At 35.2% G+C, this 127,807-nt stretch overlaps 10 protein-coding genes across 12 annotated transcripts; 6 read left to right on the forward strand and 4 right to left on the reverse strand.

Moving 5' to 3' along the window:
• Nucleotides 1-2,057: 2,057 nt before the first annotated feature.
• Nucleotides 2,058-21,672, forward strand: LOC120336222 (kinesin-like protein KIF28). 2 transcript variants are annotated; one of them, XM_039403849.2, is made up of 22 exons: nucleotides 2,058-2,272; nucleotides 5,301-5,489; nucleotides 5,739-5,854; nucleotides 6,557-6,650; nucleotides 7,161-7,247; nucleotides 8,313-8,492; nucleotides 9,127-9,226; nucleotides 9,803-9,969; nucleotides 10,366-10,579; nucleotides 11,042-11,205; nucleotides 11,645-11,772; nucleotides 14,768-14,891; nucleotides 15,494-15,673; nucleotides 16,194-16,376; nucleotides 16,904-17,067; nucleotides 17,329-17,457; nucleotides 18,163-18,297; nucleotides 18,757-18,923; nucleotides 19,669-19,790; nucleotides 20,187-20,264; nucleotides 20,407-20,491; nucleotides 20,858-21,672. In XM_039403849.2, exons 1-22 carry the CDS (start codon nucleotides 2,222-2,224, stop codon nucleotides 21,259-21,261), a joined length of 3,261 nt encoding a protein of 1,086 aa, XP_039259783.2. In that variant the 5' UTR covers nucleotides 2,058-2,221; the 3' UTR covers nucleotides 21,262-21,672. The 2 variants fall into 2 exon arrangements, with proteins under 2 accessions (XP_039259783.2, XP_039259784.2); XM_039403850.2 differs by having other exon boundaries at nucleotides 11,054-11,205.
• A 731-nt stretch (nucleotides 21,673-22,403) lies between these two features.
• Nucleotides 22,404-28,953, reverse strand: LOC120336970 (thiosulfate sulfurtransferase/rhodanese-like domain-containing protein 2). Of its 2 annotated transcripts, none has more exons than XM_039404786.2 (5): nucleotides 28,243-28,953; nucleotides 26,556-26,635; nucleotides 25,330-25,586; nucleotides 24,562-24,757; nucleotides 22,404-22,588 (listed from the first exon to the last, which is right to left on the reverse strand). In XM_039404786.2, the coding sequence occupies exons 1-5, from the start codon at nucleotides 28,913-28,915 to the stop codon at nucleotides 22,460-22,462; spliced, it is 1,335 nt and encodes a 444-aa protein (XP_039260720.2). In that variant the 5' UTR covers nucleotides 28,916-28,953; the 3' UTR covers nucleotides 22,404-22,459. The 2 variants fall into 2 exon arrangements, with proteins under 2 accessions (XP_039260720.2, XP_039260719.2); XM_039404785.2 differs by lacking the exon at nucleotides 22,404-22,588 and adding an exon at nucleotides 22,595-23,679 and having other exon boundaries at nucleotides 28,243-28,939.
• A 2,016-nt stretch (nucleotides 28,954-30,969) lies between these two features.
• Nucleotides 30,970-36,100, reverse strand: LOC120336969 (oxysterol-binding protein-related protein 8-like). Its single transcript, XM_078119741.1, has 2 exons — nucleotides 36,084-36,100; nucleotides 30,970-34,379 (listed from the first exon to the last, which is right to left on the reverse strand). The coding sequence occupies exon 2, from the start codon at nucleotides 34,336-34,338 to the stop codon at nucleotides 31,924-31,926; it is 2,415 nt and encodes an 804-aa protein (XP_077975867.1). The 5' UTR covers nucleotides 34,339-34,379; nucleotides 36,084-36,100; the 3' UTR covers nucleotides 30,970-31,923.
• Nucleotides 36,101-50,311: 14,211 nt separating this feature from the next.
• LOC120335968 (sterile alpha motif domain-containing protein 10-like) lies at nucleotides 50,312-52,498 on the forward strand. Its single transcript, XM_039403579.2, has one exon. It carries the CDS (start codon nucleotides 50,418-50,420, stop codon nucleotides 50,931-50,933), a length of 516 nt encoding a protein of 171 aa, XP_039259513.1. The 5' UTR covers nucleotides 50,312-50,417; the 3' UTR covers nucleotides 50,934-52,498.
• A 28-nt stretch (nucleotides 52,499-52,526) lies between these two features.
• Nucleotides 52,527-53,394, forward strand: LOC120335967 (histone-lysine N-methyltransferase SETMAR-like). The gene has a single exon (XM_039403578.2). It carries the CDS (start codon nucleotides 52,530-52,532, stop codon nucleotides 53,373-53,375), a length of 846 nt encoding a protein of 281 aa, XP_039259512.2. The 5' UTR covers nucleotides 52,527-52,529; the 3' UTR covers nucleotides 53,376-53,394.
• Nucleotides 53,376-57,562, forward strand: LOC120335966 (zinc finger protein-like 1 homolog). The gene is made up of 7 exons (XM_039403577.2): nucleotides 53,376-53,545; nucleotides 53,768-53,879; nucleotides 53,975-54,168; nucleotides 54,625-54,813; nucleotides 55,359-55,446; nucleotides 56,311-56,467; nucleotides 56,996-57,562. The coding sequence occupies exons 1-7, from the start codon at nucleotides 53,444-53,446 to the stop codon at nucleotides 57,303-57,305; spliced, it is 1,152 nt and encodes a 383-aa protein (XP_039259511.2). The 5' UTR covers nucleotides 53,376-53,443; the 3' UTR covers nucleotides 57,306-57,562.
• Nucleotides 57,563-57,706: 144 nt separating this feature from the next.
• Nucleotides 57,707-59,912, reverse strand: LOC120336430 (pyridoxine/pyridoxamine 5'-phosphate oxidase-like). Its single transcript, XM_039404110.2, has one exon. It carries the CDS (start codon nucleotides 59,668-59,670, stop codon nucleotides 58,903-58,905), a length of 768 nt encoding a protein of 255 aa, XP_039260044.2. The 5' UTR covers nucleotides 59,671-59,912; the 3' UTR covers nucleotides 57,707-58,902.
• Nucleotides 59,913-69,301: 9,389 nt separating this feature from the next.
• Nucleotides 69,302-75,721, forward strand: LOC120336202 (uncharacterized). The gene is made up of 12 exons (XM_039403821.2): nucleotides 69,302-69,563; nucleotides 69,642-69,734; nucleotides 69,900-70,244; nucleotides 70,587-70,655; nucleotides 71,044-71,219; nucleotides 71,333-71,573; nucleotides 71,826-71,939; nucleotides 72,043-72,132; nucleotides 72,549-72,682; nucleotides 73,134-73,326; nucleotides 73,661-73,842; nucleotides 74,415-75,721. The coding sequence occupies exons 1-12, from the start codon at nucleotides 69,437-69,439 to the stop codon at nucleotides 74,517-74,519; spliced, it is 1,869 nt and encodes a 622-aa protein (XP_039259755.2). The 5' UTR covers nucleotides 69,302-69,436; the 3' UTR covers nucleotides 74,520-75,721.
• A 7,581-nt stretch (nucleotides 75,722-83,302) lies between these two features.
• LOC120328670 (uncharacterized) lies at nucleotides 83,303-84,977 on the reverse strand. The gene is made up of 3 exons (XM_078119270.1): nucleotides 84,808-84,977; nucleotides 84,076-84,708; nucleotides 83,303-84,033 (listed from the first exon to the last, which is right to left on the reverse strand). Exons 1-3 carry the CDS (start codon nucleotides 84,944-84,946, stop codon nucleotides 83,303-83,305), a joined length of 1,503 nt encoding a protein of 500 aa, XP_077975396.1. The 5' UTR covers nucleotides 84,947-84,977.
• A 20,874-nt stretch (nucleotides 84,978-105,851) lies between these two features.
• LOC120335612 (uncharacterized) lies at nucleotides 105,852-125,746 on the forward strand. Its single transcript, XM_039403141.2, has 18 exons — nucleotides 105,852-105,999; nucleotides 107,767-108,020; nucleotides 108,508-109,177; nucleotides 109,390-109,466; nucleotides 110,097-110,324; nucleotides 112,368-112,469; nucleotides 112,547-112,620; nucleotides 113,089-113,208; nucleotides 114,079-114,320; nucleotides 115,079-115,499; nucleotides 116,270-116,353; nucleotides 117,026-117,181; nucleotides 118,361-118,631; nucleotides 121,526-121,647; nucleotides 122,443-122,606; nucleotides 122,869-123,107; nucleotides 123,928-124,006; nucleotides 124,472-125,746. Exons 2-18 carry the CDS (start codon nucleotides 107,785-107,787, stop codon nucleotides 124,628-124,630), a joined length of 3,444 nt encoding a protein of 1,147 aa, XP_039259075.2. The 5' UTR covers nucleotides 105,852-105,999; nucleotides 107,767-107,784; the 3' UTR covers nucleotides 124,631-125,746.
• Nucleotides 125,747-127,807: the final 2,061 nt, after the last annotated feature.

The raw sequence follows: 127,807 nt of genomic DNA on the forward strand, positions 1-127,807 counted from the left end.
CAGAGATATATAAATGTTCAGTGGGTGTAACCCGAATTTCAGTGTAAGTCGGAACATTATACTGTATACAGTACATAAATTACTCTATACATATCGTACTGTATTGTAAAGTATGGTACTGTAATAAAATGTACAAATAATGCAAAAAAGTACTTTATTAAAAAAACAGAAAACAATTCGATATCACATGAATAAAAGCAAATTCTGTACAGTACAGTACTATCTTTTATATTTTTTATGGAGTGTGTTTGTAACCTCGGAACAGCGTTATGGATCTCGCGTTTGTAACCTCGAAACGGCGTAAGTCGCGAACGTCGTAACCCGAGGACTCCCTGTAATTACCAACTCACACTGCTCTTATGAAATAAATCAGCATGTTTGAAGTCCAAATATCGACAAGCAGACTTGAAAATATTTTTAAAATGAAGAAGCCCTTTCAGACTAAAAATATTACGATTCGGCACTTGCGGCGCCCTTATACTGCTTATTGACAGTTGATAAATCAACGCCTATCTCCATGTTTGTATTTTTATAGCTTTTGTGTGTATTGTACACGAAATCCTGGTAACGTATCCTGTCTGAGGTTTCGTGTCAATTGTGTGTAGCTTGAAAAGGCTTTCACTTCAAAAAATAAAGACTGTCAATGAAAAATTGATCTTCGAACGTTGAATGTAGATAATATACGTGACTAAGAGTGAACCGTAACGAAACCAAGCCATGTATATTACACCGCGAAGTGGTTCAACTGACCGTGACATCGCTTTTTGGGGTCAGTAGAGGCTGTATCAAACGTATTTTATCGATGGGCTCCTTAAGCAATATCGCCATTGAATTTTTACTCATGCTTTCATACATCCGCAGTTATTTTAATCCAAAAGTAGTTTAACGTAATTGATAGTATTCAGTATGCGGGGTGAAATTGTAGCAATACATCGGCTTCGACATTTTAACAATATCCGATTGCCTATATCGCCGGTCGATATTTAAAATTAGTGTGGAAGTGAAAAAATATTCAGCGTTACAGGTAGGAATAAGCAAATCAAAAATGTATAAGATTGGTGCCATTTAAATTTATAACACATGTATTTTCATCTAACATTTTATTGTAGGGATCGGATCAGATGTAGGATGTTTCACGTATATAAATCTCGATTTTGCCAATATAAAAGATGGACTGAAACAATTTCCCAAAAACAGTTTTTTGGTTGACTTGATAAGATAAGTAAATGTTTTCCGAATATATTAGCTAGTCTGTCCGAGTTAATAACTGTCATAAAATTCATCTACAAACGCTCTTCTGATAAATGAAGTAAATAAGAAAGCATTTTCACCATTCAAGCATCTTGCCTCCCACTGTTTTATGACGCGAAGAAGTCATTGTTTACCAGCGGCAAATGTACGCGGATGGTCCTCAAACCAGTCATAAACCTAACGTCGTAACGAGAGGGTCGGGAGGGCTTATCTTGTGACGACATTTTCAATTTGTCGCGATGTGACGAAAATTACAGCGAAAAACGCGGTCGTTTTTGAGGAGAGTTTATTTTATTCAACCTGTTTTAAATGTAAATAATTTTTCGGTTGTTCAGTGAGAACAAAATGTCTTCAAATTGTTATGAAATCACCTTGGCGTGTAAAGGAGTCTCTGATGCAAGTGAAGTTTGTAAATTAGGGCATATATAATATATGTATTATGCAAAGTATATATTAGTTTCAATTTTTGTTGTTCTAATGCTCACGACTTAAATAATGTATGACGATAAAATAGAAAACAATGGCCGAGACGGACAACTACTAAATTTTCGATCGTAGAAATATGGAAACTTGGGTGACAATTGTTTTTTCTGTATTTATTCTCCCACAAACCAGTAATTTTCGTGTCTGCTTTTGTCCTAGTTGAATTCAATATTGTTTTTGATTGGTGGTGATAGCAATAGCATATTGTTCCTAACACAAATTAGCGAAAACAATAGCCCGACAAATAGTTCGTGGAATTGGGTACAGAGGTTTGTTTACAATAACGCGTCGTACGCGGTGATTAATCAAAGGCTATTGTTTGTATCATTAACAGAATCTGATAGCTAGATATTAATACCAAAATGGTTTAAAGTCGAAACATTATTTCACGCAATACACTACAAGTGAAGGAGCAAATAAATTTAGAATTCAGTGAGGCATTATAGCGTTTAAGCGATCCTGCCACCATAAAGATACCAAGTTCAGGATGCCGGGAGAAAATGTGAAAGTAGCGGTTCGAGTTCGCCCCTTCAATCAGGTACATGTCACGCTTGTTTTATTTATTTCATATGGAAAATATTGCTGTTATATTACCAACTTCATAATCATAATAAGAATTTTCTATGGTTTTATTTTGAAGATTATTTTTACTCTTTAATCTCACGTATCCTTTACATTCTGCGATAATATGATGTATGCCTAAGTGAATATTTGGTATTTCATTGAGCATGAGTAATTCTAAATGTGCATTAAACGGAATCTCTATTGAAGTAGTGACGTCGATATTATTCTGTCTTTATATTGTATTTAACTCTAGTAAAATATAGGTATATTAGGTCACTAAAATATCACATGCACTTTGGTCAGTTGTCCAAATACGTAAGTCCAGTATAAGTCAAGCATTTATTGACATTTCGTACCTCTTGTCAAAGCACTGACAACGCATATATATAAATTCCAATAATCATTTAATTACACTCGGTTATTGAAATAGAAAAACGATCCGCATATTGTTATAACGTTTTTCGTGGGGAATCAACGACACGGAAATAACGCGGAATCGCGGGTTTTTATTTTGTTTGGTATTTTAATAATGACAGAATGAAGGCGTGCTGTAAAAAAATATGGTTAAATTTGCGCATTTTAATGGAATGTTATACGGAATCGCCCCGAACACGGTATTTGATATTGTTTCACGTAGATCGATTCTCAAATTTAAAAAACATAGCCTATCCGAATTTTCACATCATGGTGAGATATTCGTTAGATGAAGCCGCGTATTGGAACAGCGTGTCTGATATACAGTCAATTACAGTTATTTACAAATTTATCTTAAATTGCAGCTAATTATCGTAGTTTTATTATTAATTAGTCAATAAATCTCGCGTCATCGAGTAAAGAGAAATTATCAAGAAAATTCACAACACATTATTGACGCAATAAAACAATAGGAGCCAAATTGAAAATGTGGTCTGACGAGTGGCGCTTGTTGGCCACTTCGAATTGTGTGAATGGGGCTTAATCACGACGGGGATTTCGATAGAGATCGCGCGGGTCCTCTAACAAGCGAAAGTGTTATTCTCAAGCGGAAAATATTTCTATAGAGATCTCGAATGAACCGGTTTGTGTCGTCATCGACTGAATCACAAAATGTACCGAATTATTTGAATACACAGCTTGACAGGCGTTGTTTACGAAACGAATTACAAAGACGCTATGTGTGCGTATTCTATAGTCAAATCCCACGTTCGCTTCCACATTACGGCGACCAAGTGAACTAACAAATAAATAATATTACGTCACACACACGGGCCATTAAACAAAGTATTCTGATTCATTCGAAATGTAACTTGTCAACATAAATAGTTTAAAAATGATTATGCTGTTATACTCACAAATTTTATATAATGTTACTTGTCATTTTTAAAGATATGTTTCCAGCGACATTTTCTTCAACTATCGTATTATTTTTATACGGGTACATCCCTCTTCCTGTAAGTCGCAAAAGCAGTTTTATCTAGTTGTTTAAAATAAACCATACGATAAAGTAAATTTGCTTTTCTCGTGGAAAACAATATTTGCACTTTTACTCAGCACGTAACGGTGACTTACTGACTTCATTTACATTCGGATTTGATAATCTCGGATAATTAAATATTCATTAAACATTGATATTTTATGTGACCTTGAGCATGTTAAAGGCGTCCATTTGAGATAGTAAAAACTTATTGGGAATCTAGGCTGTCGGGACCCCGAATTACCCTTATCTTAAGTCTTTGTGGACGCTTAAACAACGGTATACACCAAAACGCAACAGTTCTTGGAAAAAGATTACATTCTACAGAATAGAAGTGTTGAGAAAAATTATGATTGCAATAAAAATTTTCCATAACTTAAGGTGATGATGAATGGTGGGCCAAAGAAAAATCTAGGTATTGTCGAATGCAAGTAAAATTATCAAAATTTTTGTCGGCTCAAATTTATTTTATTTAATTCAAATATTTTAATTCGTTGTTCGTTTAGTATGCAAATCTTCACATATAAGTGTTCTGTTATGTTTTTCTGTTGCTAAGCAACGAAATTAACTTTACTCTCAAGTATTGTCACAACTAAGTACTCGCCCAGATTTGTACTCATTGTATCTTTTGTTAAATGTACTCAATACACAAGTTCAACATCTTTAGCAATACAGTATAGGTATACTATTTGCGCAAAAGATTTGAAAGTCTACAGATTTAAGGTTTACTTTAACCCTAATATAGACTCCATCGATAGCAAATTAGAAACGAGGGTAAGATAATACTTTTTTCATCAAAGAGTTAATCTTACTTATCGCCTTTTTATCAAAACAAAATTACGTAAGCCCTCTTGAGAACTTTAATGTGTAACTAACCAAGCTGAGATTGAACGAAATCGCGTTATAGAACCAAAATGACTTCATAGGCGAAATTTGGACACTAGACCTCCGTGTTTACTTTACATTTTATATTATTTGATTGTCCAGTTTCTGACCATTCGAGGAATGTTTATTTAGTGTTCCGTATGTCCAGTATGAATTCCTGGCAATAAGGCAAACTTTCTATCGCCTCCCATCGACCTTTTGGATAAATAAATTATCGTTCAAAGTAGTTCGTAATGGGAAAAAGTGATTTGCGTGATAAGACGTAAATACGTCATGATGTATTTGCTTCCTATTTACATCTGAGTATGTGTCACGTATTCACGCTTATATTTGGTAAAAAATGGGAACAAGTCTTGGCTATTTTCCCACTATTGATGTTAAAAATGCGCAAATTGACATAATTCCACCGTGTGGTGACATATGATTCAACAAACGACCGCGAAAATTGTCCATTCGCGCTTTCCAAATTTAAATTATAGTTGTATTTGGAATTCACCCGATAGGGGTTATTGACCTGCCGTAACCGTTGAAAAGTAAATGATGTAAAACACATCAAAAGAGAAAGATTTTTGAATTGTATCGTAGACATCTGCGCCATACTCGTATTTTAGGAAATTATTTCTATAATTAATCAATTTCTAAATAATAATTATTTCTGATCTAGAGGGAAATTGATGCCAATTCAAAATGTGTTATTCAAATGGACGGTGGATCAACCACCATAACCAATCCACACACTGGAGAAAAGAAAACGTTCACGTTTGACCATTCTTATTGGTCCCACGATGGCTACAATGAAAGAAGTGATTCTATGTTGGTCCCTGAGAATGAAACCAGCGTATATGCTGATCAGGTATAATTTTAAACACTGAATGGAGTGTCTTTCAATTTAGGGAAATCAATCCAAATAAAAAATATCGTTCATTTTGCATACATGGCTTGTATTGAAGTAACTCAATTTCATAAAATACATACCATAATTAGCATTTTAGCGGTTATGGAGTGTCTGTACACCCCTGCCTTGTGTAACTTTCTAGAAATTAAATGTTACAGTTTTAGTATATACCAATTCCGTTCCTCTCATTTGCATAAAATTTTCCAGCAATGCGTCTTCAATCAACTAGGACGCCAAGTTCTTGACAATGCCTGGGAAGGATATAACTCTACATTGTTCGCATACGGACAGACAGGAAGCGGGAAAAGTTATTCGATGCTTGGGTATTTTGATTTTCCATTTTACCGTCATTGAAGATAATCATGTATGAAGCATATATGAATCGTACTTTACTTACGCAAATATGTATGGGACAAACGTATTAAACTCAATTTGTAATAAATGACGAAAAGTGTTTTTATCGGCACAATAAATTTTTGATTTGGTGGTTTGCTTTCGTTATCATCAACAACAATGTATGTTGAAACTAAAATTGAATAGAATAATAAATTGTCATGGGATGGAATTTAAATAAATAAATAAAGTATTCCTCCTGGAACCACCTAAATACAGTCATTTTCACATAACGTCACATTTTTATGAACTGTCCAAATATTGCTTTTCTGATAAAATCTTCCCGCTCCATCTGAAATTATCAGTAAAATTGTATTCAGTTGCAATGCACGTTAAGAACGGTACGTTAAAATGGGTAATATATCTCAACATACAATAAAAATACGGAGCAAGCGATATATTTATGTCAACCTTGCCATTTTTGTTTATTGAAATGCAATATATAATGACTTTTGGAATAAAAAGGTTATCTATCAATTTCAATAGTATATTTTATAAGGTAGCCTATATAGGCAAGTAACGCAAGATTTCATTTATACGTATGAAGGTATATAACTAATCAGAAAAGAGATTTTATAGAACTTTTTTAATTTTATTTCTCTTATCTCTCATTCGCCTATTTTTTTTTCTAGATATGGGACAAACAAAGGTATTGTGCCAATCGCTTGCGGAGAACTTTTCAAAGCAATTGATTCGGCTGATAAATCAAATGGAAAACAAATGCAGGTGGGCTAACGAAACACATATAAGCTGAACTTATATTTTGTACTTAAAATAATAATAAAATGCCAAATGTACATAAATGAATTATGCTTTTTTTTATAATAACACCCAATTATCAATACAGGGTCATATTTCTGGAATACACCAGGATTGCGATAGAAATACTTTCTGAAAATTAATGAATTAACGCATTTGTAGAAACATTGAATAAGATAATCACTTCGTTTTGATTTATTACAATCTTTCAGCCCACTGCGGCGCCTCAAAAACTTTTTGTATTCCGAATTACAAATCTCTGTACCAAATTGCTGTAAATCATCATATGTAAACCTTCGAAATCTTAGTGTCAGAATTCGTTTTGAACAATTATATATGACCTGTATATTGACATTTGTTTGTGTAGTCACACGTTTTCCTACGCCACTTAAATTTTACTATTTTATGAGCGACATGAGGAAAATGGTATAGGAATAACTTTTTCATGTTATCATATTGTACTTCGCAATTTTCCAGGTTACTTTCAGTATGCTTGAAATATACAATGAGCATGTTCGAGATTTGTTGACAAACAATACAAAAGCGATACCCGGTGGACTAAAGGTTTGATACTAATGTTGACACGATTACAATTTCCTCATCATTAATTACCATTTATGGGTAACCAGATCAGAAAAACCTATCATGTAATGTCTTATGTTCCATATTTTTGAGAAATATACTTGAGTCACTGTCGCTTTTCGGTTATGGCTTCCTCTACCCTAGTTTCCAAGGCTAAATAGTTTTTCTCTTCCTCGAAATAAATATAAAAATCTAATTTTTGACACTAATATTTGCTTATTTTTGATATACTAGTTTTGCTGTATTTGACACCGATTTCCCTGAGTTTTATAGTGTATTTCGCAAATTTCACGAGCGAACATAAAATTTATAATTGGTTTTGATCTTGGTATCGTTTACTTCTCGGTTATTTTTCTTCGTACGGGCGACCTTGAAAAACAACATTTGGAACATATTCTAGAGAGAACATAACCTCCATGTAACTTCCATGTAAAGCGTCTTAGATTACTCAAACTTTTAGGTACAATCATGCCCCCACTAAAGTTCAAGTGTTTATAATTTTCTTCGTTTTCGTTGAAGTAATTAGGAAATTCATGGGTTCTGTTTTTAGGTCAACCTGTACGACTCCCTCCTTTTCTGAACTACAAACAAAAATCCGTTGATATGTGAAAAGCTACCATTCTTTATATAAAATTTCCGGTTTAGACATGTCTACTTAATTGTTTACTCACTGAGATTCGAAGCCTAGATCCGCAACTAGCATTGACAGCACAAGTCCAGAGTTCTCAACCACAAATATATATCAACCACTGTCTTTTATTTTTACAAGATAATATTTTGGGGCTCCCGAAGTATGCGAACCAAGATGGCGGACATCGGAATGTAATATGTGTACTAGGTTAGGGTTAGGCCATAATTTTTTTCCAATTTTCCTTATTTTAGTCCTATTATCAGTTCGAAGACTAGCCAAGAGCCTCCCGTAGTATTTATACCTAAAATTATGGCCTAACCCTAACCTAGTACACATATTACATTCCGATGTCCGCCATCTTGGTTCGCATACTTCGGGAGCACCAATATTTTATTTAAATTTGGCCTGAATTCTAGGTCAGACAAGACCGCAATCAATCATTTTACGTTCCTGATTTGAAACAACTTCCATGTCGAGATTACAAAGCAATAGAAAGGTTAATGGAACAAGGAACAATCAATAGAACAACTGCTTCTACGAATATGAATGCAACAAGCAGTAGATCCCATATGGTCATAACAATTAAATTTAAGCAGGTGAGAAATGGAAATATAACATGACTATTGTTATATGAAAGGGTATATTTCTAGAAAACAAATGTTTGACGAGAAATGAATCACTTTGATTTATATTATATAATTTGCAAGAACCCCCCAAAAAATAAAATAATAAATTTATGAATAAATAAAAATATTAAGACCCAGAATAGATTGAACATATCCTCAAGAGAACATCAAAGTCTTTTTAAATTACTCAACTTTTTGGGTACAACCAAACACTCGTAGATGTTCAAAGGTTGAATACATTTTCTTCATTCTTGTACAAGTAATTAAGAAATTTGTGAAGTATGTTTTTTTGGGGTCACTAAGATATCGAAGTCATAAAATAATTTGAATGAAAATTGAAAATAAAATTCGGAATATAAAGAGAAAACAATCATTTATGCTGAAAATAAAAATATGAAAACGACCAAAATAACTGAATTTACCGTATCTTGAATTAAGATAACCCAAGGAGTAGTTACGCCAATTCAATCTGTTTCTTATACTAATCAAGCCAATTCTAACGATCTTGCATCAAAGTTCCATCAACAAAATTTGTTTATCTTTTATGTGAACATCCTGAATTGGTACAAACTGACATTGTAATCTTATTCTTATACATTAACAGGTATTCAACAATGATCGTGGTGAAAGTACAACAAAAACAAGCGAAATCAATTTGGTAGATTTGGCGGGAAGCGAGAGAGCAAAATCTACCGGTGCCACAGGTGAATTGTTATTTCTAAAAATAAACTAAGGTTGTAAACCTCTAAAGCACATCACATTCTTTTTTTGCACCAAAATAAATTTAACATCATAGGAAGCTAGGTTCACATATCATAATTGAGAAATGATGCATGAGATGGATATGTTTCCCGGAGTAGAACGTTGCATTTCAAGGTTTTGGAAATTCGCATTTTTGTAAAATATAGACCTGTACAGTCAAACCTAAGAATGAAGATAAGATTACCTATAATCTGCAGCTTTGAAATTCAGACCAAAAGATGGTCTCGGGTCTGTAAACGGTAACGACACAAAGACTAAAAAAGTCCCTTTCTGAAAATTGGTCATAAGCTACTTTACTGCGGCGTATGGTACCAATTTACCATTTGATTGGCCTCCTCCGCAAAAGTCATAGAGTTACCATGATAGAGGTGGCATTGATTTTTATGGCATATAAACAATAGGTGTAATGCTAATCAAATGCAATATTTCACGGTAAGACCCATTTCCAAGTCTCCATCCTAAATTTTAAAATGGTGATAATATTACCGTAATAATATCACCATACTTTATTATTACAGGCGATCGACTCCGAGAAGGCTCAGCTATCAACGTCAGTTTATTAACGTTATCAAGTGTTATTGAAGCATTAGCTGAAGGGAATCCAAAGAAAACTATTCCTTACAGGAGTTCAGTTCTGACAAAACTACTCAAATCAGCTCTCGGTGGAAACAGTAAAACTGTGATGGTGAGCTAGGCATATTTATTTTGTAATTCTAATATAGCTTGAATCCATTCAATACACGGAATTTGAACAGTTAGAAATTTTTTGCTATTATTTTGAAACTAAATTGATAAGATATACCAAAATTATCAAATTTCTATATTTCTCAAATCTCAAATTCGGAGTGCTTTTACAGCGCACGGATAATTGCAAGAGAAGTAAAAATAAATTGAAAGCATATAATTCATAAGCAACAGATATATATAGATATATATTTGCTATACCCCAAAAGATTTTAATATAGGATCGGATTTTCATATTTATTTTGGGGAGAGGAAAGTGATAAAAAGGCTTATTCATCTTTTTCGATATTGTTCTGGTCGGTCTTTATTTCCCATTGTATCTATTATTTTCTCGCAGATTGCAGCATTGAGTCCAGCTGATATTAATTATGAAGAAACACTTTCTACATTACGATATGCTGATCGAGCGAAAAAAATTCAGAACAAAGCTGTTATCAACTTAAGTCCGACTGAAAAACTCATTCACGATTTGAAATCAGAAAACGCCAGATTACTTCAATTATTAGCATCTCATGCTTCTGGTGGTTCATCGGGGATGACACATGACAAAGGTGACAGAATCTCTCAAAGTGCTGTCTGTTATGTTTGGGTGCATAATACATCAAAAAATCCTTTATTCCTTCCTCAAAAACTGTTTCCATTTTTTATTCAATCTTTCATGAATCAATAAATATGATATTCCCAATTCACATTCAGACTTTTGCACAGTTCGGATAGCTTATAATAATATGTAACAACGCTTAATAACTAAACAATATTAATAAAACCACTCCAAAAATAAATAATTTCTAAATAATAATAATTTTTTCCATAAAAACACAAAAATCCATCAAGGAGACGAATTCCTCTGCGGTTGAAAAACGTTTCATCTTGCACAACACTATTTTTAATACTTGAATTTATTATTACATCCAAAACTCTAAGTATACCCAGGCAAAGCTTTGAATAAAGATCATTCCGTCTCAATGCAAATTTTCCCATTCTTTATTAACGTAACATATCTGTATGTTAAGATTTTATTACAGCTGACTTGGAGCATTTGATCGCTCAAAATGAAAAACAAATGAAAGAATCAACAATGTCGTGGGAACAAAAATTAGAAGATGCAAAAAGAGGATGGGAATTGGAACATGTATCCGCCTCTGATAAGATGTTCAGCAAAAATCCATATTTTCAAGTATGTTTTTAATCAATTTTTGCGTTTATTTCGCGAACGACGTTATGTACAAGCAGGCAATTAGACGTAATGAATGAGACTTGGTTTGCTAGAACCGCAACAGGTTTTTACGTCATCGAAAAAGAGGTAGTCCTTATTTAGTTGGTTTGGGCGTGAACCCGGAATTTCCAACTTTCAATATTAAAGCAGTTGAAGCGATACGCTTTTCATTGGACTAAATGCATTAAATGTATCAAAATTTGTCAGATTTCAATCAGATCACTTCATTCAAAGTCGGTTATTGGTATATGCTCATTAATAGTATTCAGTGTTAATAAAGACCGTCTGGTATATTTTTTTTTTTTTAAATAGTTTGATGACCACTAGTCAAGAGTCTGAAGTATTCGAACTGATTGTTACTATGCTTATTAAATATTCAATTATGTTAATTTACCTCTAGAACGTAAACGAAGATCCACAACTATCTGGGGTGATTAAGAAATTTATTTACGAAGGAGTCACAATGGTCGGCAAATGCAATAATATCGACACAACTAAGAAACCCCATATCGCACTTCGTGGTTTAGGGTAAGTAATACAATTATTCATTAATTGAATCATTATTTTCAGATTTGATATGACAGGGAATCATTAAATAATTTAGGACCTTTGGTACGATGTTCAATTCTGATATCCATGTTTAAATATCATATTTGACCCACGATCAGTTCATTAGTTGAATAAAATACGCAGTAACTGTGCTCGCGTGATGAGTCAGTTGCCTGGTCACAGTTTTTTTAAAAAGAAAAAAAATTATGGCGAAAACAAAATGTAATCGTTCAAAAATTCTAGTTGTTAAACCAACTTTTTACCACAGTGTACATACTTGGTTCAAATGTTCACAACAACAATAAACCTGTCACTTATAATAAAGCTATTTCTCTGATCTTTGGTCAAGGGAATCGATATTTTTATATCAAAGTAAATAAAGTAAATTGGAAATTATTTGATCTATTTCTTATTCATATTTGCTCTAAAGCCACCTGCTCGGTGATGTGGTGTTTTTTCTTCAGTTGCATAAAATCTAACAATTTTTATAAGTGAAAGGCAAATGCTACACGAATGATAATATTGTACAGTACCTATACAGTAATTTTCCAACTTCACAGTTACTGTCATGTTGTTGCAGACGATTTCATTACTTTCATAGTTTCTCATTTTACAAAACCATTAAATTTTACTTTTTCAACGAGCCAATCATTGACGCCGGATAAGCCACAGCCCTAAATATTAAAGAAGATGAGGGGCGGTAGCATTCTTTTCCCTAATATAGTAAATTTTATTTGTAATGCCATAACGATTTACTGGAAATGGTGTTGAGACAGTTTGTGGCTTTGGCGTCATATCGATTAATCTTCATCGTAAACTGGTAATACGAGCAAACGTCCCACATTCTTTAAACGTCGATTGTAACATTGGAATGATAACTTATTGAGGTTATTTTTAAAAGCATCAAGATAAATTGTGGTAACTTGTATTCCTATCTTGCTGCATCTTTGAAAAACTTATAAAAATTTTTTTTACAACCGATACATGTCAATGACCTGGTTATTATCTCTGCGGTTGCGAGTATATCCCTAATGGTAATTTGAACTCATTTTGAGTTCAATATTGAGTAAGCTTCCGAAAAAGATGGCACACGCTAAAAAATAATGCCTCATATTGAGAAAATGATATTTAAATAAAACATTTTAAATTTCTTTTTTTCGGAATTTTTACAATTTTAGTACATTCATCGCCATTTTGATTTAGACTAGATACATTTGAAATCATTTTGTCAACAATTTTTCACATAAACACTACAGCCAATTGACATTCTGTATCTACCCCACAACTCACACCCTTCTGTTTACATGACCGCTCAATAGCCTTCTGCGGTAGAGGTCATTTGAATGGCGATTTCGACTATCCCATGTCTCATGCATATTTCCATATACGACCGAATCACGGGTCAAATTGATGTTCACTGTCAATCACTTTCTTCTATTATCTCTTCGCGTGATATTTTCATATTCTGTATGAACCGCATTGACTTATATATAAAATAAAGTATATACCCATCAACCACAGGTCGCTCAGTCTATTGTAAAAATAGTTAATATTACTGTTACTTTGTAGAAATCGAAGTAAAAGCGAAATATACTTAATGTACAATTCACAATCTAAAATAGAAAAATCTATATGTTACCATAGCTGAACAAACTTGAGTCGCATTACCCATAAAGTCATTGTTTGGTTTTGTTTATGACAACCCTTCTTGGCGACTTGACTATGACGTCACAAATGTCATAACTCTTAAGAATTTTCTTGGATGCGCCCTATTTAATTTACAGTTGCTTTTGTTAGAGGGATTTACATAAGCTATCATAATTACAGGTTGGAATTTAAACATGCCAGTTACGTTTTTGGATATTCTTGCAATAAAATTTATTACCCTCTGTCGAGTTTACGTGACCTATAGTATGTAGAAGCCATATTTTATCCAAACATGTTTCGTGCGATCACAGTCTCGTTGCTATTTTTAGTATAATACAATGTCAGCAGCACCAATTTCTTAACTATACAAGACGAGGGAAACAACTTCAATGAAAAATTCTATATGCAGGATGGAGCAAAAACTCTCTTATATTTCATTACCGTAAATTAATCAATTCATAAATATTTTAAAATGTGTTTTTTTGCCTCATCCTGTATATAGCTTTACATTGTTCACAAAATTGCACAAGTTTCATAATTATAGTAATTGGATTTTGAATTGATAAATTTTTGAAATTCTCCCAAAAGAAAAACAGATAATTTTGTGAGGACATTGGTAAAAAATGGCATGTGCTATTCTGTAGAATAGATTATAGAACACTGTTTCCCAGCCTATGGGTCGCTGGAAATCTTCTTGGGTTGTTTTTTCAACCAAACATGCTCGCTCAATAGTAATTGCATACGTGAGAAGAACTACAGCATAAAATCTTGGCAGCATCTATTTTGCTCAAATGAACCCATCTCACGATTTCAAAAACTTGCTGATGGCAAACAGGCGCAGTTTTCTCACTTTGCGGTAGTTTCTGGGGAATAAATGTCACGTAAAACGATTATTTTATATTTTAGTCATTTAATTTTGCGGTCGTAAAAGCACTACATGCCGTTTACCATGTGAGCATATCTTTGGGTTGCGAGATTTTACAAAAATGTATGTATTTTTTTTAAATTTGGATTGAAAAAAAAGTTGGTAACCACTGCTATAGCCCCTATGACTACTATCTTTCTCCAAATGCAAGGAATATTGGAACAGCAAGACGGCAATACAAGCGTCATTTTCTTGCTGTATTTATTTTGGTATATAATGACTAAAACATGTGTTGTGAAATGCTGTGATAATTTGCATTTTTTTTTTGCATAATTTGATATTTTTTTGCAGTTATCGACAGCACACACCAATTTTGTCGCTCGAGGTTTCACGACATATACGACTAGGTTATTTATTTTTAAAGGATCTTTCTTATATGACGTTATTCCCATGTATTTTTAGCATTCAAGATCACCATGCAAACATTATGTGCAACAAAAGTAATGTATATGCAGATCCTATCTCTCCGAATGAAGTCTTTGTCAATGGTGTGAAAATTTCAAAAAAGACGGCGTTGAAACATGGCGTAAGTAATTTCATTCATAATCGGTTTTTCTGGTGATATTACACGATACTGAGTTGGTTGAATTTTTTGTTTTATTAATTACAAACACGGTTTGTTGTTGTTAAATGGTTGCAAACTAAGTCAGTAAGCATTGTGCAGAACAGTACAAGTGAGGATGCCGTTTGGGGGTAATGGCCGATGTGTATGTGTTCATCTGTAGATTATATACCAAAATATTTTTTTCTAAGGGAGCACCAAATTTGCATGTTCTCCCTTGCTAACCTTACCTACACCTTCCGTGCCCAATCCTACCAGCTAACCCTGCCTAAACTCCTCATGTCAAGTTTTAGTCGCAAGTTTGGCCCACCTGAACCCGCTAACCCTATCTGAATTCCCCATCACGCCTCTCAACTAGATTTGTTCCATATTTCTCTCGTTCATTCCAAACTTGAACCAGAGCTTCGAACGAAAAGCCCGGCTCATTAACAACTCTGAAATAAGATTGCGACATTAAAAAATGGTACTTATACCTGCAGTGATGAGATTCAAAGTTTTTGAAACGGGTTCTCTAAGTCATCATTTCTCTCACTTAGCGACAAAGCCGTTATCAATTTTCATTACAGGATAGAATCAAAATGGGATCAAATAGTTTGTTTCTATTTGTCGGATTTCCAAACGAAAGAAAAAAGAGCGATGACGAGTTAACGAAGAAGTATGATTATAATTTTTTTCAAAATGAACTTGCTGCAAGTCTAGGAATTAACTACGACTTGAAATCGAAGCAGAAGGACGCAAGCGGGGATGTGAGTATTTTCCTGATTTTCAACGTAAGCACGACAAATTTGATTTGATTTTTGCGAACAGACTTCGTTTACTTTGCACTAAGTGATAAGGCACAATTCTAAATTTGAATGACGAGGTTTCATACCTGATGGGTCCGTTATTTCTTAAATTATGCAAGAGTGTAGAGAATTAGTTTATAAGATTTCCAAAACTCAGGGCCTTCCTGAATCTGAACACACATAAATCAGCCTCATAAAAACGAAAAATCATTTAATAAAAATATACTACCAGGAAAATATGAATTTGAACAGATTCAAATACATATTTCATGATACCCTCTACTACACTCAAATCCGGAATACAAAAAACTGGACCTATATAATCAGCATACTTCTTGTCTAATTACTCTGCGCACAAGCTTATCTTTGTGCTTTATCTACACTTTCAAGAGATTTCATAAAGTTTTTAAGATTTTTAATTTATATATATATTACTTACTGTACTCGAAAATAAATTTTGATTCAATATTTGTCTCTACAGCTCGGTATCGCAGAAGTTTATCACGATTATTTGACATTGATGCCAATGGTCGCCGAAGTTAATGCCATAAGTGAAGAATTGCAGAAAAATGTTTCTTTTAGTTTATTTGTTCTTAATCTTGCCTCTTATGATTCATCTGGACTGGAAAAAGAAAAGGAAGTTGCCGTTAAAGTGGTGCAACAGGTTCGTTTGTGGGTTGAGTACAATATCATAGTTGAATTTTCCTCCTTGACAAAGCACATTATATTTCCCTCGCGGCAAAATTGACTAAAACAGGGATGTGCAACTTTTAATAGGCTTTCCAGTAGTTTCATGCACAAGCATTTGGGTTATTGATCTTATGAAATGCGTTGTTGACTTCGCACAAGGTTGTTGTTGAGGCACTGTGACGTCATAGGTATTGAATTGACCAGACATAGGAACGCCAGTACCAGATTAACTAAATTAAAAACTGAATTCGTGGGCCACATTTGGCCCGCAGGTTGCACGCTCCTGGACTAAAGCATTCGGAGGTATAGGGGGCAAAAAGGGCCATTATGATTTAGATTTAACTATTTTGGGCAACTTTCCAGTGTTTTATGGTAATGTCTAAAAGTCAATGGTTTAGTTTTTATTAAAAGAATCATTACCACAGGAGGTCGTCATTTCGAAGATGACTCTCGTATTCAGTAGGTTCGGATAATTTTATCGCATTAGTCATTATATCACAGATCACAAACCAGGTATGGATTTGGTCGAAAGCAAAATTCACAAATAGAAAATATTTGATAGAAGAATTATACAATAATTTCACTGAAAATCCTGAAAGTGTAAATGATATCGCACATGAAGATGATCCTTTCTGGGATCCCGTTGAAGATGTATATCTTGGATGGTAAGACTTGTTTTATTTTATACACACATTACAGTCCTTTACAGTAAATGATTTTGTATTTATTAATTGAATACAAGCTATAAAGCAGTTATTTATGTCAGAACAGAATTGTGTAAACAATTTTATTGCGGTGAAAATGGGTTTGATGTTGGATAAATTAGTAATTTTTGAAGCAATGACATCAAAATACAATCTGGTTATAATATGTATAGAAATCAATAATGTTTGTGTATAACTTTAATCAACAATTGATTTTTGCAGCGCTCATGCCTGGTTACATAGTCTTGCGTATTGCATGCCATTAGATGATCAAATTGCAATTCTTAATCATTCCGGAAAAGAAGAAGGTCACTTACAAGTATCAGTGTCTCCTTGTACTGCCAATGGAATGTAAGTATGAATAAATGTTGTTTCTCGAACTTTCGTCAATTGTAAAAATATATATCCAGTATCCACAATATATATCTGTCCTAACTCAGAATAGTGGGGCTGGTATAGATATTACTGTTGGGCTTGGTGACATCTAATGTTCTGTGCTTTCCTGTGATCCAGATCCTTTTACTGGTGGTAAATATTATTATTTAGGTATATCTATAAATTTATACACAATTTATAATTGGTTATGTGTTAATGGTTATGTGCTTTTTCGGAAAACATAAATTTCTTATTTATTGAGGCTCGTACTCGAAAATGGTAGTGCTAGTAAACGACTGCCCCACGTACGGGGACGAGTGTAGCAATCTGGATGTGTAACCAGCGGGACACAACATTTTTGAAAAACCGTTTTTTAAAAGCATACTTTACGAGTCAACGTTGTAATACTCTTATATCAAAGCTTTTTTAATTTTGCTTCCAAATAAGACCAATAAATTGTACAATATTAATCCATTAGCGAATCGTGAATTGTGACTTTCAAAATTTTTTTATTTATTTATTTTGGATAGACATCTATACAATTACCCTCACGCAGTTCGATATATAATCCGGTTTAATTAAAATAGTCGAACTGTGTAATTATTACAATATAATTTCCCGTCACACCCATGAACTCATATATATATTGAAATTCATCTTTTGAACGTCCACATAATACAGAGTACAGAGTGATGAAATGATGATATTAGATCCGAACGATTTACTGAACAAAAGATTTGATATTATGATACAAATACAACAATGTATCGGATTAAAATGGATCAAGCAAAACAGCACAAGAGGAATAATGATCAAGTAAGATTGTGAAATTTCACGTTGTACGAACGGGTCATATAAATGATTAAACATATATACTTCAACGAACAAAGTTGCATTTGAGAGCATTCAATTTTTGCAAGAGCTCCAATCATTCGCGCTTGAGCATAATTTTGGTCTAACGGCTATCGATAATCACGGAGCTACCATGTTTTCGAGGTACAGGTACATTGCCCGATTGTTATATCTTATACAACGTATCACAATTTCATGGTGTATTTCGAACCTTCATTCTCAACAAAAACAAGATTCCAACAATATCCTCGAAACCACAATGCTTTTCGCAATGACGTACTGACCAAACCCATTTATTACTCACTGGATTAGGTGACGCTGGACTCGGAGTTGAACATGTGACGTCATAATGGTCTAAAACCACTTGTATTTTACATTCGTGTACTTTCTCACATGATTTACACGTATTCTTTTATATTTTAGGTTCAAATTATACGATGAGCGATATGGTCATCAAACAAGAGCCTTGTGGCATGTCGTGAACCCACGAGTCAATTTTCAGCAACACATAACTGTGGACAACGTGGATGATGATTTTCTCACTTATCTTCACTCTAATGCTGTTGTATTTGAAGTTTGGGGGTTACAAGGTAAATGCAATAAACCTCAATAATTTATTCTTAATTTCCGATCACATTAGATGTTTTTACAGACGTTGGGAACCGAACTGTTGTTGTTCTTAGTGTTTCGTTGTTAAATTTTTTTTTCGCTAGTAGACAGATTGAGTTCAAAGTTTCAGTATATGATTCAGATTCAGATTCAGATTTTATTTTCGTCATGCAAAACCAATATACGATATGAAAAAATAAAAAAAAGACATATAACAAATTACGAAGACGGATATCGGCTTGTTGCAATAGACGAGGGATCGCGAAAGACTCAAAGAGTCATCCAGTCAGCGACACCTTGTAGCTGCATTGAAGCAGCAAATATAGCAACCGAACAACTCAATATTAAATAGTCACTAAATTCGACACAATCATATATATAAAAAGGATAACAAAAAGAATGCCACAATGACCACGAAAATTTACCTAAACATTCACTTAATTAGACTCAATCACAAAAAGGAACAACAAAGTTTGAAAAATAAAATACAGGATGTCATAATAACTATGGAGTATTAGATATTTACCTAATTAAACTCAATCATACAGAGTAAGAACAAAATAAAATCGAAATAAACACCGAGATACTACAATGATTACATCGTATTGTATGACTCAACAGCGACATCTGTAAGAAGAAGGAACAAATCTTTATACGACTATTACGTATATTTTATTTTCCAAATTTTCCCATTTTGTTATTCAATCCCGAATTTTGTAATTTCAGGCGGGCGTGTTGACACTCCTGACACTACATTAGATGATGGGATGATACGAACAAATACTCCACCCCATTCGTCACCACCGTCAACTGCTGCTTCCTTTTCGTCGGCAGAATTTGACGCCATGGTAAAGACCTTAATAAATATGACGTAATTCAATAATTTAATCAAGCCAGATACGGTCACTGATAAAGTTGAATTATCCGCCATATCTATGATCAACTAACAATGTTTTGGTAACTTTTGATGAATTTTTTTTACCTAAACCTTTGACACACTCAGAAAATATTGCTGAGCGATAATGATATGATGAAGATACCGATAATTTAAAATGATATATATTTCAATGTAACTTTAATTTTTCAATTTGCTGGCGCGTGATGCATCACCATAAATCTATATAGCTTCAATAGATCGTCCGTTCCAGTGCTTGCCCGCGATCAAATTTCCATATAAACACAATTCCCAGGCTTTTAAACTCCGTGATTGAGTTTTAAATGACCGTCTTTTATTTTTTTTTCAGGAAAAAGAATTAGAAGGAGCTAAGCACGAAATTAAAAGTTTATCAGATCAAAAAGAAGAACTCTTTCAGTTATGTCGGGTACGGAATATTTGCCATAGGTTTCAATATAAACACATCAAAATTTTGATCAGTTTTTTTATCAACTAGTCTTTAATAGAATGCTTTTGCAGTGATGACGACACGTTTAACTTGACTTGTTATATCAAAACAAATTTTACAGATTTTAAGGAAAGAGAACACAAATTTGAAAACTAAGGTCAAAGAAGCTAAGAAAAATAATAAGAACGGAATCACTAGGCCAAGCCGTGAGTATATTTTACATCTGCATAAATGTAGCAACTTTATGAAATGAATACGCTCGTCATTGTACAATAACAGCTATTTGTTCCCTTCATTTTATCCTCGATAAACGATCTTTCTCGAGAATCACAGTTGCAAAATGCTCCATCGTTCACCGATTCCATGCATTGAAACACATTAAGTTTGATAAACGATCCGATTCAGATTCCGACAGAGAATGAAAAATCTGTCCTACTTGTTGCCCTATCTCCCCATCGGATAAATACGAAAATATACATTTATCATATCACAACAATCGAAGGCTATTATTTTTCTGCTTCCATACCATGCAATTCCTGTCAAGAGTGGAAATAAAATAAAATTATTAACAGGTCCTAAGTCTGCATCGAAGAGTGAAATTATTTCGAAGGAAGTTCAAAATGAAAAAGATAAAACGCCAAGTTCAAGGTCATCGTCCGCCGCAAGCCAAGGTAATAACAACGTGCAAGCAGAACTTGGTCGAGCATTGAAGCGATATTTTGGCGATATAAAGCCTATCCAATCGCAAATGCAGTATCTTTTATCATCTGAAATGCCTCCAGAACCAGCAAGATCAAAGCATGGATCGGTAAAAGGAGACTCTTATGACAGACTACGATCGTTTGCTGATGTTCGTCAAAAAGACATCGATCAACTTTCAGAAGGATTCAATAAGGCATTGTTAACACTAAAAAGCTCAGTGGCAGCCACAGTCAGGGCGCGGAAAACAGAAATGCAGCCAAACGGGTCGTCCTAACCTTAGTGAAGATTACATCGTGCATCTATTTATCAACAAATTCTTTTATTATTGACGCCGCCATCGTCATTTCGAATGTCAGTTTTTCATTATAAGGCCATTATTTCCTTGTCGTGCAAGGGCGGTCATATGCTGTCTTACCAATCTATTTTTATATACCGAACATTGTAATGTAAATAGTCGTGTAAAATATTTATTTTGTTAGTCTTTTTCTGCATTTCTTATATTATTTTCATCCTTATTTTGAGCAATACAATTTTGTCTAATGTGACAGCCTTTAACTTTGCCCAACTCACGGTCTTTTGACCGAAGATAGAGTTGATTGTTGCATCCGTGTACCAAAATTTCAGAGTACAACATTTTATCGTCCTCGATACGTGAAAATTGCAAAATAAATATTTTTATATCATCTTTCCAATACTACTCTGAATGCAGCAGACCAGCGGTTGCAAGCCGGGGACCACAGATCACTTTGGGGGGCACAATGCTCGGCGCAAAACTGATTTTACTTTTCACTTTACAAGAAAAACCGCTCTTCCTAGTTACATTGCTTGATAAGGTTATTTCACAGTTTTCACTTTTTTGAGCAGGAATTGTTCGAGCACAATGGGATTTAGAATCTACCAATCAAAATAGCACTGGAACGATAAACAAGGGGGCCATGAGTGCTAAAAGCCCCCGGGCCATGGAAGGTTGGGAACCACTGCAATAAACAATGTCGTGTCGGAAGGAATGACGGACCGGGTATCCCGGAAGTAAACCAGGTTGAAATACTATCAACGTATTGAAGTATAAAAATCTCACATCTCGGATGTATGAGAGGGACGTTTTAACAAATCCAGATTGTATCAGAGTCTATTTAGCCTACACAATCAGCCAATCCAATTATTATACGCGGATGAAATTTGCTTCCTAGATGGCTCTGGCATCGTAATATCAATTTTGACTTACTCGCTGGATCAACGGCATATCCGCGAAAATCGTGGCACATAAAATATCTTGCGGAAGCTGTTTAGTTAAAAGCTTGAATAGCGTGCTTATAACTGTAACTGCTAAAAACAAACAAATCTGTCTCAAAGCTATACATTTCTTTTAAAAACTAACATGGATTCATATAATTGCATTTGAAACTCAACTATAAATAAATAAAATCATAATTTATTAAATCGCAGTGTTATTTGATCCCATAAAATTTCTGTTAACTGAGAAATGATAGATCTTCAATTGGAATTTGTTCTCTTGATCTTGTACATTCACATTCTTGTCTGATGTTGGGCGTTTCACAATCTGATAACGACTGACAGACACCACAACAAGCCGTCCAACCCTGACAATGTAAATGGATCAATGGATGAATAGAACACAATCATTAAATGCCCAGAGCCATGTAGTCGGAGTTGGCATGTTGAAGAAGGAGTCGTATTTTCAAATTCCCCCGAGTTGGAGATCAAAGTTGCAATTTTAAATTCTTTATAGAGTTGGGATTCAGAGCCGAATTTTTTAATTCTTACAAGCTAAGAATCAGAGACGGAATTCACGGCTTTAACAGTGATAATTCAAAAGGTATTAGCATTCTCAACAGACAATAAAATCAGGCTGGCATATGCCAAAGTCTTCGCAATCAAAAGCTGGAATCGTAATAGATTTTTTAAACAAGACTTGAGGCAAAATCGGGTGTCAGATATTTCCATATAAGGTAGATAAAACGGCAGTGGCCCGTCATATGATTATATACACCTTATCAACTTTCGTCTCCCTTAAAATAAATGTAAAAAATACATTTTTTAAAATATTATCAGTATTATTTTGATTCCAGAAGAATATACTACTTCTACAGTAAAGTATGCTATTTGTAATATTCTATTGGTAGCAATATGGCATACAAGCAATCACATAAAACATGTACATCAATAAATCAATACAACATAAGATTGAAGTGGACTCTCAGGGGAGTACTCATTCATAACAAGACCAATGACAATATTACCATCAATCAAGATGGAAAAACCTTTAATACCTCACATAATTAAAAAAGCATCTTAATGTTGAGTATTTATATTGATTATGTACATTACGATTGATTTAACACTAAAATTACTTAATGAGTTGGAAATCCTATAGATCAGTGCGTTTCGGATTGTATTATGTTTGTACGACCTTTCATAGAGTGCAAAAACAAACCACAGACAAAAAAGTCCAAGTTTTTTTAGTATACAATCAATAGGAATCTTGCGCTCGGGACTTGGAGTTCTTATATTAGGCACCGTTTTTGATGATATAGCCTGACGAATGTCACTCTCAACATCAAGACAATTTCTAGATTCAGTTTTCTCTGACAGAAACCCGATCTTGGCCAATGTTGCTTTCTCGTCAAATCGAACTCGATTAAAAGCCAAGAAACCAATCAGCGTTTTTCACCTGGGGAGGTTTGGACGTAATGATTGATTGCTATGCAGGCACATTCTCTGCCATCTCTCTTTACTTTAGTAAAGCCAACGCAACCATCGTTCGTATTTTTAGGCATTAGGAATTTTTTCGTCTATAATACGATACTGAAGGTTGTCTCGCGGTCTAGTGAAACCGTCCGTCTGCAGGTTAGACGGCCTACCAGCAAATTATTTGGATTGGTAAAACAGGAAATTTTATTTTAAGAGGAAAGTATGCAAAAAAAGTCGCTTTATGATTAATTATTAGCCCCGAGAATGAGAACCACTGCTGTAGATTATATTACATAATATTAGGGATGTTATAGAATTGTTTAAGATTTCACATCTCAAATTTTCTAATCTAGGTAATATTCAAACATTTCTTATGAGGTTTTCTGCCTTTGAAGAACCCCTTACCTACTTACGAATGTGAATCCAGACTGATGCGGCAAATTGAATACTTCGAAATTCGAACATTTTCGTATTAACAATAATTTAACCTGGTCTCTCCAAATAACATTATTTTGGATAGGCATGTTTCATCTACATATATTCAATGTGTTTTTGAATAAAACATACTTTCGCCTTACTATCTGTTATTTGTAGCTTATCGTTAGCTAGTTATTTTTGAGGTGGGGCTCGACGAGACTCTACGAATTGTAAAAAGGAGGCGTGGCTTAAGAAGTTTAAGCACCACTGTTCTGGAGAGAACATAGGTAACTTTCGTGAAAAGCATTCTGAAATTTTTAAATTTTTAGGTACAATCAGACACAAACACAAAGTTTGTGATAAAAATTTCGTAGAGGTAGGAAATTTACGGATTCCGTTTTTGGGGTCACCCTAAACAACATTCCACTTTACACATACTGCTTACCTTTGTTCTACAAGAGTCGCAGGAGTGAACAAGTTGTCTACAAGATTTTGTTGTACAGAGCTTATATTTATCATGGGGTTCGTTACAATATTTGCAACTAGATACCGGTGTTTTCATTTCCCCTCCTATGCTGTATCTTTCATCAAAAACAAACAATTTGCCTTTGTAATGACCATCAGGGTATTTTTCCAGATACCTGAATGACAAAAATTACTGGTTCAGTTGAAAATTCAGAATCGCAACTTTTAACCCTAAATAAGATTGAATAATTTCTACCGAAATCAATATCAAAACTAAATTAGGATTAGAAATGATCACAAATCCTGTGAATGTATCAGCAATATCAAGTTTTGACTGTTTTTTTCTTTTTTATGTGAGAATGAGATTTTTTAAAGAATTTAACTGAATGCAAAAATAGCATTGTCCAAAAACGATCGCTAGAGTTAACTATAGATTTCATTGTTGTAAAAAGACCTAGCGCAGCATGAGTAATCGCTGTGGGGAAACAGACAAGCAGAAAAAACTTCCATAGAGAAAAAATACTCATTGTGATGACCTTTTTTATAATAGAAACTTTAATATTTAAGTGGACATGAACTGTGGGGAAACAGACAAGCAGCAAAAACTTCCATAGAGAAAAAATACTCATTGTGATGCCTTCTTTTATAATAGAAACTTTAATATTTAAATGGACATGAACTAGATGGCAATAAGCGACAATTTCACTTTATTAACTTTAAATAAAATTATAGTAAATTATTGCCTTACTTGTGGATCCCTCCTTTTAACTGTAAAACTTCCTTGCAATTCACTGATTTTATAATATAAGCTGATGCTCTTTCACATCTTATTCCACCTGTACAATACATGAGTACTCTTTTATTCTTGAGAAGCTGATGGTTCTTGTCAACATAAGCTGGAAAGTAGCTGAACTTTCTTAAATTTGGTCTCAATGCATTTTCAAAATAGCCGATTTTACTTTCGTAAAAATTTCTACAATCCAGTAAGATGGTGTCATCACTTTTCTGAAATAAGGATTGTATTGAAATGAAGAAATGTATTTCAAATAGTGGAGTGATTATCAGTTATTTATGTGTTTGCTTATGTCTGAAGGTCTATGATAAAACAAACTCGTTACACAATGGATAATTTATCAGTAATAAAACATACCGTAAGACCCCAGACAAATTTATATTAAATTACTATCAGGAATGCGTTTATCATTTTTGATGTTTTTTATTCCCCGCAAAAAAATCAAACATTTTCATTCGTAAGCCTGAAACTGTATAGGAAAATTAGCTATTCTATTGTTTTAATTTGTAATTTTGGCTACTTTTTACGCAGTCAAAAACAATACAGCAAGCAGGAAAACACTCAATAAAATAAGACTTCGTATATATTTTCCTATTTTATTGTTATGCTTTTGTCAGTCAGTCAGTCTGCTGAGTTAAAAAGATTGGGAACCACTGCTTTATAACAGTAACATTTATGAAGGAAAGATATATGATATGACATATGATGCTTAACAATTTATGAGACCATGATATGTATTGGCATATCAGCTAATTGAGATGCATAAATATGTTTGGCTAACAATTCCAAATCTATTCCGAATTATTTAAGAGTCAGTCCTGGGGTCATTAACTCAAGGGTTATATCAAAAGAGATACCTAATGAAAAAATTTGAAAGAATAAAAGGCAAAGCAGATTGAGTGTATTAGGACAATGAATAAACCCATGACATAAATGATCCAAAAACAAGTGATGATTAACTTCACACGGTTTACCATTATACTTGACACAAAAAGGAAAAGTGTGATAAAACAGAGGAAATGAGAATGACTAGTGCTAACTGCCTATTCATCAATTGTTTGAATCAGAACAAATCATTAACACAAGCATATTGCAACAGTCACTATTATACCAGAAAAACCTTAGTGTTTGATGATATCAACTTTCAATTAGATAAACCTTAACCTTTTAGTTATACAAACCTTTTGAACTTCCATGTGGAATTCCTCAGGTGTCAAATGCTTTCCACCATCTGTTGATTTCAATTTATCAGGCGAAATTCCTACAAAAATTAATATTCAAATAATTAAGCGATTATAATTTTTAATCAGCAAGTTTTTTCTACTTGGAACATACAATCTTACACTGAATTTTAAATGCACTTTACATTCTTCCTGATCAATGAAGAATAGATCAATATCTAAAATTAGCAATGATTGATGAAATAAACACTTAAATTTATTTTGAGACAGGAGAATTATATTAAATAAGTTATTTATATACTTGGTGCCACATGTAAAGTGAATCAATCAACACCTGTTTGGGCAGGAAATTCCTAAAATAAACTGGCATTCGAACATAGCAGGTATAAATATATTTTGATGTCTAAGAATATATTATCCATGATAATTGTGTAGAAACAATACCAATGGAACAAATTAAAGAAGAGCGCAAGGCAATGAAACCATATAATGGATGGATCATGAAGTCATTGCTACAATGCATTTGTATTAATGAAGAGAGCAATGCACTGGATCTATATAAATTTGGATCATGGAGCTAGTGAATTTTATCAATCTTTGGCTCTAAATATTATCATCACATTTTTTTTATGGAACCGACCGGAAGAGATCGGAAAGAGAAGTATTGAAAAAATCCTTAGCCATGTCCAAGATCCTTCTTCCTAAAATAATATTTTCCATTTTGTGTATCCAATTGCACATCTATTAAAAAACATTACAGTAAAGGCACATCAAAATTGAGAAACGCTAACGTATTTAAACACGTTTGTTTAACATTCAATAAGTATAGAGCTACCAGTGTGAAAAAACATTTGATTTATCAGATTTTTGAATTTGGTAATTGTGAAAATACTTGGCCTCAAAATATAACTAATATATACAAATGTCATTTGGTGTCAAAGCACTTTAAAGTATCATTATTAATACACAAGCTTTTGAACAACTTTCCCAGGCCTCCAAAATACCAATCCTCACATAAAAACAGTGTACCGGTATATTATCACTTTCAAGTTTCAATACAAATATGCAAAAGAAGCAAAATATACAATGCAAGCAGCATTTGACTCATTCATCTACTGTTCCAGTAGTTTTAGATTTGGTGTCGACCTATTGGAAAGCCAAAATATACCACACTTGAAATAAGCATAGGCCTACTATATATAATGCCTTGTTTGAATGCAAATATGATATAAATGCAACTTGCAAGAATAGAATAGGCCATTAGGACAAACTGATTAATGATTGTCAAGTATTATGACCTAGCCCAGAGCTACTCAAGTGACGGGCAGGGTCCGAAATCGGACTTTCCGAGTATTCAATCCAGACCGCACTTTCCTTAATTCTTTATTTTGCATCATTGGCCCAAGGCTATGTGAAAGTTTCCTTTTATTAAATGACTTTCATAGTTTTGAAGGTTATTTTATAATTTGCTCATATTTGTACCTGACTATAGGAAGAACTGTAAAGCCGAAGAAGTGAGCGTTTAGGGATGTCAAAATATAATTTCGTAAAATAGTTGAGGAGTCCTGGCCAATGAATTAATGTATATGTATTAGAAGGAAACGGGTAGCCAGCCTGATAGAAGAGTAGTTCAGCTATCTCCACACCTGAAAATTTAAAACAAAATTACACTATTTAAAATACATACCTATAGAACACAATTCTTCACATTCTGTTACTTTTAGATTTTCAAAAGAATTCCCATCACCATTACTCAGCTTAAAATCTTCTCTTTTAAGTTGAGTTAAACGCTCGCACATTTTAACAATATAACGATTAATTGCACATTCACAACCTTCTGCAGTTCCATTTATACCCTCCGAAGCCACTCTGATTTTTCCAATCAATTTTAAGTGCTGACAAATACTTCGTTGCCACGACGATTCATGAGAAGGTGATTTGATATCGGTGTAAAGATAATATAATGTCACTTTAAAATTGCCGTTACATGAACATACAAATTTTTCCGTTGCATTATACTCATTTATATTATATTCTTCAGTGAAAATTTCTTGGTTTTCAAAACCTTTGAAAAAATCATAAAATTGTGTTTCAATGTCGTTTGCATATTCTGATATCCAGTCTGAATGATGAATGGAAACATGTTTTTTCAGATCATTGATTGTTTTGAAAACTTCCTTACAACATATCATATTGTCCTTATTAGCATTATTTCCATTTTGAATGAGGAAATGATGAAACGCAATCTTTCTGCACATCTCAGAAACTGCCTTGTTATTTGGCATCAGCTTTGTCAGCTTTTTGATAACAACAGCGTCCAAGGCCAAGCCAACAATTTCTGTTGGTGATATACCATTCATTTTAAACAATAATTATAATAATATCTGAAAACATGACAATATAAAACAATTTTAATTTCAAAATGAACAACAAACATGATCTGAACTAGTGCAACGCAAACAATAATATAATCTATAATCAACATATTACATTTATTGGTTGTCAAAAGAGAACAATTCCCAGTAATCTGAAGGTGCTTTATTAGATTTGGCAAAAAAAAACAATAAAATACAACACAGATCAATAATAATATATGATAAATTCACATCCCAAACTAAAAATGGCCAAAGCTATCCAATGTATCGCTATTTCGGGTGTATTCTAGAATAATAATTTTATATATTGAATATCAAATTTTATCACATTTCAAACGGGTCATGTTCAAGAGAGAAAATACTACTATTACATTACAACCTCCGTAAATTCACAGAAATTAAAACTCACTAATACAGAATGTTTAGAAATGATAATTGTTTTGTTTAATATTCTCATATCAAAGTGCGCAATGTAGAAAAAAAAATTTTTTTTTCCGACCATCGAAACATTCTAATTTATTCAAGAAGTCTATTCAGCTTGACTTGGACGATGAGCAAATTGTTCTGTATGACATTAGGGATATTGACAAGGATGATATAAAAATATACATGTTGAACGAATTACAAAAGAGATAGAAAAACAGGTCATGGATAGATGGGAAATAATTATTACTAGAACAAGTTTTAACGAAGTGAAACAAAATCTACAATTGGGCATCAAAACTAACTCAAAGTTACAAATTACAATTTTAACGCAAAATACTTATAATACAATAATCTTGATTTCTTCTCAGACATACGTTTGAATCAGTTACATAAAATCATGATAATATTCAAGAGGCAAATGTTGGTTTTAAAATACAAGTGGTCTTTGAGTATCACTCATCCTTTCATATTCAACATAAAATCATATAAAGATAAAATTTTGGCAATTGTTCCAGTCTTTTATGACAGAGGTGTGCAACCTTTAATAAGGGGGAGGGGGGGGGCTTGGGAGCAGACACAAACGACTGAGTGAAACCCCAGGCCGCACCTTTATTTAACATACACATTTTAGATACTTTTAACATACAAAAAATTTTGGTTATAGATCTTGTGACATACGTTGTTTGTTTCGCACAAGCTTGCTTTAAAGGCATTGTAACATAGGCATAGATGAGAAATTAGTCCAGATTAAATCAAATTAAAAACTCGTTTCATGTGACGCATACCATTAAAAATTGACACTCCTCTGTGGGTCGCACAATTTTTCCTCGTAGGCCGCAGTTTGCACACCCGTTTTTATTTTGCACTGCCAGAACAGATGGTAATCTTTGTATATGTGCCTGTCAACTACTGACTGATTTATCTTTACCCCAGACTATAATTGCACCATATGTCATAATTCATAGTAATTTGAAAATCATGTGTTGGCTTATATATCGCACCAAGAGCAGCTCATGCATTTATATAGCCCCAATAGACCAGAAGCCTTGCTTTAACATAGGCACCAAAAATTATTCATTTTCATTAGATATCACAGTATCATTGAACATTCGGCAAGATAGAATAATTATTTTTCAATCGCTTGTTAAAAAGACGAAACAGGAAATCGTATACCTGATTTAAAAGTAAATTAATGTGAAGCATAGAAAATGAGAAAATACATTGAAAAACATGAAAATGACTAAATTTTAAAACATTTGGGCATCTATATACATATAGCCTATGGTACTAATAAGGACATAGAGACAGGTGGAAATTATATTATTGTGACTTAATAATGTCTAAACTTCCATACCCATGTCAAATTATAAAATTTGATTTGTTAAAAACCCAATAATGAAAATTCGACTTGACAGTGTCACAGGAACTGGGAATTTCGTTTTCAGAAACCAGTAACTACTGTTTGATTTTGTTATAGCATTTTCGCTTTATGGCTTCATTTTCATTATTTTCCCCGATTTGTTACTCGTATAGAAAGTTGATGACATAATAATGAGAATACTTATATGAATATTTACTACAATGAACGAATACTAGATTTCACTAAATAATCATGTTTATCTTAATACACAGAGCAGCTATGGCACTAGGTTTCTAACACAAATATTGGCGAAGCGCAGTATGGGCAAATTCTACTCAATGTAGCTACATGCTAAGCTAGCTTTGAACAATTATTCAAATCAAGAATTGAACAATCGGCATTCCACCTTTCATTCAAAATAATATATTACAAATAAATTTATCCCTATAATTTAAAAATTTTAACTGTTTGATAATTCTTTTTCTAGTTGCTGAGTAGAAATGTAAACATTTGAACAGTTTGTCAAAAATGTAATTAGAGCTGAGCAAACTTTCTAGTTAAACATGGAAACTGAAAGTGGTTTCCCTTCTATGGCAATTTCTAGAACAATACCAGTGATGTATTATTCCTAGAACATTGAACCAAATTAGTTATCTTCTATACAAGCATGTATATAGAAAACCTAGGTACAACATGTATTAGACTCAAATAAAACTTGAAATGGATAGATCATAGATGTTGCATAATCAAGTGAAAATGGACCATTTGGCTAGAGTTTTGTATACTAGCTCCCCCATCCAAAGTTATATGAAACATCAACATTTTCTATGTTTAGTAGATAACCATTTTATCCTATTTCTTTTTAAACTATTATGATAAACGATGAATAAAAATAAATTGATAACAGGGCATCACAAAATAAATGAAACTTGTTAATTTGATTAACAATTTTTGTGTTTCATTTATTTTGGGACACCCAGTATTTTTAATTTAAACTCAGGTTTAAAAAATTCAGTCATACATAATATTTTAACAAAAAATGAACAACCAGTTATCAACACAGTATTACAATAGGATAGAACGATTACTATGAAGTAAAAATTATTTTTAATAAAAGAAGATAAATCAGATATGACTGTGGGATTGTGCAGCACAAATATTTAAACTTTAAGTGAAACAAAACTTATGTAAACCAATTACATATACATTATTTAAAATAGTAAGCAAGAATGGCAAATATTGCAACCAGTATAATTAAATACAAATTATTGAACAAATAAGATTGATTGCTGCGTTCGTGCTTCTCCAATGATTTTTGAATTTGTGACAATTTCAACAAAATATGTTGTTGTTGCTCTTGTAGTGACAGTAACGTTTGTTTAGCATCCTCGTCCGCTTGTAATTTGACTTGCAAAGCTTCGTCATTACTTCTATTGGTCGATTCTTCCATAATTTTAACGCTCTGTATCATGTTTTCATTGTCAACAATCATTCGAGATTTGCCTGGTGATCTTAGTATAACCCCATTTTTAGTCACAGTAGATATACACCCGTCAGATTCATATTGCACAATGTCATTAACAGTGTCCCAAGGTCGTTTGTCCAAAAACTTGTACGTCCAATTCTCATTTATTGGATTGTATTCAAAAAGTTTTGGCAGCCAAAGTGTGTCTGTTTTTGCTCTTTCTCGAGCTCCCTTTCTTTGGTTTTCTTCCAGAATACATTTATATTTTGTGGCTTCATTTTGATCACCAACTTCAATTGCTTTCGTAACATGGCACCAAAGTTTTTGAGATTCATTCGGTAGCTGCTGGTTCATGGCAATGACTTGCCTTTGCAACCTAGCTGCACGGATTTCAGGAGTAGGTTTCCAGAATATTGATGTTGTGGCACGCTTCAAATCAGTGAGATATATTTCTCTATCCCAAAATCCTTGAATAGTAGCAAGATTCTTTTTCCCATGTAATATACGTCCGTTTATTCTATTGGATGAATCACTTCCACCAAAGAATGGTTTCAATTTATATTCTATTTCAGTGGTGTAGCCTGTCTTCTGACAAGTAATATCAACTTTTCCTCCAAACTCCATCGTCATAGAACCATATAAAAATCCTTTGCAATGTGCATATGGCATTGTCAAAATGTATTCTTCCCTTTTATTTAGAAGAGTGAGGCTTACAGTACCATCAAGAAAAGCAGATAAAGAGTTGCCATAAAATTTAGATTTTGCTAATATGCTTCCATGCACAACGAAGCCGTCTTTTTTATTCACAGCTGCAAATGCCGAAATGGGTGGATGATGACTCACTTGTTCAGCAATATAATGTGTGAAACTTTCAGTTTCAGGATGTTGCCATTTGCAACGAAAAATTTCACCAATTATGGGGTTATATGGTTTTTTTATGCCATCAGGTTTTTTGTAGAAACCTGAAAGATACCATTTTGCAACAGCTTTCATTCGTTCATAAGGGTCGTCGACCCTGGCAGCTTTTGATAACAAATCAGCATGAAAGTAGTAATCTGACAATTTATCAAGGAAGGAACGAGGTTCTAAAATGAAAGTAGGAAGAACAACTTTAGAAAGATCCATTCCAGGTCGTAATTGTTTCAAGATTGTCCAAATTAGCCCTTTATTTTCACTAGCTATGTCTTCAGCTGCCTCACCAGCAGATCCTAACTCTTCCATGTCAGTCTTTTCAAGCACATATTCAGACTCTGGAACTTTGGGTAAAGATTTGTTGCTTTCAGCATCAGATGACACCCTTGAACTGAAGGAGCCAGTTTCCTCACCAGATGTTACAAGAGCTTCGTTTTGACCTACAGTGAGATGATTACCATGGCTTTTAGATGGATCTTCACTAGACTGATCTCCAGCATCCAATTGACTACCATCATCAGTTGATTTTTCACTGTGTGCTTTACTTGGCTTACGTTTCAGTAAAGCTAATTCAAGTCCCTCATCATATGAGTCCCGATCGTCCCCCATGACACTATCAATCTCTTTCATGCTGACGTCACCTACTGAAAGGGTGTTTTGAGAATCAAGAGTTGGCATAGCTTTTTTCAATAGATTGGAACATTTACGGGCCAGCTCTAATGCATCCATCCAGCATTGGCCATCAGATTGAGTTGTTGATCTCAAAATTAGGTGATTTGATGGCAAAGAATGTGTCAATAAACTCATGCTTTCGCCCGAGGGCCCTTTGGCAGTCCAAATCACTTGGTCAAGAGGATGATAAATTTTGAAACAAAACCCTTCCTTTTTTGATGGTCTTTGAATAATTTCACTCGACGTTAAAAGAACTGTTCCGATCCATTGCTTCAGTTTTTGAGTTTTGTATAATATTAGCACTCCTGGTTTTAAAACACACCATATTCGACTCCAGTTCTTTAATGTACTTCGTATTTTCAACCAATCAGAGCGAATTACAACGGTTGGATCTTGTATTGTATTTTTCAACTCATTGTGAACTTTCTTTTTCTCCACCTTATACGACTGTTTCTGAATTCTCAATGATTCTTTTTTAGTGAGATTAGACCTAATGCTTGCATGACTGGAATCCTGCTCCCAGCTGTTGCTGCTGAACGAGTTGTTGTACGATGGAAGATTTTTGTCAGTCATATTGTTTTGTCATGGCTTAGTCAATTAATTATTTAGACAATCTAAATCAGATATTCAAAATGTAGGGTTTATAGAGTAGGTTTACTACACGCGGTTTAGCTGGGACAGTCCCAATTTTGATGAGCTGTCCCAGCATCTCACCCAGTAGACTTAGATGTACCGGTAAAGCAGTATGGCAGTCGGAAATATTTTTATTAGTTAATATCAAAACAAAATTGTTTTCATTTTCTGTTAATGGAAGCAGTTCATTGATCACTGATTTGCGACTCACTTCACTAGTTCAGTGAGAGAGAGAACCACTATATTGTGATAATTATTATATTTAATGCGTCAATTTCCCATGTTATGTCAGTACGGCACACTTTACAGAGCGAGCAACATTGTCTCGTTTCAGAGAATCCCATTTTACCGTTGAACAGACATCCCTCCTTTCGCGAACGTATGTTGTTCCTCAATATCGGTAAAAATATAGTAAACTGAAGAACTGCGCAATAAACTAAATAGAAGTGCAATTTAAAAACATCATCATTGAATTCCTCCAGAAAAAATAATCGGATTTATCTGAAGGAAAAAATTTTTACCATGGCATTCGAGAGTTTATAGTAAAGAACGACAATTTTGGTCACATGACGACCACGATTAATTTAGATAAATATCGAGACAAGCAGGACACGATATGATGCATCTGCCGTAGTGCCCCTCGATTGTGAGACACATGAAGTGTTTGTTTTAATGAACTAAATGACGGGGCATTCTTTGAATTTGGAAACTGTGTCCTATTGTATGTTAAATTATTCTAAATGCCGAAAAGAAAGTGCACACTTTTCAATGATTTGAATACCGGAATTACTAAAATTCATACGAGATGAATATTGATAAGCCTCGGAACCGAACCGAGGTTTGTCCAATCCCCAATCTGTCAATGTCCCAGTTTTTTGTCTCATATAAGTTATAGTCTATGGCAGTGCTTCCCAATCTTTTCCAGTTCGCGACCCACAATGAAATGTTGATATATGGCAAAAAAACAATTTATCCCCATATAATTTACTCTTAATGCAAAACTTGGGCTTGCATATCGGATATAATCCAAAAAAGTGGAAGCTTGATAGGAGACAAGCTCACACGGAATGTAGAATTAACTGGTCTCGTGTAGTTTCTTACCTAAATAACTTCTAGTAGGCATGGCGTAACAATTTTTGGATATGTTATTCCTGACTTCCTGCTTTTGGCCCAATGCCTGCCCTAATGCTGTAATGAAACCACATTTAATCAGAGGCATATTTTCTCACTTCAACTTTCCAAACTTTGCTTTTTTTTTATTTCGTTACTCTTATTTTAAATATAATTATCCATTTTGTGGCTTACAAGATAAATAAAATACATTAACCCTGTTTAGCCAGTATTCAAAATGTACGAAACTCATTGGACATAATAGGTATTACCGTACCAACTACATAAACCTGCCTTTGCCACTAGCCTATCTCTGTATCTACACGAATTAAGCAAATTACTAATCTGCCTAGTACTGTAGTACTAGTAGCCCACCTACAGTTTCCGATATCAGAATACATGGAATATGTAGCGGTTGGGACAATTGAAATTATTATTGTAAGTAGACAACGAATAATTCTAATTGTTATCGCCCTTCTGCCCTTACAGACTTGATACAGTAATGATAATGCCACAAATTCCCAATCGAAAACTATATGTAAAATTCTGACATTTGAAAATACTTCGTGACCCACCTTGAAGAATAGCGACTGGTCTATGGTAGGCCTAGTTTAGAGGTCCTTTGACTCCTTTCTCCGATATCTCTCCGCAGAGCTATTATTCGAATGGTGCGTTGTCTGCCTTTCAAACATCGACATCGTATCTTCGCAGAGCGATTGCTCTGTAAACGAGTTGGGACTCACGCGACCGTCGGCCACGAAACTCACGTTCCGTAGTAGTATATATTTACGCTTATACACATAGAAATATCAAATTGAGAATATGGATGTGTTTTCTCAGCCATTAGAGCTCTTAAAAATCGAAATTACCGTACATCGTAAACTTCAACGTATGGCGCATCGTGCTAAACGTTATGAATTAGAGATGTACCGAATACCGTGACCATTTTTGTCGCCGATACCGATACCGACTAAAAACGCCAATACTCATATTCAAAAAAGCCGATATTGCCGATACTATGTCATTATTACCTCAAGTGTGCAAGACAGACGGGTCAAGTTAAAACAATAGTCTTTTATTTACAGTGCTCAACATTTCAGATTTAAAAAGAGATATATCACATATAATCAATGTTTGGGACCAGATGCATTGTGTACTGACGCTAGTAATCTCGGTGTCCAATTAGAAAAACTCGTGGGGTTTGACTACGGTGGGCGGTGAAATGAATGAATTTTCACCTATCATATTAAACTGATACATCGAGTTACTTGCGCAGGATTTTGTGCTAATATAACGCCGAAGATATTCAAATTAGTTGAGCTTGTTTGGTTGATAAATAGCTTAAAACAGGTCAGAATCCCATTCCCGGTTTAGTCAGGCAGAATCATGGCCGGAGGTTGTTTTGAGACATAAAGTTTTTTATTGTTTAGATATAATGTCGATACCAAAGTGACCAAACTAAATTTGTGTTGTCGCGGGCATTTCGTTTTCCTGCTTAAAGCTTCGGGAAATGGATTGGAATATTCAATCTCGTCTTTCTCCCCGAACAAAGCCATGTAAAACCACTGAGATCTAATGACGTGTAACGTGTTTTCTTTTGGAAGAACCGGAATCTTCCAGGTTCAGCATTGAGTCTAGGGCTGGGCATTTTCGAAACACTGGTGTTTCGAAATCGAAACGAAATTTCGCCTTCGAAACGAAATCGAAACGAAACGAAACACGTTTGTCAAAAACAATAAAACCATCATTACCCATCGAATTTAATGTATAATTGCACATATTTTCAAGAATTAAAACCACAAAAACAAAGCACTGGAGGCTAATTCGTGAGCATGAAACGATAATGATAATTCAATGAAGGTTTTTGCTAATGACAAAGCAGTGACCAAATGGCATCAGAATAATTTTTACGGATTACGTCATTGTTAGAGATGGGGCTCACAAGCAGCATATATAGCATGGGGCCTCTCAACGTATCAATGCGACCCTGCCCTCATCTTATGTAATAATTGGGATCATTTTCTATATTATCCGATGTCACAGAGCCTTGTGATCCAGTGGGGTGATAATACCAAGGAGAGCCATAATACCAAGCCACAACCGAATACTTGACTAATACATTTAAAAAAATATCTTTGAATCTGAATTCCAAATACATTCTTAACTCCATGAACACAGGAAATGGGCTTTCATGATATTATCGTTGATTGAAATTAGCTATAACTAGGCGCCCAGAGAAATGATTTAAATTAAACAGTAAAATTAATATAAATTCGGATTTTTGTCGCGGCTAACTTTTGTTGTGGCTGTTTATCGTCAGCGTGACATCGACATCGTTAAGCTAAATTCCGCCACAATTATCCCTCCCCCCACAAATTTTGACTGTTTGTTTTGCTTATAACGCGATTATCGTCGTAATCAAATGAGTCGATCCAATTCACAAATTTCCATCCGCCAATGACGGAGAGTTAAGACTGAAAATCGTGTTTCATTTTTCTTCAAGTCAGTTCTGATTTGAATATTTCACGTCGACTGTTATGCTTTTATTATTGCTTATAAATTAATACCGCAAACTTGCACTGAACTATATTAATATTAACGACGGCAGTGTAAATCTGCGATAGATACTAAATGATATTTCAAGAGATAGTTCATACGGGGCAAATGCAGGAAATGCTCGGTCACTATAGAAACTAAGGCTGAAAAAGATTAATTACGACAAAATTTGATTTTAGATTTATTGCCGCAGTAACCCAGACTATCTCGACTACGTTGAAATATATTCAATATTCTTATAAACACTAAAAACGATATTTGAGAGTCGCGATATTCGAATAAATTCGGATATGAAATTCGACTTGGACATCGCTGAATGATATTTTGACTGATTTCAGATTGTTATTGCTATGACGTCATAATGTCCGTTTCGGAAGTCGAAACAGCGCCGTTTCGACATATCCGTGTTTCGAAACGTATGCGTTCGCGAAACCGAGATTTGCACCTGTTATGCCAACATAGTTGAGTCAAACATTTTGATCACTAGTACATCACACACACTGCTTCGGTTGTACGTGGTAACGCGTACATTTTTGCGCACATGCATCAAATTCCACTTGTTTATTGACCTACAGGTTTTTGACGAGCTTCTGTGTATGATTTCATCCCATTGAATTTGTATGCTGTTCTAAAGAATAATAGTTTCAGCTTTTTCAATCATTCAAACCGCGTGTTGGAAGTAAGTTTTGTAATATTGCGAGTTTGTTTTCAACTGGTTTATTGATATCCATCATTTGACATCCCTAAATCGGTGATGCCAGTAAATCTTCAATACAAAAGATCAGTATTATCTGCAATAAAAACAGCAGTACCCACTCAAATGACAGCTGTGGGATAAATACTCATATTATCTGCTCCATCCCGTGGCGTTTCAATATGAAACCTGCCTCTTACCAGTTTACATGAGTATCTTAGCTCAGCCAGAGACAAAAAGTTTCAATCTGCTGTTGGCGTGACGAAAAGTTTTTAAATATATTTTCTGCAATAAAATTATTGGATTGCATATTACTGAAAGTTACGCCTTATATGTTTTTTCCCCATTGCACGATTCCTTTACTGATATTATATTCGATAATATGACGCTCATCTGGCATAGTTTTTCAAGTGTGTATAAAGGTATATATAATCTTTTCCACGCAGTTTAGATGGGAATGCGCGAATATATCTAAAAAACGCAAATATTGGTTTGCAATGCGATGAAATTCCATCTTGGCATTTCTGCCTCTCGCAATTGCTGCGTATATATTTAACGGAGAAGTTCTGTGGCGTGGTTATCAAATAAAGAAAACATGGGAGCATTTTTTCCACTTCTCTACTACTCTCAAACCTTGACATTTTGTGAAAACTTTTTTCCATTCAGCCTTTTTTTGAAACATCCCCAACAACCACAATTGATTCTGTCATTAAACTTCACTGTGATCTGACGGTACGGTAAACCGTACTGTACTGCGAACAGACGTGTCCATATATTTGGGCGTAGCTCTCTTGTATTGTCAATTGTAACGATAGGGTATTTTGAAATAGTACTCCTTATTTTACGCGTATGTTTCAACAGTGTTTCCCTATCTATGGGTCGCAACAATTTTTTTCAACAAATACCTAAAAGTTATTGATTTTATTTTCTAGTAAATTTGGTGCTTTCGTAGTATGTGCACCAAGATGGCGCACAACCTGAACATAGTATGTGTACTAGGTTGAGGTTCAGGTTATGCGCCATTATGGTGCACAGCTTTAACGAAAAACACAAATACAAATATCAAGCCATAAAAAAAATTGCTCAAGGCTACAAACTCCACATCCATGTAGAAATGATGGGCAATGACCCCAAGATGATTATTCACAAATAAAAAAAAATTTATGTCTGAAAACAAGGTTGGGGCCCAAAAAGCCCCTTATCTGCCGGACTATTTCTACTTGCGGGGGTGGGGACAGCCATGGCTCATAGTTCACGATTTATCCAAGAAAAAAAAATTCAACATCAGTATTCCAAATTATTTTTTAAAACATTTTGGATCATATTAAAAAGCTAAATATATCGGAAATATCGGTCTACATTTAGCCAATATCGATATACTACCGATACCGAAAATTTGGCCGATATTGCCGATACGGATATATCGGTACATCTCTATTATGAATGCGCTCTTCGCCGCCGTAGGTTGGTTCACATAGCTGCTGGCCGGTTACGGCTTCCTCTACCATAAAGTCCATGCTTCCGAAAACCGGCTAACACATCAAATCCCCATGGACAATGCGAGTATTAACAGAGGTGTCCCATAATAATTTAGTTATTTTCGAAGTAACTTGCCCGTTGCCTATTCTTACAATAAAAAAAAAGTATTATTGTTCTGAAATACTACAATTTGCGTATACATAAAAATGAATGGTATACTGCCCGATTATATTTAGAATTGATTCGTATTTTTGCGATCTTGGTAATTTGAGCCGCTAAAGATTATTTTCAAAATATCGCCGTTGCAAAATCCCCAACTCGATGATTAAAATTTACATAAATCAGTTTTATATCATCATCACAATAAGGAAGAAATCAAGGGCGACCCGGCGGTAATTTAGTAATGGATATGAATTAACTACAGGTGACTTCGGTATAGTTTTCGATCGAAAATTCTGAAATTTTGCCATTCAACCACGCTTAAAATATAGTTTTTTTTTATCTGTCGCGGCACTCCTAAAATAAAATTTCTGGTTTTCCGTTATATTTTAGATATATATATATATATATATATATATATATTATGCCACCGCTTCTCATTCTTGATATTAACTCCTTTATTTTCAGTGAAAATTGGATTTGCTTATCCAATCCTTCAGTTGTATTTGACTCTGGTCTCTAGTGATCTTATAAAAATGAGTTTACCCCATTTTACGCAAATCTCCGGGCGAGAAAAAAATGTTTAGCGAAGTCCTCGGACACATTTTCAGGGGAATACTTGTGAGATCGCGAAAATATAGTTTACTGATAATTGATATAGTATCGATGTTTAGGCTACGGCCTGAATAGAGAAAACATTCGACGATTTTAACTATTTAACTCAGAGTGGTCCAAACTGCGGCCGGCCGACACATTCCGTGCAGCCCGCAGAACAATTTTTGCGTTCACTACAAAACCATTGGCAGATATTTGTTTTTATTAGCAGAACAATTGTGATTTATTTTTAAACTATTCCAACTGGGAATAGTCCTTCTCCTGATCCCGATGTCGGGATTGATGTTGGTTAAAATCACGGAATTTCATTGTTGTATCTATAAACGCCAAGACGGTGGCTATATGGGACTGACGTCCTGTGATCGGTAAAAGGAGAATAAATTGCCTTGTGCAGACAAGACCAAGCCGATGACACGAGCTCGCGTTAAGTAACTCCTCATATGAAAAGACGTTTTGTGCCTTTATTTCGGTCGAAACACTCCTTTATTTTCAAGCGTTGGTCATTTAACAGCAGTGACAAACCGCGGAGCTGACTTAGCGCCGCGCGATCCAGTTTTTTTTTTTTTATCCTAGTCCGAGGTCCCAACTTAGACGAACTTGGTTGTTTTTTGACGGTAGCACTTGGCCTGCTCACGCTACTAGTAATAAATTCATCATACAATAGGTGTAGAAAAAAGTGACCGAAGTAAACTCAGGGTAAACGTATTTCCTTACGCACAACAACGTTAAACCACAGTGTCTGATGTGTTTTTAAGTAATATCTGTCTATAATTTTATGCGACATTGCAAAACCAAATACGAGAAAAGATCTCAAAAATACCATGGTATTTCTCGGGAAGCAATTTTAAACTAACTAACTTTATCTTTCTTATAAAACTAATTAGAACTGTAAACTCTCGTTCTTAAATATATTTAAAGTGAGTAAACTCGCGATGTTTTGATTACTTTTGGGTTTTCTTCGACTGCGGCCCGCAAGACCTCCCCAAAAGTTCTTGCGGCCCTTCAACCACCCTGTTTTAACTATTCAAAAGAGCGCAATCGCCCCCTATCTCTTTTTCGTTATCGCCCACTTTGAGGATAGCTGAGTTAGAATATGGATGTTGAAAGTATTTTTAGCGTGGAAGAATTATGTACGCGATATTAGCCTCGTTAACTAGGGGCCATGCTCGTCCCCACCCGCACGAGTAGAAACGGGAACAGGATTTTGACCTGTTTTAGCTATTTATCAACCTAACTAGCTCAACTACTTTGGCTATTTTCGCTGGCATTTTTTTTATAATGATAAGTTTAATATTAGATTGTAATTATAAATAAAGATATCAATTGAATATTTGTGGATTTTCAAATGTGTAAAATACAAAATACGACGTTATATTGACAAAAAATCCTGCGCATTGCGCACGGTACTTTATGTATCAGTTTAATAAGATAAGTAAACATTTATTTTACCGTTCATACCGTGTTTCTCGGAAAATAAAACAGGGTCTTATTCCAATTTTCTTTCGAACGATAACACTAGGGCTTAATTTGGGGGATGTCTTTTATTTTCATTTATAATTACAAAATGCTGCTAGACTAGACCAGTGGTTTTCAACCTTTTCTACCCTGGCGTACCGTAAGATTAAATTAAATGTACTTGCAGACCGGCAAAAAATTTAAATGACCGGAACAAAAAATAATATATAATAACATATATTTACGTAATATAATCAAATTTAATGCAATGTCGGGCACTCAATATGCTTCTAGACAAAAAAGGCACCCTCAAAAACATTTCACACGGAGCGAATCTATCAAATAACACCATATATTTACGTAATGAAATGCAGTGCTGGGCACCCATTATGCGTAAGAACGGCACACATGAAACATCTCCCATAAAAACATGTACATGCCAAATCATGTACAAACCAAATTAACTCTAGTGGGAATTTTGCTGCTGTTTTGTTTCCAATGTGGGATTGCAAACAAAGCCTTAGAAAAGTTTCTGCAACACGTTGCTCTGCAGCGGCGTGCAGCCGATTTCTTTCCTTCGTTTTATTTAAAGCTCAACGTTTTTTCGCATAATGCATGTGACAGGTTGGAAATACGGACTACAGTTTGATTGTTCGATTACATAGCGATGGGTATTTGTTATCAAGAGATATCCAAAATTGTGACAGTTATTCTTTTTTTTTTAAATCTGGACTGTAAAGTAGAATCACAATTTTAATCATTTCTTTTTCATCCGGTTTATTATATTAATTCCTCTGCAGTTGATCGACGCCCCAAACGAATTGAATTTACATTACAATGACAAAGTCGTTGGCAACTTGGCACCAGGCTCGAAATCCAGCTGTGCCTACTCAAAATACTGGAAAAGATCTCTGCGGCCCATGCTTTTTTGCGCGTCTCATGACCACCTGCGGGGTGGCAACAAGTTCATATATTACTCAAAAAACAGTCAAGGGCAATATAATATTCCAGTAGCTTACGGAATATGCATGAAGTTTTATATGGATGGTCATATCAGGCAGGAAAAACACGCAGAATAGAAAAAGCATGTGTGCCGATTTTTAAGTTTCTGATTCTTGCGAGATTTGATGGAGCGTATTCGCGAGGAATCGGAGCCGAAAAAGCGGAAAGTCTGATTACTCGGCCCAAGTATCGCGAAAGACGTCGCCAAGATGTCGCCATATGACGGCGAAAGAGAAATGCGTAATAAACCAACGCAACCGCGTCTTTGGTAAATCGATTCCATTACATTTGAACCCATGTACATTTGAACCCACGACGATTGCACCGGCATACTATTGCACCTATGGAAATTTTTTTGTTTTACGGTATTTGAACCCATACCAACCATATAGATTGAACCCGCGGATATACACATGAGTTCAAATGTACGGTCACCTGGTAAATCAATTGAGACGGCATAAAAACAATAAAATACCGAAATTTTTCGCGGACCGGCGGTTGGGAACCACTGGGTTAGACTAGTCAATCACGGTGAATTTGAGAGAGACTTCACTGTCTTTTCTTCCTTGCGGTGGTTCCCAAACTGTGGGTCGCGACCTTTGGTTGGGTCGCGTCAGGATTTTCCGGGGTCGCCTAACTTCTGTTGAACATGCACACACAAGTCACTAGAACTTGAAAGTGGAAACTTGAAATTAGCTGGGTAATGAATAAATGCAATTGAGTGATAGTGACATAGTGTTACGACTTACGATCGTCAACATTACTCCCCTGTTTATAGCTTTTTGATCATGTTACGTCCGAATAAGTCGTTGACCATCTTGCAGGCTGAACCAGTGGTCCCAACCGCTGGTCCGCAAACCGGATTTTTACTGTTTTGCGGAAAATTATGTTGTTTTATTATTTTGTTACCAATCTTTAGTGGTCAAATATACACAGCAACGTTCCCTCATTGGGTGATTGGGATTTTGACAAGTATGACATTGATTGCCCGGCGCTGTCTTGGCCATGTAGTTATACTTTTCAGGTTTTCCATTCGTTGCGAAAACACCTTTTTTATTTCCCGCTCGTGTCCAAAATGAACTCGTATGTGTTTTTGTCTACATCGCCTCCCTATAAAAGGGAAAATTTTAGTATTGCAATATGATCGTATTTATACATCTAAATAATCCTCATAAAACAAAAATATGATGTAAGGGCTTCACGCAGTCAAAAACAAAACGACGACAAATCAAACAAAATAAATGCATTCAATAAGACGAGATCCCGAACACGTTTCTACCTATTTTACTTTCATGATCTGTTGTGATTTCGAATTAATTATGGAGCAATCTGCAATATTTTAACATGGGACTGTACAAAACACTGTTGGAATATACAGAATAAGATTTTAAATTTATCCATATTTAGAAGCATTTTTCTTTTCCCCAAAGTATCGCACGCTTCCTCACAACCTACTGCGTTTCATCAGCCTGTCTTTATTTTGCCAAAGAACTCAGCGTTCCGTTAATATTCTGAAACTCAGAGATTTCTACATCGTGGTTATCACACAGTGCCATGTGTTATCAAATTTTCTGATGGTTCCCCGTTTCTCCGGAGCATCGTCGGACGTGTTCAATAATTTTCAACTTTTGTTCAGCCGTTTGTCCAAACTCTAAACTGTTTTTGGTGTTTTGTAACCTGACACAGGTTATTTTTTTATGTTTCGTTCATTTGAACATTTTGTTTCCGTCTCGCTAGCTCATTTTAATTGATTTGCTTGCCCGCAGGGGTAAAAAGGTTGGAGCTGAAGAGTTACGTACAACAACTACACAATAACGCCCCTAACTTACAGTCCATATACAGGCACATTGTTCTCATTAGTGACATGTCACACAATCGGGCATTAATTACTTCTTAGCCAGAAATCGAACTATTGCACCAAAAGTGCAATTCACGACGACGTAGTGCGTTTAATAAACAAAAACGTGTGTTTGGTGGATATTTTGCAAGTCTTATTTCAAACATCGACCATTAATCCGTAGTCAGCGAGTACCCGCATTTAGAAATAAAACAGAACTATAACTCCCAGATGTCAGTAGCGTCATAATGGTTTATATGTACAAAAACACGCTCGCGTGTAGCGCCGATCAAATGCATGAAATGTGAAGTATTACTTGGATTTTATTGTTAATGAAGTTGTTTATTGTTGCCATTCAATGATTATTTACATGCGCCGTAATTAGTGACGGGCAAAATCGTATTTTTCAATCGAGTTATTCGAATATTTTTAACGAACTCCGAATAATGAGTATTGTCATTTTATCCAACATTAATTGGGATGTCGGCCGCCGAAGCTATCGCCGTGACAATAAGTTTTTTTTCTGGATTTTACCAGAATATTGAAAACTCCGTAACAATGCGGCGTGTTTATTTCATAATTTTGTCATAATTGCAGGCTGCAGTAAATTTTTCGTCACCGCGATCGTTTCGGCGGCCGACATTCCAATTAATGTTGTTAAACTATATTAAAGCATTTTTTTATTCACTAGCAAATATTAATTCGCACGCAACGGTGGATATCCTAGTTTGGTTTTTATATTTCGGACAGAATTGTGAGTTCCCATCGGCGAAGATGTTAAAGACAACTAACTATTAAGGAGTGCATTCACAACACAAATTGATTTTATTCTGATTTTTATCTTCTATGTAGGATTTGTATCACAGTTTGTAAATTGCGGTCCCAATTTTAAGCGAACACTATTATCACTACTGACCCCGGGATGCTATATTTGTAAAGCAGATAGTTGACATTTCTATGCTTTCAATTTTAGATCGTGTCCGTGTTACTTTCGTACTAAATAATATTTAAAAAACTCCGCAATAATTGGTAACCTCTTAAATACTCAGTGTTGAGTATTCACGTAACTCAGCTTAAGGTTAAGACGCTCATACTAAACACGTGAATAAATCGGCAATAAAGGCATTTCTACGTGGTCAAAAAAATATTTCTCCTTAATATCTCGACAAATTTCCATAAAATACATTATTTACCTAAGTCCTTAAATTAGCTTATAACCCTTCTCTCCCTTTGAGCGCCCATAACGGCGGTGAAATTCGTTTCATGGAGAGAAAGGAAATTACGTCTTCCGAAATTGCAATCAACAATTAAACATTCTTATTCATCATTATAATTATCAGCGTCGAATAAAAAGGATAACATATCGTGGAGACGAAAAAAGTTTGGCGGTGTTAATTGCGTTACGGTGATAACGCACAGAATAATATCTTCCGGTCTTCCGGAATTGCAATCAACAATTAAACATTCTTATTCATCATTATAATTATCAGTGTCGAATAAAAAGGATAACATATCGTGGAGACGAAAAAAGTTTGGCGGTGTTTATTGCGTTACGGTGATAACGCACAGAATAATATCGTTTTGACCGCGAAACCATGATGCCGGATCGTAAAACTACACTATTTTTTTTTTTGTAAGGTATTGTCGATATCGGGTATTTTTAATACATATACAACGGGCATTATTAACGCTAGACATTCTAATGTTGGTGAGCTACATTTCCGCCCGCCCACCCGCCCTGTTTTTTCACAAGCACCAATACTTACGTAACGGCGAACGTCGAAGTTTGGTTTTATATTGCTGGGAGAACTACGCTATCATATCGGCGACATATGTTAAAGACGACTATTAGGTCTTGAATTCCAGTTTTTATTCCGATTTTTATCTTTTGCGCCGGCTCTGATCTTTCTCGTCATCATTTGCAAATTAACAACTGTTCCAATTTTAAGTAAACAATGTTATTATTTCTGACACCGGAATGCGGATATTTATGAAGACGATGGTTAACCTTCTTATGATTTTACTATTCTATTGTGCCTGTTTATTTACGTATTAAATAACAAATAAAAAAGTCTTTGCGTCAATCCTGAATGTTATTTTGAATTCAAATGACGATTTAATAACTCGACAATAATGGCAATTCTACTGGTTAAATATTAATTCCTTGGAAAGATTTCGCACAATAATTTACCTTGTTTGACATTTATAATTTTACGAAACGGCATTTGGTGCGCTTTATGCAAAACTGAGAATTAAAACAATAATCAAATACGACTCCTCAGGCTTTTCGTTTCTGTTTCTTAGCAAGAGCCGTGAAGTAATTCTCGCAAAATTCAAGGGATCGGTTTAGTGACGCGCAAGTTCCGTGTCCAAGCAAATCGGCCTAGGTACTCGATATATATATAAGTACAGTAGTGAAATGGCATTCTGTAATATGCAAGAGAATGACATCGACAGGTTATTGTTAATTAACGATACACGGCGCGTTTTTTTGCTAGCTATCCAAGTTCGCCCCCCCCCCCCCCCCCCCCCCCCCCTAAAAAAAATTATGAAAAGTGTCCGCCCCTGGTCTCAAGGCAATTATGTCTATGTTGTTGGATTCCTTGCAGAGAATCGAAATAATTGACTTACCAATGTTAACGGGAGCAACTTGACCCTGAAGTTTCCAAATGCACCTCGCATACCTGTTTAAAGCACGTCAGCTCCAGAACGCGACAACATTTTATTGATTCTGCCAACAAGGAAAAGATGGGACAAGTATGACATTGATTGCCCGGCGCTGTCTTGGCCATGTAGTTATACTTTTCAGGTTTTCCATTCGTTGCGAAAACATCTTTTTTATTTCCCGCGCGTGTCCAAAATGAACTCGTATGTGTTTTTGTCTACATCGCCTCCCTATAGAAGGGAAAATTTTAGTATTGCAATATGATCGTATTTATACATCTAAATAATCCTCATAAAACAAAAATATGATGTAAGGGCTTCACGCAGTCAAAAACAAAACGATGACAAATCAAACAAAATAAATGCATTCAATAAGACGAGATCCCGAACACGTTTCTACCTATTTTACTTTCATGATCTGTTGTGATTTCGAATTAATTATGGAGCAATCTGCAATATTTTAACATGGGACTAAACAAAACACTGTTGGAATATACAGAATAAGATTTTGAATTTATCCATATTTAGAAGCATTTCTCTTTTCCCCAAAGTATCGCACGCTTCCTCACAACCTACTGCGTTTCATCAGCCTGTCTTTATTTTGTCAAAGAACTCAGCGTTCTGTTAATAATCTGAAACTCAGAGATTTCTACATCGTGGTTATCACACAGTACCATGTGTTATCAAATTTTCTGATGGTTCCCCGTTTCTCCGTAGCATCGTCGGACGTGTTCAATAATTTTCAACTCTTGTTCAGCCGTTTGTCCATTATGAAAAGTGTCCGCCCCTGGTCTCAAGGCAATTATGTCTATGTTGTTGGATTCCTTGCAGAGAATCGAAATAATTGACTTACCAATGTTAACGGGAGCAACTTGACCCTGAAGTTTTCCAAATGCACCTCGCATACCTGTTTAAAGCACGTCAGCTCCAGAACGCGACAACATTTTATTGATTCTGCCAACAAGGAAAAGATGGGCACGAATTATCCTGTGCCACACAATTTCACCATATATTGGTAAGCACAGATTCGAGCTGCTTTTAAGGCTTCAGCACTCAGCTGTTCATATTCATCAGAAAACATATGAATGCGTAATGGAAAATTTTGTACATTCGCCTTCTTTCTTCCTAAATCGTAGATCCTAATTTTTATATCTGGTACACCACGATAAAAACGAGACTTCGGGTGAGGCTTTGTCTTGCAATGACGATAGCAACGAGCTGGACGTCGACTCATCCCGAAATCTCCTCCTCTCATCCACAGATGAGGTATTATTTTGAGTGGAGGCTTATATTAAAATCATTTTAAAAATTCAGGCTAGGTCTTATTTTCAGGGAAACACGGTAGTAGCGGAATATCGGTATCGTCGTTTTTTCGTTGGTATCGGTGTCGGCGACAAAAGTGGTATCGGTACATCTCTTCATGGAAATGGTCAAATATCTAATATGAAAGTGTATCCGTGAATTATAAATAAAAATTTAAAAAAACTGTGATAGATTTTTGCGATTTCTTCCATCTCCAAGTTCCAAATCGATTGATTCCTTTTTTGCGGAAATCAGCAGTCTTTCCACAACGGTATAAAGAACAACAACAACTAAGTAGCAAAACGACTCTATATGTCTACCAGGGATGTATTTGTTTTATATAACTTACTTGCCAACAAACAAGTTGACTTTCAGACACGCCGACCAAATAACTTTTCGTGAGTCGCATTCGCAACAAGCGACGCAACGCGTCGTTGTGCGTGATGGACTCTGCAGCACGTAAATAAATTCGACGCTTCATTTATGACGTCACACTTGCCGAATATACTATAATATGTATCAGCGTTTTGTTTGCTTCGGTTGTGCTGTGCCTCCGTCAGTCCTTAGGGGAGGGGTTCCGTTTGGCATTGGAGTCTATTCGGCCAAAAAAGTCCGTAGGGACTACAGGCTACAGTGGGAATTACTGAATTAGTTAGCTTGTGATATGGTAAATATTGCTGCACAGCTCATTGTACTACAGTACTATTAGCAAGCCGTCTTAAATCTGTACCGGTACCGGTACCGGTACGGTACCCGGTACCGGTATTGAGGCGAGAGAGTTCATTTCATCTGCCAAGTCACAGAGCCATGAAACATACAACTGAACCTGTGATATATACGATATGAGTTACATACATTATAAATAAACTGATGTTTTTGGTATACTGGTATATGCTGGTATAGACATACAGATACCGGTACGCGGGTACGGTATATCGCAGTATCTGCATATTGCAGTATTGCATTTCTACTGCATAAAACTCTGCAGAATAGCCTATTCCAGTATTCAACTATTACTGTATTGGTATCTAAATAAATTACTTTTATTTATTCAATCAAGTTATCAGTAGATAAGATGCTGCTACTGGAATATGTATAGATTTATTTGAACATAACTACCGTAGCCTACTATTTATTGATAATATCATGGATTCAACATCGAGACATAGACGACATCACAGTACTGAAAATGTTACTCACAAATCAAAAAATAAAGGCATTTTAGTATCTGGAGGCCAATCTCGTAAACGGCCAGGTTCTGAATCAGACATATTAGAAATGCCTCATGAATCTTCTTTACAGCACCAAGACTCTATTCAACTAGCTTACCACCACAGGCCAACATTTGCTGCTTTAAAAGGCAGCACAACAGGTGCAGGACGACACATAAAACCAGTTTATATTTGGACAAAGGATGAAGTCCAGAAATGGGTTAAACGACATGCGCCAAGATCTTATGAGAAATATTCGAGCAAAATGATTGAACATGAAATCACTGGGCGGGCTTTAATTTCACTCAATGATGCTAAACTAACAAGAATGGGAATGGTAGAGCCTGAGATTCGAAATGAACTTGTTACAGAAATACTAAAACTAAGATTGAAAAGTTATATGCAATGCTTCAAAGGCTTAGAAGGTGCCGGCATGTTCGAAGTTATGTGACACATATGTTTTTTATATTAAACAAGGGGTCACTTTGTATAGAAGCATTCTTGAATATGCCTTCATTTGCATTCCTATTTTTATTATGAAATATTGGCAATCATGGAATATTTTTGATGTTCTATATTCGGGTCTAGTATAGTTTAGTACCACAAGTACTTTCGGTGGGCGTAGAATAACGATTTTTGCATATGTTATTCCTAACCCCCACCTGACTATGCCCTACAAAAATTACGTCACTACGACGTCACCATCACGCCATAGGGATTGCCAGAGTATAATTGTTTTTTTTGCTAAAAACTTTCGAATGGTACGACCAAAATTTTTTCCCTTTGGAAAATCGTAAGATTTTTTTTCTGAGGAATCTAATGGTGACGATTTTAGATTGTGCCTCCTTTTAGTTTATTACTTATCGATTTTAATCGGTAAGTATGTTGATAGGTATTTGTATGTCTGTCAGATGCACGCGATATCTCACGAAAGCGGGATTGAATCTCCAGATTTTGCATGTGCATTCATCTTATTTCGGACCAGAAGCCTATTGATTTTGGGCGAATTATGTCGAATAATTAGCGAGTTATTAATTAATTAGTGATGGGACACAAGGTGTCACTATGGAGTAAGAGCGCTGTTTTGGGGGATACCCTAACTTTCGATCGATAAGTCTTCGCTCTCTGACCAATATTCCCGTTGTTGTGTTTTGTCAATTTATGCTGATATATAGGCCCAGACTGTCTTGTAAAGGAGCGATTTTCACTTACTGTTATAATTGATGTGGGAGCAATTCTCGGAATCGAAGAACTGTGCCATACTAATATTATTTGATTTTTTAATCATGGTCTCTTAAATTTCAAAACACCTGTTTAGTTATAATATTTTTGATATTTCTTGCATGCTACATAATTTAAACATGCCAAGATACTGTGATTCTATTACAGACAATCACTTTATTTGCTAAGGTAATCTAATTGCGCCACATTGAGTTTGGTGTCCACATATTAGGAAGAGGTGACTGGTCACAGTCCTGGGTATATGTCAAGTCAAGTTTATTTTTTCTGTATGCCTAAATGAATTCCTGCTTTGATTTAATTATAGTTTATGCATATCAACATGTGGCAATGCTTGGAGACCTCAGTAGATTAAGTGTTAAGAATTATTTACAAGAAATTTTTGACTTGTATGTAGAAATCAAATATTTTGTTGTAACATTCTCAGTGACACTTTGTAATTTGTATGTACCAATTTGTGACTTGTACTATCCTACTTTTAAAATTATCTCTTACAAGTTTTGAAGTACCGGTAGCTATTTTTATGTAAGAATACGTGAGAGGTTTCTATTTTATAATATTTGAATTTAATGGTACTTATATGGCCAATACATTTATTTTTGTAGACATGCAATTTGTTTACTCCGAAATATATATTTAAATATAAAGTTTTGACAAATTTGCACAATTATTTGGATACATTTTTGTCATATAAATCCGTCCACTGCACTGGCATGTTTATAATTTACTACTAACTTCATATATCTTTATAATCCTGTTTTTGTTGATTTTCACAGACCAATATCATATAAAAATCTTCAACATATATATGGATTTATCTGGTGGTCAGGAACATACAGCAGTCACAATAAATCCTGATGTTTTCTATCATTTGAAAGAAGAAGGCTTTAAATACACTTTGTTTAATGTGGAAGGTCCAGGTTGTGATGAAAATCCGGCTCTGATTAAGTTTGAAGGATGTGGCTGTACTGTTTTAAGTTGTTCTGAAGAAAACTGCCAATGCAATTTAAAAAATTATGAAAACTCAAAACTTAGACAATCGAACCCATTCACTTCACCTCCGATTTATGAATGTAACTCAATGTGTAAATGCAGTGATGCATGTGAAAATAGACTCGTGCAACATGGTGTTAAAACAAGACTTGAAGTATGTAATATTCAATATAAAGGAAAGGGTGTTAAATGTTTGGAGAACATTGAAAAAGGAAGATTCGTTTGTGAATATGCTGGAGAGGTATTGGGATATGAAGAGGCAGTAAAAAGGACTAAGAATCAGTGTTCAAAAATTGGTGTAATGAATTACATTATATCAGTATGTGAATATAACTCAAATCCAAATGAAAAACCGCACAAAGTAACTTTTGTAGATCCAAAATATATTGGAAACGTTGGGAGATTTATTAACCATAGCTGTGACCCAAATCTTGTAATGGTTCCAGTACGGGTAGACTCCGATGTTCCACATCTTGCACTTTTTGCCTGCAAAGACATTGAAGTCAATTCGGAGATCACATTCAACTATGCGGGAAACTGCAAATCTGATTTTATTGACAATTCAAATGCAAATCAACAAAACCAAAAGCCATGTTATTGCGGTGCAATATCTTGTCAAAAATATCTTCCCTTCGACAGCACTTCATTAAGAACCGAATAAATATTTTACATTCATTTCAGTTTCAGATATAGGTTAATAGTTATAATTATTTATGCGCCGCTGAAGAGATGGGTTTGTGTAAATGCCCAAAGAGAAAAGTAACAAATTTGTTTTGTTTCGAACACAGAGTCAATGTTTGTGAACATTGTCTTGTAGAAAATCATGCCAGGGTAAGGATTATATTATATTTGCCAGAATTAGTTTCCCTTCCCTATTATTGCTTCTCACAACCATCCGTTTTCCATCTTAAAAAATCAAAATCACAACCAGAGCACATTTGCGATATATTATAGTGCAGGATACATATACAAGTTCATGTAATACAGAAAATCTTTATACAAAACCCATTATATACAAAAAGGGATTTATGACTCATAATTTTAAATTTTCAGTGTGTTGTGCAATCTTATCTCAATTGGTTGAAAGACAGTGACTACAACCCAGATTGTCAACTTTGCAGTAAACCTCTTGCCTCTGGAAATGTCGTCAGATTACTCTGTTATGGTAAGTTGTTTTTTAATCTTTGCCTTAGACCTAAGGTCACTTCCCATTAGCATTATTGGCAGTTTCATCAAGCATTATCTTACAAATTCTTTCAGATGTGTTTCATGAAGCCTGCCTAGATAGACATTACAAAAAACTGCCATCAAACACTGCTCCAGCTGGTTATAAATGTCGATTATGTGAGACCAATGTTTTTCCTGCACCAAACCAAGCTGGAAAAGTCATTGACCAATTGAAAGAATGTCTTTCAAAATTTAACTGGGCAAGAATTGGACTTGGGTTGCCTTTGGTGAGTTGTTAGATCGGGAATTATAATTTAAATGCACCAAATGCGGGGCAGTGAGTTCTACATAGTCAAACTTGTGGTATCTTGAAAATTGGAACTGGAATACATTTTTTTCTAGTTTGGTATGGACTTTGGAGCCTGTTTGAACAGCTTCGAATAGTATGAAAAAGCCATGATTAAATAATGACTGGGTGTGACATATTTTGGGCCCTTGACAATGAATGATTGGCATAATTTTAAGTTAAATCAGAAATATAAATTTTTAATATTCCCTCAGGTCATTTTCATTAGACTTAGCATATTAGAATATGTGTGTCATTCCTTCGTGATTGCTTCCATTCAAACCTGCACAGGGCTGGGGGCTGGTTCGAAATCACAATGACTCCGACTCCCCAGTCCTGCACCCGCGTTTCAAAACTTTGTGATAAAAGCTTATCCAATAATATGTACCATGTTCAGATAGATGAGTCAGAGGTTATCGAAGTACCAGAAAGTGATTTACCAGAAGATGAAATGTCTGGAGTAAATACATTTGTTAAAGATGAAGGACAAAGTCGAGAGCATGAAAATCTACACGGATCATCAATACTCAAACCTGATTTTAATCTTTCATCAAGCACAAATGTATCAGACACATCTTGGATGAAGGTATTTCTCTTTCAATATACATTATGAACATTTTAGTTTGATATGCTATTGAATTGATTAATTCATTTGCTATTCTTTTAGATCAGGGGTGGGCAAGGTTTTTGGACGAGGGGCCAAAAATTTTGCCACCCTGACTGGCGGGCTATGTAAGTGTGAAATAGAAAGTTGACTGTCTTGAAAGTTTTTAAATTACGAATAGAATTTACCGATACCAATACCATATTTAGTTTGTACGTGTTATAGATGTATATTAAATAGAGTGAAAGAAAACTTAAACAAACACTTATAAAAACAAAGCAAACCTGGTTAAATATATTGAGAACAGACTTTATGCGAAATTGTAAGAGGCTTTATGATCACTCCAGCTGTCTTTTTCAGTAGCTATACAGTATGTGCAGTGAGGGTTTTATATATTGCACGCCAATACTCCTATTATTATATAAAAAATCAATACGGATAATCCAATGACATCTGATTAATGGCTCTGCATCGACTCCCTTTGTTTGGTTGTATTATGCCTCAATACGATATGTTCTTTATTTAAGAATTCATCTCTATTTGCTGACTACAGTCCTCCAAACAACAAATCACACAGTACAGTTTTAACAATGGACGACTTCCCAGCCACTGGAGGTAGGTTTTCTAATCAATTTTAGGTAAATGATATTTTCTATAATCAAAGAGCAAAAGGGAGTATAGGTTACCAAGGTCAGAATGATTTTCTATTCCAAATATATCCAAAAAAAAAAAATTACTGTGGTTTTCTATCTTTTGCAATACATTCCCCCTTCACATATTTGTCTCCCTCAGTATATATGAAAATCATTTTTTATTTGTTGTTTAATTTTTGGTCGCGATATGCACAACTCTTGCTCTGACTTTTCTACAATTTTAATTGTTTTCAATGTGTTCATAAATATCACAAAATAAGAGTAATACTACAAGCAAGAACAAAGTAAAAGTTCCTCTGCTTAAACAATTAAACTCCACCTTCGAGGGAAATTCCTCTCTAGCTGTGAAACCCCTGAATATTGCATATAATGTATTCTATGTTGGGTTTTGTTCAATAGAGGAACAGCAATCCTATTCATTTGTCAATTGCACAAAATTACAATTCATCAGATAAAATGTTTTAAATTGTTCCTGATATCGTGAATATGTTTGAATGTTTTCGAGTACCAGTATTCGACTCATTTTGGGCATCCCTGTTTATTACTTTTTCAAAATATATTTCTAGATCAAAATGACTGATGAAATAGTGGTTTCAACAAGTATTTTTTAATCAAGACGCTATCAATTTGATAGTTTGCAAATCTTGCAGCCTCCGAACCTGCAGTAGTTTCTGAATAGTACCAGATTGAAGCGTGCTATTCCAGTTCAAACCTTGTCAGATCAAAATAAATGAATATGATTTTATGAAAGTGTTTGTGTACTGAAAATATCGTTATGGCTGTTAGCAATTCACTCATTTTCAATCCTGGAAATCGTGCTCTACAGGTTCTAAAGTAGCAGATGAGCTGGGAGCAGTATCTAGAAAACTTCTTGGGGGCAATTTACCAGATTCATTGAGACAGACAGTCGCTGGAAATGATCCAGATTCCGAAGATAAATATAAACGAAGACCTGCGTGGACATGGTTAATGAGGTGGTTGAGGTAAAAAACATTTCTATTTTATTGATAGCAAACAGTCTGGTCAAAATTTTTTTTCGATGTGGAAGCCAGGGTCATAAATAGGAAGTAGTGTTCCATCACAATAAGGAGTGCTTTATTGCAGGGGCCAGTTATCATTGACATCAACTTTTTTAAAAGAACAGCTGGCTGAAAAAAGTTGAATAACAGTTGGTCGTGATTGGCAGACGTTTGGTGACAAGTACATTATGAAATGTATCAACCCAGAGATAGTTATGCTTGAAGGATTTTGTGAAAAAATGAGCCAACCCCAGAAGAAAGAAAATAGGCTTAGCCGCCCAATAACACAACCCCAGAAAATTATGTAAAAAAATTGGGTCCAAAAAATCGTCTTATTAGCCTGAAAATGTGGTACTTGAATTTATCTGTCATCTTTGTATCTCGAGTGTTGAAGAATAAGGAAACAATTAACTGTACTGATATTTGAGAATTTAAGCCCTTTCTCTTTCTCTTAAATGCTCTCACTTTAATTGACAACTTTATTTCATTCAGGTCACGCATGTTGAGAGCAAGAGGCAGAGGCTATCACGATATGAATGTTATTCCAAAAAAAGTCGCAATATTAATTTTGGTGGCAATCATAGCCTTTTTCACAATTGTTATTTTTGCAACACAAGTAGGACGAAAAAGAGCAGAAGAAAATCCATTTCTAGACCCGATGGCTAATCCTAATATCCACGTTGCTCATCATGGTGACGCTGGTTTAGACTATGGTGGGGGAAAGATAAGACAAGGGCAGGCTTTTTTGAGTGATGATAAAGAAGAGAACATTGGTTTTGTAGGTAGAAGACAAAAATTATAGTATTATTCTACAACTAAAATCTATGGTGCCAGTTACACAGTGTGAATTCTTGCACACCGGGTACTAGCTTTTGCTGTATTAACCATGTGTTATTATTATATGCACAGCGCACATTTTTGCCGATACTGCTCTTTTTTTATGTGGGTGTTATGGGGAACAATATTTTATAAGAAGAATGATTGCCTGATGGGCAGTGTGCTTCAGCAACAGTTATTATGTGATTTGTATATTTTAAATATATTACATGATATATATGATCATCTGTATTATTATATGGTATTATTATATGAAAAGGCATTTGTGGGACCAAACGACAGTGTGAAATTGCGATCATAGTACATACACCACACCAACATCTGTTGCAATGCCTCTCTCTACTGACAAAAATCATTTAGTCAACATTGCTGTTGTAACATGTTTTATTGAATCAGTAACAGAGATCAGATTTTAAAATTTCATTGCAATTTTAAGTTTGACAATGTGATTCGTTACACAAGAGAAATTTAATTGAATGTTACAATAACTTTGATCGCATAATATCAGCAGTTTAAGAAAGAAATGTATGGATGGCGCAAAAGGTATACAAAATCGTCCCTCAGATTTTCAATCACATTTACACAATATAAACCTCCCGAGGGTGGGCAATTTTCTTTAAATTGGACAACGTTTCTCGGTAGGGCATAAATAAATTCATTTTGAGATTTGATGGATTACTGAAAATAAACAAAAAAGTTTGTTTGCTCGTATATAGACAGAAATAAATAAAATCATTATGTTTTCAGCCATTAGATATTGCATAAAAGCTATGAGCAAGAACTTCTGAGTATATGAGTAATATTAATTTCATTTGCTGATTTCTACAAGTGCTAACTAAAAATAAGTTGGCACTTGAAGTTGATTGGATTGGCTAAGTCTTGGCCTGTTTTAACAGTCCCACAAGTTTTAGTCATAGGAAACTTGTATATTAATAATGAGCGGTGGCAAACAAATATTCTGTGGCGAATTATCACAGCAGTAAAATAGGTTAGATAATATGGTCGCGCCAGTAAAGAACTTCATCTCCTAGCGGAATGGATTTAAACAGAAATAACACAGAGAAACAAGAATATGTCCGATCTCAGCAGAAGAAAGAATCACATAATAAAACGGGGTCAAGATGGTCGGAGTCGAGCAAAAATGGTCAGTCCACAAAGAAACCTACGGGTTGGCCACAAATCTATTGATTATAAATTGCTGAAGTTATTGATAGATTAGTTAAAACTTTGATTGTAGTAACAATGAATGATGATGCTGTTTCTGCTACTGGATGGAATTCTTATTTTAATTATAAAAGTGTCTGTCTATATTTGCAACCTTGATATCACCGAATTTTTTGTGCAACAAAAGTGCGCCACAAAAGAAAAAAGGTTGAGAACCACTGGATCATTAGTCAAAATAATAGCTCCGACTCCGCAAACACTAAGACAAAATAAATAAATCAAAGAAAAGCGCTAAAAATTTTCACAGTTATCTTTACATAGTGGAATATAATATCTATATATGCCTTTGTTAAAGTCAGAATGTTATGCCATCTGTGTTTGTACATGAAATGTGAAACTCAGGGCATCAACCTTTCATATACCCAACCATTTTCACCTTCTCTTAGACAAGGATTTGTAGTTACATTTTCATTAGATTCCCTTTTTCGAAATCTTAGTCGATCATGCATTCGATTTGATTGCCCTTGCCAAAATTCGATACTTTCTGGCTTTACAATGTATCCTCCCCAATATTCCGGCTTTGGTACATCAACACCTTTATATCGTTTTTCAATATCCTTTTCCACCTCAAGCAGTTTGTCTCTACTTTCAATTGGATAGCTCTGCTTGATGCTCACATGTGCAGCAATTTGGCTTTTTCTAGGTCTTGTGGAAAAATATTCAGTACTATTTGATGTTTCTATTTTCGTTGCTTTACCTTCAATCCTAACAGATCGATGCATTGTGTTCCAATAAAACATTAAAGCAACATTTGCATTTGTTGCCATCTCATTGGCTTTTCGGCTATTATAGTTTGTGTAAAATTTAAAACCATCATTATTAAATCCTTTCAATAAAACCATTCTGGAACTAGGTTTTCCATCACTACTTACAGTAGATAATGACATGGCATTAGCTTCTATTACTCCTTTGTGGGCAATAGCTTCGTTCATCCAAACTGCAAACTGTTTTATGGGATCCGACGATTCCAAATGGTGTTCTAAAAATGTATCATCTGTCCCACGATAAGGGTGGCGCAAATGTGTGAGATTATTCTCTTCAACGCCATCGTTGTCCCCATAGCACGCCATTCCAACTGTAAATTTTCTTATTGTCGTTTCGGGCATGTGGAAGGCCGCGAATAATTGTCGGCATCCGCCAAGCAGTAACTGGACACGACAGGTCGCCAGCGCCAGTTTTATATTCAACAAAATCAATAATTAACAAAGGATAAACTCACAACGGACGGGGAATCACCAACTATCTACGAAGGCACCAATGGCATGGCATTGGAGGAGGCGCGTACATTGAGGGCACTCGTGACGCGGACGAGTCCCGCTGAACCCCAGTAAACTATGGCTGAACCAATACACCTCAATGCGCTGAACCCAAAAAGGGTGTTATATACACCTCGATGGCTGAACCACAGTTCAGTGCACTGAACTAGAAATATTCACAGCTCTGTGACGAGTTCCAACGTAACCTGGAGGACAACGTAACGTAACTATTTTGCATTTCGATAACCCCTATCATATTTTCGAACGCGAAATGTACATATGGATCGTTTTCAAATTTGTTGTTATTGTTAGTCTTTTTGGGATGCTTGCGGTTGTTATTTTTTAACTATTTATTATATTATATTATATACCTATTAATTATTTTAACTACCAGACCAATCGATTATATAAACGGCCATTGAAGGATATTACATTTTTCAATTTTGTTTCCTAGTCCCGATATTTTCACCCATGATTTATTGAAATTCGGGTCACGTTTTTGGAACATTGAAATATGTCCAGATTTCCGCAAAGCAAAATTTTCCGAAACAAGAATAATTTGAACCAGAGTCAACAAACACTGGCATTCCCAGGATTTCGTTAAGGTGTGGGTAATTGAATATTGAAATATCGTGACGTTAAATTTGAATTATTGAACACTAAATATTTATATGAAACGTTTTGCTAAATCGTTGTTGTTAGTCTTGTTGTTGGAGCGACTATTTGTTGACCCTACTAAAAGAGTAGGTATCAGTATAGTAAATGACTAAAAAGATAGGAATCGGTGACTAAAACGGTAGGTATCAGTAGTAAATGACTAAAAAGGTATAGATGACTAAAAAGGTAGGATTAGGGTTACTATTGATACCTAGGTACCAGTAGTAAATGACGAAAGAGGTAGGTATCAGTACTTTCAGTAGTAGTACTTTTTTTAGTCATCTACTGCTGATACCTTTAGTCATTTTCTACTACTACCCTTTTTGTTCCCTAGTCCTATGAGTTGGGATTTCTCTGTTTTATTTTCATTTATGGAAACACCTTTTAATTTCGCGACGACCTCTGCCCCGAACTTCTTGGTGGACTCGTTGCTACCCTTTTGCAATTTTTGGTATTGGTGTGGAAAAATCATGCCCGTCAGCTTCATTTGTCAAAGTTTATATAGAATTAAAGCGAATCAATGCGATAAACTGTATATTAACAAGCACAAATATGACAGCAGAGAAGGAAGACGTAAGCAATTTTGCCTCATCTTAGCGTTAAGTCGAATAGTGCAGAATGTTCCTAACCATGTGTGGTAGTTTCAAGTCGATTTTGCCTGGCATGTATTTATTAATGCATTACCCAATTGCATTCCTTGCCCAGACAGGTAAGCAAATGGAACGGTTTTTTAGAAAGCGATTTTTCAAGCGAAACGGTTTTTTCAAGCGATTTAGAAAGCGATATATTGAGATAGTTATTTGAATATTGTATTTATGTATGATTGAGCAATGCTGTCGTGTATTTTGTATATAACACAACGAAAAATATCTACCGCAGGGACGTGACACCGATCAAGAATTTATAAAGTTAGGAAGTTCAAACCAATAACAAAAACAGATGTCAATATAGGCTACCGAATAATAGGACCATGGCGAATGTCCCATATTTCAGTACGATAGTGTGGAAAAATACCTTGTCACTTTAAAAACTTCAAATGAGGCCACTCCGAACAGAGACAAAAGAAGATTGCTATTGACAACCTAGCTGATATTTACCAACCTAGATTAAGTCAGGCTCGAAATATTGAATCCCATGAAACATAATTATGTTTATTGCTGGACTTATTGTCTTCTCGTTGTTGTACGCGTAGCGATCAGTCGTTTCCCCGCCACCAATTGATTGCATATGGAGCAATTAGCTACGTGGCATATGATATGATCCTTAAGGCCGGTATACACGACAGCATTATAACTCACCGCACCGCGACTCTGCGCACTGTGCGGTATGCGCGGAACCGTGACGTCAGACCTGTCCTCCGTACGTACCGGCACCGTACCCTATGAAACCATAATTTGATATTCAATGTTCAGTTGAAATCTGGTAAAAAAAATCGAATAGGTGAAAGCTGAACAGTTTGGAATACCCGTCAACGATAAGAACACACTTGCCAACAGAAAGTATCCCGCATATCATACCGTTACCGTACCAATGTACCGTTACCATACCGGTACATGTGATATTACAAACCGCACGGTAACCGGTAGCCCTAGTGAGACTGAACTTCTATCGTTATAAAAGCAACTCGAAAACGATAATAATAGTATAAAACTTTCGCTTGTCACATGAAATACAACCAGTTGTCTCAGAAAACCACCAGAACAAGCAGAGCAAGACTGGCAGTACGGTGAACTGCGGTCAGAAAACGCTACTCAAGCGTTCGCCAACTCAGACAAACGCAGCGCAACGAAACGCAGTCCACCGCAGACGATTAAAATAGAACAAACCGAAAAAATACGCTGCGGTGAGTTCGCACACTGTCGTGTATACCGGCCTTTACCCGGCCTGTGTTGGTAATCGGACAAGAGACCGCACATTGTCATGTTATTCACACCTCGTCTTTCCTGTCCTCTCGATAAAAATCCCATTTTATCTTATGTTTCATTGAAAAAATCAACAATAAAGGTCTCGAGCATGTGTGTCCAGATTAATGCTCATCCAGGTTAATAGTGCACCAGTAGGTGTAGCACCATTTTATGCATAAAAAGTGGTAATATGAATTAAGGCCAATCGTATATATATATGTATGAATATATATATATATATATGTCTTGCTAAATGCCATATCCCAGTAAACATATACTAAATCCTATGCATTACGCAAAACCACATTACAATTGCCTCTATTACTAGTTTGTTTTAGTGTTGTTTTAAAAAACTAATTTGAGTCAACTGCAAGGCTTGCAGTAATAGAATGGCAAGAATGTAGTAGAGATTTTTTATGTGGAGTTACTATTCACATAAAGATTCTACCACTACTATTTTGAAAATTGCTCCAACAATAATCGACTGCAGTTGGAAAACGGCCTTTTGTGACGTGGTACTGAGAACACATTTTTGAACTTGTATTCACGCTATATACCCGAGTAAGGTTTTATACCACAGTTTGCTGTCTTCAATTTTAGATCCTCGTCGCGTAGTTGATAACGAGTAAAACAATAGTGTATTGTGACACAGAAACGTATACAGTGGCGTATCTACATAAAATTGCGCCCACGGAAAAATTTGAAAATGCACCCCCCTTGATAGTTAGTTCACAATTTATAATGACACTCATGGGAATGAGTTAATTGTACGATAATATTTGAGTAAAACTACGAGTTTGAGATATTACCAATTCGAAATTATTTTATTGAAACATTAAGATTAAAACTTTTCGCCTTTTTTGCGCTCCTGTCCAAACGGCGCCCATGGCACGAGCCATGGATGACACACCCTAGATACGCCACTGAACGTACAGTCAGGAGACCAAGCAATGACGTTAATTCTACAATCAGTTTTTATCACTTATTTCTTTTCCGTGTCAGTTTGATATAATATTCTTTCAATGTACGATTTCATCAAGTAACACTGTTATTTAAATCAACTTGGTCCAGTTTCACACTTTTCACGTGTTCATCAATCATAGAATCAGGAACGATAAATATTCGAGTATTGAAGTGTAGGGAACGGATGCTTGGCAGCGAATATGAAGGAAATAACAAAAAATATTGTTGGCAGTATCACCCTGAATATAACACTGAAAATCTTGCTAGAGATCAGTAACACTTAATAGGAGTACTTAATGCTGAAGTACAATGGAGAAGAAGATTCCCAATCCTGTATAGTTTCCATGATGAGGGAAACGTTTGGATTCCGCCATAGGCTAGACCCAGTGCCGGATTAACCATTAAACAGTATAAGCATTTGCTTAGGGTACCAAGCAAAGTGAGCCACCACAGAAATTTTAGAGCAGAATTTTTATATAGTTTATCGGTGTTTATTAAAATATTACAAGTTCACCAGACGACTTAAACTTCAAAATGTTAGTTTATTGTTCGTCTTCAAGTATCATATTAACCTTCTTTATTAAAAATAAACACTAAAACTTTTTTTTGGACACGAAATGGTCCTATGAGTCGTTTTCCTAAATTGTTGTTGTTTTTTCTTTCTAGTATTCTCCTTGTTAACCTAAAAAAAGTGCTTAGGACACCAAAGGGGCTTAATCCGCCCCTGGCCTCTCCCTCCATCACTGTAGCCAAACCATTTCGTTCTATCCAAAAGTTGCCGCTTGCATATCAGTGACTACCCATACGGAATAACTGTCACGTGGAATGCCTTAACCCTTTAACAGTCAACGCATTATATATAGCACACGGCATCTATCTAACAATGGAGATTCGCAAGGAACTATTTATTGACATGAATGAATTATACATAAAAAAAAACTTACGTGCCCGATAAAACACCATAAATATAAACAAAACTTGATTCGATAAACTGTGCCAGGCATTGTTCGTTAAGGCTGTAGAGCAGGTGTTTGGATGGACTTTAACATACTTTTCCAGGCTGGAAAGTACTGTACTTCCGTGGGGAAGTACAGAAGTTGCGGTAACCACTAAATAGGCGTCGGAGAATGATATTTCACAGTACGGATATGTTTAAGCTTACCATATTTCCCGCTTTAGGCGAGACAGTCCCGCTTTTTAGCGTTTTGTCCCGCCGTCCCGACAAGTCAGCCAAAAGTCCCGCGCCTAAAGAATGCGTTTGTTTCCCCGCTAACATTGTTAGAAAACGTATCTCACATGTACAACCAATACTAATTAGTCTAAATTCGAATTATTTGTACCGGTATCGTTAACGCCAATTCCTTTCTATTTTTCCAACTGAACCCGATATTTGGCCAGAGAATATGCGCATTAGTTTTCGATGGCAATATGGCCAATGAAGACAGCCTCAAATGTAGGCCCATGTAGTAAAATCGGAAAATGTAAAGTTACAAAATCACAACTAATGGGTCCTTGTCTTTAGAGGCGTCCCACTTTGAAGTCACAAAAATATGGTAACCTTAGATATGTATATATGCTAATTTTAATATACTATCAGGATAGTTACGGAATCAGGAAAGCGGACAAAAACCACTGAGTATAAATACTAGATAATTTGAGTTGAAAGAAATAGCGTAGTATGCGTTTTTTACCTGAAAATATGTTACAACAGTCCGATACAGTGATAGTTCAGCAGAGGAATCAGGTATATTTTAACTCCAGTTGTCTAAGTTTACAGTCATTTTTAACGATTAATTGATAATATTTGAATATATTGGTATATGTTTGAACCTACTGCAGCGTTTGTCAAATGCAACGCCCAATAGAACTAGCAAAACATTTAAAATAGGACCAAGGAGCGCACTGAGCGCCTTCAACCATACGCCAAATTTCGCCGATGTGTTCTCAGTACAACGTCATCGAAGGACCATGCTAATTTGCGTTCACTTTCGGAAAGGTTGAGTTTTAAAAATTGACTCTCCTAAACGAAGTCCATTTTATATGAGCTGTAATGGCTAAAAATATCAAAAAATTACATAGAATAAAATTCATAACAAAGGTTTTTCGGTGATAATTTTTTTTCTTTCTATTGAAAAAATAAAATGAAACAATAAATCAATTTATGAGGTCCAATTCATAACATCATAAAATGGATTCGACATCAATTTGATCTCCAGTATACCATATTCGATTAATAATATAATACCAATTATACAGTCAAAAGAATTCATAGTCCATGATGTATGAAGGTTTAATTCCAATATTTGAATAATTCCATGATCCAATTGATTTGTATTCCACCATACCAATATCGTCAGCATGATATAAAGATCCAATTTGTCCATAGAGGTTATATATAACATAGCACATATTTTGAGAAAATGAAAAAAAGAAAAAAAAATGTTAAAAAAAAATAATACGACCATAATCTTATCTTGTAATTGATATTTGAATATAATACAATAAACATAATCAATTCAAACCATATAATTTCTAAGCCCAAAATAGACAGGTAATAAAAAATACACCAAGTTATTCTATGGGGGTTTCCCCATTCGCCACTTATGTTCACATAACTCTTTTTCTCCTTTAAAAAGTGAAGAAAAAACAGCAATACACTCGATCACAAGAGAGCTATGCTCAAAATATGAACACGTAGCGCCACATAATTTTATTGACGTCATATTAAAAAATAAAAGTAATAGCCTTCTAGAGAAATATTCCATCTTCAACCACTGAAAATTTCAAAGCAATTGGTCTAGTAATCAAAGAGAAAAGCGATTTTTTCAAAACGATACAAAGAACAAGAACAACATAATATTGAAACGATCGTTATGTCACCTACGTGTCCAATAATACAACAACTTCATCTAGTAAATCATAATTTTCATGTTATCACAATTAACATACAATTTTATCATGTAACTATGTAAATATTTTTTAGATGATGAATATAAAAAACAGCATCACAGATTTTTCTAAAAGAATTTCAATCTTTTCATCTCCTAATATTTTCTTTTTCATAAACTCATTCATAACTCTTATAGATCCTATCACCACGCATTTAAACATCGTTCGAAATACAGACTGATAGGTTTCCAAATCTTGAAATACTATGTCATTTCTGAAATTCCAAATCGCTGCTTTACCACAAGAGATAATTAGGTTCACTGATTCAATTTCAACATCTTGGGTGAAAATACTAGGTTCTGTATAATTTGATAAATTTAGCCACTTCCAAAAATGTTTTGTATAATCACAATTAAAAAATAAATGCATACAATCTTCTATCTGTCACAAAATAAGCAATTGCCATTTGCTACATCTGACCAATGTCTAATTCGTTATTCCATTGGAAGCCCATTTTGTAAAATCTTTCAACTTAACACTTGATTTTTTCTGGGAGTATAATTTGCCCACACTTCATTCCCACTAAAATTAGGTCTTGAATTAAATTTAGAAATAGTCCCAAAACGTTTCTGTTTCCATTGGTCAATGTTAAACTTTTTTAATGATCTTCTATCAAACATTTTTGTTGTGGGATTTTCAGGAAAACCGTATTTAAAAGACATCAAGACGGGATTATGATCACCAGTTTTTTTCTCTCAATAAATCTTACCATTCTTGAGGAATTGATCTTAAAATTTTCTGAACACACCAAATCACATTCCTTATTTTATTTTTTTGCTTCATTTTCAGCCAAGTTTCCTATTTTATCTTCTCCATATATTTTTTCAGTAATTAGTTTACATGATAAATTAACAATAGGCTATGCTCTATTTTCGTTATATTTGCCTTAATCCAATTACTTACATCCTCTGTATGATTTCTCAAATTAATCAATAGATTAAACCAAATATACTCTAAAATAAATTTCGGATCTTGGTTTTAAAAGAATTTCTTTGTATATATATTTAAAGCCCTGAAATAGTTGACAATATTTGTGTAAAACTGAGGTAAAGATTTTTTTAAATTATTTCTCAAACTCACATAGATAATTTCAAGATTAGAGGTTTCAAGTTTAGTGTAATAGCTATTAATATATATTTTGGCTCTGCCACTCCGTGGTGCTACCATTGATCAATTTCTACAACCATTTTAGTTGAATACTCCTGATCTGCAATTCGAGATCAATACATCCTAAACCACTCTGCATTTTACTAGCACAGCATACACTCCTGCTTATATATTCTTGTTTCCCCCCAAAATTTCTAAGTTAATTTTTTTAAAGTTGACAAAAAATTATAAGGTACTATTCTAAAAGATGCTAAACACCAAACTTTTGACAGCAGTAATTGTTTAGTGATTATATTCTTTCCAATCATTGTTAGGTTCCTACCACGTCATAAATTTATAACATTTTGAATTCTTCATATAACTGGATTCCAATTTTTATCAAATTTAATTTTATCATTTCCTATCCAGCAACTTAATACTGATATAAGGTCCCTGGAAACGTTAAGTTCACGAACCTAAATAATTGGCAAGTTTACTAAATTGCCACATACTAGTATTTGTGATTTATTTTTATTCATATAGGTCCCTGTTGCTTTTTCAAAATGTTCAATAACATTCATAGATACACATAAAGAATAGTAATCCCTCAAAGTCGACAATGCGTCATCTTATATTTTTGTTCCTCATTCGCTACATTAATAAAACCTCTAATTTGTGGATTATTTCTAATATTACATGCAAATACTTCAGCATATAAAGTATCGGAGACAGTGGACAACCTTGCCTTAAAACTGTTTCAACTATAAATTCCTTGCCAATATAACCATTGGTTATAATTTTCGAATTCATCTTTGTATAAATAAATTTTTGTAAGAGATATCCAAAATGGCCCGAAATTGAATTTTTTTAAAACTTTAAACAAAAATTCCCTATACACACTATCATAGGCCTTCTCCCAGTCTATTGAGAACAATAAGAGATCAGTTTTTGAATAGTTTGCATGGAAAATATCATCTCGAATTGTTATCAAATTTTCATGTATATTTCTGCCATACACAAATCCCGTTTGATCTGGATGAGTCAGTTTAGGAAGTTTATATTTAATTCGATTACACAATATTTTGGTAAAAATTTTATAATATAAATTAAGTAATGAAATAGATCTCCAATTGGTTAATTTGTTCCTTCCAACTTTTTTATACAATAAAGTAATTATTGGCTCTGCCATAGTTTCGGTAAGTTGTCCAGAAGCTATACAACAATTATATACAACGAGTAAAATAGTTTTGACTTTGCCCCGGCATATTGTATAAAATTCCTTCGTAAGACCATCTAGGCCCTTTTTTTTTCAAATAATCTCTGCTCTTCCTGTATATCATTAACATTTGTAAGGATTGTACCATCAACTGTCTCCAATTCTTTAGAAAGTTTAATTTGCCCTCTATGTTTCTCTAAATTGAAATAGTAAGAACTAGATTTTTCGCCTTTTTCATGCCATCTTATTCTACTTCTTATAATATTTCCATGCACTTTTTTTTTCGATAAATTATCCAACTCCTCTTTTTTTAATTCAACCTCGTGTCTTTTTTCTATATCAAACCTATTATTTTCATAATCCATTAGAGCTTTCTGGTATTTATTTATCATCGAATTTTCTTTTGCTTCTCCCCAAGTTTTCAAGCATTTTCCACAGTATATTGCCCAATGTTTAATTTTAGCTGTGATCCCACCTCATCTTTAAACGTGTATACATGTTCAGAATGTCGTTTACACAACAATTCAAAGTAAATTTCTGTTTTTCATAGTACGAATAATTACTCCGGCGAATAATTATCTCGGCGGGTTGCGTTAAACGAATCAGGTGGTTTCAACATATCAAGTATGAATCATACTTGAAACACAGCAGTACGTTTGTAAAATAAGATGTAATTAAAGTAACTGCAAGTTGTGTAGAGATTGATGCTATAGTTGTAACTGAAGATCGTCATTTGCTTTCGGTGCTGACTCTGTCTGGTTTATCTGACTTATACGAGCATCAGTTTTGGCAAGCCGTGGGGGTGTTGCTGTCGTACACCTTGATTTGGAACCTATTTTAAATGAATACTAACAATATGACAGCAACGGCAGGCTATCAAAGCGAAGAGCTTTTTCGTAATATGAATAATCTGCTCGGCAATACGTTAGACCTGCGCGGCATCAATGAAGGAGCCTCCACTTCAGCAGGTTCGTTTTACAGACTGTTGTGATTCTGATTTTTTGATCGATGACTTCATATCTTTATTCATCAAAATTATATAACAGAACCAACCAGAGATAGCTCGTATGCGGCTTGGTCAGCACAGGCTGGTTCACCCAACAAGCAAACGACAGGGTCTGGCAACGCAAACAGTCAAGGTGGTGTTTTTGCTATAAATAACGTTTCATAATCCATTTGATTGTTGTCGCTTTACTCACTAACTTACAATAAAACACTACATGAGCAAAAAAGGCTTTTATTTCACGTTTATTAGTTTTACTAAATTTTATTTTGTATAATTCGAAACCGACGATTGTGTCTAGGAAACAATGGCAGAGAAGTTTCGGATTTCATCAACAAGATCAGTGGAATGAAAAAGGAATTGACCTCTTCAAATAGCAATAATAATAACACCAACAGTAACACAGAAAATTTGGTTAATATTATCAACCATCAGCGAGAAATGGCGGCAAAACAGATGGCAAAAAACACGGACGTACAGCAAAGACTGAAGGAACTGCAGCATCCAGGGATAAGTATGCGTCGCACAGTGCCGGACGTTCATCAAGTCCCTGCCTTTGACTATCCGATTATTCCTGAGGGCTACGCAAACAAGTTGGATATTGACACTAGCATTCGACAAATTATGAATCGTTCTGCTCGCCGAGGTAGAGTATGATACGTGATTGCATTTTGTTTGTCATCCATCTTTGTCTTAAATTTCCAGCGTAGACTAATACTATGTGTAATGTACATCTGTGTTTTGCTTTTTATAAGGCGTTCAACTTGCACTTCTCATCGGCTGCGTGATTTCAAAATGTGACACGCTCAGTAATGACCCTGTGTTAGGTTGTTTGTTACCTTTTTCAGATATTAGTGTATTTTCTGGCGTACGGAGATCCTTTTTTTTAAAGAATCTTCCTGCAAGTACACAGAATCGTTTTTGTACATTAAGTAAAATTTTTGTAGTAAATAAATATAGTTTCAGGTAAGATTATATTAATTTTAAGCTGACGGACTCCGCGCAAGAACACCAGATCCTGGCGATTTCGCTTCGCTCATTGGACCGCCTCTTCTGTGTAAGTTTATGAATTTTTATTAACTGGTACTAAAAGTGTAGATATTGGAATCAATTACTAACTTTGTTCAAAAAGATGAATTCATTTCTGAAATAAAGTAGATCATGTTCAATTTAATAGATTAATGTTAGAAAACGACTAAAACGAGGTATACCGGGTCGCCTTTACATACCTACTCCCCAGCGTTTTTCTAATATATATATACATATATTCATTGTTTCAGTTAAACATTTTCCTTTAAAATTCAAAATGGTCTCTGCTCCATTATTTTTTTTTGACATGCGATTTGGATTTCTCAGGTCATTTTTACATTATATAAGCTCCATAACATACTGACTAATGGTATCTTAATGATTAATTTAAATATGATAAATCATGACTCTCCCAGCTCCACAGGAACTCCAACAAACCCTGTCATTGAGCATGGAAGGTGCACCGCTCCATCTTAGTACATTGAACAGCGATGGGCTAAGCACACATTCATCTCATGACGCAAGTGGCTCCAGTATGAATTCCAGCATTTTGAGTTCTGGATCTGATCCGATGTCCATATCAGAATTAGTGGTAACTGTTTTTATTGTGCTTTATTAGGCATGTACGTGTACAATATAGAATAAAACTAAGACTATAACTTTCTCATAGTTGAAATAAATACAACGAAATGATTACATTTTTAGAGTGGAATTCAAGGTCTCCATATGGGACCAAGTCGCAATTCAATATCTGGTCGATCCACTCCAATTGTGCCCAGTCCTACAGACTGGTGCGATGCGTCCACCCCGCGACAATATTACAACCCCGATGGCGACATTGGCATGATTAACCCGTTCTCCTCAGAGCAACTGTTGGATGTTGCTTCATTATATGGAGTCTCTGACAAAATGGAATATGACGCAAGACTTCATCGTTCCGCTGCTGGTAAAGTTTATTTTATCGATTTTCAAATCAGAAATATGAATGTTAATTTTATTGCCAGAGCAATCAAAAAGCCCAAGTCTTTTAAATTAGGTCAACAAAATTTTTCTGTAGTTTGGTATATGATGTATGTCCATCATGATATAATATTTCAAATAAATATTATATTACATAATTATATAATTGGGAGTTTTCTTAAAGTTTGATGAGTAAAAATTGTGTGATATTTTAAATTTCATGCCACTCGCATTACAGCGTCGTGTGAGGCGACCTTTACTTGGAGCGGGCATCTTCCTATTCGCCATTACGTTGCGCCCACTTATTCACCAAAGGTGTTTCTTGGTGGAGTACCGTGGGACATCACCGAAGGTATGGAGAATATAATATTTTTGTACAAAATGCTTCCAAATCACACAATATAAAAATGGATTGCTATAAGTGTATTATAAAATCTGCTTTTATCATCTTGCAGCGTCATTCCATCTGACTTTCAAACCATACGGACTAGTTCGGGTTGAATGGCCAGGAAAAGACACCAAAGGACCTCGCTATCCTCTACGAGGTTGGTTGGCTGAAAATTACTGAATGTATATCATTTCATATGAAAAGTATCTCCTTATTATTTATATCAGTGGTTTTCAAAGCCTTTTTTTCTAGAAACATCCCAAGAAACCCCTGTGCAGTAGTCCAACTGTCCTTTAATGTCTGAATTGTATGAACAGTAAATATGAGGCCCAATAGGTGTTTGATTATATTCAAACAATATGATTTGAATGGAAAGGCGGGAACCCCTGGACTGTATTGGCGGAAACCTAGGGTGCAGCGGCGCCACGGTTGAAAACCAACGCTCTGTATACACCATATGTCCATTAATATTGCAGGCGCTAATTAAAAAGAGTGGCAACAAACATCCATGGCTATGACAGTATTTTTCATTTTTTAAATTTACTCATTGATTGAATGAAAAATTGTGTGCAGCTGGATACGTTTATCTGCTATTTGAAAGTGACAAGTCCATAAAAAGTCTCCTGCATAACTGTACTCGAGATGTCACAACCAACGAATGGTTCTTTAGGCTGTCGAGTAGACGCATGCGCAGCAAAGAAGTGCAGGTATATTTTCTTGTCTCATTGTTGTTCAACATTCTAATTAAACTGCACTTACTGTTATTGCGAGTTTCGGGGTTTTTGGACCCCATATTTTTGAAAGAACTTTTGTTCGCGCCTTTCTCTTTGCACAAGGCAATGTATAGGTAGCCATTGATATCGAACGATATATTGAAGGAGCTCTCCACAGACTCTGCAGTCGAAGTAGTCTAGCGCACAATTTCATCCATCTCGGTTGTGGTTCGTATGGAGGATTTGTTCTTAGTGAGCCCAAAGACGTCGGGTTGTCAGTGAATCGCTGACGCATAGAGCGAAGTAGTGTTAAAATATACGAGTTTGTGTCTCATTGCTAATGCCGCAAATTCTCCTTTCAAAAAGTATACTGTTAAAATTTTGGGAACCATGGCCCCCACCTGGGTACGCCTATCATTGTTCCATACGTTAATGATGTTTTCAGATAATACCATGGGTGATCACGGATAGCAATTATATGCGGGTTTCATCTGCTCGGTTGGATGCCAACAAGACCATCTTCGTTGGAGCTCTTCATGGAATGCTGACGTCAGAAGGTCTTGCACACGTAATGAACGATCTGTTTGGTAATGTTGTGTATGCTGGAATAGACACTGACAAATACAAGTACCCAATAGGTGAGTCACGGTTTCACCCTTAAAAGTGACTTTATTAGGTTTACATGCGCTTGGTAAAATACAGAAATTTGGTTTCGGTAATGACAACTAGCTTTATACAATAGAATGTTCGTTGATAAACATTCTCCAAACACTACATCGATCAATACCTACAATGCCTAAAGATAGTAATATTGAATTCTATAGTTTTTTTGATGATTGGGTATCAAATAATTCATTTACGTAACGACTGAACTTTTTTATTAACCCACAAGTATCGAGTGAGCACTTCCACGGCGTTCAACCATCGGCTCTGTTGTGCAATATTTGAACGCATTTTTACAATGTATTAAAGGATCTGGCCGGGTTACCTTCAATACTCACAGCAGTTACATGAAAGCAGTGAAAGCTGCATTTGTTGAAATCAAGACTCCGAAATTCTCCAAGAAGGTTCAAATCGATCCATATCTCGAGGACAACGCTATGTGCAATCTGTGCCAAGCTCAATCTGGCCCATATTTTTGCAGAGATCTTCCGGTGATTTAATATGATATTGTGCAAATATGTCGCTTTATATCGATGATAAATAAAGCACAACCGTTTTGCTAACATCGGTGGTGCTTTATTTATCATCGATATGAATTTACCTGGTGGCAATAATGCGCTAGGTCGCTTTATGAAGAAATTTATGATTAATGTTAACATTGACCATTCCTTATTTCTTAACTCGTCTAAGATTATTACGGGTAGTCTGCGTCAAATCAAAGCTTTCAAAATTCCGATAGCTACGTTTTTATGTGCCAATATTTCTATAGATTGTGCATGCCAAATGTTAAAAATATTTATTTAAATACGACTAAAGGCGATAAAAAGATATTGTGTATTTTGTAAGTCAATTTATTGATATTTTAATTTTGCAAAAATATCTTAAGATGATAGTTGTATTCCGATTAGTTGGAGTTACCAAATTACATTTTGACAAATTATTATTTCGTGTCACATCCATGTTCTTCTTACTTTTCCAAAGTATTGTTCGAATCAAATCTTTTACTAATTAAAAGTAATTCTAAATCAAATTGGCAGTTGAAATAAATTCTTGGATTTTTTAGGATTGCTTCAAGTACTACTGTCGTCAGTGCTGGGAATGGCAGCATTCAATTGGCGATCTCCGTAATCATCGTCCACTGATGAGAAACCAGCGTAGACGATATTGAGAAAATGTATTTGCATCACACATTTAGGTTTGATTTGGTGCTGGGATCGGTGAAACAAACTTTTTATTTTCGAATTTATTTTTTCACAAACACGTTCAATGAAATAGTGAGTTTTTTTGCCATTCATCATATATACATACACACGTACATATTTTGCTTCGAAGTCTATTGTAAAGCCTTCGCCGCCGCTTTGTGCCAAACTCCACCTATTTATCAATTTCTTAATTAATTTCTTAACCCGGGCTTTGTGCCATGTTATCGTTTGGGGGAGGATGCTGTTGTTTAATTGGTGTTATGGGGTTTATTTGCGTTTTAGTATGCCTATTGCGTGCAGTTTTACATCATATTGTCATGCTTTCGTGACATGAATTTATTATATTATTAATGTTAAATGAATTTCAGAAAATTTGGTACCGAAAAACAGTAGCATTGGGTATATCGTCCAGAACTGCCTACAATTATCTGAAAGAGCTATAATAATTAGGAAGGACATACAGTTCTCGATGTTATTTCTAATGCTATTGACAGTTTGAAAACACTTGTGGTGGTTAAGAGTTTTAGTGCGATCAATTTTACTAATATGTTGTTCATGAGGTTATGTATTTTATCCAATTTTGTAGTATCAGACGTGTCAAATTCTTATGATTAAATATATTAACCGTTGAAAGGGATTGTTTTATGCAATAGGTGGATACTGCAGTAGCGAGTAATAAATTGCCACCTTTGCAACATTTATGAACATTTTAACGTTGATTTTTTTGAACTTCTGTTTCAGTTACTTTCATTTCGATAAACTTTGTTCCAACCTTACTTGTTTAATTCAGATTTTAAGTCGTCTAGTCAAAATATCATCTACAATGAAATGAACCCATTTTAGCATAGACACTTTACATTTTAATTAATCCTAATATTTCAACTTTTACTGGTTATTTTAGTGTCAAATAAATGAGTTTTAGGCATTCCTCCCCCTCTCGAATGTTGGAGTTTTTTGTTTGCGTCAATTTTTATGTTCTTGATTATTTTTTTCACAAACCCACCCGCCAGCATTGCGGGTGCTTGATAAGTTTCCTCCCAGCAAATTTATACAACCTTATTGTTCATTTTGTGACCAGCTAAATTTTTGTGCATTTGGTGTAACACAATATGCGTTATGTTCCGCTTATGAGAATGCCAATTGAATAAATGCCAAACACCACAGCTGATTCTTTGCATTGTTTGTGAGGTGAATCGGGGTTGGCAAAGTTTGCGGAGAATTTAAATACGGCTGATCGCACTGCTCGTGGCTCCACCGTGTGTGGTTGTCGGGATGGTCATTTGTGGAAGAGTTGCTTGGAGTAATAGTCGTCTTAAGGTGATTCACATGTCGACTTTTCGCATAGAAAATTAATTGGTAAATATTTACATTCACCTTGCAATTAAGCTGTGGTGTATCTGCTCTCCTTTACAACTTTTGGACAAATATTAAAATCATGTCCTATATGAAAATAGGACTAAGGAATCGGCACTACAATCGCTGTGATCCATTGCGTAATAATTGTAATTGCAAAACTAGATTTGTTAAAGATAAGGACAACGTATATACATAAATATATCTATTACCGCAGTTAAACGGACCTGCCATAATTGCAGTATTTAAGCGGACGTCGTTCCTGTGTCCGTACCATTGTTTTTAAATACGTACACGGAGAGCGCGAGAGCCGTTGACAACTACGGAGAAAAAGAGTCAACAGAATCCTCTCGATAACGGACATAAAATTTTTGTCCGCTTAATTCGTCCACCTAATTCAGACCACGAAATGTTTCAGCCTATTTCGCCACTAAGCCGGACCTCTTTTATATGTCACCCTGAATGCTACATAAATGATGTTGCTTTTGAAAATAATAACTTTTCAGTGCATAACAAACACTTATTAATTCGCACAGCATATTGTTTATTTGACATCTATAAATGTAAACGGATATTCATTTTAGTACTACACATTTTGAAGTGTATGACCTCGCTTTAATTTCTGATGGATTCGAACCATGCAGCAATATTTATCACAGAGAATAGCGTTTCTTTTTCGATATTCAGTCTGTCGTACAAGGGAGCTGCACTGTGTTTGGTGTTAAAAACATTCTTCCATGTCAAAAAATACTCAAAATGCAACGTGAAGGTAGAAAAACGAAACAAATTAATCCGAACGTGTTATGTATTTAAAACTGAGAAATACACAGAGCTTATCACAAATGAACAGAAAATCCCAACCAGAAATTTTGAAAAGATATATGAGATTGCTGAAAGGAATACAGGACTTCAATATTTGCTTGGATGTAGTCCACCATCAAACAATTCCAAGTTCGTAAACTAGAAAACGTATTATACCTTTCCGCTCGTGAGTCACCTTATGCCTCATCCGATCTGGAAGAATGCTTATCGCTCATCGACAAATATTTTGAACTGGAAATTTTTACACAATATCTCCTTTTCCCGTTCAGTTACGCTGTTTCTGGCAGTGTTTACGTGAAGTCTTTTGAATCTGGTATAAACTGTTAACTTCTGACATCTAATTTGAAGTAATAAATTTATATATATAAATCCTTGCGAGTGTTCGCTTTCGAGTTTTCTCAAGTTTTATGGGAGAGCAACACAATTTACTTTTATAAAACTAATAACATAATATATATATAATATATTTCTAGCATAAATGGTCAAAAAACACCTTTTATATTGGTGGAAACGACATAGCTAAAGAAGGAGATTGGAAGTGGCAGGATGGTACTGATGTAATAATGAGAGGAGAAGCGAAATATCAAAACTGGTTTGTTTCCTAATTTTATCTAAGGAAATTGCAAAAACATAGACAATATATTTGGACACGAGTAGGTTGCAGTATTATAATTGCTATTCTCATAACGTGAATTTGTCGGGATTTTCAATATTACAGGAGCAGTAATCAACCCAACGACGGGGCCACCAACCTCCATGATAAAGATTGCTTTTATTCAGTTGGCAGAAAGCGGTACCAGTGCGTTGATGTTTACTGTAATGAAAACTTCTAATACATTTGCCAGAAAGGTAATATTGATTTTTCTCTGTTCGTTTCATGAACTAACTCACCAAGATTATTATGTGTCATTTATCTTCAAATTCCGCATCGGGATTCAATGGCTCTTTCTTTAAAATACAAAGCATCAAAGGCAACCAGAGAAGGTATTTTGCAACAAACTGCAGCACCGCGACACAAGTTGAAGGGTACAAAGCATGTAACAAAGTATCAACCGAAACTACAAGAAGAGTCCATCAATTCTTACAAACCGGATCAGCAACATTGAATCTTCGAAACGCAAATATTGCAGATGGTGGATCTTACAGTTGTCGTTATCGAATTCGTAAAACTTAGAATTCTACATCGGTATCACATGAAGGTAACCATAATTAATTATTTTGGTTTGTAATCTTTGCCTATTAATCTTGTGTTATTTATTTTTCTGTGGCTGGAAATCCCACAATTCATCAAATATCGAATAACACCTGCAACTCTAACTTGATCATCTCATGGCAACCAAATAAAAAGGTATTTGGATCCCCACACAAGTGAGTTGACCATTATGCATATTTATGCATCAAGTACAAGATTTTGGGTGCTCCCGAAGTATGCGAACCAAGATGGCGGACATCGGAACGTAACACGGGTAACAGGTTAGGGTTAGGCGATAATTTTTTTCCAATTTTCCTTATTTTAGTCCTATTATCAGTTCGAAGACTAGCCAAGAGCCTCCCGTAGTATTTATACCTAAAATTATGGCCTAACCCTAACCTAGTACACATATTACATTCCGATGTCCGCCATCTTGGTTCGCATACTTCGGGAGCCCCAGATTATGTTTATTCTCCAACCTCTGCTCTAAATAAAGCTCTGGATAAGCCACCAATATCTGTGGTCATTTTCTGACAATATTGTAGTGAACGAGATGTTAATTACTTGTTGTCAAAATTATTACACTTTTTGCTGGGATCATGGGTATTAAGGTTGGTCGAATCTTTTTCCTGTAACGTCAACATGAGCAATCCTATCATGCTATTACTACCCGACACCGTCGTGCATAATGATAAACAGGGTATAAACAATTAATTCTATGTCCACGGAGACGTCAACTTTCTAATACAATTTCAATCATGAGAGGTTAAGGGTCATTAATAACAAATATATAATGATTAATATTGTGCAAAAGTTTCTTGTATTATTATTAGTGTAAATTCTATTCTGTTTCATAGAATAGAAGTGAGTCCGACCTCAGGTAGGTCAACAAGATGAGTGGATTCGCCAACATCTGAGAAGCAGTCAACTTCAATAACCAGTTTGCCGCCTACCAAGACCGACCAAATAAAAGTACGCAATATTAGTATAATACAGTACATGCATCTCAGTCATATGCAATATATATAATACTTCTTTTTGTGATTACATTTTCTCTGGTGAGATAGCCATGGTAGCCTACATTGAGTCATTTTATATGCTTCAATTGTGATAAAAAAAAACTACTTTTTTCGTGAAGTTTGAAGCTACCTGGCTATTCTGCCAACTTATACACGTTGCGGTATTAAAATGTTCTCAAATTTTTTTTTGTCAGATAACTTCATGTGTAACGAAAGAAATTTGCCCAACAAAATATTCTACCACACGAAGCGAAAAACAGGGGAAGCAACTTTATCTGTTAAATCGTCGTCAGTTGCTCTGTACAAGAATACGCATACTTGCGTCGTTTCGTGTCAGATAACTTCATGTGTAACGAAAGAAATTTATCCAACCAAATATTCTACCACACGAAACAACAGGGGAAGCAACTTTATCTGTTGAATCGTCGTCTGTTGCTCTGTACAAGAATACGCATGCTTGCGTCGTTTCGTGTCAGATAACTTCATGTGTAACGAAAGAAATTTATCCAACCAAATATTCTATCACACGAAACAACAGGGGAAGCAACTTTATCTGTTGAATCGTCGTCTGTTGCTCTGTACAAGAATACGCATACTTGCGTCATTTCGTGGGTATTACCTAACAAGACAGAAACTGGAAATTCATATATCGTGGTCAATTGGTCAATATGTGCATTATCGATTATTACTTGCAATCGTAGATAAACTCGAAGTCTTGGTTCTCCGCGCTTATACTACATCATCTTATCATCACCACCAATTTTTAAAGGTATTCTTGGTTAAAAGTATAACAACCGATGACACAACATGAGTGTTTTTAATGCAACTTTACCTGATGATTTATAGGAACTGAATCTAACTTCGCAAGATTCAAACTTGAAGACAAACACAAAACTCATAGATGTGACGTCATTATCCCTGTATTTATTCAAACCTGGACCAAATCGCAACTGTTCCGCTTCGATCCAAACATTCAATTGTGTTTGACCTGTCCAAGGTTCTCGTGTGGGAAACCAACATGTATCAATTGAATTCAGTAATTGTTTGAATTTTTACAGTTACTATACTGAATTAAAAATGATCATTGATAATTTTGTCACTCAAATAGTCCTAATGAAATTGTGATTAAGTTTAAATTCTTGCCTTTGCCACGCTTCGTTTTCAGCATGAAAGTTTGTAAATATTGTTCAAAGCCCTGATATTAGAAATTTCTAGAATGTGTTTATTTGTTATTAATTAGCCGATATTAGAAAAATATGCAACCTATTTCAATATATATATATATATATATGATTTTGTCTGAAACCTAAATCACTATTAAGTTTCAAAAAAGATACTAACTGCTGTTCTGAGAACTACATTTTTTGAAACGAAACTTTATTGCAGTAACTTATGACTTTAGCAGACACCAGTTGACGTGAGACATTAAACAGGTCATTTTCTTCAAAAAATTAGGAAATTTGGAAAACACTTCATGAAATATATATTGTTTAAAAAACTATTCTTTCGGTTTATGAATAACGTCATTTAAATATTCATTGAAAACGAATTGGATGGGACAAGTTCAAAAGATTTTAACCGCCAACAATATTTCTCCTCTCTGAACAATTTTGATGCAAACAATTACAACGTAGATTAAGCAGCATTTGCCATTTTTCAGAGAATGCTCGAACACAATACAACACCGCCCGGAGTTTTTAACTGTTTTACTGACCCATTGCATGTAAAAAAAGATTATATTCTGAAACAGGAGAAATTGTTCATTTTGTTTTTCGAATTGAAACTCAATTAAAACTAAATATGATTCAAAATAGATGTGATTGATAGTGTATAGCAAATAATGACAAAAATTTTTTTTTATGAGTTTATCAAGTCAAATTGATGGCTATTCAACGACAATATCCCAAATGTAATATTTTTTTACCTTGTAAATTGCTCTTACAACTTTAATAATATCTGTTATAGTGAATGATGCATCATTATTTACCTACAATGAAAATCTAGCTATGTAACTAAATTTTTTAATGTTGTTGCTCTGTAGACGAGTTTCACATTCTGAAGTTTGCAGATAACTTATGCTAAGCACAAAGCTCTAAAGAATTCTTTTGAAAGTCAAAATCTAATCGTATGATTTTTTTTAAAGCTTCTCAATAATTGACAAAACAAATGGTGCTGTTTTGTTTTGTTCCTTTGATACATCCCTCGTGTAATTTTGATCAATTTCGTTTTGTCTGCATGTCAACCGCAATGATACAAATATTGAACAAGATATTGAAATGTCCACAATAGTTTTTTTAATACCTCGTTAAATGATAAGAACAGTTGAACGATATCTGCAATCCTTTGCGAGTATTTGTCAAACCCAATTTTTCGCTGAAAGGATAAACAATGGGAATTATATATTATATTGTAAAAATCATAGTTACATACCGTGTTGAGTCATGTCAAGTCATCTCAAAAGTAAAAGAGGATAATTCTTGCATTACAAAACTGAAATTTCGAAATATATATGAGGTAAAAAAGGGCGGGAGGCACGTATTTATTAGAAACAAAAACATTATAGTGCGTTATAGTTTTATCAAAAATTATATAAGAAAATAGGCAACTTCTACCTTATTTACAAAGGCTTCTGTCACAAGTAGCCTAATAACAAAATGAAAAAAGTGTTGAAATTCATTATGCAGATCTGTGTACAGGGTAAATAACCCCTTTGCGATTTTGCTTCAATTAAATATTGTCAAAGACTTATCTAACGTTCTAAAATTGAATGATTCGGCTAAATTTTGTAAGAAAAGAATTGAGAAAGCCTTTGGTTTTCATATTCCGCAAAAAGCTGGAAATTCTATGCTTGCATCTATAGTCAATGAGCCTGGTCATATAGTCACGCGGTTCGGATATCATAACATACTTCGCCATACAGACTGTGGACATTACGATATATTGATTCGGATTGGCGACTCAAAATAAACTTGACCTGTTAATTGATTCAGCTATTCAGACAAACCAAAGAAAATGAATATTTCTCGAATTGCGAACAATGAACAATGAGGAGAATATGAGGAATGTTAAATCTCTATAAATAAATATGTTTCTAGATTTGATTTCCCCCTGTGATAATATTTTTCACTATACGCCAGCGCTCTTTCCATTTCATTATTCCTTGATTAAGTTTGTCTGCATAAAAACGTCACCTTTTTACATTTTGTTAACACCAAATTAGAAAAGCGCCAACAGACTTACTCAACGTATGAGTCGCTCGCTATACGGAGTCTAGTAGAAATTTACTACATTGTAGTATACTTTGAAAAAGTCATTTTTCTGCGATTTATATTTCGCTTTGCCTCTTTTTTCATACACAAATCATAATGCCTACAGCCCTACATCATACGTATGCGCTCTACAATGTGCCACTAGCTACCTCATTGCTTCAGCCAATACTTCCACGTCAGCAATTACTTTACTTACTTCTTTTCATCTTCAATATCAGACTAAATATTAATTAATAAGAGAACGATACTGTATAATATATGGACACGATGACCGGTGTTTCTTTAGTATGCGTACCAAGATGGCGGATGCTCGTTTCTATTAATTTCCACCCTGGGACAGTGCTCGCACTCGCTGATGCTATACTCTTTTATTTTCGTGGCGCTTCGCTGGTCTATATTAGGGTTACCATATTCGAAAGAGTCAAATTCCGGACATATTTTTTTACGAGACGTTATATCGCGAATTTTTTTTTGGCTTTTATGACGTCATAACCGCATATTTGACCCATGCGAGGTGCAGTCTGCCCAATTATAAAGTATGTAGGACTACTTGGTTGGAAGTATAATATTCGTATTTCAAACGGATTTTTCTTTTCGGTGGAACTATTCTTGAGCAGATATATTGCAGCAAGTTGCATAATGGTTGCACAATAAAAAAAAAATCGAAAGTCGGGAAGGGGGAGCAGGTTGTGCACCGTTGCCCTAAATATAGCTACGGACCGTCATTGAAAAAAATTTCAACTTTAATCTCAAATAATAATGACAATTAGGTTGTGCCGAACAGGGAAAACTAATTGAAGACACGCTTGTAAGTCAAGTCACTACAAATTTACTCTTCTGACCATGCATATTTTTCTGAAGATCTAATTCTCCTCAATAGGGCCTTGTCTGATTTTAAAAATGAAAAAAAATTCACTACAGCGCATATTTTTGAAATTATATTGAACAGTCAATATGCCTTTCATGGTCGCAACGCTCAGCTTGTTTCTCTCTTCAGTCCACTGACTTTGCATCAGGGAAAAGACTCTCTCTACATTGGCCTTGTGGGATGTAACAGCAAAGAAAAACTGTACAATCCTTAAAATTTCTGAGTGTCATGTGATGTTCGTAGACTGATCGAAATATTTGCACCATTTCTTATGCGTTGGCAGTTTAATAAATTCTTCGTCCTGTACGTAACTTTCCACAAACTGCCTCAAGTTACAGATTTGGTCAAAGCACTTTGCATCGTCCACATCGACCCCTTTGCCAATCAGATATTCCAGGCAAGGCTCTACATCCTTCCAACTTGGTATCTCGTTCAAGGTCATCCATTTGAAACAAGTAAACTCTTCCATTGGTTTCATCCATTTACACAGGTACTCCAGGCATCTCTCATAGAGGTTTGCAACTTCGGAAAGAAAATTGTTACATTCATCTTCATATCCCTCTTCTCTATTTTCATTTAAAAGCCTTTTAACCGTCAAGGACATAAAGCTTTCATTCTTCCTTTCCACAAGCACCTTATGAACCAGCTCCAAATTTTCTAGCACTTCTGCGACGGAATTGTTTTTTCTCTCAACGACTTGAATACGTCCATGAAACACGGACATCAGTGAGTGCATATGCCAAAGGTATAACACGCTCATTTCATTCTCAAAGAACCGTTTAATAACTATTGGTGGATGTTCTTGTGACAAAAAGTAGGACTTCAGGGGTGAAAACATTTCTAACAATCTTGAAATTCCAGGAAACAAGGAGAGCCAGCGAGTCTTGCTATGAGAGAGCAGTCTCTTGTATTCACAATTTGCAAATTCACAGTATTCTTTCAGTTGTTCAGTTCTAACTGTGTAAATAGAAAAATATTGATATATCTTATTGATATTATTTTCAATATCGATGTTCATTCTTTCAGCGCCATGATGAATACAATTGTTCAAAACGTGTGCTGGGCAGCCAACCCCAATCAATGACGGGTTTAATATTTTCTTTAACTTTGCAAACACATTGTTTCCTTGGTCATTACGTCGAAGTCCTCCAAACATAGTATTGCAGTTGTCTCCTGTAAATGACACATATTTTTTCAAAAGCATCATTTTTTCTAAAGTGTCTTTTATATAAGTGGCGATTGTGTCGGCAGTCTCGTTTGCCTTGTTTGTAAACTCAATCAATTTTGATTGCAAACCACCATTCCTCCAGTCAAAATATTGAACAATTGTAGGAAATAATTTCAGTTCATTGTGATTGCTGCCATCTGTTGCAACGCCAAAATACGCGATATCGTTTTCTTCAAAACTTTTCAGAACGGCATCAATAGAATATTGCGCAAGAACGCTAGTAACAACTTTTTCTGTCTTTGTGCGGCCGCTACTGAACTTCTTCGCTACATTAGAATCAGGGAAAATCTTTTTAAATGAAGCAGATGTACAGTCCATGGACAAAAAGCTATGATGATGCTTAAAGACGTGGAATGCAAGCGTACCTTCTGCGGCAGTGATTTCATCTTCGCATTTGCTTCCTGCTGTAGCAAAATAATTTGTCATTTTCGTTGATGCAACAGCCCCTCTTACTGCTTTGCGATGTTTTTCCGATTGCAGATGTGTGTTTAAATCACCATTACCTTTGTGCACGATAGATATATAGGTTCCTGATTTGCAAACCAAGCATTCTGCCTCATAAACATTCCTGCCTTTTCTAAAACATGGATGTTTTTCTTGCATCTCGTTAGTGAATGTGCACTTTCTTTTAAAATTAGCCATTTGAAATAATATCTTCTTACAATAAATACAACCCAACTAAAAATACATAATCTAAAAAACAAAGTAATTTACCATCAGACTAACTGAACCAAAAGGCTATAGGGACTATCACGGGTCTCATGTACTTTCTTACCTGAATAACTTCTAGTGGGCGTGGCGTAACAATTTTTGGATATATGATTCCTGACCCGCACCTGATGACGTCATCCAAAAATTACGTCACTGCGACGTCACAATAACGAAATACAGCTTGCCAAAGTATAGCGACGGTCACCCGTAATGGCGCCTACGAGTATGTCAACAAACTCAATACGTCAGCGTCCTCTCTCTTATCGGGGTCGTTGTACAGAGCTCAAAATAAACAAGAATCACAAGCGACTAAATTGTCGCCAGGGAACGTTCACGATATCCCATTCTGACCAATTTCTGTCCAGCAATAGCTCATGTATCGTGCTACAATCTAAAATAGAGCGTTATACGATACAACTCTGACCAAGGCTTTAGACAAGCAGAATATACATGTTATTTTACGCAATGGTTGAAGTTGGGTACCACACACATAAAGACTTGTTATTTAATATCCAGAGACTGATCATGTATTGGGCCACATTTTATTAATAGGACGTGGAACGCTTTCACTCTATGCAAGGCTTTAGACAAGCAGAAACCGACATATTAATTTGCCTTAGCGCAATGGATGTAGTTTCTTACCTCGATAACTTATACTTATCTTAGCGTAACAATTTTTGCATATATCATTCCTGACCCTCACCTGACTTCGTCATCCCAAAATTACGTCAATGCGACGTCACAATAACGAAATAGAGCTTGCCTAATAATAGCGACGATTACTGGTAATGCCACCTATGGATGTAGTTTCTTACTTCAATAACTTTTAATTATCTTAGCGTAACAATTTTTGCATATAACATTTCTGACCCTCACCTGACTTCATCATCCAAAAATTACGTCAATGCGACTTCACAATAACGAAATAGAGCTTGCCTAATAATAGCGACCATAATGCAATTGTGTTAAATACGCCTGTCTGTCCGCTATGGGTGTAGTTTCATACCTCAATACCTTCTATTAGGCTTAGCGTAACAATTTTTGTATATATGATTCCTGACCCTCACCTGACTTCGTCATCCAAAAATTACGTCACTGCAACGTCACAATCACGAAATAACGCTTGCCCAATAATAGCGACGATTACTAGTAATGCCACCTATGAATGTAGTTTCTTACCTCAATAACTTATACTTATCTTAGCGTAACAATTTTTGCATATAATATTCCTGACCCTGCCCTGACTTAGTCATCCAAAAATTACGTCAATGCGAATTCACAATAACGAAATAGAGCTTGCCTAATAATAGCGACCATAATGCAATCGTGATAAATACGCCTGTATGTCCGCTATGGGTGTAGTTTCTTACCTTAATAACTTCTAGTTAACTTAGCGTAACAATTTTTGCATATATCATTCCTGACCCTCACCTGACTTCGTCATCCAAAAATTACGTCACTGGAACGTCACAATCACGAAATAACGCTTGCCCAATAAAAGCGACGATTACTAGTAATGACACCTATGGATGTAGTTTCTTACCTCAATAACTTCTAGTTAACTTAGCGTAACAATTTTTGTATATATGATTCCTGACCCTCACCTGACTTCGTCATCCAAAAATTACGTCACTGCAACGTCACAATCACGAAATAACGCTTGCCCAATAATAGCGACGATTACTAGTAATGCCACCTATGAATGTAGTTTCTTACCTCAATAACTTATACTTATCTTAGCGTAACAATTTTTGCATATAATATTCCTGACCCTGCCCTGACTTCGTCATCCAAAAATTACGTCAATGCGAATTCACAATAACGAAATAGAGCTTGCCTAATAATAGCGACCATAATGCAATCGTGATAAATACGCCTGTGTGTCCGCTATGGGTGTAGTTTCTTACCTCAATAACTTCTAGTTAACTCAGCGTAACAATTTTTGCATATATCATTCCTGACCCTCACCTGACTTCGTCATCCAAAAATTACGTCACTGGAACGTCACAATCACGAAATAACGCTTGCCCAATAAAAGCGACGATTACTAGTAATGACACCTATGGATGTAGTTTCTTACCTCAATAACTTCTAGTTAACTTAGCGTAACAAGTTTTGTATATAATATTCCTGACCCTCACCTGACTTCGTCATCAAAAAATTACGTCAATGCGAATTCACAATAACAAAATAGAGCTTGCCTGATAATAGCGACCATAATGCAATCGTGATAAATACGCCTGTGTGTCCGCTATGGGTGTAGTTTCTTACCTCAATAACTTCTAGTTAACTTAGCGTAACAATTTTTGCATATATCATTCCTGACCCTCACCTGACTTCGTCATCCAAAAATTACGTCACTGGAACGTCACAATCACGAAATAACGCTTGCCCAATAATAGCGACGATTACTAGTAATGACACCTATGGATGTAGTTTCTTACCTCAATAACTTCTAGTTAACTTAGCGTAACAATTTTTGCATATAATATTCCTGACCCTGCCCTGACTTCGTCATCCAAAAATTACGTCAATGCGAATTCACAATAACGAAATAGAGCTTGCCTAATAATAGCGACCATAATGCAATCGGGATAAATACGCCTGTGTGTCCGCTATGGGTGTAGTTTCGTACCTCAATAACTTCTATTAGGCTTAGCGTAACAATTTTGGTATATAAGATTCCTGACCCTCACCCGACTTCGTCATCCAATAATTACGTCACTGCAACGCCACAATAACGAAATAGAGCTTGCCCAATAATAGCGACGTTATTCGTAATGGCACCTATGGATGTAGTTTCCTACCTACATAACTTCTAGTTAACTTAGCGTAACAATTTTTGCATATATCATTCCTGACCCTGCCCTGACTTCGTCATCCAAAAAGTACGTCACAGAAACGTCACAATCACGAAATACGGCTTGCACAATATGGCGTTACGCGATATCACTCTAAGCAGGGCTTTAGACAAGCAGAAACGGACATATTAATTTACGTTCACATTATATGGGTGTATTTTGTATTGTGCCACCATTTATCAGTGAGGTTTATATTTTAATTTGTTTTTTGTAAACTATACATTTTGGATAAGATAGTCCGGCAGAATCGGGCCTTAACATTGTTTTGGGACATAAAGTTTTTTTTTGTTGTCTAGATATAATGTATGTGACATATATAATGATACCCAGGTGGGTGTGGAGTAATGTTGATCAATTTTTTTTAAGTGGATTTAAAGTATTCGGTCCAAGATGACGCACATCCTGAACCCTAACCTGGTAACCATACAGGTTGTGTTCAGGTTGTGCGCCATCTTGGTACAAATACTTCAAGAGCGCCTTTTTGTTAAAAACAATTATTTCATAACTACATGGTTTAGGTTTGCATACATAGTAACATTGAATCTCCTTACAATGTCAGAAATTCAATTTTAGTAGAATAAAAGGTAGTTTATTTCACTAATACAAGCCAAGATCCATCGACAGCATCTAGCCACTTTCTATTGCGCTCTTCAAACTACATCTGGCATTTCGTTTTCCTAGTTTAAGCTTAGGGACTTGTGAAATATTTTATTAGTTGAATTGGATTGGAATATTTGACCTCGTCTTTCACTCCGAACAAGGCCATGTAATACCATCCACTGGTATCTAAAGATGTGTAACGTGTTTTCTTTTGGAAGAACCGCAACCTTTCAGTGCTGCATTGACTTTGGCAAAATTAATATATCCTTGTGGAGATAGAAGGTATGCGTATGCAAAACCGAGATGTGCACCTGTTATGCCAACATAGTTGAGTCGAACGTTTTGAATACTAGTACATCACACGCATTTTCCTGCGTGCTTCGGTTGTACGTGGTAACGCGCACATTTTTGCGCACATGCATCAAATTCCATTTGATTATTGAGCTATAGGTTTTTGACGAGCTTTTGTGTATGATTTCATTCCATAGAATTTGTATGCTGTTCTAAAGAATACTAGTTTCAGCTTTTTCATTCATTCAAACCGCGTGTTGAAAGTAAGTTTTGTAATATTGCGGGTTGGTTTCCAACATCCTTAAATCGGTGATGCCAGTAAATCTTTAATACAAAAAGATCAGTAACATCTGCAATAAAAACAGCAGTACCCACTCAAATGACAGCTAGGGGATGGATACTCTTAGTATCTGCTCCATCGCGTGCCTCTTACAGTCTTACCAGGTTACATGAGTGCCAATTGGTATCTAAGCTCAGCCAGAGAGTTGGCGTGACAAAATGTTTTTAAATATATATTCTACAATAAGATTATTTGATTGCATACTACTTAAAGTTCCGCCTTATATGTCTTTTCCCATTGCACTATTCCTTTACTGATATTCGATAATATGACGCTCATCTGACATAGTTCTTAAAGTGTGTAGATGGGTACAATCTTTTCCACGCTGTTCAGATGGGAATGCGCGAATATATATAAGAATTGCTAATATTGGTTTGTAATGCGATGAAATCCCATCTTAGCATTTCTGCCTCTCGCAATTGCTGCGTATACTTATCGGGGAAGTTCTGTGGCGTGGTTATCAAATGAAAAAACAAACATGGGAGTATTTTTTCTACTTCTCTACTACTATCAAACCTTGACATTTTGTGAAAACTTTTTTCCATGCAACCTTTTTTAAAACATCCCCAACAACCACAATTACTTCTGTTATTAAACTTCCGAAACAAACACATAAAATCATCAACAGATGAATATCACCAAGTAGATATTGCTGAATTGATCTTTATTTTACCATTTTGCATGTAATTCTTTTTGGTAAACCTGTTATCTGTCGTAAATACAGCACATTTGACAATGTTGTAGTGTGACTATTTTAGCCTCACATTTTTGATATTTGTAGTTAGAGCTCTTGGGGCTCTGTCAAACAAAGTTACATACAAAATATTGGTTGTAAATTGCAAAACATGATCATGTTGTTGGAATAACTTGGCATTTTACCACCCGTATATCATTCATTGCTGAGAATATTAATAAAATCATAAAATTTAAAAATCCGTTTTCGTGAAATTTTTGTTGTAGCTGAATTCCAGGGACAGCATGACAACAGGCAAGAGAAGCACGGTCGCCTCTTTTAGTTTATGACAGGATTTCTTGAAAAGGGACCCCGTCCTCCTTGGAGGCGCTGATCGGTTATCTGGGAGCACGAACAAACAGATGGAAATGCGAATATATAATAACAATGTATTTTTATAGAAGAGAAGAAGCAAAAGTGTTGAGAGTCTTTGGTAGTTTGAAAAGCATTGGCATGGAACATAAGAATGAACTACATTCTTTCCCAGGGATATACTATAAAATGTAGTAATTTTCTCATTCTTGTTCTCGTGATATCATTATCTTTCACTGCGTCGTCGTGATCATCCCGCTGCATAACAATTCTCGCCAACAAATAATTGACTGTTCTCCACCGGGTATATATCCACTTGAACCACTGGCGACTACATTAGCAGGCTTGTACTGTTAATTGCAACAAAAAACGGGTATTTTGAAATAGTACTCTTTATTTTACGCGTATGTTTCGACAGTATTTCCATATACTGTATATGGGTCGCGACCCAAAGCTGGGCTCAACAAATACCTAGAAGGTATCGATTTTATTTCCTAGTAAATTTGGTGCTTGCGTAGTTTGTGCACCAAGATTGCGCACAACCTGAACATAGTATTGTAAAAGGTTATGGTTCAGGTTGTGCGTCATTATGATGCACAGGTTTGACAAAAAACACTAATACAAATATCGAGCCGTAAAAAAAGTGCTCAAGGCTGCAAACTCCACACCCATGTAGAAATGATGGGCAATGACCCCAAGATGAATAAACACAAATAAAAAAAACTTTATGTCTGAAATCAAACTTGGGCCAAAAAGGTCCCCTTATCTGCCGGACTAAGACTTTGGATAATGAGAAACAGGCATATTAATTTACGGTCCCCCAATGAGTGTAGTGCCACATATACAAAGGCAAATATTTTACGGATCTTGACATTCTATCCCTATAGTCGGATTCGGAAGACTTTTGGCACAGGGTACTCAGATTCTCAAAAAGGACAATGAAAATATTTGAGACAGACGTGTGAATAATTATGCATTACTTTAATGTGTGCTGTATTTGTGATTTCCATTTTACTCCCTTTTCTCTGCGCGACTATGACATAGCCATTTTACTTGTTCTAATTAAAATTTGGCTTTGTTTGGTGCCTATTTCAATTTTGAAAAGCGCTATAATTTTATAGAACACCCACGTTCTACCGAAGGACAAACGTTTAGACATATTGGGTTCCTATACATAGCCGTTGCTATCATTGTATTTAAAGTTTTCTTTTTTCGGAAGTTTGTCAGAAGATGCTTCTGTGCTGAGGAAATTGAATAGATCATTTCATAAACATCAAAAACGAAATTGACAATTACTCATATAATTTACCTATTGAGCTCATTGCTCATTACAATCATCCAATATGATTATAAGTTCTATTTAAAACGTAACGACAGATAGATGAGAGATGCATCCTGGAAATTAACTCAGGATTGTGAACGAATGCTTAATTATCGATTGCGCTTGAAGTCGAATCCATTCCAAATTTCAACAGTTAGAAAATTGAAGAGCCTATAAATATGATCTTCTTTCATCCTTTTTCACATTTCCCTGAATTACTTGGAGATCAAATACTATACCACTTCCTCCACTATGTCAAATTTCTGTTAACCAATTTTAGCGAGCGAGTGTTCAAAGATCGGTATGAGAACAGAAAACATTTTTCTCAATATTTCGCTGTTAGTGAACCGCAAGATGAAAAAGTTCTGGAAACATTGTAGTGGTATTAACATTTGAAGGATCTTAAGCCGATGGTTTTTGTTGTAAACGGGTACATCAAAGAAATGGATTTAGATATAGTCTATCTGGCGATCATCAGACCTAATTGGTACTTTTTCGGGGTTGATTTACCGTATTATTCTTCAGTTTATTAATACAGACTGCTAAATTAAATATAGAATGACGGGATTTCAATATTGCTCTTATTGCGAAATCAACTTGAAAATATAAATAGTTTTTGGGACAATAAAAAATATACGGTAATCCCACTACATATTAGAAAATGACTCTAACAGAGATGTATCAGAGAACTAGCAGGCGATAGTGCATGCAGGAAGGATCTTTAAATGAGGCGGGGTTAAAATTCGAAATATCCGAATCAATCTCCGTGATTACATGCTTGTCTTACACTTGCACAGTGTGTCCCACATTCGAGACGATTGTCTTTCTTCCCGAACATTAAAAAAGTTGACTTTTCAGCGTATAACGATTTATCTGTCTAGTAAAATTTAGTTGTGTTCAACGTAACTCGAAATTGTATCGATTGACGGCAAAATGAAGTTATGGACAAAGGAAACTACACGGACAACGTGAACTTAAATCAATATGTCCGCTTCTGCTTGTTTAAAGACTTGCTTGGAGTGATATCGTATACCGCCCTATTAGTAGATAGTAGCACATTACATAATCTATCGCTGGGCATAAAATAACAAATCTTTATGTGTGTGGTATCCAACTTCAACCATTGCGTGAATTAATATGTTCTTTCTGCTTGTCTAAAGCCTTACATAGAGTACTATCGTAAAACGCCCTAATAATAACTAACAGCACAATGCATAACCTGTTGCTGGATATAAAATACCAAATCTTTAGATGTGTGTGATCGTGAGGTGGCGGGCCTCATTGAGTTTGTTAACATAATCGCCGACGCCATTGAGGGTGATCAGCTCTATTTCGTTATTGTGACGTCGCAGTGGCGTAATTTTTGGATGACGAAGTCAGGTGAGGGTCAGGAATGATATATGCAAAAATTGTTACGCTAAGTTAACTAGAAGTTATTGAGGTAAGAAACTACACCCATAGCGGACACACAGGCGTATTTAACACTATTGCATTATGGTCGCTATTATTAGGCAAGCTCTATTTCGTTATTGTGAATTCGCATTGACGTAATTTTTGGATGACGAAGTCAGGGCAGGGTCAGGAATGATATATGCAAAAATTGCTACGCTAAGTTAACTAGAAGTTATTGAGGTAGAAAACTACATCCATAGGTGCCATTACGAATAACGTCGCTATTATTGGGCAAGCTCTATTTCGTTATTGTGACGTTGCAGTGACGTAATTATTGGATGACGAAGTCGGGTGAGGGTCAGGAATATTATATACAAAAATTGTTACGCTAAGCCTAATAGAAGTTATTGAGGTACGAAACTACACCCATAGCGGACACACAGGCGTATTTATCACGATTGCATTATGGTCGCTATTATTAGTCAAGCTCTATTTCGTTATTGTGAATTCGCATTGACGTAATTTTTGGATGACGAAGTCAGGGCAGGGTCAGGAATATTATATGCAAAAATTTTTACGCTAAGTTAACTAGAAGTTATTGAGGTAAGAAACTACATCCATAGGTGTCATTACTAGTAATCGTCGCTATTATTGGGCAAGCGTTATTTCGTGATTGTGACGTTCCAGTGACGTAATTTTTGGATGACGAAGTCAGGTGAGGGTCAGGAATGATATATGCAAAAATTGTTACGCCAAGTTAACTAGAAGTTATTGAGGTAAGAAACTACACCCATAGCGGACACACAGGCGTATTTAACACGATTGCATTATGGTCGCTATTATTAGGCAAGCTCTATTTCGTTATTGTGAAGTCGCATTGACGTAATTTTTGGATGATGAAGTCAGGTGAGGGTCAGAAATGTTATATGCAAAAATTGTTACGCTAAGATAATTAAAAGTTATTGAGATAAGAAACTACATCTATAGGTGGCATTACCAGTAATCGTCGCTATTATTAGGCAAGCTCTATTTCGTTATTGTGACGTCGTATTGACGTAATTTTTTGATGATTAAATCAGGTGAGGGTCAGGAATATTACGTGCAAAAATTGTTACGCTAAGTTAACTAGAAGTTATTGAGGTACAAAACTACACCCATACCGGACACACAGGCGTATTTATCACGATTGCATTATGGTCGCTATTATTGGGCAAGCTCGATTTCGTTATTGTGACATCGCATTGACGTAATTTTTGGATGACGAAGTCAGGTGAGGGTCAGGAATGATATATACAAAAATTGTTACGCTAAGTTAACTAGAAGTTATTGAGGTAAGAAACTACATCCATAGGTGTCATTACTAGTCATCGTCGCTTTTATTGGGCAAGCGTTATTTCGTGATTGTGACGTTCCAGTGACGTAATTTTTGGATGACGAAGTCAGGTGAGGGTCAGGAATATTACGTGCAAAAATTGTTACGCTAAGTTAACTAGAAGTTATTGAGGTACGAAACTACACCCATACCGGACACACAGGCGTATTTATCACGATTGCAGTATGGTCGCTATTATTGGGCAAGCTCGATTTCGTTATTGTGACATCGCATTGACGTAATTTTTGGATGACGAAGTCAGGTGAGGGTCAGGAATGATATATGCAAAAATTGTTACGCTAAGATAAGTATAAGTTATCGAGGTAAGAAACTACATCCATTGCGCTAAGGCAAATTAATATGTCGGTTTCTGCTTGTCTAAAGCCTTGCATAGAGTGAAAGCGTTCCACGTCCTATTAATAAAATGTGGCCCAATACATGATCAGTCTCTGGATATTAAATAACAAGTCTTTATGTCTGCGGCACCTAACCTCAATCATTGCGTGAATTAAATGTTCTTTCTGTTTGTCTGAAGCCTAGCTCAGAGCGGTATCGTATAACCCCCTTTTTAGATTGTATTATTCAGGTAAGAAAGTACATGAGACCCCTATCACTTTCGATCCCGAATTCCACAAGTAAAGCTTTGTGGTATAAAACTTTTGTATTCAGCTAACTTAATAAGGGACTAGCACTAGTTGCTATCAAATACACTTGCAGCTGCTCAACGAAACGGCTAAAAAGTCAGATAATAATAATCATAAATAAACGGTAGATAACTGTGGCAAGTAACGACCAAATAAGATATCAGTCCGTCAATCCAGGCTAAGCCAAGGGCCGGCAACCAACTTGCCTAATGTAAAACAGGTTCATGGACGCCATCTTGTGCCATATTGGGAAAACGCGAAACAATGGAGTCTTATGGGAAATTTTCGTCGTGTTGTTGTACCGAATCCAATAAGTCAGCTGTTATAAGGGCTAGAATAAAGCCGAAGGGTGGATTTTGAACTTTAAGCTATATGCTACTTAAATATATAACGCAATTAAAAATAAAAAAACTATCTAATGCGTTAAATTTGGCCACAAACACAACGTAGAACCATTTTTGGTCATCTTTTTGGAAACTTTTAGAGTGATACGCCGATTTGACGGAGTATAATGCCACCTCAACAATCCTACAATGTCATTTGGTCTTCTAGCGCAGCTCGGAGCTGAGCAGGCGGGAATTATGGAGCTTGACAGGCGAGAAAATGTTGACCCGAAAATGGAAACGGCCATTGAAGCGAATTTGAGTCCCGAGGTAATTTCGACGAATAAATACAACTGCCCATCTGTGACATCACAAAGATCGCTATTGTCAAATGGTCAATTATGACGATGAGAATGGCCAACTTACTTCGGAAGCAACTCGAAACCGGCATACTTGTATTTAAAGACAATTTAATGTACTATAAATGCAATTTAGCAAACATGAAAGTATATCATCATGTTCGCCTAAGCTTCTACTTCAAAATGCGACCTTCAAAATCTTTCTATCTAAAATATTAATGAAAATATTAGGTATGTTTCAATAATTGTGTGAGAACTTCCCATAAGGCGCCGTGTTATATGGCCGAGAACAATAGGCACAAGATGGCGTCCATTGTCAGAGCGTTGCCTCGCTTGTATTATATATACGCTTTGGGCTAAGCCAGTCAATCAACAATACTTAGCAAAGCTACTCAGTATAATCCATGCAATAAACGCAGCCCAGTCAGCAGTCAAAAATTCTGTATCAAAAATTCACTAGGCTTCCTCCTCTATGACATTTTAAGTTAATCTCTGATAAATGTGGTAAATCGCCTGCTTTTATAGATGGAATGTTCTAGTAACTTTCGCAGCATGTGATCTATATCTAACCAATTTATATTCAGCACAACGGTTCAAGAAAGTTCCAAGTCAGGGGTTCTCAACCTTTTTCCTGTCAATTTTTTTCTGTCAACGCGAACCTCCGGTAATCAGACACCGAACAAAGTTATGATATATTGACTATCAATTTGTTGCAACAACAATTCATTGACCTTATGTAACTAAATTAAATCTTCGTGTTGATATTATTGCCCTTGTCGCCTGCCCATCTAATGAATTCTTAAAAACTCCCCCTAGTTCCAATAACCATAATCTATTTCTCCAATGCTCGAAGTACGCTGTCTTTAGAGATTGCACAGTTTGCCTATAAAGCCGTGAATTTCACATTGTTGCGTCACAATCAAAACAACGCAAGATCAGGAAAAATAAACGTTTCAATTGGTATCTATTTTCAATGGGCACGCATTTTCCTCTTGTAGTAATGAAGGATATTAATAAACAATGTTCTGCATTAGCAGTGTTCACAGAACGATTGCAGATTCAGTAAAATTCCGGACATTTGAGCATTTTTTAAAATTCTTTCCGGACGCAAAATTCAACCCTAAATTCCGGACATGTCCGGAATTTTCCGGATGGTATGGCAACCCTAGTCTATATCATCTTTCCTTGGCGGCTGCCCTACCACCTGCTTCCTTTTGCCACTGCCACCTGTATTGTGCGCTGATCCTGCCCTAACAATTGCGACATTTTGATGGCCTATCATTTCTCCTTGGCGGCTTGCCTACTGCTGTCTGCCCATGTTTGCTGCCACCACCTTCACCATTTTTAATTTCCCCAGGCTACTGTCCTGCAATCGGCTCCCTTTTCAGCACGACCACCTGTATGGTGTGCTGATCCTGCCCTACAGCTCGGTGAGGTTTGAACTCCCGATGAATGGCCTAATGTTTAATCTAATCTAAGGTCTCCACGTACCCCCTGCGCTACCGTTACTGACGAAGAACGGGCGTACCAGAATATTACTTATTTAACATCGCCACGCATGACAGCCCACGACAAGGCTATGAACTCCCAAAAATTACAATACACATACTGAATTGTTTGGAAGCAAGTGTATAGTATATATTTACGAGTGTATTTATAGCTGAATGGAAGTCGCTAATCTGAAACTATTGTTTGCGTTTACTTTATTCGTGAAAATAAAATGATATCTCATTTTTACTTCTAGTTCATTTTAGTTTTTTCAATAAAAATGCGTAATCGCGATAAGATGCGTAAGATAAATTGGGAGTGAATTCACGAACCAAATTTCTTACGTTCAGTCAGCTTTTCCATACTTTCATACATACAAAAAGAGAGTCAAGTTATTATTTGAGTATTTTATTTCAACTGGCCAATATCGAGGTATGTGTTTCAAATTTGTGAATTAGTCTAAACACTGAGACCATTAAAAAATCGGCTACGTGAATTACTGAAGTGCGGAAATTTCTGTGGTGCCCATTTTCATTACTGCCACATTATTGCTTTTAATGCAGTGATTCTCAATCTTTTACGGTAACATGTCCTAGCAGCTCCAGCCTGCCGGTACTGAACTATATATGTGTTTAGTGCTGTCTGACAGCATTATCCAAGTCTTCATTACGTTTCATTCAACTGATCTTGCCCTAAAAATAATAAACTACAATCTTATTTACAAACGTTATTGCGTTTATTCTGCAACTTTGTGATTCTTCCGAAACTATGCCAGCAAAAAATTGATCAACTGAAAGTACCGCACGATTTGAGCACAGATAGCAAACGTCAGCTTCAGTGCGACAGATGCGTCGTATGCCATGAAAATTACAAGATTACAAGCCCGCTGCTTCAGGCGAATACTTGCACGCTTTCACTTCATTATTATTCTGGTAATTGTGAATAAAATTGCAAGCTGGTTCATATTTTTCACACATTGCCATAAGTATATAGGACGGGGATGGCGAACCACTAACCCGCGGGTCACAAAGTGTCAAAACCTCGTTTTATTCGTGACCCACCAAGGCACGAATGAAATAAAAAAAAAATGCTAACATATCAGTGATAAAAATTGATAAAACCGGCTTCAAATTTATCTAGCAATAACTAGACTAGACTATTATAATGTACCGTCAGTTGGGCAGTCAAGGCTGCGATCGCTCATATTCAAATTTATATTTCCGAGCCGGTATGGTATTTTTTTAAAACCTCTAATCTTGGACGCATGTCTGCAACGCTGTTTACCGTAATTCAGCTATTGGCTTTGACATCGTTTATGACATAACAATGCAATTGATCTGTTCATTTCTCGCAACGTCTTGTCCCTTTCGGAAGGGCATCTGCTGACTGTTTTAGGGTTTATACGAGAACTAGATGCTACTTTGCATTTTATCAGTTTGCTGCCTACAATGCCGTTGAGAAAACAAAAGCTTAAATACCAATGGGTCAGTGTAAAAGTGCACTAATGGGGTTGAAAGATGATCAAAAAATATAACACTATCAGAGTGGAATTCCCTCCAAACTATTTGGAACCGTAAAATAATTTTCCGCATCATCCTAAACGTTTTTGGTAATTAATATGCGTGTTTTCGTACTCTAATTTCATAAAATCGAGAGCCATTAAAAGTCCACAACAGAAGTGATGCATAATCCCAAACCTACACCAACACCAACAGAAGCTTAGATAAGATTTGTTCCAGAAGTTTCTTAAGATACAAACATTGATTAAATATCAGTGACCTACTCTCTTCTGATCCGCGATAAAAATATAATTTTTGACCCATTAACCGAAAAAGGTTCTCCATCCCTGTTTTAGGATATATATATTCCCGTAGTATGTGAACTGGGTTAGGGTTAATCCATAACTTTATTCAAATTTTCCTTATTTAAGTTATATTTTGAAATCGGCGACTGCCTATGTTCGCCAAGTAAATATACCCCTTACCATAGGTTTCAGTCTTTGATGTAAAGTGGGCGAACAATATTAGTTACCTCCATATTTGTACACACACTTCTGGAGCGTCGTTTATGGGGCTTGAGCTGGCATTTTAAAACCTTGTGCAAGCTTTGAATGACTGACATCGGGTTAAATAACTATCTTAAGCAAAGACAATAGACAATAAGTTTATTTCGTCGTGCAAGAATTCACAACACAAATTCAAAATAGGAAAAAGTAATTATGCGTTACAGTAACGGATTTCATTGCAATTGACTGGAGACTTAAATTAATTTAATAACATTTCGACGTAACATGTTACAGACAAAGTTTCTTTGTTTTATTTTGTATATATTTGACCGGGTTCATTTCATGAAATATCGGCCATTGCTGCTTGTTATAAATTACTTTTATTTTAAAGCAATTTCGCCGCTGGGCAGGAATAGGCATGTCGGCGTAAACAAAACCTTTTATCGGACTTTACTTTTTCTCTCATTCTTGTTTATTTATTATTTCGAATCATTGCCAGTCGGTTGTTTACAATTCATTTGGTGTTAGAAGTTTGCCCTTGAAGGTGGGTTATCACGCAAACATTTTTGTGGAAAATTTGATTCTATATATTTTTTTAAGATTTTTAACGTTTACCGCTTGCATAAAGTGGACTTAGTTTTCTACTTATGAATTTTTAAAAACCGCTTCAACGAAAATCGACCCAGGTTTTGAAACGGCCTTTGATGACGTATAGTGAGAACTCATTCCAGAAATTAGCTCCCTCGCCATTGGCAAGTAAGGTGTTCAACCTCTGTTTTTGGCGTTTAAATCTAGTTTCTCATCGCTCAGTTTAATAAAGATTGAAACTATAATGTATTGTTAAGCCTAAATGCTAATGCATAAGAAGTTCTGAATGTGAGGAGATCAAGCCACGGCGTTTTATGTAATGATCGTACCGGTACGTCAAGAGGCAAAATACAACTAAAACATATTGCAAAGTTAGTAGAGTAGTCACATATTTAAATAAATATTCTAAATAGATTTGTAAGTAATTTATATTCATTGCATATAGTAACATTGCATTTGCACATTGGGTCGGAGTGATAAGTAGGTAGGGTCGCAAACAGGTCATGGGGTCGCTGAATGGTAGAGGATGAATGTACAAATCATCTAAGATTTGACAAATTATGTTAAATTTAGCAGTTTGTACCAGGGCTTACTGTAAAACTGGCTCATAAGCATTGCTCTATTCTTATGCTATAGAAAATGTAAGTGCTTATTGTGACATCACCATTTGGTTTTAGCTTATTTTACTTAATACCAGCACATGACCAATTTCAAAACTCCAGTGAAAAAAGCTCTAAAGTTTCATGAAAAATATATATATTGACCTAGGGTCGCACTGGACAATTGAAAGTTGTCCTTGGGGTCGTCCTGAAAAAAGCTTGGGAACCTCTGTTCTAAACTGTTAAAATATAGTACCGAGCTTCCATGTGGACCCAAGAGGTGTCGGTTTTCCTACTCGTTAGGACTTTTTGATGGGGTCCTATCGCGCTCCAGAAAAATCTGAAACGCAATGCCCATATTTAAATACCAAACGAATTACCTATTTTGGCCAATTTGGGAAACATGACCTTTACCAATGAAACCACAATGGACACTCCAAACTCCCACAAATAGTGGCTTGTCAAAATTATAAAAACCTAGTCATCAATACATTATATTATACCTTATCGTGATCTTCTGAAAAAAAAAACATTTAATAAAAAATATTCAATAGAATCGAACTTATTAATAAAATTCATATAATGAAACTTCTTATCATTATAAATATTAAAGACTAATAAATTTTGTAAAAATATTTACATGTAAAGTGTAGATTTTCCTTGTATCCGTCTTTTTTTTAATTTCTCCAGTGCCTTCAAAGTTCTGTGCCTGAGAAGCTAGAATAACATTAAAAATATCTAAGCCTAAAAAAAACCTATTATTCCTAATGGCGGGAATTGGTCTAAAACTATCTATACCGAATAAAATATTAAAAACAAAAAAGCCATGGCAAGCCCTTTTAATACTTTTCTTCTTTTGTCGGTGTCATGATATCCTGTTTCCTTTTTGAAATATCTCAAAAATAGAAGAGAAAATATTGATTATGACAAATAAGATAGACAAATATGGATACAGCATAGCTTTATTAATAAATATTCAATATCGGCAATAAACATATTACTTAGTGCATTTTTGATATAATAAGAAAATCATTATATCAAACTAAAATCAAAATGAACACCAGATAAAAAGAGTAAGCCTGCCTAATAAAACACATGTGACATACTTACCGGTAATTTAGATTTGTCTCTGGTTCAGTCTTTTTTAATTTCTCCAGTGCCTTTCAAAATTCTTTGCCTGAGAAGCTAAGATAATATTAACAATATCTCAGACAAATAAAATTTGTAAGAATATTTACATTCAATCTGTGGATTTTCCTTGTATCAGTATTTTCCTAATTTCTTCATTGTTTCCTTGTATCAGTCTTTTCCTAATTTCTTCATAACTGTGTGCCTGAGAAGCTAGAATAACATTAAAAATATCTAAGCTTAATAAAAACCCCATCATTTCTAATGGCGGGTATCCCTCCTAATGGTGGGATGGGTCTAAATATAACTCTAACAAATGAAATATTAAGAACAAAAAAGCAATGGCAAGCCCTGTTAATACTTTTCTTCTTTTGTCGGTGTCACGATTTCCTGTTTCCTGTAGAAAATATCTTAAAAATAAAAGAGAAAATAATGATTAAGACAAATAAGATAGGCAAATATGGACACAGCATATTACTAAAAAAACCTCATTAAAAAATATTCGGGGCTCCCGAAGTATGCGAACCAAAATGGCGGACATCGGAATGTAATATGTGTACTAGGTTAGGGTTAGGCCATAATTTTAGGTATAAATACTACGGGAGGCTCTTGGCTAGTCTTCGAACTGATAATAGGACTAAAATAAAGAAAATTGGAAAAAAATTATCGCCTAACCCTAACTGTTACCCATGTTACGTTCTGATGTCCGCCATCTTGGTTCGCATACTTCGGGAGCACCAAATATTCAATATCGGCAATAAACATAATACTTCGTGCATTATTGTATCAGTATTAATATAATCAGAAAAATTGTATATAGAACTAAAATCAAAATAAACACTAGGTGGAAAGAGTGAGCCTGTCTAATGGAACACATGTAACTTATTTACCAGTATTTTAGATTTGTCTCTGGTTCCGTCTTTTTTAAATTTCTTCTTTGCCTTCCAAAATTCTGTGTCTGAGAAGCTAAGAATATATTAACAATATCTAAGCCTAACGAGGTTTGTGAATATATTTACATTCAATTTGTAGATTCTTTTATCAGTCTTTTCCTAATTTCTTCATTGTTTCCTCGTATCAGTCTTTTCCTAACTTCTTCATAATTCCGTGCCTGAGAAGCTAGAATACCATCAAAAATATCTAAGCCTAATAAAATTCGTAAAAATATTTACATGTAATTTGTAGATTTTTCTTGTATCTGTCTTTCATCATATTTTCCAGTGCCTTCATAGTTCTTTGCCTGAGAAGCTCGAATTACATTAAAAATATCTGAGCCTAATAAAAACCCTATTTTTCCTAATGTCGGGAATGGGTCTAAAACTATCTATATCAAATAAAATATTAAAAACAAAAAAAAACTTGGCAAGCCCTGTTATTACTTTTCTTCTTTGTCGGTGTCACGATATCCTGTTTCTTTTTGAAAATATCTCAAAAATAGAAGAGAAAATAATGATTAAGACTAATGAGATAGGCAAATATGGTCACAGCATATTACTAAGAAAAGCTTTATAAATATTTAATATCGGCAATAAACAAAATACTTCGTGCATTTTTTATATAATAAGAAAAATATCATATCGAACTAAAAGCAAAATGAACACCAGATAAAAGGGAGGAAGCCTGCCTAATAAAACACATGTGACATACCTACCTGTATTTTAGATTTGTCTCTGTTTCAGTCTTTTTGATAATGATTAAGACTAATGAGATAGGCAAATATGGTTACAGCATATTACTAAGAAAAGCTTTATAAATATTTAATATCGGCAATAAACAAAATACTTCGTGCATTTTTTATATAATAAGAAAAATATCATATCGAACTAAAAGCAAAATGAACACCAGATAAAAGGGAGGAAGCCTGCCTAATAAAACACATGTGACATACCTACCTGTATTTTAGATTTGTCTCTGTTTCAGTCTTTTTTAATTTCTCCGGTGCCTTTCAAAATTCTTTGCCTGAGAAGCTAAGATAATATTAACAATATCTAAGCCTAATAAAATTTGTAAAAATATTTCCATTCAATCTGTAGATTTTCCTTGTATCAGTATTTTCCTAATTTCTTCATTGTTTCTTTGTATCAGTCTTTTCCTAATTTCTTCATAACTGTGTGCCTGAGAAGCTAGAATAACATTAAAAATATCTAAGCCTAACACAATTCGAGAAAAGTGTCTTACTTGTCAAGCTGAACTCTCGCTGCTTCAGATCATGGTCATGTAGCAAATTTATCTATGAGTACTAATTGTTTCTAAGTTGATGTATCGAGAATTGTATTCAAAAATGAATATGAGTCGCTCGTTTATTAAAATTCTTCCTTTTCGAGAGGCTGAATTATTGCTGTTCTGTTTGTAGTTCATGTATATATACAAATTCATATTGTAGTACTATTCGTTCATTGTCGATTCACTCTATTAAAATGTATTCTTCATAATATAATATTTTGTACATACAACTCAACTCACCCCTAATAATTTCCAGACCGAGACTCTTCATAAATTAACTTTGATGACCGCATGGTCATATCGCTCCATCTAGGGCAGGGGTCACCAACCTGTTGCCCGCGGGCACCAAGTCGCCCGTGAAGACCACATGAGTCGCCCGCAGGTCTGTTCCAAAAAGAGCTTAATACCGGCGCTTATGAGTAAGTTACATCAAATAATTTTTGTCATGTTATTCTTGTATAAATCACACTTAAGTCTTATTTGGGAACTGGGAATAAACCCCTGTTGATTATGGACCTTTCCCCGAGCATCGACTTCCTTGTTTACTTCGTGACATTGGCCAATCAGCAAGATGCAAAAAGTGACGAAACAATGCTCCCTTTTCGCATCCGCTCAGACACATTTCTCACTCAGACAGATTTTCAAGCGTGGTCGTAAACATTACCTCGTCTTCGCGTTTTTGAACTCTACTCGTAAGTTTTCAGTTGTGTTGCGGAAACTTAAATATAAATCAGATATTTCAATGATTACTCTGTCTTCCTAGAAGTTTTACTTTGAATGCAGTAATAAAAAATTAATGTGGAAATAGCTGTGATAAACTAGGCTCTTTACCGATATATTTAAAAAACAGATTGTTGTATGCGATGAATCATGATGGTGGTTTGAAACACATGCCCCATTTTACAGGCTCCAACTCGCAAAGGCACTCTTAAAATAGCTCCGAACATTTTGCAATGGTAAAGTATAGGAAGAATCTTTCGGGGGTCAAAGGTCGGGGAAAGGTCCATTATGACAACGATCATTCTAACTTTCATTTTACCTCAGTAACGTAACGGATTATTTACTACTCTCCCAATTATGACACAGGTTATCACACAGATGTCGCCTTCCACGAACTGGCGTTTTTTCGTGTTCGTTGATTTGTGGAGCAGCAATGCCAATAATACGATTATTGATTTCAAAGAAAAATGGCAGAAAAACGAAAGAAAACCTACCATTTTCATGATGAATGGGAGGTGGATTTCCTTTTACCACCGTGAAAACAGATTGCGTATGTCTCATTTGCGGGGAGTTTATAACGACGACAAAGCGAAGGGACATTTCACATCTTGTCATATTTCATTGGTCAGCGCAGTACGGGCAGAAAAAGCTCACCTTTTAATTCAAACAGCAATCCTATGTTACGAGATCAGTGTTTGGTTCTAGGTATCTTGGTGAATCAACATTTTTTGACATGAACTTCACAAGGAACTAAGCACGGAATACGCCTTACTGATGAAAATCTGCAAGACCCGCTCAGAGTTACAGTGTCAAGTTACACGCAGGAGTACAACACACTATGGTGAAGAGCATTAGACTAGATTTGTTCGATTTTGGTTTTCTCCTTGTTGAAAACAAGATATTTATAATTATAATTAGTTAAATGTGTTTGTAAATGTAACATTCGGCAGTACAACTGTTAGGTTTTTTCATCTTAGGGCTATGCAGGGTGTTTGTAAATAAGTAGGTACATTGTGGACCTGTGCTTTCCGAGAATATTATTGTAGGGGATCATTTTAAAATCAATTTAAAAAACACTCAGTTTGAAAATGGAAGTGTCATTGCTAGTAATTCATTTGCTACGTTGTGATAATCGTTTGATTTCCTGAAGAATCCCAAAGTTTATCAATGTTTTTTACTTGACTAAATACCGGTAATTATCAATAATTGAGGGTCAAGCACGCTAATTGACTTTTTTAAAAGTGTTCACATTGAACTGGTAGCCCTCGGCTTAATCGGTACCCAGAAAGTAGCCCTCGCCTTCAAAAAGGTTGGTGACCCCTGATCTAGGGTATACCTGTTTCTGGATATTTTTTGTATATTGTAAATAATCACTTTTATATACACCATAGGTTAGACACAAATACAATTGCGTTTATAAAATTGAGTTCGACATGATTATTGTATGTTTTATTCTAGTTGCAAATAATAAATCTCACTCTCTTTCTCTCTCCTCTCTATTTGTGCCACGCGATGTCAGTATTGAAGAGATCAACTATTGAAAATTTTGCGGGAAAAGCCAAAGTGTATACTGTAAATATAAATGGGAAAAACCAAATATATATACTTAAACCAAGTGGGAAAAACCGGCACAAACAACCATATTCGAATGATGGAATGCAGCAGTACAGTACAGCAGTAGGCAGGTAGGGTGGAACGTTACCGTATGCAGTATGTAATTATCGTATGTAAATACCGTATGTAAATTGTTTTTATTTTTTTTGTTTACATGCTGGCGTGCCTATATGCCAAATCTAATTTTTAAAATAAATGTATTTTATAAATAATAATAAGGGATACGACGCAGACATAAGTTTGATCTCAGAAATACAATAGGCCTACCGGTACAAGTCACAATCAAACACTTGTTCCATGGGTTTTTTTTATCTTATACTGGTACCAGTACGTACTCTGAAAATCACAACATGGGAAATTATTGGGAATGGTGATGCTTAACGATAGACATGGAATATTGATTGCGGAATTGAGACTACAGGCAATAGGGCACACTATCCAAATTCCAATAATGTTTCGTCATTTGGTTCAATGAAACAAACACTTCATGTGTCCCACAAACGAGGGGCATTTAGCGTGACGACAAATGCAGCATATCGCGCCATGCTTGTCTTGATAATAATTTAAATTAATCGCGGCCGTCACATGACTAAAATTGCCGTTTTTGCTCAAAACTCTTGAATGCCACATTTTTTTCCTTCCGTAAATCGGATTACGGTATTTTTTTTCGAAGGAATTCATTGATCACGTTTTTAGATTGCGCTTCTTCGTAGTTTTTTGCGCACTTTTATTTTAACTGATATTGAGGGACAACCATGTCCAGACGTCCTCCAAAGGGGTGCAGGCTAACTCGCCATGCGACGGCGTGGTAACAGGTTAGCCTGCAACTGTGCGGAGGCTCTTCTTGTAATCACTGGAGGGAGATGGAAAGATGGCTGTTTTACTTTTACGATTTGTCTATGGCAAGTTAGCCGTCAGCCCTCTAAGAGGGGTGTCTAATCATTGGTAAAATGGGTTTCTCTGAAACGGGACAATGTCACTCGATTTGTATAGTGTGCCGTACTGACAGGACTAGTTCACTAGATACCGTCAAGTACTTCTAGTTGACGTGGCATAACCAGTTTCGCATACGTCACCCCCACCTGACTACATCATCCAACAATTAGTCACTACAACTTTACAGTGGCAAAATAAGGTCCGTCAAAGTATACGGATTGCCGTCTAAAACGCACAGACGATCACCCAAAATCAAGCAAGCTATTTCTCTCATTTTCTCATCGTAACGATCCCAATATGAGAGAGATAGCTGGCATTAGCGAGTTCGTCATCGTCGGCGGAGATGTCATTTTGGGTGATTGTAGCTTTTCTTTGGCAAGCTCTACGACATGATTTTGATGTCGTAGTGACGTAATGTTTGGATGACGTAGTCAGGTGGGGGTTAGAAATAAGATATACAAAAAATTTTTGGGCCACGCTAACTAGAAGTACTTACGGCGTTCAGTGAACAAGCGCCTTGAAATTCGACTAACATACTGCTTGACTGACTTTGACTCCGGTACTGAATTAGGAATGTACCGTAAGTTTCAGAATTTTGAATCGAAGTGATTTGAATCAACAGCAATTCAAATCAGAAAAAAATGGCTTCATTCTATTTAAAAAAATAATAATAATTTAGTTAACACAAGGTTATTGCATGACACAGCGTCGTTGTTTCCTCACCGACCGAAAGTGTTTATTTATATTAGATGTATTTATAGCTTTTCCAAACACCTTGGGAGTTGTTATATTTCATATGGGTGGGTCACAGCTTATGAGCAATTGGAGGAACCAATTGTTTCTATGCGATATGCAAAGCGGGTCAAACTGGCTTGAAAGTCTAAAATTATATTTCTTGACAGCCTTTAAATTATTGAAATATGAGCAAAGACTTTACTGATTTGAATGATAGTATACCACTGGGATACAGTGCATCATGTTTTGGAGATGCCGAAGAGAATGAGACTTTCAGGCGTGATTCAGAATCGGAAATATCAAGAAAATCAACAAAAACATCAGAACTATTGAAATATTTCAGATTCAATGGAACTCCAAGTTCTATTTGCGTACATCCAAGAACATTTCTTGAAAAATCACCGTTGGAAAATAATGAAAGGTAAGTTTAATGAAATACCAGCTAAAATACTTTTGATATATAATATATACTGATATAGGATTTCACGTCTTTGATTTGCTGGGATTGAACCATTAAGTCAATATTTGACAACCGTTCATTCACTTTTGACTAAGAATCATAGTCTGGGCCACAATCACATTTAGCACCCTTGAGTCCAGAGTCAGAAGCGAAACAGAAATTTTGAATTTTTCGGAGTTTTCAGTCCTAGTCTGAATTTCATACTTCTATTGTGGTGTTCGGAGTCAAAGTTTTCAAGCAGAATATTTGCTAGCAGGAAGTCTGGAGTCAGCAAGGGTAAATTTTATTAATTATGTGGCTCAAAGTTTGGAATCGGGGTCAGCTATGAATTTTCTCATACTTTATGGCCCTAGTTGTTGTGCAATCAATCTAAATGTCTACTAGCTACTTTATACTGACTATATATACCTATTTTTATGTCCTATGTTTTTTGAAACATTATATTTAGTCTTTCAACTAAGAGAAGAAATGTTCTAATTGAGAAAAATGGAGAAAACACTGAAGGAAAAACAATAAACAATGATTTTACAAAACAAAAAACATCAAACGAAAGGTATTCATCAAAGACAAAAAAGAAATTATCATCTATTCAAAATGGTAGAAAAGCGATGCTACCTGTGGAGAATGGCAATAGTCATTTGCAAATCCTTCATGAAAATGAACATGATGAAATTTCGGACCCAACTCGAAACAATGACAAAGAAAATGATTTACAATGCTCATTGTTTGAGTCTGATAAAAATGATGTTTTATTTGAGTCAAAGGGTCAAGGATGTTCTGTAAGTGGACATAGCATTGGACAAAAATCTGTGATTGGCGGTGATTTGTGTGCTGAAAAAACACCACAGAGAACACCTGTAGTTTTGCATTTTTCTTCAAATAAGGATAAAACAATGAAATGTCTTGCTGTTGATGAAATAATATCTGCAAAAACACCAAAAGGAAAGAGGAAAATGATAAAATCGGGTCAGAAATATAAAAAGGCAACAACTTCACTATGTCCTGTTGATGAATTGTCAACTTGTTTTGATAAAGATTCTCCGCCATTGAGTTCAATCAAATCTACTTCGAAATATAAACCTTCAGACAGAGACAAATCAAACATAACAAGTTCAGCTGTAAGTATTATATGAAAGTTTTCTTTCATAAATATCGCAAATAAATAAATATATATTATTCAATCATTTGTTATTATTACGAATATTATTAAGGTAATTTAATAACTTATTTATTCAATTTCTTAATTTCCTGTACGGAAGTTAAGTTTGGCAAGGTTGTGCAAGTTGCAATTTATATTCTTTTATTAAATCCAATTCCAATTTTATTACAGGATATGGTAACAAAAGAGATATCTCAATGGTCTGTAACATTTTCAAGAAATCAAGTTCATGTGGAAGGATATTCAAAGTAAATCTTAATTTTTGTAGAGTGCTTCTATGTTTTAGTTCACTGGACAAACTGACAATGTAGAACATATCTTTTATGGGACTATTTTTACAAAACTAATTCTTAATTTAACAAAGTCTTGTGGCCCTTAGGGATGGGGAGTCTGAGCTGGAGCCGAGCTCACCAAAAAAGTTGGGAGCCGGATCTGGAGCTAACACAAATCTAATTATTTTTTCACATTTATAATATTTTTATTACTTTATAAGTTTTATGATATTTATCCTTTACCTCTTGAAATTTTTTGTTTCATTGTTTAGTTTCTACTATTCAATTAAAAGTTTCTTGTTAAATATGTATCATTAAAAGTTTAAAGATTACTTTTAAGAAATTGAAAATTTTATCATGGTTTCAAGTCCCACTTTCGTGAAACTGCATTTGGGATGATGTTTAATGGTAGAGGTCATATCAAAATCACAATGGCTCTGGAGCCAAGGCCAGCTTAGAGGTATAAAAAAAATGGTGGTATAAATCTGCTTCCTTTCTGTTATAGCCATCCTTTTCAACAAAATATATTTCATTAACGAAATTCTTGCCAGCTAAGTGAAATCTTTACTTTTACGACCAAATTTTTTATTTTCATCATCTTTATAGGGAAGAAAATAACAAACAGGTACTTTTTCGTACAAGTTTCATAGTCGATGTTAAAAATGGAGGTAGAACAATAGTGACATCCGGTGGATCAGTATATAATCTTTCAGGAAATATGCTTGTTCAGGCATCTGTAAATGCAGGAGTTCCTTTAAATACTGCGAACAAATTTGTGAAAGGTTTTCCATCTGGATGGAGAACATTTGGTAAACGGCATGTCAATTTAAACAGGTAATTTATTATTCTCTTGTTTTGTTAGAGCATAATTTTTACTTGATTAAATTTTATTATAGTCAGGGGGAACCAAACCGGAGAGATTCTGGTAATCTCAACAAAATAATTCTTTTATTTTAGTCACTGCTTGTGCAGAGCCTTGTTTATAGCGAAATGCATATAGATCCATATTCACAAAATAGTATTTACTCAATAAAATTAAAAGAAAACACAACACTGAAAAGTGGAAAATTGTGCAACTGGTGTTCAGGAGTCCCCATTCAATGACATCATCACTCAGTATTTGACAATGAACTAAATCGCATAATTACGGTATTTTTAATGTTAATTTTCCATCATGTTTTGCGATTACGTGAACCACCCTACTGCATCGAGAAGTCCAGCAATCTTCTCGCACAAATTAATCCCGTGTGGGATTCGAACCTGCAAACCCACTCAGTTTTATCACAGGTGCGGTGGCGAGTGTATTCCTAACGTTTAGCACGATGCTCCGTACCGCTGAGCTATCTTGGGTTCAAAGTCCATGCCACGACTTCACCCAGGGTGAAATAATTTGGGTTCAACAGAAAAGATTTCAGTCCTTCCAATAGTAGTAGCTTTTTATCTATTGTTAGATATCAATGACTTGTTTTGAGCTTTGTTTAGAGCAGGGGTCATCAACGCGTTGCCCGCGGGCACCAAGTCGCTCACGAAGACCATATGAGTCGCCCGCAGGTCTGTTCCAAACTAAGCTTAATAACGGCTCTTATAAGTAAGCTACAACAATTAAATTTTGTCCTGCTATTTTAGTATAAATCACACTTATATGGAACTGAAAATAACACTATATTGATTATTGTAACCATCAACCTTATTTTTATTTAACCCCAGTAATGTGACGATTCAATTAACACTCTTCCAATTATGACATCACACTGAGATCACTTTCCACGAACCCGCGCTTTTTCTTGTCCGTTGGTTAGCGGAGCAGTAATAACACAAATATTGATTCCAAAGAAAAATCCATCATTTTCACGATGAAGGGTAGGTGGATATATTTATACCACCATAAAAACAGCCTGCGTGTGTCTCATTAGTGGGGCGATTTTAGCGACGGCAAAGCCGAGAGATATTTCACATCTTGTCACGTAATCTTCCGCGCTAACTACCCACTGGTCAGCACAGTACGGACAGAAAAGAAAAAGCTCGCGATTCAAATCATACAGCAATCCTATTTTACGAGACCATCGTTTGTTTCAACTTATCCTTTCGAATCAACATTTTTGACAAACTCAGGATAGGAGGAGATTTACATATTTATCCCGGAGGAGAAGATAGCCGATAGGACGGCTTAACCATATGACAAATCAGGAAGGAAGCCTTAACCGACCAGCGGTTACCTGAACCACCCAAAGGCAGCGAGGAGTCCAGCAATCCTTTCGCACATAACTATTCCCGCATGGGATTCTAACCTGCGAACCTAACGCTTAACACGACGGGTCATAGCGACGCGACTCACTCCACCATGAACAAACTTGGAACACGCCTCACTGATGAAAATCTGCAAGACTCGGTCAGAGTTACAGTGTCAAGTTACACGTCGGAGTATAATACTATGCAACATTTGATAGTACAACTGTTAAGTCCATTTTATCTTAGACTTGTGCAGAGTGTTTGTAAATAATTCAAGTACATTGTTGTTTCCTATGAAAATCAATTTAACACTCAGTTTTGAAATATGAGTGGTATTGATAGAAATTTATTTACAACGTTGTGATAATCGTTTGATTTCCTGAAGAATCCTAAAGTTTATTAGTGTCTATACTTCCCTAAATACCAGTAATTATATCAATAATTGAAGCTTAATCGAGCAACTGATTTTTTTAGAAGTGTACATTGAACTGGTAGCCCGCAGCTCAATCTGTACCCTAAAAGTAGCCCTCGGCTTCGAAAAGGTTGGTGACCCCTGGTTTAGAGCAATAAGTGTGAATAAGCGTCATATGAAAAACTTAAATATTTATAATCTCTCGTACATTATCTATAATGACATTTATATTTTAGTTCAGACAGCGGAAGTTATCAAGGCCAAACTTTTGCTGCTTCTGATGAAATTAACCATTCTCATGAAATAAGTCAAAGTACGAGAAGAACTAGAGCATCCGAGTGAGTTTTCTAAGTAATGCCGCCTTGCCATCGTTCAAAAATGAGAAAGTGCTTTTCAACAAATCATATTTTTGCAGAAACTCCGATCGGCCTTTTCATATGTCACTTGATGAAACAAATAATAATCACAGCCACAGGACCAAAACCTCAGGTAATGGCAGTTTTTTTTTAATGGGGGGACTAAACAGAAAAATGATTGAGATATCTGCTTTAGTGTTAGGAGGAGAAATGTTTGAAACCGCCGATTTGCACCCGCAATGTGGGCCGTAGACAGTTTTTTGGAGGGGGTGTGAAGCTAATAAAAAATAAAAATATTTGTTAGCTTCGATCTTGCTTGCCTTATTTTGGATATTTACATTTTTTTATTATCGTATGTACCGTACACGTATTTTCAACTTGTTTTTTGATTGAAACATACTTTTGCTTTACTATCTGTTATCTGTAGCTTATTGTTAGCTAGTTATCTTTGAGGTGAGGATCTAGACTTGACAAATTTTAGGAAGGTGCGGCTTAAAAGGTTAGGGAGCCACTGTTCTAAACAGTATGGAATGACAACAAGATATAAATATTTAATAATTACAGCCTACAGTTCTTTACTATTTTTTTTAATCTGTGTCAGATCCATCGGATATATTTCTTCTATCAACACTGCCAAAATCATCATTTTCTCCTGCTAAGCCAGATGTGGGAAAATACGCTTCAGCTTTAACTCCTGTCACTGAAAATAGCTTCCACGAACGTAAGTACATTTATATGTTTTTGTTGTGTAGCTTATTAATGACCATTCCAACATCTGTCAGCCGGAATTCTTTATTCCTAAACTTGGGATTAGTTAAATTCTGTTATTCAAGTCTATGTCTGCTGTTTTTTTTGTTGTTTAAGTTGTTTAAACTGGTTAGGTCAGTGCTTGAACTAGGGATGGGCGAACTATGGCCCGGGGGCTGCATGTGGCCCGGCAAAGAATTTTATGCGGCCTTCCACTCTTGGAAAAAGTTGTGAAAACTTCTTGCTGCTACAGATAAAATTTTGATATATTTCAAAGCTATACTAAAATGATCTAAGCTGTGTTAAGATAATAGTATGTTTCTTTCATCTCTCTCGTTCAACAATGTGAGCCACCATCAAATTTGATAGTCAATCATAGTGAATGAGAATAGTAAGTGTGGAGCCATATGCGGCTCTTTGCAAAAAGGATTTTCTAAATGCGGCAGTTTCAGGAAAATATTGCTCACCCCTATCTTAATCTCACCCACACCCTGGGTAAGATGGCAGGCATGTGATCTTGTCATCAAAGGTAAGTCTAAAACACTTAAACCACTAGGTACTCATGGACATCAAAAATACTGTCAATGCTGTGACGTTGTTTAGCGTGTGGATCTTGATTTTCATAATAATTATGTTCATTGAGGTATTTTATCCACTAGTTCAGTAGTCATGCTTAGCTTGAACAGATGTATGTTATTTTGCTCATCAATATTTTTGCAAATTGTATCATGAATTACCTATTAATTAACGACATTTGGTTCTTTCAAATTCTTTTATTTTCCTCTAGAATGGAAACGACAAAAACTCAATTCAAAGAATTGATATATTTTGCATTCTCTTCCAGAGCCAGCTGATATACCAAATGCCGATTGTTCTGCTACCATTGTGTCTGCAAAGACTGTTTCGCAGAAGAAAAACGTTGATCGTGGTCGTTCTAGACGTACAATCCATACAACAAGTACAAGTCCATTACAGCAAGAAACAGAAGCAAAATCCTTGAGCAAAACCTGTCGCAAAAAGAAAACATCTTCAAATCATTTTTATTATCCAGACGTCTGTGAAATTGAGACTACAAAAACTCCTAAAGTATGAATACAATCCAGTTTTTGTAACAGAGAATAGTGAGGATATGTAGTTCATAATAAAGATTTATCTGAGTGATATGAGGTTCTAGACTTACGGTAACTACTTTTCCTATTTAGTATGGAATTTATTATTCATTTAAATAACGGGGAGAAGAAAAGCCAATTAGATGACTTAATAATATATGTATTTATTACAAATAAAATCCTTTCGCCTGATTAACTACTCATGCTGGGCATATAATTGGAGGAAGTCTTTAACTGACCAATGGCTACACAAACCACTGTATGCGTTGAGTCCAGCACTTCTCTTGCATATACATAATCATCATTGTTTTTGAACCCAGAAAGGGAATCAGATGAACTCTAATAAACATTTCAGGTGCTTGAAGAAACCCATGTACAATTATTATATGCATATTATGTGAATATATGATTATATCGGTATCTGTGATCATGAAATATGCCAAAAAATATTCAAAACATTGTCTGAAGAAACTGAAAATGAACGAGCCAGAAATATGTTTTCATGTTAAATTTGACACAGAACATTTGAAGGTCTTTCAGAGAACCCTACTGAAACACATTGTGTATTTGATTATATTTAAACAAAATGCCTATAATAATACAGACTCTCATTTTTAATGTAAACTTGTGGAACTCCTGGACATAATAAAATATTAAGTATTCCAATAAAATATTTATTTTAGAATTTTCTGTTACGCTAAATTTTTGTATAGTAATTTGTAATTTCTGTTATAGGCACCATCAAATAAGAAATTGTCTGTAAAGTCCAACCAAAAATCTACACTCATAAAAAGAAGGACAAAACTCCCCAGCAAAAATTGCCTTCCAATTGAAGAAGATGAAAATGCACCGGCTCTTATTCATGAGAAACATAAACACAAACCAAGTAAATCTACTAAAAGACATAAACAAAGAAGAAAGTCTGCCAAAAACCTTTACAACACACCCGTCGTCAAATCAGCGGAACTGTCGACAACGAAACAAGAAAATTCTGTCATTGTGGCTGGCGATAGAGAGGATGGGAATAGAAACATTGTAAATGTCTGTAATGAAATGGAAGAGAGTAAGAAAAATATTACAGCAGAATTTTTTGTTGTCGATGATAATTCCAGTGGAATTACGAAAAGTAAAAGCAGTGTGAAAGAAATTGATCAAGGTAGAGTTAAAAAAAATACTATAATGTTGAATCGTGTGTTTTAAATCTGGGAGCTAGGGACGTAGCATTCTGGTGTAGCTGATGAGCTGGAGTTGGGGCAACCAGAAATTTGAGTGGCTCTAGCTTCTAATCTAAATATTTTTTCACATTTATGATATTCTAATACTTCATACAAACAACAAAATGTATCTTTTTCGGCTTATAAATTTTGTCTGAAATTTCATTCGTTTATTATTAATTTAAAAGTTTCAAGTTAAATTTGGATATATAAAGTCTTCAAATTTGAAAGCCCTACATCAGAGTTTAGAGTCAGTCACACTGCTGCGAAACTGATTTTGGGTTGATATTTCATGGTAGTGATCATATCCAAAAAACCTCAATGGCTATAGAACCGAAGCAAGAGTCCAGCTTTGACGTAAAAAAAATGAATCTCTTGAGCCAAAACCTATGCAATTCCAATACTGGTTTTAGTATTGATTTGCAACAAATGCAATAGATGCAAAGAAGAAAGCTTGAAAAACATTTCCAACTGAAGATTTTCTCCATAAAGTGATTTTCCAGCTATTTCTGTATTATAAGATTCTTTCTTAGTTTGGGGCACACCCTATTTGCAAGTGTTGAGGGTGGGAACTACTTGAAAATGACTAGATATTTTACAATTGCGCAGTGAAATCAAGGGAGACATGTCTCCCGATGTCTGTATTCTTACTTTCCATTCACTTTGCTCTCACAGAATATTTTAATGCTAGTTTCATTTGTATTTTCTGCAGAAAATACTGGCAAACCTACTGCTTCAATTGACTTATCCTCAGAAACCTTGCAGATTTCATCGACAAGAAGGAGGAAAATATTAGGTGATGTATTATAGAATAGAAGTTTAGAATAGAATTTAAGTTTTTATATAGTTTGCTTTGTAAATGGTAAACTTCGCAAATTACACTTTTTATTGGATGGAGTGATTTTTTATACTACTCATTTTGCTCTTAACATGGCTTTGCACAAGCAACTACTGCTAGGTAAGAATCCAGAATCTTTCCGGTTTGGTATTGACCACCCTATTTATTTCACACTGGGTGAGTTGGTGGACATGGGATTTGGACCCGAGATTCTAACCTGTAATACCATCATAGTGAAATCCTATGATTTACAGATCAGCTATCTTCAATTTTTTTTTCATCTCTTCTCTGACTGTTTTAATCTACACATATTTAAAGTTTTTTCTTGATCATTTCTGTTAACATAGCAAGGTACAGGTTAACGTAATTTGGGCTGTGAACACAAAGTGTTCTGTCATTTCTTTCACAATATTAGATGGTATTTTACATTCATCAGGAATATTTTAAAGGGATAATTATGGATTTCGGAATCTGAGCCAAAATCATATTTTTAAACCACCCGTAGGTCAGACTTTGAAGTTATTGTATCTAGTATGGTAGTAGAACATTTTCTTCAAGATAAATTTTTTGTTCAATTTCCTACCATTAGGAAAAATTTGACATCAATTACACTAATCAAATTGAATTTAGATCGAGAACGAATTTCATCCACGAGAGTACGAACACGCAGTTATAAAGTACCCATCACTCCACTAGTTGTCAGTGATGTTTGCAGATTGTCAAATCATTCCAAAATTGGCTGTGACAGAGATATACCTGCATTGGAAGCAAATGTTCATATACAAGGTATAATAAGTCTACCTAACAAATAAAATGAGGTCTATTTTTATCACTGAAGAGGGGATTTTTCCATATGGTCCTTCAAATAAGACAGGCAAAAAAACTCTGTTAGCCAATTGAGCACCAATATGCATTCATAATTTTTATAGTCAGAATTAGGCACCACACACAGAATTAACTGTTTTAACTATTCTGAACATTGAATCACTCGCCTCAAAAAAGTTTTAAACAACCTTTCAGTGGAAAGATTGAAATAATCTGTGGATACTCTGTGATTGTGATAAGCACTGTACGTTCATGGGTTAGTTATCAGCTGTGTTGTCTAGTTTGGTCCCATTTACCCCTGAATTCACGAAATCCAAGGATCTGAATCATCTTATCAGGTGAAGTATCCATATGGACATTCATTGCACAGTTATAATTGTCATGGGGTTTTTGAAAAAATTAAGACAAACAACAGCTGGCAGTACAAGTTACTTGGTAAATAATAGTACATGTGATTGGCAGATCCAGACCTTTTTGTGTGGTTGAATACATTATAAAATATATCGTCCCAGATATGGAGTTAAAACAAATCATGCTTGAGGAGACTTGTGTGCGAATAAGTAAGCCGACCCTAGAAAAAATAAATTAAGCATAGTCACCCAATGTTAAGAATTATGATATATGATAAAATGATTCAATCATGTGTGCTAGTAATTTTGTCACGAAGTATTGTCGTGAAATCCACTCTTATGGAGTGTTTCCATGCCTGTGTTGAGTTTGTTTATATGACAATTATTCGTGCCTTCCACTCAGAACAAGGTACTGTACAAGCAGTCACTGATATCTAAATATAAGTAAGGAAGTACTATTTTTGGAAGGACCGAAATCATTCTGGTTCTGCATTGCGTACTCAATTTGTGACACTCTGAGTGGGGTGGTAGATATGGGTTTGCGCAGTGGCCCCCAACCGCTAGTTAAAAAGCTAATAAATATAATTGGAAAAATGGAAAGACCGGAATTTTTCTCATTCGGCCTACCCAATTCATTACATCCTGACACGTATTAGAACCCTAGATGTGTAACCTGTGATGCCATTATAGTTAAGTCTAATGCTTTATTCCCTATCACGCTCACTTTAAACATAAATCAGCAAATCGAAAAGAATTTGTATAGCCTAATTATATTTTATCAACATTACAGTAATAAAGACAAAAAGTATGAAGCGAGAAAGAGAGAATGGCGATATAGCAAGACCGAAAAAAAGAAGCAAAAAATCTACAACATCAGACACAGAGGATAATGAAGTTGAATTAGTAACATCAACTGAAAAAGTTTCTAAAAATAATTCCAAAATTAAAAAGCAGGCTGAAGACAAAAGTTCAAAGAAAATAACGACAAAAGTAGAAAAAGCTGTTAGGAAACCCTTGCAGGAAAAGAAGTGGACAGCATACCAACATAGGAAATTGAGAAAGTATGATTTCTTTTCCAGCGCTCGTTCATACTTCTTGCTCGCTACAAACTAGGTCTTATTCGATTATCCACTGACTTAATAATATGCAAAGAGCTACTGCAATGTAGAACAGTGGTTCTCAGATGGTGGGCGCCAGGGATGGCCAATACCGAATAGTTCACTATTTCGAATACATTCGAAATTATTTTTTTCGAATATGAAATTTCGAATACTTCGAAAATAAAATCCACTAATTGAAGCTTATCTAAATGTATGTAGGAATTTCCATACAATAAGCAATGGAATAACTGCTATCTACAAGTTACAACCTAGCTATATTACCAGGCATTTCATATTTGCAGATTATTGCAGTATATATTTTATATACCATGAGTCATGTTAACAGAATTAAATTAATACGACAATAGTGGTATCGATGATGGATTTGAATATTTGCGCAACACAAAATCAACCTAGTAAAACGGCCATACTTTTAAATACCAACCATTATCCAAATTATTTGTCGAAAAGCGGGATAAAGTACGAGGTATTTTTCCGACTTGTGACAATTTTTTCGTGAGTACAAAAATACGAATCAAAAATTAATTATATTTGGGAACTTTACCACATATTTTAAGTCCGCAGATCGCCGTTGTATGTTTGAGTAATAATACTTTTATTATTTCATAAATATGAAAATAGGAATCAAAAACTATTTATAATCGGGTAGTTTACCACACATTGTAAGCTCACAGATAGCCGTTGTATTTTGTAAATACGAAAATAGGAATCAAAAATTAATATCAATCGCGAGTTTGCCACACAATTTATGTCCACAGATTGCCGTGATATTGTGCCGAATATAATTAGTTTTGATTCTTATTTTCATACTCACGAAAACTTGTCACAAGTTGGAAAAAGAATTTATATTTTATCCCGCTCTTGGGAACTAATTTGTATAATGGTTGCCATTGGTTTGTATTTAAAAGTATGGACTTTTTACTAGGATGATTTTGTGCTGCGCAAAATATTCGAATCCATGACCGATACCACTACTTAAAATGCCTTACCGTGTTAATTTAATTCTATTATCATAACTCAAATGTTGGTAAATCGGGCAGTTTACCACACATTTGAAGGCCACAGATCGCCGTTGCATTTTAGAATTATTAGTTTCATTATTTTGTAAACACGAATCCGAAATTATTTATAATTGGGCAGTTTACCACGTATTTCATGTCCACAAATACCCGTTGTATTTGGCATTAATACTTTCATTATTTTATCAATATGAAAATAGGAATCAATATTTAATAATATCGGTCAGTTTACTACACATTTTATGTCCACAGATTGTCGATACAACCATGAGTTACGTTGAACAGAATTAAATTAATACGGCATGACATTTTAAATGTTGGTCATGGATTGGATTATTTTGCGCAACAAAAAATCATTCTGGAAAGGATTGATACTTTTAACTATCGTTATCAGAATTATTTGCCTAAAATTATTTTCTAATAAATCGACTTGTTTTTCCAACTTGTGACAATTTATTGGATATCGTAACAATTACGGCTATAAATACCGTATTTCCCGGCTAATAAGTCCACATGGCAAATAGGACGATGTCTATTTTTAGCACTCAAAAAAGGGGTTTTTCCATATAGTCCTCCAATAAGACGGGTAGAAAATTCACTAATAATTTTATATGTTTAGAACCAGATCATGTTAGTTTGGTAGAATCATACTCACAGAATTAACTATTTTTAACAATTGAGCGGTAAATTTAAGTTGTAAAGCGGCAATCATTTTGGACAACCTATTAACCCGAATGTTGAAATAATTTTGGAATGTGATAAGTACTACACTGTACGTCCACGGGTTATTTCACAGCTGTGTTTTCCTGTCCCTGTCGTGTTTTGCTGAATCGGCAAAACGAAAGGGTCACAAATCACTTTATCTTGGTGGCCGTGTTTCTCTTTAAAGTAACGATAACCGGTCTGCGATTAAATATCATGATTGGCAGACCGTGAGACCCAAATATAAGGTTACACAAATCATGCTTGAGAAGACTCATGCGAATAATAAGCAGGCCACATAGAAATAAAAGAAACATACTTTCTCAATTTTTCGACGTAATGGAAATGAATTTGTAAATTAAAAGCCTCGTACACGAATGTCGGCAATGTCCACCCACGCAAACGTGCAAATGTGTCGCAACACTATGCGACGTACGGTCGCACAGAATATAAACAATCAAAGTGCCGATTTAAAAAGTCGTTTAAAGATTCCCGTAAAACGAAACAACACGTTTACGGCGAAAAGTGGCTACTATTCGGAATTATTCGAAAATCAGCCGAAAAGGTATTCGAATACCTTGATATTCGAATACATTCGAATATTCGATTCGTTTTGGACAACCCTGGTGGGCGCGCCCCACAATTGATGCGTAGACAATTTCTTGAGCGGGCGAGAAGCTAATTAAATACCTAATTAATTAAAGCTAATTAAATGTTTATTAGATTTGATCTTGCCTGTCAATTTTTTTTATATTTACATTTCAAAACTTCTCTCATTATTTACGTTCTATCCACATATTTTCAACGTGTTTTTTGAATAAAACATACTTTCACCTTGCTATTATTTGCGGCTTATCGTTAGCTAGTTATTTTTGAGGTGGTGCGTTAGACTTGACAAATTCTGAAATGAATTGAAAAGTTTGAGAACCACATCTTTCCAGTTCCGCGTTACCAACCAAATTTATTACACCCTGGGTGAAGTGGGTAACATGAGATTTCAACTCGGAATGTTCTCGAACTGTATTGCCAACACAGCAACTGCCCTTAACTGCTAGGCCATCTGCGCCGCCTGAATTTAACTTTCAGTTGAGGTTAATTTTTGTTATTATACAGGCTTGTTAATGAAGGTCTCAACTGGGAAGATGTATCAAATAAAATGGGCTTCTCTGCAGAGGAATGTGAAAAGGCTTATAATGAAAGATTATCATCTATGAAACGGACCAAAAAAGTAAAAGGTATGTCAAAATTTATCAGGGGTGTGAAGTTGATCACTGGGGTTAGCCATGGATATCCCAAATGAATTAGAAATTGATTGTAGAAATTGTTATATTCAATAAAGTAAATTCTGGTCAGATATTATACACTAATTTAAGTTCGGACACTGTAAAATATGGAATTTCATAAAAATGCACATGAAAAGACAGAATATATATTGTGCGATTTTAGATTTATTTCTTATTAACATACAATTTCTCTGTTGTACATGATCTAATATAAAATATTTTCCATATTTTAGTTTTTGAAAATATTATTTCGGTTCGTATTTGACATAGTAATTTATTTGATTTTGGCTAATACTAAATGGACTGCTAGCCCCTTCTTGTTCTAGTAATTTTATACTTGACTGAAGTCTATAGTTTCTGAGGTCATAGCACAATTATAAGTATCATATCCCATATGAGGAGTGCTGGACTCCTCGCCATCGTAATGATGGTACGTGTTATTCGATTCTTGTCTTTCTCCGCCATCCAAGTCCATGCATCTGAATTATATTACTGGTTATTTTTTCCATAGTCAAACAAGAGGCTGCGTTTCCCCATATGACTTAGCTAACTACTTGAATTGATAGCACCCACTATTGGGACTCACTCAATGCAATGCTCGATTCCATAGAGCTGGGAAGTTCTGTTGGAGCTTTAAGTTCAAAAAATTGATGCTCCATATCTGGAGCCATTACGATTTGGACCAACTCCACGAAATATTTTACTTTTCGCAATAGATGGCTTTTATTTACCTTTCAATCTTTCCAGTTCATTCATCAGCAGGAGAAAAGAAAGGACCGGTGGAAATTACCGCAAGACCTGGAACATTGAAACACAGGAAACAAGTTCATGAGGCTTTAGAAGTTTTAAAGAAACCTAGACCTGAATATCAAGATTTTTTTTCTGCAGATGTCGGACAAGATGAGGATAATGTAAGTTATGTGTGATGTGGTTAGAAATATCTAGAACTGTAGTTAGGGAGGCCAATTTTAGATTTATAAAACGGTTTGAATCAAAGTTGTCGCAGCGTCCAATCAGTGGCGTTATTTGAACATGTGATGTCATTATAGTTGAGTCTAACACTTTAGATGCTTCGCCACCGCACGCCCAAACTCAACTCTTCTTGACCTGCAATTGAAACAAGATGTCACCATGTGGCATCTAAGCATTTTTCATCTTGACCTTTTATTTCAGATATTTTCTTCGAACATGTTCAAAGCTTCAGAACAAAATTATTTTGTACCTTTGACCCCAAACATGAGAGCCGCTGTTTCAATGGATGCAACATTAGCTACACCTGCCTGGTTTAAGACTCCAACTTCATCAAATAATCATTGCAACTGGAGTCCAATGACAGACGCACAAACTCCGGCCGAATTGAAACAAATATTCTCTCCTGAACCCGATGTTTTTGTGGATAAAGATAAACAAAGGTAATGAGTAGTATGTTGTAAAAAAATTTCTCATCGGGGGCCATAGGAAACGAACGAAATTTGAAAAAATAAAATGAATGCAATAGCATTCTAGCAAATTCTTCATCTTAAATCAGTGTCCCCTAGCCTATGGGAACCTTGGGTTGGACCAAAAAACTTGGTTGCCTGAAAATTTTCCTGGGTCGTTTGTTTTTTCAACAAGAACTTTTTTGATTTTATTTTCTAGTAGATTGTATTTTATATTTGGCATTGAAGTGTTGCTCAATAGTAGTTGTATATGTAAGAAATATCAAAGAATAAAAACTTGGCAGCTGCTGTTTTGCTTAAGTGAATCCACGCCACAATTTCAAAAACTCGATGATTGCAAACAATCGCAGCTTTCTTGCATTGTCGTAGTTTCTTGGAAATAAACATCATATAAAAAAGGATAGTTTTAATTTAGTCATTTTATTTTGAGGCCATAAAAGCATTACACGTCATATAGTAAATTATCGGCATATCCTTGGGTAGCGTGGGTATCATATAAAAAAGGATAGTTTCAATTTAGTCATTTTATTTTGAGGCCATAAAAGCATTACACGTCATATAGTATATTATCGGCATATCCTTGGGTAGCGAGATTTCAAAAATAATTATTTTTTTTTATCAAAATGATCCCATAGGTTCACTACTTTGTGTCCAATAGTAATATTACAAATTTCTAAATCAAATAAAAAATAATCATCAGTCACTGTCGATAATGGTGAATCGGTGAAATATTTGAATATAAGTTTTTCAGTTTCTTTTCAATATTAACCATCCTCCATTTTTCTTTGTCCAGGAAAGAAGCAGATCGTGTTATTGTTCAAATGAAGAAGAAAATGATGAGAGGAACATTGATTGAATATGACAATGCAAAGGTAGGAATTGACAAAAAAAACGTATTTCTCATTTAGTTCTATAGTTTTTAACTGACGACGGACTTTTGACTTTTTCGTACCTTCACTTCAAACAAGGCGTGGACTGATTCGTAAAGAGCTAATATTTTTGGACCGCCCGCCCAATTTATTACATTGTTGTAGGTTGAATGATAGGCATACTGGTTGAACCCGGGCACCACTAGCCACCAAGCCATCTTCATAGAACAAGATTTCTCATAATAGACCATTAGCCACGTTCGGGGCTCAGATATGTTCTCAGGGGGCCTTCAAAAGACCTTCACTGGGTATTATTAGCAATGACTAATTTGTTCAATTCTTTGACTGTAATGCATTCTTGGGGGCTCCCGAAGTATGCGAACCAAGATGGCGGACATCTGAATGTAATATGTGTACTACTGCACTACTACTACTACTACTGCACAAAACGATTCAATATATTCCTAGAAACAAAATAAAGATCCGAAGAAAAAGAGCGACCAACAAGCTGATTGGAATTCAAATTTGGATTTGGAAACATTAAAAAAATTCCAAAATCAACAGAATGACAATAACAATAATGATGACGACGACAGTGATAAAGATGAATACTTCGATTGTGATTGAATCACTCAATTGGATAAAAATGGAGTCTCAGTTTTTTACTGCCTATGCTCCTGAACTAGGCGTTTTAAGTTTGAACATCTATGCATTGTATCATATACATACTAGAGATGTCACAAATTTTAAAATTCTTTCGAATTACTGGCTTTTATTACAATTGCTAGTTTCAAACGGGTCCTCAATCAGGGGTAAATTCTATAGGCTCTGGGGCTAGATTTTACAAGCAACAAAATTCATGCTTTTCTATCTTGCTAAAATAAGCCATCAGTTCCATTCCAGCACATGATCAAATACTGCCGTTATCCACATAACAAATTGCAACATTTTTGGGATTGCAACATCATCTGTTGTAGGCAGAATAAGTGTTATTATGCTCACACCCTTATATCTGGTAAGTCATCATGGGTATTTTTATACATGATAATCCATACCAGTGATTTTCCAGTGCAGCTAGCCACAGCTACAGCATTCTATTGAATTCATGAAGCTTATGAAAGAGATAAAAAATCCATGGTTACAATCTGGGTTCAGATCAGGTCGGACTAGTAATATCTCTAATACATACTTAACTTGTGTACATAAACAGGGTGTATACCAGGGTGGTGCTCTGTAACCTGAACTTTTAGTGTAATATTTAGTGCTTTCATTTGATGGTAAACTTGGGATGTTTTTTTTTTGAATGTCGTCTATACTTATTTTGTTCTTCAAGATAACATTTTTGATGTTATCTTGAAGATCTTCAAGTTTTACTTCATGTGGTTATAATGTCTTGTTTTCATACGTATTTTATACTTGAATTTTGGTTGATACCAAGGTATTACTTGTAAAAGATTAAAAAATGTGCTAAACTTCATGGTAAAATGGCTTTTATTTCATTTATTTTACTTTTATTTTTAGGCTATATTTTTAGCGATTTATTATGTTTCTATGTGTAAATTAAATGTTAATGGGTATGAACACATGGGTGCGATCTTTCATGAGCTTGTTACTAAGTGCCAAGATATAGGCAATGTTATCATGGGTCATTTAACACAGTTAATGTGATTTTACCTTGATCTACTTTTTCAATTGACCTGCATATGGTGTTTATGTTTGAAATAAATGCAGAAATTAAACTCATCCAATGGTGTTTGCCTTGTGCAATTGTTTAGTGGTCAAAACAGGCTAGTTGTAATCAAGCACCAATGTTTGAATCACATGCCATGTTAAAGTTTTTGATATATCAATCGTGGATTAAAATATTGGTGACTTTGTGTGAAACTATCCATGCTTTCCTAACTGGTTAATACATGACGTTTAGATAATTTTGATATTTGTTGTGTGAGGAAGGGAATTAGGTTGATTAGTTAAGGTCTGTCCGTCACTCGTTTTTTTCATACAGGTTTGCTTGGATCAGGTAGGGACATGAGCTTCCCACGTATAAGATAAACAAAAAAATAAAAAAGCAACAGTGAAATGCATATAAAGGCGATTCTGGGCTATATAACACAAAATCTTGCTGATATGAGCCAATGGTTTTATGAAAAGTTAATTTGTCAAATGAAAATTCATTTGACACTGCTTTTTCTTGGGATATCATATATGCTCCAAGTTTAAGACAGTGAAGCATTTATCTTATATCATCGTCCATATTTGAGGTGGTTTCTGTGTGCAGTTTTGATGAGAAGTATTCTTTATAGAAAGGGCCACTTGTACACAACAATATTGACTGTTTTTATTTAAAGGGTTCCGCAACTTTCAGGAAAGCTTGGAAGGTGTTTGGAAAGAAAAAATCGATCTGCAGCGATGATTAGGATCATATTGGTATTGACTTTCTCAATCAGAAGATCGACATTGCTCAGCTTTTAGACTTCTCTTTTTGTACAACAAAGCCCCGATATGTACTTAGCAGTTTGACCGCATTGAAAGCAAAATAATGTTTTTTATTCGTTTACATGCCCTACGAGGCATCGAAGTGAATTATATAAAGATATTTCTTGGCTTCTCCGTTATCGCTCGCTACGCAATTTTTGAATGGCTATGGTTATGCGAACCCTTCTTTTATTTCAATGACGTGCGCTTTTCAAATCAATGGTGACCGACAGACGGCGATCAATACAAAGAAATAAGGCTCTACCGTTCACAAGAATTCCATACGATCTGAATATCGACCATATTTACTAATTCTCGAGAGCATCGTGCTGTACTTGAAAATATCACCAGCAGAACTTCAGTTAGAAGAGAAATATCTTGTCGTTTATAAATGTTCAGATTGAGATATTTTGATAGCGAACGTGATGTTGAAATTGAGATAGCCTGATGTTTAATATATTCAGACCAGTTTACCAATACCAGTTATCGCATTGTATAATAACCAAACGCCGCTAAGACATCCGATATAAGATGTTAAAAACGCCGATGTTTTATTTTTTTCTGGCTCAAGTTTCACCAAAACTTATCGGGAATTCCCCAGTCACTGACCATGTGTTTCCCAGTGTTTTGAGGCGGCACGTGTTTACGTCGGTCGTCATTGCAATGGACGATTGCTTGTTTTTAAACATTGATATTTTACATTGATAAGCAAAAACGCTCGCAATATATGTACAACTGAATACTAAAGTTTGGGGTGTTTTATTGGCCATTGGTGAGTTGATCAGAAATTTTTAACCCCTATTCAATATCAGTATATAAAAGGTTTATGGTGAGGTTTCACTCGAGACGGGTGGTCGCCTTGGGATCGCCTAAACATAGCTCCATGCAAAGCAATCTCATTTTCTGTACTTGTTTAGTTGTTTTTATAAAGTTGGACAACAAATCCCTGGTGTAATGTTTTACGTCGTCTCAGTAAGGTTGGGAACGTAACATTGACAAAAGAGTACACGTTAATTATGCCAATTACGGCGCGCCAATTTCTCTCCATTCGATATGGCTTGCTATTATTTCAGGCATTAATATTCATTATTGAGGATGGCGTCGTCTGATATCAATGCTGGCGTCTGTTTAATAATTAAAATTCTCAGTAGTTATTTACTTGAACTGAATGGAGTTAGTGGATGGGACTTGACATATCTGCATATGTTTATGAGAGGAAGGGGAAACTGATAGTTCAGTAGTATGTTATTTCTGTACATTTCATAAATTTATTACAGTTTTATAAACAGCTAGATATGAGAACTGAATGAAGTAGTGTTGGAATATTTT

Source organism: Styela clava, chromosome 2, assembly GCF_964204865.1.
Source record: "Styela clava chromosome 2, kaStyClav1.hap1.2, whole genome shotgun sequence".
NCBI lineage: Eukaryota > Metazoa > Chordata > Ascidiacea > Stolidobranchia > Styelidae > Styela > Styela clava.

Excerpts from the sequence above, each read along its gene's own strand:
- LOC120336430 (XM_039404110.2), bottom strand. The coding sequence starts at position 59,670 with ATGCCCGAAACGACAATAAGAAAATTTACAGTTGGAATGGCGTGCTAT.
- LOC120328670 (XM_078119270.1), bottom strand. The coding sequence starts at position 84,946 with ATGGCTAATTTTAAAAGAAAGTGCACATTCACTAACGAGATGCAAGAA. Across the intron at positions 84,709-84,807 it reads TATATCTATCGTGCACAAAG|CAGGAAGCAAATGCGAAGAT; the intron begins GTAATGGTGATT and ends ATTTTGCTACAG. Across the intron at positions 84,034-84,075 it reads AATGAACATCGATATTGAAA|TTAGAACTGAACAACTGAAA; the intron begins ATAATATCAATA and ends CTATTTACACAG.
- LOC120335612 (XM_039403141.2), top strand. The coding sequence starts at position 107,785 with ATGAGCAAAGACTTTACTGATTTGAATGATAGTATACCACTGGGATAC. Across the intron at positions 112,621-113,088 it reads CCACAGGACCAAAACCTCAG|ATCCATCGGATATATTTCTT; the intron begins GTAATGGCAGTT and ends AATCTGTGTCAG. Across the intron at positions 114,321-115,078 it reads AGACTACAAAAACTCCTAAA|GCACCATCAAATAAGAAATT; the intron begins GTATGAATACAA and ends TTTCTGTTATAG.
- LOC120335966 (XM_039403577.2), top strand. The coding sequence starts at position 53,444 with ATGGGTTTGTGTAAATGCCCAAAGAGAAAAGTAACAAATTTGTTTTGT. Across the intron at positions 54,814-55,358 it reads CAGACACATCTTGGATGAAG|AATTCATCTCTATTTGCTGA; the intron begins GTATTTCTCTTT and ends TCTTTATTTAAG. Across the intron at positions 55,447-56,310 it reads CGACTTCCCAGCCACTGGAG|GTTCTAAAGTAGCAGATGAG; the intron begins GTAGGTTTTCTA and ends CGTGCTCTACAG.
- LOC120336222 (XM_039403849.2), top strand. The coding sequence starts at position 2,222 with ATGCCGGGAGAAAATGTGAAAGTAGCGGTTCGAGTTCGCCCCTTCAAT. Across the intron at positions 9,227-9,802 it reads AAAATCTACCGGTGCCACAG|GCGATCGACTCCGAGAAGGC; the intron begins GTGAATTGTTAT and ends TTATTATTACAG. Across the intron at positions 9,970-10,365 it reads GAAACAGTAAAACTGTGATG|ATTGCAGCATTGAGTCCAGC; the intron begins GTGAGCTAGGCA and ends ATTTTCTCGCAG.
- LOC120335967 (XM_039403578.2), top strand. The coding sequence starts at position 52,530 with ATGGATTTATCTGGTGGTCAGGAACATACAGCAGTCACAATAAATCCT.
- LOC120336970 (XM_039404786.2), bottom strand. The coding sequence starts at position 28,915 with ATGAATGGTATATCACCAACAGAAATTGTTGGCTTGGCCTTGGACGCT. Across the intron at positions 26,636-28,242 it reads TGAAGAATTGTGTTCTATAG|GAATTTCGCCTGATAAATTG; the intron begins GTATGTATTTTA and ends TAATTTTTGTAG. Across the intron at positions 22,589-24,561 it reads GCGACTCTTGTAGAACAAAG|GGTTGGACGGCTTGTTGTGG; the intron begins GTAAGCAGTATG and ends TTACATTGTCAG.
- LOC120336202 (XM_039403821.2), top strand. The coding sequence starts at position 69,437 with ATGAATACTAACAATATGACAGCAACGGCAGGCTATCAAAGCGAAGAG. Across the intron at positions 70,245-70,586 it reads GAATCGTTCTGCTCGCCGAG|CTGACGGACTCCGCGCAAGA; the intron begins GTAGAGTATGAT and ends ATTAATTTTAAG. Across the intron at positions 72,133-72,548 it reads ACCTCGCTATCCTCTACGAG|CTGGATACGTTTATCTGCTA; the intron begins GTTGGTTGGCTG and ends AATTGTGTGCAG.
- LOC120335968 (XM_039403579.2), top strand. The coding sequence starts at position 50,418 with ATGGATTCAACATCGAGACATAGACGACATCACAGTACTGAAAATGTT.
- LOC120336969 (XM_078119741.1), bottom strand. The coding sequence starts at position 34,338 with ATGACTGACAAAAATCTTCCATCGTACAACAACTCGTTCAGCAGCAAC.